The sequence below is a fragment of the Pelophylax lessonae genome (genome assembly GCF_965119305.1).
Source record: "Pelophylax lessonae genome assembly, chromosome: 1".
Classification (NCBI taxonomy): Eukaryota; Metazoa; Chordata; class Amphibia; order Anura; family Ranidae; genus Pelophylax; species Pelophylax lessonae.
The window spans coordinates 554,754,842-554,899,020 of record NC_138768.1 but is presented as its reverse complement, the minus strand read 5'-3'; the positions used below and the strand labels follow the sequence as shown (position 1 = coordinate 554,899,020).

At 43.7% G+C, this 144,179-nt stretch overlaps 1 protein-coding gene across 3 annotated transcripts; it reads left to right on the top strand.

The window, feature by feature from the left end:
• Window positions 1-52,365: 52,365 nt before the first annotated feature.
• Window positions 52,366-123,545, top strand: RFX2 (regulatory factor X2). Of its 3 annotated transcripts, XM_082255762.1 has the most exons (18): window positions 52,366-52,537; window positions 83,673-83,785; window positions 85,313-85,396; window positions 89,413-89,489; window positions 90,224-90,488; window positions 92,813-92,887; window positions 97,878-98,059; window positions 104,356-104,475; window positions 105,177-105,289; window positions 105,395-105,513; window positions 108,462-108,571; window positions 111,408-111,559; window positions 115,675-115,772; window positions 115,867-116,016; window positions 118,129-118,337; window positions 120,608-120,761; window positions 120,856-120,898; window positions 123,171-123,545. In XM_082255762.1, the coding sequence occupies exons 2-18, from the start codon at window positions 83,681-83,683 to the stop codon at window positions 123,263-123,265; spliced, it is 2,151 nt and encodes a 716-aa protein (XP_082111888.1). In that variant the 5' UTR covers window positions 52,366-52,537; window positions 83,673-83,680; the 3' UTR covers window positions 123,266-123,545. The 3 variants fall into 3 exon arrangements, with proteins under 3 accessions (XP_082111888.1, XP_082111890.1, XP_082111889.1); XM_082255764.1 differs by lacking the exon at window positions 85,313-85,396; XM_082255763.1 differs by lacking the exon at window positions 92,813-92,887.
• Window positions 123,546-144,179: the final 20,634 nt, after the last annotated feature.

Below are 144,179 nucleotides of genomic sequence, written 5' to 3'. Positions count from 1 at the left end.
TTAAATGCACAGGTAAGTCACCCAGCTTGCAATGTAAGATAGCGCTAAGGTCGAATGGTTGTGCAATTTGTGATTCCAGCGAAAAGTCGGAGACAGTGGAGGTGCCATGAATCCAGTCTAGACCTACCCTAACGAGACTACACAGATTATATAACCTGATGTCGGGAAGGTTCATGCCGCCTCTGATTCTCGGGGGGTATAATTTGTGCAAGGCAATGCGGGGTTTCTTAGAGGACCATAAAAAGGCAGTGAGGGATTTGTGAAAGGTCGTCAGATCTTTGTGTTTTATCAGAAGGGGTAGGGTCTGTATCACATAGAGCAATGTGGGGAAGGAAACCATTTTATATAGGTGACATCTCCCAATGAGGGATATGGGGAGCTTGGACCACCCGGATATTTCTTTGGTGATTTTCTGGAGGAGTGGGGTATAATTCAAGTGATATAGGGCCGATGGGGTCCTGCCAATGTGGATCCCCAGATATTTAATGTGAGACTTTGCTAACGGGAAAGGGGAGGACTGCGACCATGGAGGTGAGTGCGTGTATTTCAGGGATAAAATCTCACTCTTGGCATAATTTATGCGGAGTCCAGAGCACAATCTAAACCTATCAAATATGGATTTCACCCTTCTCGCATCTTGTGCTGGGTTGGAAGAGAATAGCAGTATATCATCTGCGAACAGTACCGAGCGTAGCTCCATATTGCCAACCTGGACTCCGGATAGATTTGCATGGTTAGCGAGATAGCGGGATAAGGGCTCTAAAGCCAAGTTAAAAAGGAGGGGCGATAGGGGGCAGCCTTGGCGGGTACCCTTGTGGAGGGATATGTTGTCAGACAAGACATTTGAGGTGACCACTTTCGCAGTTGGTGATGCGTACATGGTGGTGATGAGGTGTAAAAACGGGCCCGCAAAGCCAAATTTTTGGAGGACTAGGTGTAACCATTGAAAGCTGACGTTGTCAAACGCCTTTTCGGCATCAAGTGTGAGTATAGCGATATCCGAATGCGGGTTTATCTGTTGTTGGGACAAGACGGCTAATACTTTACGAATGTTGGCTGTAGCAGATCGGCCTTTGGTAAATCCTGATTGAGAGGGATGGAGGATCGTGGGCATTATGGTTGCTAGTCTGCGGGCTATTATTTTGGAAAGTAGTTTGGCGTCAAGATTGATCAAAGAGATGGGGCGGTACGACCCAGGTTCGGACGGGTCCTTACCCGGTTTAGGGATCAATTTTATGTGGGCTTGGGACCCTGTGGGGATGTAGGGTCCACCATCTAAAATAAATTGAAAGAGGGACAATAAAGAGGGAGATAGGGCCTGTGTCATTAATTTAAAAAATTCGGAGGAGAAGCCGTCAGGGCCAGGGGCTTTGCCAGGTGACAAGGAAGAGATGGCTTCAAGGACCTCTGAGATGTGGATGGGTGCATTGAGTTGCGAGAGTTGGGAAGCAGAGATCGTGGGCAGATATACTTCCCGAAGGAAGGAGGAAGCCTCGGTCTCGTCTATGGGGTCTTTACCATACAGTGAGGCATAGAATCTTTCCATGACCAAATTTATGTCTTTGGGGGACGAGACCAGGGAGCCTGCGTGATCCCTCAATGACTTAATTGGTATGACTGTGTGCGGACCTTTGCAGAGACGTGCAAGGAGTTTGCCCGACTTGTTTCCAAATTTATGAAACTGTAAATCGTGTACCGACTTATGGAATTGTTCCTGAGCCAGTGCCCATTTATCAAAATCTTGCTTAGCTTCCTTCCACTGTGTTACGTGTAGGGGTATATGTTGCTGCTGGAGACGAGCGTGCGCAGCCTGGAGCGCCGCACTGGCCTTAAGATAGCCAGCCGTCGCTTTCCTTTTGTATGACGAAGCGAAGGCGATGATACGCCCTCTGAGGACAGCCTTGCCCGTCTCCCACAGCAACACCGGGTCGTCAGCGTGTTGGGCATTATCCGAGAGGAAGGCCTGCCATGTATCCTCCAGTACGCTACGTAGTTCAGCATTATTTGCCAAGTATGAGGGGAAGCGCCAAAGTTTATAGGAAGGCTGTGGGGTGGAGATCGAAAGGGTTATCGAGAGGGGGGAGTGATCGGAGATCACCATATCGTGGAATTCAGGGGAGTGCATTATGCGCAGACTCGGGTGATTGCCTAGAAAGTAGTCGATGCGAGAAAAGGAGTTGTGTGGTGAGGAGTAGAAGGAATAAGATCTATCAATGGGGTATGTCAGTCGCCAGAGGTCTTGAAGCTGGAGACTGTCAGCAAAGTTAGCAAGGAGGGAAGGGGCGACATCCGTCGGGTGGTGTGATTTGGGAATGGGAGTCGACCTATCCATGAGGGGGTCCATCACTGCATTTAGGTCACCCCCCAGTAGAAGAGGTAAGTGGACATGAGGGGCCAGGAGGCCTGTCAACTGCTGGAAAAAGGATACGGACGGGGGGGTGGGGGCATAGACATTAGCTAAGATCACTAATCCAGAGTGTAGAGTCAGTTGGAGGATCAGCAGTCGACCCTCGTCATCTGAATGTAACTGTGAAATGTCGATGGTGACCCGCTTGTGGACTAGGATCAGTACACCAGCTTTACCCTTGGGGGATGGAGAACCGTACACCCGACCCACCCATAACTTTTTCATACGATCTATGTCAGACTGGGACAGGTGTGACTCTTGGAGGAGAGCTATGTCGGTGTTTAATCTGCGCAAGTGCCGCAGTATGGCCATGCGTTTATTGGGAGAGCGCAAACCCTTCACATTCCACGAGGTTATGCGCAAGTCAAGGTGGGCGCAGCAGGAGGATTAGGAGCTTGCACAAAGGTAGTGAAGTAGGAAGTGAAGCGTGGGTCACTCGGACTGGGAGTACAGGGAAAGTGCAGGGAGGCACAGGGACGGCATGAAGGAAGGGGATAACCAGGGGAGACGGGCCGTACCGTTCCCACTCTAGCCAGGCTAGTGGGGGAAGGGACGAGACATACAAAAAAACAAATAAAGCAGTGTAACGTATCATAAGGAATGCGGACTTCGCTTTTTTCCGTATGGAAACATACCTCCGACAGCGTTACCGAGTAGTGGCTGGGCCCGCTCGCTCTGAGGTGAGATGAGACGTGCTGCAGAGAATAATGCAGATCATTCGCCAGGCATGGCATCCCGCTGGGGGTGACGGGGAGGCATCAGTACATCGGTAAGGCTGTGGGTAGGGGGATAACAGGTAAAGCATTATAAACAATTTCTACCGTAACATTGGCAAGTAAGCAGAGGTCATCATATATGCACTCAAGTGAGGCGCATCAGAGGGCTAAAAGGAGAGTCAGAAAGCCAGTCAAACAGTGGATCCAGGAGTATAGATTGGCTTGGTGTAAGCAGTAGGACAGCTCACTGCTACAGAGACAGGCTAACATTGCTTAGCAAGTAGAAACAAAAGGGAAAGTCAGCGGCGTCTGTCTCTGTGTGAGGAGTTGGAGGAGAAGCGACCCCTCTTAGGAGGTACCTTGCGGGGACTGCGAAGATCTCTATGAGGGGGCGAAGCAGACGATGCCTCAGGGGGTAATGTATCCATCGAAAGATGAAGGTGGGTTTGTATGTATTCCGTGGCATCTTCCGGAAGGGAGAAGGCTTTTGTTTCGCCAAACTGATCCGTGAACCTAAGTGTGGCTGGATATGCTAGGGTAAACTTTAGGCCTTTTTGGAACAAGGCATTACAAGCTGGTTGAAATGCTTTGCGACGACGTGCCACTTCTTGTGAATAGTCCGCGAATAATAACAACTTATTGCCATCCAGGACCAATGACTTGGCATTCTTGAAGGAGCGGAGTATGGATAGCCTGTCAGCATAGTTCAAGTAGCGGACAATGACAGGTCGTGGGGTCTTACGATCATTGGAGGGCGCTCCCAAGCGGTGTGCTCGTTCAACAGTGCATGGGGCTGGAAGACCAAGAGCTTGGGGGATACGATTGGAGCAAATGTCAGGAAGGTGACCCGCATTAAATGATTCCGGCAGACCAATGACACGTAAATTGTTCCTACGAGACCTGTTCTCAAGGTCATCGATTTTCTCCAGTAAGTACTGCTGGGTTTGTGCAGTCTTAGTGTCGTTGGCAAAAGTGGATTGGATCTCCTCTTCCAGGTCGGAGACTCTGGATTCCACCTCCGTCAGTCGTTTGGCTTGGTCACCCAGCTCCTTCCTCAGCTGGGTGATCCCCGCAGTCACCGCCCGTTCCACCGCCTCAGTGATGGTGGGGGTGAGTATGGCAGCCACCGCTCGTGCCATGAGCTGGTACTGAGGGTCAGCAGCTAGTTGCGGCGGGAGAGCTGAGTGCTGTGGATCCGCGCCATCCACTACAGGTGCGGCGGCCATATTGCCTGAGGGCTGGGGAGCGGCCTGGAGCTGCGGATCAGGAGGCAGCACGGCCGGATTGCCGGAGGCTCCGTGGACAACGAACCGGTCCATCGATGCAGGGTGATGCAAGGAGACTCACCGGCACTAGATGGGGCGATGAGGGCCGTCAGCGAGCGGTGTAAGCGGGTTTTGTAAGCGGGGTTCGTCGGAGCCGCTGCGCTCACTCCCTCTCCATACGGCGCCGGAACCGGAAGTCCAATCGTTCCTTTTAATAAGCGTATTGCACAATTACTGAGCTATTGTTCTCTCATTCTGGGTTAATCCTGCTGGTGGCTTTGGATGTAAGCACTAAGGAGGTGGATGTGTACTACATACAAAGCATAGGAGTGAGCATTAAAGCGGTGAGGGTCCTGGTGGCCCAAAGTCTTCTGGTGAGTGGCCCCCCCATATACTAGGTGGTAGAATACAGCATTTAAGTAGAGCACTGTAATATAAGAAGAGCATGCATCACTAATACACATGAGGTGGAAAATAGAAGTGGAATAGAAGATTTTTTTGTTTTTGTCTACTTTGTCTTTGTTTGTGTTTTGCATGGACTTTTATCATTCTCAGGACTTTTACATTGTTCATTTTTATATGTTTTTCGGTGATTATTTTTGCAAAATAGTATTGGATGCACGGATTTGCTTACTTATACATTTATTGCCATTCGATTATTTTCACATATACACTTACATGAAAGCTAGCACCTCAACAATGAATAATATACAATATTTTTGGGCCAACCAAAAAATTTATGGCAGCAGCTGATTGTTAATCACTGGTGGAAACCACACATAGGGGCACCCCAACACCAGACAGACACCAATGCCTCAACAGTTCTTTTCTTTATCAAAGTACTAATCTGGTTAAAAAGAATCATTGACTATGATACCACTGCCACTGAAACATAGAACCATGCTGGTAACATTAGTGTTGAATATGGTTCAACAATGTCTCCGCAGTGGGCTGGATTCTTTGCAGCATTGACTCTTGATGTATTTTATATTGCAGGAATGGTGTAAATATACATTAGGGCTATGGAAGGCCAGGGAGATGTTGCATGCAGAGAGTGATAGAGAACAACAGGATCAACCAGGTTTTTTTTTTCAGAATACAGAATACTAATCTCACTATGAGTGAGTATGAACAGCATGCAATAAAGCATTTATTGATAGTTTTTTATGATGCAGGATTAGTACAACTTTGATTATAACCGTTTAGGCTTGTTTCACACGGGCTACAGCTTGTATAAGAGCAGTGTAAACAGCAAGCTTGTATAAAACTTTCAGCGGGTTTCTGCAATGCTTTTGGCAAGCTTCGAGCTGCTTTCTCTAAGCCTTTAGGGTAGATTTAGACATGCATCTAAATCTCCCTTGCCTCTGAAGCTCGATCTGCAAAAGATCCAGATCCAATTATCAGGAATCATATATACAGTACATTAGACACTTTCCAGTGTGAAACTATTTATAATACCCTAAAATGACTCCCTTTGGAAAACAGACCGGTTTCTAATAATGTGGAACAGTGTGGTAGCTTTCCTTATGTAGCACCCTCATTGCTCCTTCTGCTTATCAGGAGAGCCTGATCTGACATGCCTGTTGCATGTCTCCAGGTGTGATTCACTGGGTTTGAGGGAGTGTTCCCACTGTATCCAATGAGGGAGCTAGTTGGACAGTGGAGGAAACCCAGCCAGTGGCACATTGGCTTTTGTGGTAGTCCCAGTGGGAGGGCATTCTTGAAATGCATCCTGGGATTGCTCATAAAAGCCAGGGGGACATGTGACAGGGTGTCTTTGGCCGGAAGCAGAGTCCCAGGAGGAGGCAGACGGCTGTCTCTCCCCCTGCTGTGTGTGAGGAAGGTGGTCTTAGGCAGTCGGCCTAGTGAACCAGGTGTGGAGCTGAGCTGCAGAGGATCCAGTGTAGCTGATGGTGGAGCTGCTGGCAGAGTCTCTCGGGAAAAACAGTGTCCATGAGTACTAAGGGACTTGCAAAAGGGTCAGCCCAGGAAGGGGGACCACTCCAATGGAGTCAAGGAATCAAGGAGCTAGCTCACACAAAGAGAGTTACAGTAAAGGGGGTGCCATGTAGAACCCTGGGGGCTTGTCCGGGATGTCGCCCTGGGTTAGCAGCCCGGTTGCTAATGGCAGCGGCTGAAGAAAATTTTCAAAAACGCCATTTATGCTTCAGAGACTGTGTTATAATGCTCAAGACAAGTGTGAGGCCTGCTTTAGAGGAGATAGGGAGAGTAGGATGAAGGGAAAATTGCACAATGATGGTTGCCAGTGGCAACGCAAAGATTCCAGTCAGAATCGCAATCTACAAATGCTGGAAAGCTTCCGTCTGAGTTATAAATTGTAAACTCCTGTTAAGTACTGGGAGGCATCGGAAATGCATCTTTTTGTGAATATGGACTGTGTCTGCTTAACAGTGAAAGGTGCAAGTGTGGACAGAGAAAATGGTGGCCAGGGGCACGTGGATCGGTGTGCCGGGGGCCGCGTGTGTGCCAAGACTATATGGAGAAGTGTTGACTGTGCATACGACAGCGGGACATTCTCCCTGTACAGTGGCAGTGGGAGTACTGTGAGGAAATCTGTCGGCCATGCAGTTGATGACAGTGGGACATTTTTTCGGAGACAGTATGGTGGGCCTTGCTTGTACATGTACTGGGAAGAGGACTGTTGACCGTGCATACGACAGCGGGACAATTCTCTGGACTGGCAAAGTGGGTCAGCTGGCTCAAGGTGATGGAGGCGCAGCTGGAGCCCTGCTACAAGCAAGAAGAGTGGATGAGTGTCTGGTGAGGGGCACGGTCCCCTTTGCAGTGACTTCCATGTCGGCTGATTTGAAAGAGAGCGGCATTGGAAGGGTTACTGCACCGCGCTGGAAAGCATGCACTGAAGAGTTCTGCCTAGCAGGAGGAGCCACCGCCAGAAAGGAGATGTGGGTGGAGACATCGCTCGTGCACAGCCAATCAGGAGTTAGAAGGAAAGTCCATAAATTCCGCCTTCGGGTGTGGCTGAGAGCGAGACACGTGTAGGGAGAAGCAACATGGAGAGTGTCGGAGAGAGTCAGAGCGCATCAGCAATCGTTCCACCTGTTGGCCGAGAACCTGCTGGGCAGACCAGGGAGCAGACCGGAGAGCCAAAGACATCCATCCTGTGGGATACAGGAGTGCGGATAGTGCCCGATGGAAAACTGGCGTTATGCTCTTAGGCCTGGTATGTCCCCAGTGTTTGAATGTGACTATGCGGGTGCAAGCGTGGAGCGAGTGTGGGCATTGCAGTCTTCTGCTGCTGCGGATGGAGAGGAGTGAAGGTCGGCCCAAGAAGTTATGTGTGTTGTGGGAGACCGGAGTCACTCTGGCCTTGTCAGCTTTGGAATCAGGGCCTCTCCAGGGTCGTGGGAGAGGAGTGTTCAGAGTAGTGATGCAGCTGGAAGCCATGCAACCTGGCAGTGGTACAGTATGCTCATTAAAAGAGACCTGAATGTCAGAGCAAGGATGCATGCAGGTAGTGCGGGCCTGGAGAGTGGCCACCTGATGCATTGAAAACTGCAGTAGTAGAAATAAAGTCTGCTCCCCTGAAAATTGATAGGTGCTAGGAAAAAGCATCTATTGCTCCTTCTGCTTATCAGGGGAGCCTGATCTGTTAGGTTGCCTGTTGCATGTCTCCAGGTATGATTCACTGGGTCTGAGGGAGTGTCCCCACTGTATCCAATGAGGGAGCTTGTTGGACAGTGGAGGCAACCCAGCCAGTGACACATTGGCTTTTGTGGGAGTCCCAGTGGGAGGGCATTCTTGCAATGCATCCTGGGATTGCTCATAAAAGCCAGGGGGGGGGGGGATGTGACAGGGTGTCTTTGGCAGGAAGCAGAGTCCCAGGAGGAGGCAGACGGCTGTCTCTCCTCCTGCTGTGTGTGAGGAAGGTGGTCTTAGGCAGTGGGCCTAGTGAACCAGGAGTGGAGCTGAGCTGCAGAGGATCCAGTGTAGCTGACGGCAGGGCTGCTGGCAGAGTTTCTCTGTAAAAACAGTGTCCGTGAGTACTAAGGGACTTGCCAAAGGGTCGGCCCAGGAAGGGGGACCACTCCAATGAAGTCAGGGGATCCAGGAGCTAGCTCACACAGAGAGAGTTACAGTTAAGGGGGAACCCTGAAGAATAGGGATAAAGCGGGTGCCTAGTTGGCCCTGAAGAGCAATTCACAGAGCAATTCAAGTTCATTAAATTCTTCTTCACTGGTAGTGACAAGGTGAAGCAGTGGCCTTGTCGCACTCAGTTATGTCTAGACGTCCCAGCAAATTGTGTATAGTTCATTCAAGTTTTGGTATCCCACTCATCCCTTCTCCTATCCAAGTTCTCAAATAAAACTACAAAAAACCAAAACCCCTAGACTGTTTTCTGACTGAGCCAAAAATTGAAAATGCTAAACTGTGATGTTGTTGCTATGGGTAACCCAGGGGAATCCATAACCAGCAGCTCCCAAGGGAGTAGTGCTACACTTACAAGAATAGATGCCTATGACCTGGATCGGATGGACAGGTGGAACAATGGTAATGGGTTTCACATCTTATCCAGTTTTTTCCTGTACATGCAGCACCTCTTCCTTTGGCTTACTAACTTTTAATGTGGAAGGGATGGGGTACAAAAAAATGCCTTTTGGTGAATCTTCCAACATCCTCCAACTCTGCAGAATGTCTGGGGTCTTGCGGTAGCATAAGATTTTCAAATTTTATTTTTTTCCTGACACTGCAGGAAACTGTCAGTACCAGTGGAAGCACAAATGGATTGTGGAGAGCCACCTGGATCAAACATATTGCAAAATTTTTATACTAGGTGCTCGTTTTCCTCTTGACCAGGTAGGGTAATGCCTGGTACATACAAATTGTTTTTTTAGTTCAACCCAGTGGTCTGAAAAAAAAAAAAACTGAAGAGCTTGGGAGGAGCCACTGTACTAACTTTCCGACGTTAGTACAGTGATCTTCCCGCTGAGCTATTGTGTTCTGACAGAGGAACTGCTTTTATCGGTCTGGCTGCCGTACACACTGGCCAAATGTTGGCCATTTTCTATTGCCACCCGATATTTGGCCAATGTGTACGGCCCTTAAAACCTGATCAGATAATTCGACCCTACCCATGTACGTGTATTCAGTGAAAAAGAGTGTTTTTTACTTTGTTAAAGTTGACCCAGGTTCCATACCTCCCAACTTTTTGAAATGGGAATGAGGGACACCTATTAGTAAAAGTATGTAGGCATAGGACACACACCCCTGCCACGCCCCTTAAGGGAGAATTATACAAAAAAAATGGTTAGATAAATCCACAAGTGTTTTTTTTTTTACCACTTCTATTCCTTTATACTGGCTTTTGACATTTACAAATGTAGTAATTTAGAAATCGGATGAAAGGTTTAGCACCGGGGAAACACTTTTTGAAAAGCTAAAAAATGCATTTCATATACAACTATATCGATCAGACCAAAATGAGGGACAGAGGGACTTTGTGCAAAATCAGGGACAGTCCCTCGAAACCAGGGACAGTTGGGAGCTATGAGGTTCTATTACAGCCAATTTGTCATCTAGGTGGATGGTCCCATATACTGTATGCATCTTTCCAGTTGGTAAACTTGACAGCCAGTAGTCCCTATTGCTGATAATTTATTGATGTGCTATGTTGTAGAAGCTGTCTTACCACTTGCTGTGGAAATTCTTTGTGTTTTTTTCCCCCAAGAACCCACATACTGCCATGTAGCATGCAAAGATCTATAAATCTGCACACCAGTGTAGTAGTTCCCTACGTAGAGGTGGTAGCCTTTGGGATGCAGAGGATGCCACCATTTATTTTTATATTTTATAGGCTGTTGTGGGGATTCATTTAGCAGCAACTTTCTTCATGAAATTTAAAGGCAAGCATTTATCCTTTTCAGCTTTCATACAGTTTGTAAATTTTAACTTTATATCAGCTACAAAATGCTTTCAGTCATGTGCTGTCTTTGCATGTCAGTCTGTACTGGGGACTATAGATGTAAACAGGAAATGGCTGCAGAGAGGCTGCAGGAGAACAGCAGCACTGAGATGCAACAAAAAAAGTGAAATCAAGATTTTTTATTTTTTTTTAAATTGCATAGCAGTTGCATTTTAGCAAATTAAAAGTTACTCAGGGTGTACTTTAAAGAAAATGTAGACTGCCACTGCTGACTGCCTTCTAAAATGTTATTTTCCTAGCTTCCATACTTTTATAATCTAAATGCACATAAGTTCTAATTTCCCTGGTTACATGTGTGTTTCAGGTCAGTGACTTATAAAAAATAGCCTTGCAGAAAGAAAGCAGCAGTGGCAACCTCCTATTTTGCTCATGACAGGTTCCCTTTATAGATTATGTTTATTACCTGACCATCTTGCATACTGTATGTGGATTTGGCTCACCTCCAGATCTGCAGTATACACTGCTATTTTTTTAGGTCCAGTTCACACTGGTCATGACATGTCAAAATCAATGGATTCCTATGGGAGCCGTCCTAACTGGTCCGACTTGCGCCAACTTTGAAAATGCCTCCTGCATTACTTTGGTCCGACTTGGGCACGATTTCAGTCCAATGGTTTGAATGGAAGTCGAGATTATCATATTAACTGATCCGATTTGTGGCATGTGACTTGTGCTCTGAGGATCCTGAAAGGGAGCCTCAGGTTCATTTTATTTTTTTAAACACCGTGGGGTCCCCCCCAAGACCATACGAGACCCTTCAGTCTGGTATGGATTTTTAGGGGAGCCCCATACATAAAAAATAATAAAATGGCGCTGGGTCATCCCCAAAATTCCTACCAGACCCTTATCTGAGCATGCAGCCCGGCAAGTCAGGAAAGGAGGAGGACGAGCGAGTGCCCCTCCCCTCTTAGACCATATCAGGCCACATGACCTGAACTTGTAGGGGTGGGTGCTTTTGGGCAGTGAGGCCCCCCACTTCAAAGCACCTTTCCCCTATGTTGATGGGGACAAGGGCCTCTTCTGACAACCCTGGGCGTCGTTGGTTGTGGCGATCTGCGGGCAGAGAGCTTATCAGAATCTAGAAGCCCCCTTTAGCAAGGGGGCCCACAGATCCTGCCCCCCCCCCCATGTGAATGAGTATGGAGTAAATTGACAAGTCCAAAATTATAACTTAAAATGTCCCCTGTCGTAGCTCCAACATGTCTTCTTTCTCCAGTACTGCCACCAATGTGTTCTTCCTTCGGTCTTCTACTTTCGCTGCTGTGTTCTCCCTCGAGTGATGTGTTCTTCCTCTGGTCTTCTCCCTCCGCTTCTGTATTCTCCGCCGCTGCTTTGTTCTCCCTCCAGTGATGTGTCCCCCCTTTCGTGACATGGTTGGATAGGGGTCTGGTATGGATTTTAGGGGGGAGGTAAAGAAACCGCACACCGTTATTTATTTATTTTTTTGGCATGAGGGTTGCCCCACAAAATCCATACCAGACCAATAGGGTCTGGAAAGGTCTTGGGGGGGGGGGGCCCACAGTGTTTTTTTCTTTTTTTAATTCGGTATCGGGTTCCCCCTTAAGATTCATACCAGAATCAAAGGGCCTGGTATGGTCAGATCGAAGTCGGATCCCGTTCATTGAAGTCATATGGAAGTCGGACATGAAGTCGCAGGGCAAAGTCGGAACAGAAGTCTTACGACTTTCATGTTGGATCAGTGTAAACATAGCTTCAGTCCTCAGCATCAAGGACTTGCCCAATCCTTATTGAGGGAAGAATACAACTTGTACCACAGAATATTTCTTGGGATGACGCTTCTTCTCTTCACACCAAGCAAAGTATGTGCAGTTTCCATGCCCAGTTGTAAACTTTACAGGAGGAAGGTTTTTTTCTCTTTCAGTAGTCTGGGTATCACCTGAATCTGAAAGACTCCTGTCCTTCAGGACTTGAGTTTCAACAGCCAGGCTGTCAAAGTCAGTGACTGTGAAGCAGGATGGGAGAGAGAATGTAACCATCAGGTGCCTACACCTATTTCAAACTGACCATACTAGGCATGACAGCAGCAGATCCATCCCCATGTAGTCAGTTTTTTGACTGTACTGGGAGAACAGCCTGCCTGTCCTTCACTGATTAAAATTGTGCTGACACACAGCCCTGCACAGCAGTTCACAGTTTTTTTATTTTTTTTTTTACAGTTTTCAGCTTTTACTGCTAAATTTTGAGACACTCATAATGCCTCTTCATTTTATCAGCTGCAAATGGATGAGCAGCAAAACAAAGATCAATGCAGTGACTTCTAACTGCATATCCCTACTCACAAGTCTTTAACCACCTCCCACCCGGGCCATAGTACATATACGGCCGGGTGGGAGTCTCGTCCTTCTGAATGGACGTTCCGGAACGTCCTTCAGAAGGAGAGAGATCACGCCGCCGCGGGCACGCGCAGCGGCGCGATCTCGATGTGCCTGTGTCCCTAGGACGCAGAGCAACAAGACTCGGCAGGAGGGCCCTGTGATTGGCCCTCCTGATCACATGACTGGTCACAGCCGTCATGTAATGTCAATACAGCCTTTGTAACGGCTTCGAACTCTTCTCCTCCTGACAGATCCTGTCAGTGAGGAGAAGATCAGAGGATCGATTCTGCAGCCGGGGTGATCAGTGAGTATTTCTAATTACTCACTGATCACAGGGGGGGGGTCTGTGCTGGTAATCAGATGATTGATTACCAGTGCAGCCCTGGGGGGAGGGGATGCCACTAAAGCCACCAGGGATGCCCACCCATGACCACCAGGGATGCCCACCATGACCACCAGGGATGGCAAACAGGGCTCAGAGAGCCTGCCAGTGGTGCCCCCCTATCAGTGCTGCCCACCAGTGCCCGTTATTGCCATCTATCAGTGCCGCCCACCAGTGCCCATTATTGCCCACCAGTGCTGCCTATCAGTGCCCATCAGTGCCCCCCATCAGTGCCGATCAGTGCCGCCCATCAGTGCCACCCATCAGTGCCGCCTATCAGTGCCCATCAGTGCCCATCAGTGCCGCCCATCAGTGCCCATCAGTGCTGCCTATCAGTGCCCATCAGCGCTGCCTATCAGTGTCCACCAATGCTGCATATCAGTGCTATCTATCAGTGCCACATATCAGTGCCCATCAGTGCTGCATATCAGTGCTACCTATCAGTGCCCATCAGTGCTGCATATCAGTGCCACCCCATCAGTGCCACCCCATCAGTGCCACCCCATCAGTGTCTCCTCATCAGTGCCTGTCAGTGCGGCGTCATCAGTGCTCATCAGTGCAGGAAAAAACTTATCTATTTACAAAATTTTATAACCTAAACAAAAAACTTTTTTTTTTTTTCAAACTTTTTGGTCTTTTTTTATTTGTGCACCAAAAAAGAAAAAACCTGGCGGTGATCAAATACCATCAAAAGAAAGCTCTATTTGTGGGGAAAAAATGACATAAATTTGGTTTAGGTACAGTGTTGCATGACCGCGCAATTGTCATTCAAAATGCAACAGCGCTAAAAGCTGAAAATTGGTCTGGGAAGGAAGGGGGTTTAAGTGCCCAGTATTGAGGTAGTTAAACAAAGTCTAGAAATGGTGCTTGACACTACAGGAGCCATAAATGCTCATCTTTTAAATCACATAAAGTATTATCAAGCAGGTGTTGGTCTTCCTTCTCACTGAAGCGCTACACACTCCCTTGTCCTGGGAAATGCTGGATCTGTGGCTCTGATCCAGTACCAGAAAAGCTATATGTAATACCTGCTATGCAGGTGTTGGACCACTTTATTGTGGCCATAAAAGAGGCAATGCAGTGGGAGTAGTCATGGGAGTCATCTGATAAGGAAAAGGTATAGGTACAGATTCCTGGATTGTGTCTACAATCAATTTAAGCCATCGCACTCATCATTCATTTACCCTGACATTGTCACCAAGGATGTAGAAGAAGGAAAAAGTCCTTGGACACTATCTTTGTACACTTCTTCTACAGCAGCCCATCCCACCTCCAGAAAAATAGATATGCAGGTTTTTATCCCCCTATTTTTTATGTCAAAATCATGAAAGGAGGGGTGGAGGCCAGTGATAGACTAAAGATATGGAACAGTCACGTACAGACAGGCAAAGTTCAAAATAGAGTCTCCACACTCCATCAACATTATGATCCAACTGATGAACTTATCCTAATATCCCCATTTGAGTCAACTTCCAGTAATTCCTTCATTTTGCAGTGTGTGATGTACATCTTCAGCTTACTTCCCTTCCCTCCAAAGTTTTAAAGGACAAGGACAGATTTTGCTACAAGCTTCCATCTAGGAATATTTTGTGTCTTAGATATTCCCTTCTAGCACAGGCAGATACCAATCATGCCCCTACTAAAATTCACCTGTCTGCTGAATTGGAGAAGAGCCATTGAAACAACCCCAGAGGTTAGTCTGCCAAGGGGTGCTCTTGGATATGACCAAGGTCACAATCTCGCTACAAGAAGACAATAATATTAATATTATTATTATTATTAAACTTTGTATTATATAGTGCCTTAAGAGTCGGTTCACACTATGGCGACACGACTCTGTACTACTTCGGGGGCGACTTGTGAAGTCCAGTGCACCGCGACTTCGGCGTGACTTGCACAGACTTCATATAATGAATGTCTATGCAAATCGCTCCGAGGTCGCCCCGAAGTAGTACAGGACCCTTTTTCTAAGTCGGAGCGACTTGTGTCGCTCCTGTTAGAACGGTCCTGACAAGTCACGCTGGTGTGAATCGAGTCTTAAAGGTGGCTCCTCAAAGTGTTTTACAAGGAAAGAAATACAATACAGGTCAGTGCAGTCAGGGAACATGTCCAGTTAGCACTCTCAAGGGTTTGCCTCTCAGTATTTCTAGGCCTTAATGTTTTAAGGACGTTCTCATCCTGCATACTTATGGTGTGGTGGGCCCACTGGCATCTGAGGTCCTTCTAGATGGGGTTCTCAGCTGAGTAGGACTGGTAATCTCTGCATCAGACCCTCTGGACGCTCTTTGCCAAGCGATCAAAATGGTAGTAGGCAAAGCCTCGGCATCTCTGCGCCCGCAGCGTATTAGGTTTCTATACAAAAGACCATTCTTACTGCCAATGCCAGTAGCCAAGGGAGGGTAGAGCATATATGTGACTTTATGGTAGAAGAAAGAAAGAAAGAAAGAAAGAAAGAAAGAAAGAAAGAAAGAAAGAAAGAAAGAAAGAAAGAAAGAAAGAAAGAAAGAAAGAAAGAAAGAAAGAAAGAAAGAAAGAAGGAACTCAGAGCATTGTCACAAGCCCTTGTGACCTTTGCACCAAAGGTTCAAGGCAAGTTTGTTCAGAGATTAGGGAAATGCACAGCAAGACCCAGCTCAAATATGTGTAGCACCCTCCTAGGTAGGTGCTAGGTAAAGCATAGGTATGGCCCTGTTCTGCTTATCAGGGGGGTCTAAACTGTTAGTTGAGCCTGTCACATGTTTCCAAGTGTGATTCACTGGGTCTGAGGGAATGTCCCCACTGCAGCCAATGAGGGAGCTCATTGGACAGAGGAGGAAACCTAGCCAGTGACACACTGTTTTATGTCAGTTCCAGTGGGAGGGCATTCCTGCAATGCATCCTGGGATTGCAAATAAATAGGAGGGGAGCATGTGACAGGGTGGCGGCTGTCTCTCCTCCTGTTGCAGAGGAAGGTGGTCCAGGCAGTCGGCCTAGGGACCAGGGATGAGCTGTGCTGTGGAGGATCCAGTGTGTGCTGACCAAGTGGAACTGTGGGGCAGGATTCTTCTGGAAAACCAGTGTTGTGAGTACTCAAGATCTGCCCAGGGGTCTGCCTAAGAGAGGGAACCACTCTAGAGAGATCAAGGGGATCAGAGAGTCAGCTAACTCGGGATGTTGTAGTAAAGGGGGTGCCAAGTTGTGAAACCCTGAAGAATAAAGAGGGCGCTAGGAAGGGCCCTGAAGTGTCTCAGCAGTAAAGTCTGCACTACAAGTCAGCTACCTCAGGAAAGAGTACCTTAGGGAGCTTAAAGGACTTTTCACTGTCAAAGGTGAAGCTAAAGTAAGCGGCGTAGCCGTGACCAGCGTCGGTCAGCGTTAATCAGCGTCAGTCAGCGCTAACCAGCGTCAATCAGCAATTCTGTATAGTCCCTGCCTATTTTGTGCATAGTTCAGTTGTTGGAGTATCCCACTCATCCCTTCTCCTATCCAAGTTCTCAAAAAAACCCTAAAAACCAAAGAAACTGGACTGGTTCTTGTGTGAAGTAATCACACTTTGAAACATGCTTAAATGTTCTACTGTTGCTAATGGTAACCCAGGGAAACCCACACTCAGCAACTCCCATGGGAGTAGAGCTACATTTGGGGGCTCGTACGGGATGTCGCCCTGGGTTACGGGCCGGTTGCTAACGGCAACTGCCGAAGAAAACTTTCAAAATCTCCATTTTTGTGTCTGGGACTTTGTTCTAATGTCCAAACCAAGTGTGAGGCCTGCTCTACAGGAGATAGGGAGAGTGGGATGAAGATAGAAGTGCACCTTGAAGATTGCCCATGGCAATGCAAAAATTTCAGTCAGAACTGTAAAGTGTGCTCATCAATGGCGGGAATCTTCCACTTCAGTTATGAGATGTATGTGAAATATTGGAAGGCAGGAAAAAGACCTTTGACTGTGATTAAAGACTGTATCTGCCTGACAGGAAAAGGTCCAAGTGTGGATGGAGAAAATGGCGGCCAGGAGGGGTACGTGGATCAGTGTGCCAGGGGCCGTGTGTGTGTGTCAAGTCTACATGGAATGATTTTGAGCGTGCATACGGTAGCGGGACAATTATTCTGTATAGCGACAGTGTCAATACTGTGAAGATAGCAGTCGGCCATGCCAGGAAGGGCAGTGCTTGTACATGTGTTAGGAAGAGGACTGTTGACCGTGCATACGACAGCGGGACAATTCTCTGGACTGGCAAAGAGGGACAGCTGGCTCAATGTGATGGAGGCACAGCAGGGGACCTGCTACAAGCAAGAAGAGTGGATGCATGTCTGGTGAGGGATATGGTCCGCTTTGCAGTAACTTCTGTGTCGGCTGAGGTGAGAGAGCGCAGCATTGGAGGGGTTACTGCACCGCGTGGGAAAGCGCAAGCTAGAAAATTTTGCCTAGCAGGGGGTGCCACTGCCAAACAAGGAATGTGGGTGGAGAAGTTGGTCACGCCCAGCCAAACAGGAGTGACCAGGGAAGTCCATAAATTACTTCCTCCTTTGGGTGTGGCTGAGAGGGAGACACTTGCAAGGAGAAGCAACATGGAGTTTGCTGGAGAGCGAAAGGGCACAGCTGCAATTATTCCACCCATTGGCGAAGAACCTGCTGGGCAGACCCAGGAGCAGACCGAAGAGCCACAGTCGACTGTCCTGTGGTATACAGTAGTGGGGATGGTGCCCGATGGAGGACTGGCGTTATGCACAGGAGGAGGCGTGGAGCACTTAGGCCTGGTATGTCCCCAGTGCGTGAGTGTGACCATGCGGGTGTGGAGCCAGTGCGGGCACTGCGGCTATCTGCTGCTGCGGGAGAAGAGCGAGGGTCGGCCCAGACAGTTGTGTGAGTAGTGGGAGACGAGGATCACTCGAGTCGTGGAAGCTATAGAATCGGGGCCCCTCTGCGAAGGCGGGAGGGGAGTCTTCAGAGTATTGATGCCACTGGAGACCATGCAACCTGGCAGTGGTCCAGCTTACCCATCAAAGGAAACCCGATTGCCAGATGAATGGTGCGTGCAGGTAGTGAGGGTCGGAATGTGGCCATCTGATGCACCGAAGGTCCCCGCGTCAGTAACAGGATCTGCTCACATCCCTATTAAGGAGACAAGATGGCCGGCGGGAGTCGGGACTCCTTCGGCCAGTGTGAGCAGTGAAGAGAAGGCCGGGGCCATCGATGTGGGGTCTCTAAGCTTCCAAAATAAGTTTGGGTCAATTGAGGAAGGAATTGACAACTGGAGGTCTGAAGATGAGACAGAATGGGACTGAGGATCTGAGGTTGGAAGCAGTTTGCCAGGTCCTGATACAGTGGAAGGGCCTGACAGAAAGACCAAGGAGTCTGTAGTGAGAGGGGAGCTGGCTCAACGTTTGTGGTTCTGTGAGGCCTATTCCAGTAGGGTCCCAGATTTAACCCCGCCACAAACTATGCCCTGGTTCGGGATCAAAATGAGACCTATAGCTCCCTCATCAGGCGTGAGGAGACCCCATTCTTTCTAGCTGGGAAAGGAAACAGGAAGACCCTCCCTAGGATTTCACGGATGCAGCGATGGTTACAGCGCAAATTGCCATGGAATATGGGTACGATTATCCATATGCTCCCCAGGAGATTATGCTTGAAATTGAGTCCAAGAGAGAGTCATGGTGTGACAAAGCAATCTAGGATTTTCTCTTTGTTCCCAAGCCCTTCCGGGACTCAACCAGAGCAGATTTATGGGAAAAGTTTACCTCTGTGAAAACGCAATGGTGCTCTGGACGTTCAATATATGTGGATGATGTGGAAGTCCGCCGCCCAGATGGATCAGGCCAGGCTTGGTCGGTCCTTATCCGGGACAGCCAGGGAAACCTAGTAAGGGTCCCCCCACCCAGAATATTATATTTAAAGGGAAGTGTTTTCAAGAAAAAGAGAAACACATAAGATGGCTGGCTAGCCTATATAAGAACACACACTACTGGCCTAAAAAGATAGTTGTTGGGGTTGGAATTCTTCCCCTCTTCTTGGTTCATCGTCTCCACAAGTTTGAATTTTCTACAGACCCCTTGGGCCATTGGGCCAGGGTCACTTTATTGTTCTGCAGACCCCTTGGGCCATCGGGCCAGGGTCATAAAGAGAGACTCCAGCTTTACAGATTCTTTGGGCCATCAGGCCTGGATCATTGGATTACAAATTACAGATTAATGAGACTGTCCTTGAGCCAGTGGGCCAAAGAGAAATAAAAAAGACTGAACTATGTGGGTGGCTGCTACAGGAATGGGCAGTGCATACAGGAAGCCTGGTGGGGGGTGCTCTAGTGTCAGAGACCTCCAGGAAAGTTTTCCCTGACTCAGCAGGACTGTGGGTCACTCGGGCTCTAGTGGCCTATCCGGTTTCCAAACAAAGGAGTAGTATCTATGAGAGGCAGCAGGAAGACTACATTTTGCGCCATTTCATAGATATCAACAAATGGTTGCTCCAGGAGGGGTGTGATCAGATCCCCAGATAGATCAATTTGTGTCACCCACACAATGCCAAGCTTCCACTGTTTTTCTTGAAGTATGCAAGTTAAGGGTTGCTGGGGATGGATGCACAGGTCCAACCTTGGCAATTCCATCTATGGTTCACTTTACAGGCAATACCTCTCCTAGTAAAGTTCATAGTTGACCTATTGCCGTAAAGGGTGAGCCTCGGAAGTCATTCCAAATTGGCCTCAAAGACTAGTTCTCCCTACTGTTTAGTCTCTGTCCTCCTGATTGGAGTCTTACAGTTTCTTAAACTTTATCTCAAGAGCAAGTTTTTCACCTGCATTTGTATTGCCTGCGAGGAGGTGTCTGTCTGCCTTAGGGTGCTCCTTTGTGGTAGGCAGCACTTTGCTCAGGGGCAGTGTGTGTTGTTTTCTCCACAGAGTATTGACCAGGTTTGGCTGTGGCAAAAGATTTTGATACACTTCATAGTCAGAAGACCCAATTTCTAAACTTCCTGCAAAGTGGTCTAGCTCTGCACTTGGGAGTCACTTTAGAGGTCTAAGTGTCAGCCATTTCATTGATAACAAACATCACACAGGCAGAAGATCCTTTATTGGTGTGCTTCAAAACTGTGGCCTTCCAGAAGAAATTGCTTCACCCAACAGCATTTGCCTCTTGTCTTGAACTTTCTGGCCAACCCTTTGTTTACTCTGGTGTGGTCGGGTTCCCTGTGCCACATATTATTTAAACCAGGGGTCCTCAAACTTTTTAAACAGGGGGCCAGTTCACGGTCCCTCAGACCCTGTTGGGGGCCGGACTATAGTTTGAAAAAAAAAAATATACGAATTTAATGCAGAGAGACCAGCGTGCCCCCTTTCAATGCAGAGAGACCAGTGTGCCCCCTTTCAATGCAGAGAGACCAGCGTGCCCCCTTTCAATGCAGAGAGGCCAGCGTGCCCCCTTTCAATGCAGGGAGACCAGCGTGCCCCCCTTCAATGCAGAGAGACCAGCGTGCCGTGCCCCCTTCAATGCAGAGACCAGTCAGTGCATTTACCTGCCGCGGCAGCATCTCCTCGAGTCCTTCCGCCTCCTCCTCGGCCAATGGCAAGAGTTCGCCTTTCGGCCAATCAGGAAGCGGGTCTCGGACCCGCTTCCTGACTGGCCAGGAGGAGGATCCGTGTGACAATAGCGAATTTTCATTCGCTATTGTCACACAAATGGGTGGGCTAGGGTGCAGTGCTCTGCACCCCGGGTCCACCCTTTTCTGAAGCCTATTAGAGCCTCTGGCTCTAATTAGGTGATTCAGGGGAAAAAAAAAAACAATGTGAATAATGCATCCTGGCCGGCGGGCTGGCTTCAGGACCCTGGCGGGCCGTAGTTTGAGAACCCCTGATTTAAACGTTATTTTTGGTGGCTTTCACTCCAGCCAACAGAATCTCCTAAATTCATTCTTTGGGTATCAAAAATCCCAAGATCATATTCAGCATTGTCACTCTTTTAATGGCAGTTGTGCAGTCATGCAACATTGTACCCAGATTAAATGTTTCTTTTTCATACAATTAGAGCTTTCTTTTGACTTTGACTACTTAATCACCACAGTTTTTTTTTTCATTTTTGCTAAGTGAACAAATAAAGACCGAAAATTCTGAAAAAAAATTTTTTTTTCTTAGTTTCTGTTATAATATTTTGCAAATAAATAATCTTGCTTCATACATTTAGGCCAAAAATGTATACTACTACATTTCTTTGGTGAAAATAACCCAAATCAGTGTATATTTTTTAGTCCGTAGGAACCTTATATCTGAAAATCGATTGATCTTGATGTACTGACAGCATATCATTTCTCAAGGCCAGAAAATGCCAGAACTGTACAAATATCCCCCAAATTAGCCCTTTTATTTAGCAAGAGGCATAGTGAGTTTTTTGGAGTTGTAATTATTTTGTCACAATTTTTTGAAAAATGAAGAAATTAAAAAATATTGTTTTTCTCACATCTTTTTTTTTTTTATATTTCACATACTGTCACCATTGCAGTACAGCTTTTTTCTTCTTTCTTTTTTTTACAATTGCTTTTTATATACTGTGACCTGAGCAATACAGTGTTACCATAGTGACCAATCACAGTGATAAACACAATACTACACAATGAATGGATTAAAGCCATTTATTGTGTACAGTTGTCATGTGATCTGCTGTGATTGATCTAGCATTCCCCTTTCAACCGACACCCATCCACTGACTATCCTAGGAGCAGGGGTGGCCCCCCCTAAGGTCAGGTCCCTTGACACGAGATTCTGTACTCACTGTACTGCAGAGTCAGATCCTCTAGTGTCTCCCCTCTCAGTCAACTCCTCTGGACCTCTGGGTTCAGTTCTTCACTGCTACTCTCCGGGCCCTCAGGATGAACCTTCTGAGGCCTTGTGGCACCTCTACAGAGGAGGAGGCAGCCACACCCTTCCCTCTAGAACTCCCCTATCCAGACGAAAGACCTCAAGCACATGTGCTCCTGGCTTTTATACAGTATTCCAGCAGGCATTGAGGCACTTTTCCTCTGCCAAATCCTCAGGGTTGTATCAAAAGCCCGTGCACCCATTTGTCAGGTTTCCTCCCACTGTCTGATATGCCTCCCTATATGACCAGTATGAAACACTCGCCAGACAGAACAAGTTGTATCCTGAGCACAATGAGCAGACCTCAGTAACAGATCCTGCTCTCTGGTAGGCAGAGAACAATATAGATTTACCTGCAGCCCTTCTGGTAAGCAGACAGAGCTCAAACCGTTAGTTTCTCACTAGCACCTATATAGGAGCGTTCTACACCTGTCTTAGTCTGTAGGGTTCGATTTTGAGTTGGCCCATCCTTTCCATCTATAACAGCTTTAACTCTTCTGGGAAGGCTGTCCTTAAGGTTTAGGAGTGTTTCTATGGGAATGTTTGACCATTCTTCCAGAAGCGCATTTGTGAGGTCAGGTACTGTTGTTGGAGAGAAGGTCTGGCTCGCAGTATGCGCTCTAATTCCTCCCAAAGGTGTTCAATTGGGTTGAGGTCAGGACTTTGTGCAAGCCAGTCAAGTTCCTCCACCCCAAACTGTAAAATGGGAACTCTTAAAACGTCAGCATACCAAGACATTTTGGACAATTTCATGCTCCCAAATTTGTGTGAACAATTTGGGGTTGGCCCTTCCTGTTCCATCATGACTGCGCACCCATGCACAAAGCAAGGTCCATAAAGACATGGATGAGCGAGTTTGGGGGTGGAGAAATTTGACTTGCCTACACAGAGTCCTTACCTCAACCCAATAGAACACCTTTGGGATGAATTAGAGCAGAGACTGTGAGCCAGGCCTTCTCTCCACCATCAGTGCCTGACCTCACAAATGCGCTTCTGGAAGAATGGTCAAACATTCCCATAAAAACACTCCTAAACTTTGTGGACAGCCTTCCCAGAAGAGTTGAAGCTGTTATAGCTGCAAAGGGTGAGCCAACTCAATATTGAACCCTACGGATATAAGACTGGGATGCCATTAAAGTTCACGTGTGTATAAAGGCAGGCGTCCCAATACTCTTTGTAATATAGTGTACGTTTCCTTCTCCAACTACCCTTCTTACAGAGGCCTTGCATTAAATGTCAACATTTCCTTACTACTTATTCTTGTAAATCTGCCCTATTGCTCACCTGCAGAAGGCTGGTTTTGGTTCATGAAGTGTGTGTGTGTGTGTGTGTGTCTGTGTATTTTTCCCTACCAGATGTTCTAATTCTGCACCAGTTTCTTCAAAGGGAGATTGTACTTTAAGAAATATGGAGACTGACATTACTGGTGTCCTTCTAAAAATGTAGCCTGGTTTTCTCTGATTTTAGTAATTTTAGGCAGTGACCTGGAGCAAGCATGAGGATACCTACTTAAACTGGACATAGATGAATCGCAATTGGGCCAGGTTAGCAGGGACCAACTGATATTCGATCCATGTATTGTTATTCCTGTTCGAGCTGCAGCTGCTGATCAGTGTATTCTGACAGCAGAGGAGTCCCTCTGTCAGAATACTTTCTCAGTGAGTGAGTGCTAAGGATTCCTTTATCCACTTCGCTTTTGTGCAAAGAAAAATCTGTTAACTTTTTTTTTTTTCGAGCCTGCTGGCTGATCAAAAAAAAAAAAAAAGTAATCTATGGCCAGCCTTACTCTGCACTGTGGGACAGTGACTTAGAAAGTAATGTTACAAAACTACAGGATTAGTAGGTCAGCCAGAAGGGAAGAGATCAGCAAAGGCATCCTCCATACTTCCTCATTACAAGTTACTTTGATGTGTTTCATTCTTCTATTTATGCATGTGTTTCTGACAGTTCATTCTTCCAACCTTGTATATTATTTATGCTTGTTTATGCAGTACTATTCCTTTAACTTATTTCATGCATCGTTACAAAAAAGCAATAGACCTTGGTAAATTCTTTGTTTTTTCAGTGTTGTATTTAGCATGCTACACATGCATGGTAACGACTGAATCATCATTTATTCTTACGAAATTCAACTCCCTTTCTAATTCTTTGCTTTTTCTTTACTGTTGTTTTGCTTCCTTATTTTACAGCTGTGTTCCTGTTATGCTGCTTTATCTCTAACCCACACCACCACCAGCTCTGCGCATGGTACGCATGTATGTACATGTGTGCGTGCCGCACACACACTATGGTTTCCTCTGTGTTTTATTGTAGGATTTCCAGATTATCTTTCCCCCCCTTAAAAAATCTTCTCACCACTCTGTCCTCAGAATATTGCAGTACCTTTACTGTTTATGTTAAGAAATCAGGTGCGCTGCCCTAGTGCATATGTGCAACATACAAAATGATGCAAACAAATAAACCAAAAATGCAATAATAATGCAAAAAATGAAAACGTATGCAATTCGTGTAAAACAAAAAATGTACAGAAGGTGACTAGTGATACACCAATGTGCAATAAACGTCCATGTTATAAGTCCATAAATAAAGTGCAAAAAATGGTGACATAAACTTCCAGCTTGGGGAAAGGTGAACTGTGATTGGAAGGTGCAAAGTCCCACCACCAGCTTGGCCTCTTACCAGAAGTTAAACGTTAAGGGCATATATGAATATGACCGCTCCAAAGGTCATGCAGCCAGGTAGAAAAGTTCCCAGAAATACAGAAGGCACTCTGACACACTCGTGCTCCCTAGACTCTTACCGGACAAAAGCCAAACAAGAAGCCTGGTTCTATGGTGATGAGTGGTCCTGCCGGGGGTTACTGGACTCTAGGATGGCTGATGTAGTGCTTGTGTCCAAGAGGAACAGACCCAGTCAGAAAGCCTGACGAAAGAAGATCCTGCCAAAGGTGACTAGACTCTGATTGGCTGCTGTAACTCCTTAGTCTGGTTGACCTCAATAATAGGGGACACAACAGAGGGGACCGCAATAGTGCATTACCAACAGTAGATATTTATTAAAAACAAATGGTTGCACTTACAGTTGTGAAGACAATAATAGCGAGTTCCCTCACGGAGGAGCTGTATGGCGGGGTCCGCCTGCAGTGCGGACCGCTGCCTGGTCTAGATGTGATGACGCGGCGCCGCGTCATCACATCTAGACCAGGCAGCGGTCCGCACTGCAGGCGGACCCCGCCATACAGCTCCTCCGTGAGGGAACTCGCTATTATTGTCTTCACAACTGTAAGTGCAACCATTTGTTTTTAATAAATATCTACTGTTGGTAATGCACTATTGCGGTCCCCTCTGTTGTGTCCCCTATTATTGAGGTCAACCAGACTAAGGAGTTACAGCAGCCAATCAGAGTCTAGTCACCTTTGGCAGGATCTTCTTTCGTCAGGCTTTCTGACTGGGTCTGTTCCTCTTGGACACAAGCACTACATCAGCCATCCTAGAGTCCAGTAACCCCCGGCAGGACCACTCATCACCATAGAACCAGGCTTCTTGTTTGGCTTTTGTCCGGTAAGAGTCTAGGGAGCACGAGTGTGTCAGAGTGCCTTCTGTATTTCTGGGAACTTTTCTACCTGGCTGCATGACCTTTGGAGCGGTCATATTCATATATGCCCTTAACGTTTAACTTCTGGTAAGAGGCCAAGCTGGTGGTGGGACTTTGCACCTTCCAATCACAGTTCACCTTTCCCCAAGCTGGAAGTTTATGTCACCATTTTTTGCACTTTATTTATGGACTTATAACATGGACGTTTATTGCACATTGGTGTATCACTAGTCACCTTCTGTACATTTTTTGTTTTACACGAATTGCATACGTTTTCATTTTTTGCATTATTATTGCATTTTTGGTTTATTTGTTTGCATCATTTTGTATGTTGCACATATGCACTAGGGCAGCGCACCTGATTTCTTTACATATTCTACAACATACACTCTAAGGTAGCAGCACACCCTATATTGAATCAGCGCACTTTCCTACCCACCATTTACTGTTTATGTACCCTTTCTGATATCCTGTCTAACAGGAATTCAAACCGTTTAGTCCTTTGGTATTAAAAAGATAAGTACACTTTAATATTCTCTACATAAAACATCCACAGGAATGGCAAACATTTTGTAAGTATATTAATTTACCTTTTATCTGGTCTTCTACCCTCTCAAGATCTGTATCCATACAGCAGTCTCACTTTCAATTTAAAAAATGGCATGTATTTTATATTGAATACTATATAAAGCCTTGATAGCATTTGCATACGGAGCTACTTTCTGTTCAAGCATGCAGTAACAAATTTCACATTCCCTTGTGGCTACTCATGGCTATTCCCTGCTTTTTCCTCCAACCCCTCCTTTCCACTTGGCTGCTCTCCACTCCTCTTCCCAGCTTACTTCCTTTCCCCCAAGGTTTCATTCACAAATTTTTCTGATGTCATAGCATAAGTGTTTTTTTTTTTTAGGCAAAAAGTATGTGCGCAATGATTAGTAAAATACTTGCGTTTAAGCATGTAGACGCATATGCGTGCATATTTTGTTTTTATGCAAAAAGGGACAATGGTCTGGTTCCCACCAAAGCACGCCTCCATCCCAAAATACATATAGAAACAGCGAAAAATTGGCCCGCGGGACTTTATATGAGGTGAGTGCTAGTGGCTGGAGATCAATAAATTGCACAATGGATAAGTAAAACAACATATAATTTTATTACATTGTATAAACAGGTTATACGAATAAAAATGGTAACATGTATTCAAATAGCACATGGCATAGCTCAATGCTCAATAGCTATATTATATAATGTATACAACATGAACAATGTTAAATCGCATATAGGCAAATATCTTGGTGTAACCACTTAGTTTCAATAATAGCCTGGATATTGTATTGGGGTTTCATAATAGTAGAGTATAATACATAGTGAACTGACGCATTTCGGGAGCTATATCTCCCTTCTTCAGAGATCAATGTATTCAAGGTATATCTACAAAAGAACAATATGTTGGAGTAAACAGTGGAGGATGAAAGAATTTGAGTAAAAGGAATTACAAAGAAGTAGTAAGGATTCAAAGGGAGTATTGAATACTCACAGGTCAGTAAAACTCAATGGAAAATTGGACTCCCGTGTGGAAGCGGCGGACCAAGTCTGACCCGGGAGCTGAAGGGTCCCGGTGGAGAGCAGCCAGAGAGGGGGCGTCCATGGCAGGTGGGTGGTGGATAGATAGTAGAGAGATGCACCTTCCAAATCTGTCATATAATATATATATATATATATATATATATATATATATATATATATATAAGTAAAAGTAAAAATGTAGCATAGTGATAACAATGGTAATGAACATTCATAAATTAGATAGGAAGGGCTGGTGTCATAAAAAATAAGGAAACTCCCAACTATGTGAGAGAAGAAGTGAATTCAAGGAAGAAAACCAAAGTGCATAAACCACAAAGTGGCTGTGTGAAGAGAGGAGAGTGATCGATGGCAAATTGCCAAAGATGTGGGGGATGACAGTGGTAAAAATCATAGGTGAAGGGGTGCTAGCCCAAGGAGAAATGAGTCCAGGGGGAGGATATATAATTTTTCCAGCATTTACAGGTAATCATACTTATTGAATTCCCCCTGTGTGATCATTTTCACACTGGGTACTACATCTTCCATTGGGCCGTTGGGCTCCCCTGTTCATGAGTGGTGGTTGTCTTGACTCCGGGAGCTGCGATGTATAAAGAGGGAGGCTCCGCCCCCTTGCTGTCCCCACTCCTCCCCTATTCTGGAACGAGCGGGTCCAACTCTACATCGGCGTCATGCCGCACCTTTAGTGTTGTGCGTCAGGGTCCTCATTGACGTCGCTGCGCCACTGCGTGCCTATACATCTGCGGGAGGGGAAGGTCCGCCTCCAGCGTTCCTTTCCTCCCGCTGACCCGCTATTACCTTCGGGTAAACATGGTAGGTTGGTCACTGGGTTAGTTTCCCATCTCCTTTTCCACCACTATATCCTCCCCCTGGACTCATTTCTCCTTGGGCTAGCACCCCTTCACCTATGATTTCACCACCGTCATCCCCCGCATCTTTGGCAATTTGCCATGGTACACTGCTATGGATCACTATCCTCTCTTCACACAGCCACTTTGTGGTTTATGCACTTTAGTTTTAAACATAGAAACATAGAATGTGTCGGCAGATAAGAACCATTTGGCCCATCTAGTCTGCCCAATATATCTGAATCCTATGAATAGTCCCTGGCCCTATCTTATATGAAGGATAGCCTTATGCCTATCCCATGCATGCTTAAACTCCTTCACTGTATTTGCAGCTACCACTTCTGCAGGAAGGTTATTCCATGCATCCACTACTCTCTCAGTAAAGTAATACTTCCTCATATTACTTTTAAACCTTTGCCCCTCTAATTTAAAACTGTGTCCTCTTGTGGTAGTTTTTCTTCTTTTAAATATGCTCTCCTCCTTTACCGAGTTGATTCCCTTTATGTATTTAAAAGTTTCTATCATATCCCCTCTGTCTCTTCTTTCTTCCAAGCTATACATGTTAAGGTCCTTTAACCTTTCCTGGTATGTTTTTTCCTGCAATCCATGTACTAGTTTAGTAGCTCTTCTCTGAACTCTCTCTAGAGTATCTATATCCTTCTGGAGATATGGCCTCCAGTACTGCGCACAATACTCCAAGTGAGGTCTCACCAGTGTTCTGTACAGCGGCATAAGCACTTCTCTCTTTCTACTGCTTATACCTCTCCCTATACATCCAAGCATTCTGCTGGCATTTCGTGCTGCTCTATTACATTGTCTTCCCACCTTTAAGTCTTCTGAAATAATTACTCCTAAATCCCTTTCCTCAGATACTGTGGTCAGGACTGTGTCAAATATACTATATTCTGCCCTTGGGTTATTACGCCCCAGGTGCATTATCTTGCACTTATCCACATTAAATTTCAGTTGCCAGAGTTCTGACCATTCTTCTAGTTTTCCTAAATCCTTTTCCATTTGGCGTTTCCCTCCAGGAACATCAACCCTGTTACATATCTTTGTGTCATCAGCAAAAACACAAACCTTACCATCGAGGCCTTTTGCAGTATCACTTATGAAGATATTAAACAAAATTGGTCCCAGTACAGATCCCTGAGGTACCCCACTGGTAACATGACCTTGTTCTGAATGTTCTCCATTGACTACAACCCTCTGTTGTCTGTCACTCAGCCACTGCCTAATCCACTCAACAATATGGGAGTCCATGCTCAATGACTGCAGTTTATTGATAAGTCTTCTATGTGGGACAGTGTCAAAAGCCTTACTAAAATCTAGATATGCAATGTCTACTGCACCTCCACCGTCTATTATTTTAGTCACCCAGTCAAAAAAATCTATAAGATCTGTTTGACATGATCTCCCTGAAGTAAACCCATGTTGTTTTTCATCTTGCAATCCATGGGATTTAAGATGTTCCGCAATCCTATCCTTTAATAGGGTTTCCATTAATTTGCCTACTATTGATGTCAGACTCACTGGTCTATAGTTGCTCGATTCCTCCCTACTACCTTTCTTGTGAATGGGCACGACATTTGCCAATTTCCAATCTTCCGGGACGACTCCTGTTACTAATGATTGGTTAAATAAATCTGTTAATGGTTTTGCCAGCTCACCACTAAGCTCTTTTAATAATTTTGGGTGTATCTCATCAGGACCCTGTGACTTATTTGTCTTCACTGTAGACAGCAATCTTAGAACATCTTCCTCTGTAAAGACACATGCAAACGATTCATTAGTCATCCTTTCAAGTGGAGGTCCTTCTTCTTTTTCTTCTGTAAAAACTGAACAGAAGTATTCATTAAGGCAGTTGGCTAGCCCTTTATTCTCTTCTACATACCTTCCGTCCTTTGTTTTTAATTTAGTTATTCCTTGTTTTAATTTCCTTTTTTCATTTATATATCTGAAGAATGTCTTATCCCCCTTTTTCATAGACTGGGCTAGTTTTTCTTCTGCCTGCGCTTTAGAAGTTCTTATAACTTGCTTGGCCTCTTTCTGCCTAATCTTGTAGATTTCCCAAATTCTTGGAGTTGTTCACTAAGTACATTTGTTCCTTTGAGAGAAAGATGCAAACCATCTTTTTTGAACAGTTCCTTTCTATTTCAAGAAGAGCTATCATGAGAGCTATCATTCTTCCTTGAATTCACTTCTTCTCTCACATAGTTGGGAGTTTCCTTATTTTTATCACACCAGCCCTTCCTATCTAATTTATGAATGTTCATAACCATTGTTAGCACTATGCTACATTTTTACTTTTACTTATATACATATGACAGATTTGGAAGGTGCATCTCTCTACTATCTATCCACCACCCACCTGCCATGGACCCCCCCTCTCTGGCTGCTCTCCACCGGGACCCTTCAGCTCCCGGGTCAGACTTGTTGAGATCTATGCTCTTTGGGTGATCGATATATATTGCAGCATTTGAATAATGTTTTGTGCAGTTTACTACCTTGTCTTTTTTTTTATGTCTGGTAAAGATAACTTTTCTTTCTGTTTGGCAGGGTTTGGCTCCTTTGTTGGCCAGCAGCCCCAGGTGGGATCAGTTGGGTCCAGTTGGAGGCAGGATTGAGCTATGATGACAGTAAGGGCTACATCCTCAGCTTTTTTAAAGCACTCTGAATGCCAATCAAAGCACCTTACTAAATAAAATGGTTACCTTACAGTCCTGTTCCCATGTTGTGTTTGCTTTGCTTCAAAAATTATAATCCATGTCACTTTCTTGGCTTCCAAGCATCTCCAAAGCTTTGATAGATGTCTATGACAATGCTCTCTTACAGAAGCTTTTGAGGGGCTTTTATTCTGTGTTAGCTTCCCTTTGTTTTTGAGGTATTACAGGTATGAGATATCCCAGGATGCACTAGGAAACCAAAAAGCAAACCTGAAAAACATCAGCAATCATTTCCGGTTCATATGTATATATTCCCGAAGTGTCTCATGCAGACGTCACATCTGGTGTGCAGCATGTGGCAGCAGGAAGGTGGATAGGGTCTGGACTGGAGCGGAGCAACTAGCAGATGGCACATAAGGTGTGCAATGTGAAACCTTATAGCAGAAGGTGAACGGGGAACGGAGAGAGAGGACTGAGCAGCAGAGGATAAGTAGAGGTGGGGGACCGAAGCAGTAGAAACAAGCAGATGACACATGTGGTGAGCAGCATGGGAGCAATAGAGCAGGAGGTGAGCAGGGACCAGAGAGGGAAGAGGATCAGCAAATCAGAGGATCAGCAAACCAGAGGATCAGCATAGCTGTGGGTTACTACTGAGTGGGGGATCAGCATAGATGTGGGTTACTACTGAACGGGGATCAGCAAAGCTGGGGGTACTACGGAGTGGGCATCAACAAAGCTGGGGGTACTACTGAGCAGGGGCTCTACTGAACGAGGGTACTAATAAGCGGAGGATGTAAAAAAAATGACAGTCATTGCAATATTTTTTGTCACGCGGTATTTGCGCAGCGGTCTTTCAAACGCTTTTTTTTTTTTAAATTACGAAAAATCACATTTCACTGCATTTAAAAAAATAAACAGTAAAGTTAGCCCATTTTTTTGCGCACACCAGCGGAATGGCAACAAACTACGGTCAATAAAAATCTCCATAGGCGACGCTTTAAAAATTTTTAACGGTTACCAGTTTAGAGTATGAGTGTAGCTCTTTTTTTAAATTATTGCTCACGCTCTGGCGATCACGGCAATTCCTCACGTGTGGTTTGAACAGCGATTTCATTTGAGGCGCGACCGTATACATTTTCTTTCGTGCACAAGCTCACGGCGACGGGGGCTGCCAAATTTTTTTTTTCTTATTTATTTTATTTATTTTTTTTAATTTTAAACACAGGTTTTTAAAAAAAAAAAAAAATCTGATCACTTTTATTGCTGTCACAAGCAATATAATGTTACGCTGAGCGCTCCGGGCCTCCTGCTGGCCTCGGAGCGCTCACAGCGTATGCCTCCAGGCAGCACTCCAGCGTCTCGGTGTGTGCGTCCCCGCTCTCTAGGGCGCGCGCGCGCCGGGACTCTTAGATTCAAAGGGCCAGTGCTCCAGTGATTGGTGCCTGGCCTAAAGTGGTTATTAAGGGTTAAGGTTTGTGAGAGGTAGTGCTGACTTAATTAGGCTTCACCTGTGCACTACCCATAAATACCTTCTCCTCCCACAGCTTCCTGCCGGATCTTTGTGCCTTGTGCCTTTGAGAAAGCATTCCCTGCTGTGTTTGTTTGCTTTGCCTGTTGCCGAACCCGTTGCTACCGCCTACTCGCCTTTGAACCTTTGCCGCCTGCCCTGACCTCTGCTACGTCCGACTACGCTCTTGCCTACTCCCTGTGTACCACGCCATATCAGCTGCCAGAGGGGTCGAGTTGTTACTAGGGGACACGACCTGGTAGTTACCGCCGCAGCAAATCCATCCCGCCTTGCGGCGGGCTCTGGTGAAAACCAGTAACTGCTTAGAACCGGTCCTCTAGTACAACCCGTGCCATCGCCTCTCTGGTCCAGAGGATCCACTACCAGTCCTGCCGGTTCGTGACATATAAACATCCCTTGTGACAGTAATATGCAGTGACAGGCACTCTTTATGAAGGGATCTGGGTCTAAAAGACCCCAAACCCCTCCACTACACTTCCATGTATTCAAAAATGCCAAAAATTGCATTTTTGAATGCAGTCACTTTTTGAATCTGCTGCCTTTAGCAGCTGAATAACCCGGATGTAACATCATGGAAGCCGCCTCCGGTTTACATCATCAGGCATCCGGCTTAGATCGGGACTCCATCCAGCCAGCGGACTGGATGGAGAGTGGAAGCATGTCTGGCGAGGGACATGGTCCGCTTTACAGCAACTTCCCTGCAGACTAGAGAGAGAGAGCATGGCATGGAAGGAGTTGCTGCACCGCGCGGGAAAGCGCGATCCAGAAAGCACTGCCTAGCAGGAGGAGCCACCGCCAAACAAGGAGTATGGGTTGAGGCATCGGTCGCGCCCAGCCAATCAGGAGTGACTAGGGGAGCCCATATAATACTCCCCCCTTCGGGTGTGGCTGAGAGGGAGACATGTGCGAGGAAAAGCACCATGGAGTCGTTTGAAGAAGAGAAGTGCGCAGGCCATGATAGCTTCACTCACTGGCGGAGAACCTGCTGGGCAGATCCAGGAGCAGACCGGGAAGCCGAGCCCCACTTTCGTATGGGACACAGGCATATGGATGGTGCCTGAAGGAACACTGACGCTGTGCACAGGAGGAGGTTGGGAGTACCTTGGCACGGTATGTCCTCAATGTGAGAGAATCACTATGAAGGTGCAAGCATGGAGTCAGTGTGGGCATTGCAGCTACCTGCTGCTGTGGGCAGAGAAGAGTGAAGGCCGGCCCAGGCAGATGTGTATGGCTTGGGAGTTGAGGCTCATTCGGGAGGTGACAGGCATGGAGTCCAGGTTCCTCCGCGGAGGAGGGAGGGGCATGATCAGGGTGCTGATGAAGTTGGAGACCATGCAGACTGACAGTGGTCCAGCTTTGTTAATACGGGGGACTCACTAGGAAGAGGGTGCATGCCAATCCAGCGGGCCGGGAGGTGGCCAGAGGATGTACCGGAATCTGCTGCAGCAGAAATAAGGTCTGCCCCTGTTCCTATATCTCAGCAAAAATGGCCCACAGCCATCAAGGCCTCACTGACCAGCCTGAGTAGTGAGGAAGAGGCTGGGGTCAATAATGTGGGGTCTCACTCCTTTCAGTACAAGTACGGATCCATTGAGGAAGGGATCAATGATTGGAGATCCGAAGATGAGATGGAATGGGACTGGGGTTCTGAAGCTGGGAGCAGCCCACCAGGCCCTGAGGTCGTCATTGAGCCAGACAAGGAGACTCAAGAGTCAATAGAAAGAGAGAAGCTGGCCCAAAAATTGGGGTTCTGTGAGGCCTACACAAAAAGGGTCCCAGACCTAACCCCACCTACAAACTATGCCTGGGCTTGGGATCAGAATGAGGCGTACAGCTCCCTGATTATAAGAGAGGAGACCTATTTTTCTTTGCCTAGAAGAGGCAATAGGAAAACCCTCCCCCTATTATCTCAGATGCAAAGATGGATGCAACGCAAGGTGGTGATGGAGTATGGATACGATTATCCGTATGTTCCCAGGGAGGTCATTTTAAATAATGAAGAGAAAAGGGACTTCGAGCGTGATGAAGCAATATGGGATTTTCTCTTTGTCCCCAAGCATTTTCAGGACTCACCCAGGACTGACCTTAAAGCGGAGTTCCGGGCACAAAAAACCAGAGTTAGAACTTACCGGTAACTCTGTTTCCAGGAGTCTTCCAGGACAGCCCTTGAGAGATGGAGCTCCTCCTACCAGACCGGAAACACATTGCCATCAGCTCTTAAAAGGCGGTCCCTCAGGCACCTGGTCAGTTTTATCCAAGAACCGAAGGACAGAGCTGAAAAACAGTTAAAGCATAATATGGAACATTACATTAATTTCTTTTATCAATGTATAAGAGAGGGTGGGAACCTGCTGTCCTGGAAGACTCCTGGAAACAGAGTTACCGGTAAGTTCTAACTCTGGTTTTTCCCCAGTCGTCTTCCAGGACAGCCCTTGAGAGGATTAACAAGTACTCACCCAGTTCCTTTTTTAGGGGGGGACCACTGCTTGGAGGACTTTCCTTCCAAACACCTGATCCTGACTACCCAAAACATCCAGACGGTAGTGTCGGACGAATGTTGACATGCTTGACCACGTTGCGGCCTTGCAAATCTGCTCAGGGGTAGCACCGGCTCTTTCTGCCCAAGATGTGGCTAATGCCCTTGTGGAGTGTGCCTTGAGTCCCTCTGGCGGGTCTAGGTGCAAGATTTTGTATCCCTCTGAGATAGCTATCTTGATCCATCTGGCTATGGTCCCCTTTGAAGCCTGCTTCCCCTTGCGTTTTCCTGAGAACAGGATAAACAGGGACTCAGATGTTCTGAAGCCCTTTGTGGCTTCTAAGTAGGCAATAAGGCACCTTCTGACATCCAAATGGTGCAGTTGTTCTTCCTTGTCATTGGATGGCCTATTGCAGAAGGAGGGTAGTGTTATGTCCTGGCTTCTGTGAAAGGTAGAGGCGACCTTGGGTATAAACGTTTGGTCGGTCCTGAGTATGACCCTATCCTCCAAAATCTGTATGAAGGGTTCTCTAACAGAAAGGGCCTGTAGTTCGCTAACTCTGCGAGCGGAGGTTATAGCGATAAGAAAAACTGTCTTCAGGGTAATCGCTCTTAAGGAAGCCTCTGATAATGGCTCAAAGGGTTCCTTAATCAGCGCCCTTAATACGATAGATAAGTCCCAAGTCGGAAATTTACGACAAGGTACTGGTCTAAGTCTAGCAATTGCTTTGCAGAATCTGCTAATGAGGGGATCCTGTTGTAAGGAAGTTTGTAAATAAACTGATAGGGCAGCAATCTGTACCTTAATAGTGCTTAAGGACAGGCCCTTGTCGATACCTTCCTGTAGAAATTCCAGAATTGTAGGCGAGTCAGACTCTCCTTTTTTGGATTGTGCCAACCACAAGTTAAACCTCTTCCAGACTTTCTGGTAAATAGCTCTTGTGACTGGCTTTCGGCTCTGTAGCAAGGTCTTGATCACCTTGTCCGAGAGCCCTTTTAATCTTAAGATGTCTGATTCAGATACCAGGCTGCCAAGTTTAGCATGGCTGGCCTGGGATGAAGTACTGGTCCCTGCGACAGCAGGTTCTGGTTGACGGGTAACATCCATGGTTGTTGATCCGTCAGGGATAGTAGCAGTGAAAACCAAGCCCTCTTCGGCCAGAATGGCGCAATCAGGATTAACGTAGTGTGTTCTCTCCTGAATTTTGCTAGGACCCTTGGGATTAGAAAAAGAGGGGGGAAGGCATAGCATAGTCTGAAAGTCCATGCGGTCTGAAACGCATCTACTGCCATCGGCTGATCTCGAGGATTGAGCGAGCAAAAATCTGGCAGTTTGGTGTTCGCTTTGTTGGCGAATAAGTCTATCTCCGGATAACCCCATCTGGATGTTATCTGTGAGAAGACTCCAGGGTCTAAGGACCACTCCTCTTGTGAGATCAGTTGTCTGCTCAGAAAGTCTGCAAGGTTGTTCTGAGTACCCTTGAGGTGCACTGCTGAGAGGGACTTCAAATTCTGCTCTGCCCAGCGAAGGATTCCCTGTGCTACCCTCATTAAGGTGGGACTTCTGGTTCCTCCCTGCTTGTTTAGGTATGCCACGGATGTTATGTTGTCTGACCTCACTTGTACGTGTTGGCCCTTGAGTTGCTCCTGGAAGGCTGCAATTCCCTTCTCTATGGCCTTCAGTTCCCTGCAATTGGATGAACTGTGTCCTTCTGAAAAGGACCAGGCTCCCTGTGTCCATTGATTCCCTAGATGGGCTCCCCATCCCCAGCTGCTGGCATCTGTTGTTAGGATGCATGAAATCTGAACTGTCCATGGCAGTCCCTTGTGTAGGTTGTTGTGGTTCCTCCACCACCATAGTTCCTGTTTTACTCCTGCTGGGATAAGGACCTCGTCTTCTAGATCTCTGTTCCCGAGGTTCTGTAGGAGGAAAGCTTGTAGTGGTCTCTGATGGAATCTGGCCCACCCGACTGCTGGGATAGAAGACGTCATAAGCCCAAGTACCGACATAATTTGTCTTATTGATTTTGGAAGGTTGGTCTGTAGTTCTGCTGTTCTTTGATCTATGCGTCTTATTTTCTCCTCTGGAAGTATCATCGTTTGTTCTCTTGAGCGGATGATATATCCTAGGAACACTATCTCCTGTGACGGTATGAGGTTTGACTTTTGGGTGTTGATTATCCATCCTAGACGGGTAAGCCATTCCTGAGCCACTATTAGATCCGCGACCAATTTTTCTTTGGTGGGAGCCATGAACAGCAGATCGTCTAGATACGGGATTATATTTATGGCTCTGAGTCTCAGGGGAGCCAGAGCCTCTGCTAGGATCTTCGAGAAAATTCTCGGCGATGACGAGAGTCCGAACGGAAGTGCTCTGCTCTGGAAATGATGGATCCTTTCCCCGATCTTTATTGCTATGCGCAGATGTTTCTGGGATCCCTCCCTTATGGGGATGTGTAGATAAGCATCTTTTAGGTCCATAGTTGCCATAAAACAATCTTTTTGGAGCAAATTCCTTATAGAGTAAATTGACTCCATGCGGAATTTTTTGTACCTTATGGCGGTGTTCAAGGGTTTCAGATTCATTATCAATCGGAATTTTCCTGAGGGTTTCTGTACTAGAAACACATGCGAATAGAAACCCTTTCCTTCCTCTCGTTTTGGTACGGGAACTAGGACCCTTTGATCCACCATCTCGCCTATAAGCAGTGGCAGAGCCTGTGCTTTTGCCGGGTCCCTTGGTAGATTGGTAATTGTCAATCTTGAGGGGGGTTTTCTGCCGAATTCCAAGGCATAACCCCTCTCGATGACTCCCCTGACAAAATTGTTGGAGGTTAGTTTTTGCCATTGGGGGAGGAATCTCTCCAATCTTCCTCCCACCTGGCCTCCAGCGTCACTGGGTCTTGGGATTTTGGCCAGGAGGGTTAAAGAGCACATTTGCCCTTGATTTCCCCTTCTGGCCCGTCCAGTGCTTCTTCGGCCTTCCTGTATCCGTTTGACCTCGGTCTTCCCTGGCTTGTCCCCTATAGGGACGAAAAGTCTTCCTTTGAAAGGTCCTCTTTTTGAACGGGAAGGTTTTCTTTCTGTCCGCCGTCCGTTCTAAGGCTTCATCCAATTTTGTGCCAAAGAGGAATTTTCCCGAAAATGGGACACTGCATAATCGCAGTTTTGATGCTGTGTCTCCGGACCAGGTTTTGAGCCATAATGCTCTTCTGGCTGAGACGGAAAGCGCCGCTGACCTGGCTGACAATTTTACTGCTTCTGTTGAGGCATCCGAAATAAAGCCTACTGCCTTAAAGAGCATAGGGAAGGACTTTAGTACCTCTTCTCTTGGGGTACCTGCCGTCAGGTGTTCCTGTAGTTGCTTGAGCCAGAACTCAAAGTTCCTTGCTACACAAGTTGTAGCTAACGCGGGCCTTAAATTGGCCATAGCCGTATCCCATGAACGTTTTAAGATGATATCGTTCCGTTTGTCCATGGGGTCCCCTAGGTGTCCCATGTCTTCAAAGGCCAAGTCCGAATGTTTGGACACTTTAGCCAGGGGGGCGTCTAACTTTGGCGCCTGGTTCCACACTGATTCCTCATTGTCATCAAAAGGGAATCTTCTTTTTAAGGAACCTGAAAAGAATGGTCTCTTTTCAGGTTCTGACCACTCTTTGAGTACCAAATCCGTCATAAGTTTATGTACCGGGAATACTCTAGCCTTCTTTTTGTTCAGGGCTTGATACATCTTATCGTGTCTAGATAAGGGGGCCTCCTCTTCCTTTATTTCCAGGGTCTCATAAATGGCCCCCAGAAGATCCTGGACCTCCTCTATGGAGAGTTTGTATCCGGTGGGTTTGATGGCCTCCCCCTGTCCTTCTTCCTGTCCAGAATCTGACTGGGAGGAGTTTGGGTCCATGACCCTCGAGGGGTCTTCCCTGCTCAGTACTGGTTCCCCTGAACCTGAGGCTACGGGAGTAGGCGGGGAGGAGGGGCCTGGTGGAGTAGTGGTGGGTACTTGCACCTCTGCGATTAATTTCCTGAAGGACGCAAAGGTAGAATGTACCTCGTCCTTAAAGGAGGAGAGAAATTTTGAGAAAGGTGAATCCTCCTCAGCTTTCAATATGGCCGAGATGCATGCTGGGCATAGGGTCTTTGAGTAGTTGGAGGAAAGCCTGGTGGCACAGGAGGGGCATTTTTTCTTTTCAGTCTTAGAAGTTCCTTTAGAGGGTTCCTTCTAAGAAAGGGGTACATAGGCAAATATCTTTACTTGTGACCACACAAAGAGAGAGAAAAAAAAAAAAAAAAAATATTTTTGGAAAACAAAAAACCCTCTCTGTGCCTCCCTGTTACACTGACAAGTCCTATAAGGACTCTTCAGTGCTTCACCCCTTCCACCACCACTATGCTGCATACTGTTCACAGGAGAAGGATACTGGCAAGTGCCAGCCTACCTGTGCTGAGCCGGTGTTCGTCTCCCCTGCGGTGTGTGGAACCTCCATCGCCTTGTTCGTGGGATCCGCACTGCATCCGGCATGCTGTGCAGGCTTCCTCTTCCTTTTACACCGGCTCCGGCCCTCCCCTTCCTCTCTGCGCCTGGAGGCCGGAACCGTGACCTCCGGCGCACAGCGATGACGTCACCGCCGCCGGAAGTGACGCACCGCGTCTTCCGGTTCACGGTACATCCAGCGAGGGCGCAGAGCGGCCCTGCCGCATATACCGCTTGGTGTGCGGTCATCACTGCCCTCTCCCTCGCCGGGCCCTGGAGAGAGTGGGGAGCGGGGAACTCCATCGTCTGTGGAGGGAACCCGAGGCCATGGCTGCTCCTGCTGTAAGGTGAGGGTCCCAGGCTGTTGCGGTGTCTTCCCGGACAGTCCTGAGCAATGGAGCTCATCCAGCCCTCTAAGGTGGTTCCTCCTGGCAACATGTCTCCTCGGAGTGAGGAAACACAAAAAACTGACCAGGTGCCTGAGGGACCGCCTTTTAAGAGCTGATGGCAATGTGTTTCCGGTCTGGTAGGAGGAGCTCCATCTCTCAAGGGCTGTCCTGGAAGACGACTGGGGAAAACTATATTTTTTTTTGTGCCCCTCCGATAGGTAGACCTCACCTGAAAAGGAATTGGATAGTTATTTATTTTTTTTGTTTACTTACCTTGTAATTGAAGATCGAAGATACTCACCTCAGAGTACTTCCTCCCTCGGAGCCGCGGCTCACCCCGTCACTTCCTGTCTCGCTATGATTCCTGGGAGCTGAACGTCATAGCTCCCAGGAATCAATGCGACGGCACCGGCCCCGCTCGTCATTTCCGGGCAACGCGGAAGTGACGAGAGGGGCCGGTGCAGGCGCATTCTGGGACAAGAAGACGCGGAAGAAGACACAGAAGAGGACCGCGCCGGCTTCAGCTGCCCACAAGAGAGATGGAAACGCTGTGGAAGAAATTTTATAAGTAAGTATTTCTTCTAAAAGGTAAGTGCGAACCGGGACAGATCAGAGGCTAGCCATTGTGGAATGTGCTAGCCCTGACTGTCCCGGGGGTATGTTTAGTAAAAAATTACTTCTGTGCCCGGAACTCCGCTTTAAAGAGAAATGTAATGCAGTGAAAGCACAGTGGTTATACAGACGATGTATTTACATCGACAGGATGGAGGAGGTTCGTCGTCCAGATGGATCGTGCCAGACTTGGTCCATCCGAATGCGAGAAAGCCAGGGAGCTCTTGTCAGGGTCCTCCACCTAGAATACTACATTTGAAACAAAAAGGGACAAATCTCTACTCACAAGACTGTACAAGTAAGGCTGGCTAGCCATCAAAAGAAATAAATATAATGCTGAATTTTGAAGTTACAAGTTCAAGTTATTATCTTTTGTTTGAAAAACACTGTTGTTGTTATACAGACCCCTTGGGCCATCGGGCCAGGGTCCTAAAGAGGAACTCTAACCTTACAGATCCCTTGGGCCAACGGGCCAGGATCTCTTGGATTACAAATGTTTTGAAAGACCACAGAATTTTTCAGTCAGAAGGAAAGAAGCGGGTGGCCGTCGCAGTAATGGGTCATGCATTCAGGAAGTCTGGTGGGGGGTGCTCTGAAAGACCCCTTACATTTCCCTGACTCAGAAGGACTGCAGGCCACTCAGGCTCCTGTGGTTTGCCCGGTTTCCATAAAAAGGAGAAGTACTGTGAGAGGGCGGCAGGAAGATGCTGCAGTGGACTTCTTCAAGGACTCTGCATAGGTAGTCAGTGATAGGGCACAGATTCCCCCAGGAGGAGGAGGAGAATTGGATCCGGCGTGTCAAGCACTGAATAGCAGAGGAGTCAGGGAATGGAATGAGAAGGTCACCCCTGCGGGGAGGGTCTTCTCATTCAAAGGTCCAGGTAGTTAGTCTTGTAATGGATGTATGTGAAATATGACTAACTTTTCATTTCTCTACAGGTGGGCTCACGGTAGAGGCAGATAGTCAGGATGTGTATAGTTGCTTAATCCTCACCCAGCGGATTTTTGTTTGGTGGGGGGGTGCATCCTTTTTATGCACCTTAAATAATTTGTATACAGTATTTGTACAGTATAAAGATGTCTATATATTTTTTCACGTAAATTGTTTGCACATTCGTTTCTTTCCTTTTTACCCTTTTCCAAGTTTGTGGGATACTCCAGATTTTTGGCAGATTTTTGTAGGAGGCAGCTGCCTCAGAGCCAATGAGGACATGGCTCATTTTTGGTGGGGGATGGATGTAGCACCCCCCTAGGTAGGTGCTAGGAAAAAGCATATATAGGTGGCCCTGTCTGCATATCAAGGGGGCCTGATCATTTAGTTAGGCTGTCACATGTTTCCAGGTGTGACCTGTTGAGCCTGGGCAGTCTCCCCACTGTTTCCAATGAGGGCTCTTATTGGACAGTGGAGGAAACCTAGCCAATAGCACACCAGGGCTTATGGCTATCTCAGTGGGCGGAGTTTGCCGCAATGCACCCTGGGATAAGTTATAAGTCTGAGGGGAGCATGTGACAGGGCGTCTTTGGCGGGAAGTATAGTCCCAGGAGGAGGGTGACGGCTGTCTCTCCTCCTGTCAGCGTGAGTGAGGGTGTCCTGGGCAGTCGGCCTAGAGGACGAAGGTTGAGCTGGGCTGTAGAGAGGGATCCAGAGTGCTGTGGACTGAGAGGAGCTGCTGGGCAGAAGTTTCGGGGAAAAACAGTGTCGTGAGTACTTGAAACTGCCCAGGGGTCTGCCTAGGAGAGGGGACCACTCCAGAAGGTCAAGGGGATCCGGGAGCCAGCTAACAAATGGAGAAGGCTTAGGAAAGGGGGTGCCAGTGTCTAAGCCCCGAAGATAAGTAAGTGAAAGGGGGCGCCAGTGTGGGCCCTGAAGTGTTCAGCAGCGCAGCAGTAGAACAAGTAGCTACCTCAGCAAGGAGTGCTTAAGGGAGCTCAAAAAGGACTTCTTTATGCAAGAAAGCAGTCCAAAGGCAGTTTGGAGTTAGCAGGCGGCAAGCCAGCGTTAACCAGCTTCAACCGGCATTGACCGGCATTTAGCCAGCATTAAGTCAGCGCCATTCTGCATTTTTCAGTTGTCCCTAGCAATTTGGCACAGTTGAGCCAAAGGAGTGTCCCACTCATTCCCTTCTCCCATCCAAGTTCTCAATAAATACAAAACCCCAAAGATACTGGACTGGTCATTGTCTCAGTGCTCACACTTGGAGAAACATGCTTAAATGTGCTGTTGTTGCTAGCGGTAACCCAGGCGGACCCATATCTAACAAAACGGCAGGGAATCCTGCTACATAACATTCCCAAAAAAAAAAAAATACAAATCAAAATGTTTTAACATTTTAGGCCATTTTGTCTTCTGCTACAGGTAAAAAAAAAGCAATAAGCATATTTTGATTAGTTTTCGCTAAAGTTATCCCGTCTACTAACTACGGGAAAGATTTATGTCGTTTTTTTTTTTTTTTTTTTTTACTAGTAATGGCGGTGATCTGCGATTTTTAGCGGGACTGTGACATTGCGGACAGATCGGACCCCTAACTGACATTTTTGACACTTTTGTGGGGACCAGTCACATTACTAATCAGTACTAAAAATATTCACTGTTACTGTAATAATGACACTGGCAGGGAAGGGGTTAATACTGTGGGTAATCAAGGGGTTAAATGTGAGCCTAGGGGAGTGATTTTAACTGTGGGGGGGGGGGGAGGCTTGTGAAAAGATCACAGCACCTGTAATCCTACATAGAAGGATCACAAGCACTATGTAATCATTCCAGAGAGAAGAACAGTCAGCTGTGTTTACAATAGCTGACCGTCCTTCTCTCTCAGCGGGGAACGATCGCGGGTGTCAGGCAGCAATCGGAGCCACCTGCCCCGTGCATCCAAGTCCCTGTTGCCGAGTGGGTGCTGGAGCGCGCTGCCAGCAGGGCGCGCTTGCCCACTAGCTGCAGGCGCGCGACCGACGTACACCTATGTCGGTTTGCGCAGGAGGGGCTGTTTACCACAGTATAACTGCGTTGGGCGGTCCTTAAATGGTTAATGTGTGTTAAAGTCAAAGCAAGTATATATGAGCCCTAACACACATTCTTTCTGATAATGTACATATTCCTTCATGTTCCCTCATGCACACTGAACATTTGCTCAGCTTCTTTAAAGGTATTTTCTCCTAGCAGGCAATAAGCTGCTTAGAAAATTCAGTAAAAGCCGCACTTTGCACACTCGTTTATACGACTTTGGCATTAACCACTTTACTACCGCTTACGGTAATAGTACTGCGGCAGTGTGGCTCGTTCCCGTCCAGTCACGTAGTATTAACGTGACTGGACTCCTCCCCTTCTGGGCGGCGCTTGCGCGCCGCCGGAGGCTCGCTCCCGCTGTTTTCATTCACAGCGGGAGTCGGGCCAGGGGAGGAGCAGCGGCGATCGCCGCTGCTCTTACCCGATCGTCGGGGATCGAGTCTGGAGATCCGCCCGCTGTGTGTAAACACAGCGGGCGGATCTCCATAGTGACAGGGAGTGACAGATCGGACTGTTCAGCATAGCTGGACATCCGATCTGTCCATGAATCACATAGTCACCTCCCCCCCTACACGTCAGTAAGCACCAGGCATACATTAACCCCTCCCTCTCCAATAAAATTAACCCCTTCCCTGCCAGTGTCATTTTTACAGTAACAGTGCATATATATAGCACTGATTACTGCAGTAATGTCACTGGTACCCCCAAAAGTGTCAAAAATGTCAGTCAGGGGTCCGGTCTGTCCGCCGCAATGTCGCAGTCCCGCAAAAAAAATCGCAGATCGCCGCCATTACGCGTTAAAAAAAAAACACCAAAAATGACAGAAATCTTTCCCTTTGTTAGTAAACGCAATAACTTTTGCGCAAACCAATCAAAATACGCTTATTGCGATTTTTTTTACCAAACATATGTAGCATAAAACAAATTGGCAAAAAACTTTTAAAAAAATTGGTTTTTACATCTTTTTTGGGGGGAATTTCATATAAAAAAATGTGAAAAATATTGTTATTTTTTCAAAATAAACGCTCTTTTTTTGTTTATAGCGCAAAAAGTAAAAATCGCACAGGTGATCAAATACCACCAAAAGAAAGCTCTGTTTGTGGGAGAAAAAGGACGTAAATTTCGTTTGGGTACGGCGTTGCACGACCGCGCAATTGTCAGTTGAAGTCGCACAGCGCCGAATCGCAAAAAGTGGCCTGGACGGAAGACAGCAAAATCCTCCGGTTGTAAAGTGGTTAATATATTCCATTCTTTTGGCCAGACTATGCATTTATTCTGGCCAATAAAAGGCATTAATGCACAAACGTGCCTAAATGCATCTACGGTTAAACCGCATTTATGCACATTGGCATGTTGTTTTTCTGCCCAAATGCTCCTCTCCTGAATGTGCTGGTGATGTTTTTTTTTTTTTTTTAAAGTGTGTAAACGATCCTCTTCTAAAATGCATGTAAACGCCTATGTGGGCACGGACACATATAGTAGGCTAACATATTTGTGTGTTTACAGGCTGAAAACATAAACCCCAAATGCCCGTAAAAGCAATGTTTTTTTTTTTTTTTTTTTATGCCAAGTGTGCATGAGGCCTAAATATAGTAGCATCTTACCATAAATACCAGCACATATTACTGTAGGGACATTGAAACCTTCCGTTACCATGCACTTTTTGGCTTTCTTGATCTTTATACCAAAGTGCATCAAGCTATTAGTAAAGGACCTTAGTAAACTTACTTGATGCTTTTCCCCTAATATTCTTCTTATGGTGTTCTGTTCTACCATTCCCCTTAGGTTGGTGTTTTTATGCTGCTAGCCCTTTTTTGATCATAGGGTCAGATATTCAGTATTACAAATGACAAGTATGGGTTGTGTATACTAAGTCATGGTTCTACTTATTTTATGTTCATTTAACACTAGCTGGAAGAAATCCAAGAAACACATGCTTATAACATCCAGCGCAAAGCTGAAATCATCTGTCTAATATCAGCCTTACCGTTCCTATATCAATGTAAATCTACAATCTACAGCCCCATCAAAGTTTCATTAGAAGTTAAGGCGACATTGAGCAAAACCAGTTCAGAATAAGATACACATGCACCGGAGTGCAGTAAACCATATAGCTTGTGCTGTAGTACATTCTCATGCAATCAAAAAGGGCACCAAATGGTCTAGCAAAGTGGTCTCCAAACTGTGGCCCGGGGGCCAGATGCGGCCCTTTTATCTAGCCCTCAAGGCACTACTGCCCTGTATTAAAGTGGTTAAAGGTTTGAAAGGTGCTAGAGAGCTCTTTGACCGAAGCAGCAAGATCCATATTCTTCCTCATGCTCCCTGACTAAGCTGTCTAGACCAGTGGTTCTCAAATCCGGTCCTCGGGACCCACCAACAGGCCAGGTTTGCAAGATAACTAAATTACATCACAGGTGATCTCATTTGCTTCTCAGTGATTGCAGTATTCTAGTCTGCATCCCCCAAGGTAATACTTAAAATCTGGCCTGTTAGTGGGTCCCGAGGACCGGATTTGAGAACCACTGGTCTAGACAATCCTTGCAGAGCGCTTTGGACCAGGAATTCCCCATTGTAGCCTTGCATGACGGACATTTCTTTTTAGAGCTATGAGGTGACCTAGATTTCTTCAAGGTCTTACTCTGAAATACATAAGGACAAAGTAAAACATCACTGACCCCCAGCTGAAGCAAGACCCCTTAGGGAGTGTTACTAGGGATGACCACCACCAAGATCCCCAGTGTACCCCCTATAAACACTCCTTCAACCCCCTGAGGCCACACAAGGGGAAAGAGAAAGCACAGTGGAGCTAGGGGGGAGAGGTAAGGGAACACCACCCCAGGGTTTCTTACCTTTGGTAAGCTGGTGCTGGCTTCCCCAGGAGCGGTCGCTGTGGCCTGTGCCTCTGACATCTTCCTGGGGTGGCTTGCCATACTTGTCTGGAAGCTGTCCCCCAGCTTGCGACGCACCAGTCTGATTCGTCCGGCCCGCTCTCCTTTACGCGACCTGGAACCGGAAGCCGCGACCTTTGACAGCAGAAGTGCCCGCCTCCGCCGGACATGACGTCACCCGCCGTCCGGCCCGATCACTCCAAACCTGCCGCAAAGTGGGAGACGGGCTATTCCTTCCACCGAACGCTCTCCCCGAGCGTGGAGAACAGGACCCCCCAGCCCATAAACTCCCCTGAGCAGGACTGGGGTGACGATGCACGGCCTTGCAGGTGAGTGTGCTCTGTCCTCCGGCCCATGATCCCTGCACTGCAGCCAGCCTTGAGAGAGCCTGGCTCCCTCTTGAAATGTATAGCCCCAGCCCCCTGGCTGCTCAGTTTAGGTTCCTGGACCGTGTCTCCCCTCTGGAGGAAACACCAGAACTGAGGCAGCAAGCTGGCAGGGAGCTTAAATCCAAAGAATTGGGGCGGTGTTTCCTGAGAAGGGGGGAGCCAGGTTCTCTCAAGGTGCCTGTCCTGAAAGACGATTAGGGAAAATACCATGCTTACAAATAGACTATAAGCTATTATGGTTTTTATTCTATTGATGTATTGTATTCTCTATTAATGGTAGGATTTGTTGTAAAATTATATTTGAATTATTTTTGTATTTATGTTTTTATTTATGGAGGTTATCTCAAGTGCACTCTATATTTGCATATTGCGGATCGCTCAGCAGACATTTTTAAATTTGTTTCTTCATACCAAATTCGATTGTATTAAAGTATATTGGGATCCTGGATGTTGATGGGGACTTTGACCCTTTGACCACTCTCGTTGTCTTCCGGTCATAGATGCCAATATACATTTGTTGTTCACCTTGCTGCCTGGCAACTACACAGTATAAATATAGCGGGATAGACGCAAATGACGCTGCTCCTGATGCCGTCATTCGAAACGCGCTACTTCCGGTCCGTGGAACGCATCGGATTCCGGAAACAGCGCACGGAACAGATAGCTTGGAATTTAAGGCTTTTAACCTCTGTTCGTTTACATTTACTTGTGTTGAATAAAAATATATCTCATATGGAATCATGCTATGAGATGCCTCTTTTTACCCTTATAAACCTGTGATGGAAACTCCCCATGATTGGGCGTATTGAAGTGGAAAAGGAGATATATCGCTGTTTAGCTGATGTTTGTGACCCCTGTAGGGATTTCATCTTCTGCCCTAACCCCCACCCCCACCGTGATCTGGTACATTGAGGTGAAGAAGGAGATTTACATTTGTTTGGTCTTCTGGTGAGTGCGGACCTGGAGAGGGGGGGGGGGGGAGCACGAGTGGACCCACCTTCACGGCTTATCACCAGAGATTGTGATTTATTTCCACTGGTTTTTGCACTTGTCACTTTATATGGACTTATGACATTTTTGGGGATCAATTTATATTTTATGTTTGTTTTGCATTTCTTTGCACTGAGAGCACTTTATAGGACGCTAAGTTCTGTCCTATGTCCATGAGATATATTGCTTATTTGCACTTTATTTGCACTAATGCCCCGTACACACGTACCGATTGTCGGCCATAAATATTCGGCCGACGACCGATCGGCCGATTGTAGGCTTGTTAGTATGATGCTTCCGACAGCGCATTTTCGGCCGAACAGAATCTGTTGTGCAAGCATTAAAATTTTTGTTGGCCAACACCAGAACGGCCGATTGTTCGCCAGTCAGTACAGAATTCGGCCGACAATCAGCAGATTTGCAAGACTGGGCATGCTCAGAAAAGAAAAAACACACGGAAAGTTAACCATCACATTACATCACTTCTGCAGTCGGCCGACAAAATTCGTGTGCAGTCTTTTGCAGTTTTCAACAGACACGACAGCCCTGGACAAAAGACGGCCGATCGTTCGGCCGACGATCGGTACGTGTGTACGGGGCTTAAGAGCAATTTATTGTCGTTTTTTATAGTTCTGGAGTTTTTTTTGTAGCTTGAATCAGGCAGATGTAAGCGTTTTTATTCCTATAGAAATGAATAGAAACGCAAGTTTTTGTGCACATTTTCCTGCTCAAATGAAAAGATTAAATAGTAGTTCATCCTTTACGACAGAAAAAAAGTCCTTAAGGGACCATGGATTACATAAAAATTGCTACTCCTTATGGAATTAAGCAGAGCAACTTATTCTCATCCATAACACTTTCTATACGCCTCCCCCCTCCTCTTTTTTTTTTCCACACCTTTACGGCCCTTTCACACACAGAGTCCGTCAGGCAGACTCTGTTTTTCTCAGCGGGGGGATCGATCCGCCGATCCCCCACTGAGCAGGAGGATGACAGCTGTGTCTCCACCCTGTGTGCGGAGACAGAGCTGTCAGGTCCCCATGCATCTCTATGGGGGAATCAGATGGGAACGGACCGTCTGTCCATTCTCATCCAATCTGCTGGACAGATGGAAAATAGGGTTTCCTTCTGTCCAGATTTGACGGATCGGATGTCAGCGGACATGTCTCCGCTGACATCCGATGCCCCATAGAGATGCATGGGGTGACCGTTCAGATCCGCCAAAAAAACTGACAGGCGGATCTGAACGGTCTGCCTTTGTGAAAGGGGCCTTACATTACTCTCTATAAGTAAAAAAAGAGAAAAAAAAAAAAGGGGGAAGAATGGGCAAGTCTAACCTTCTTATTGTAAGATTGGCCTACACGGTTCAGCTTCAAATAGGATAAGTTTATGGTTAAATAACTACTATTCCCGACACTTTATGTTCTCTATTATTGACTTAACATTTGGTGAGATGTATCACTGTGCGAGCGGATCTATGTTTGCCAATGCTGTGTTTCTTGAACTTGCCTGTTCCTACCTTTCAATAAATAAAATATTTGAAAAAAATAGCAACAATATATGAATAAATAAATGTAAAATAAATGCACAAATGACTAAGTTCACACTGAAGCGGCACGACTTTTGGGGCGACCTGTGAAGTCGCGTGCACCGCGACTTCGGGCACGACTTGCACAGACTTCATAAAATGAATGTCTATGCAAGTCGCCCCGAAGTAGTACAGGACCCTTTTTCTAAGTCGGAGTGACTTGTGTCGCTCCTATTAGAACTGTTCCTGTACTACACTATGGGACGCGACGGTGAGTGACTTGTCAGGCTGACCAAGTCGCCTGAAAAATCGTACCAGTGTGAATGGACACTAAAGGCCCGTACACACGTACCGATCGTCGGCATACAAACGTCGGTGGACGAAGGATCTGCCGATTGTACGCGTGTTAGTATGGTGCCTCCGACAGATGTCTGCGCACAATCCGCGGACAAAAGTCTTTCTTGCAAACATGAAAATTTTTGTATGCCGACACCAGAATGGACGATTGTTCGCCTGTCAGTACACAATTCGGCCGACAGACCGCAGATTTGCAAGACTGGGCATGCTCAGAAAATAGAAAACACAGGGAAAGTTAACCATTACATGACATCACTTCTGCAGTCGGCGGACAAAATTCTTGTGCTGTCCTTGTGCTGTCTTTGCACTTTTCAGCAGACACCGACATCCCGGGGAGAAAAGAGGAACATTTGTATGCCGACCATCGGTACGTGTGTACGGGGCTTTAGAATCATCATACATAAATAAAATAATAATATGTAATACATAAATAAATACTAAGACTAAAAAATAAATATTATTAATTATATTATAATATATAAACACCCAAACATGAACAAAAAAAATAAAAAAATACTACTACTATTGATATTGATTTATTTATTTTTTTGTTAGGCCCCTTTTAACACGTCTGTTCTGCCGAAGCTGAGTAGGCTGATGACAGCTCCGTCTCTTCTCTGTGTGCGGAGACGGAGCTGTCAGATCCCTGCTGTCCTCTATGGGGGAATCGGATGAGAACGGACCACCTGTCCATTCTCATCCTATCTGCCAGACGGATGGAAAATAGGGTTTCCATCTGTCCGGTTTTGACGGATCGGATGTCAGTGGACAGGTCTCCGCTGACATCAGCTGCCCCATAGAGATGCATGGGGGACCGTTCAGATCTGCCTGAAAAACTGACAGGCGGATCTGAATGGACCGTATGTGCCTCGTACACACGCAACAATTATCGGCCGACCGATCATCCGACTTTTGTCCAGAGTTGTGTTTTGTTGGTTGGAATGTGCCTAGACTGCGCACGAATTTTCTCGGAAAAAAAAAATCTACTTCAGAAGTGATGTCATGTTCTGGTTTACTTTCTGTGTGTTTTTTCTTCTCTGAGCATGCCCAGTCTTGCTCATCAGATTTTTGTCTGCCGAAATCTGTACTGACTGACGGAAAATCGGCCGTTGTGTTGACGGCCAACAAAAATTTTATAGCCTGCACACCAGATTTTTTTCGGCCGAAAAGTCGGAGTCGGTTGTCGGAAGCATCATACTAACAAGCCGACAATCGGCCGATCGGACGTTGGCCGAAAATTCCCGGCCAATAATCATTGCGTGTGTGCGAGGCATTAGGGTGTTTTATTTTTTTTTTTTTAAGGGTTATCACATTCATTAAATTATTTTTTATTTGTATTGTTGAACCACTTGCCGACTGCCTAACGCCGATCTACGTCGGCAGTCAGCCCCTCACAGGCAAAGTGACGTAGGGCTACGTCACTAGCTTGTGAGGGTCTAGGGAGCGAGCGCGCGCCCCCGGAGGCGTGGTCACGGACCCCCCCCCCCGCGCGTGTGACCGGTGGACCCGATGTCCGCCGGTCACTCTGCGATCGGCGGGGGAGAGGGAGAAAGTCAGGAGGCTTGTGTAAACAAGCTGCCTGTCAGTTCTCCCTGTGTATGAAGGATGATCATACGGTTCTACTATGTAGAACCGTTGATCACTCTTCATACATCTGAAGCCACAGCCAATCACAGTAGAAAGCACGCCCCTAGGGACACACATAGCCCCTCCCTTTCAAAAAAAGTTAACCCCTTCACTGCCAGTGTATTTTTACAGTAACAGTGCATATGTATAGCACTGATTACTGTAGAAATGTCACTGGTAACCCCAAAAGTGTCAAAAATGTCAGTCAAGGGTCCGATCTGTCCGCCGCAATGTCGCAGTACCGCAAAAAAAAAAAAAAAAAAAAAAAAAAAAAAAAAAAAAATCGCAGATCGCCGCCATTACGCGTTAAAAAAAAAAAAACAACAAAAATGACAAAAATCTTTCCCTTTGTTAGTAAACGCGACAACTTTTGCGCAAACCAATCAAAATACGCTTTTTGCGATTTTTTTTACCAAACATAGGTAGCATAAAACAAATTGGCCGAAAATGTTAAAAAATTTGGATTTTTACATTTTTTTTGAGGGGAATTTCATATAAAAAAAATGTGAAAAATATTGCTATTTTTGCAAAATTGACGCTCTTTTTTTGTTTATAGCGCGTGATCAAAAAAAAAAAAAAAATCGCACAGGTGATCAAATACCACCAAAAGAAAGCTCTGTTTGTGGGAAAAAAAGGACGCCAAATTCGTTTAGATACAGCGTCGCACGACCGCGCAATTGTCCGTTAAAGTCACGCAGTGCCGAATCGCAAAATACCCACTGGTCAGGAAGGGGGTAAAATCTTCCGGGGGTTAATATTTATTCTTTTGATAGAATAATAATAATATTAGTAGTATTAATACCATCCTAACAAAAAAATAAATAAATAACCCTAACAAAATACAAAAGTAATAAATTAATAAAATAAACATAAATAAATACTGATAAAATTTATAATAATATAAACATAAATAAATAAATACTGATGAAAAGCTACAATAAATAACGGATAATAGTTTTCTCTATTGGCTAATAAAAATAAACTCCACAGCTCACAGCACGCGCAAGTTAAAATGTGCAAAAAAACAAGGGCGGAAAACCTTAGAAAGACGCTACACTCAGGTGTGAATGCAGCCTAATGGAAGAGCTATGGAGTATGTAAAAGTTATGAGGTGGACCACAGCCTGTACGCCGAGTGATAGCTGACAACGTCACAGCCAACTCCTCTCCTCACAGGGCCTATTATAACGAGCGGCCGGAGGATTAGCCTCTCCAGTCACTTCCCAAACGGCGCGGAACAGCACAATATTTCCGCGCTTCAGCTTGCACGGAGTTTGGCGGTTGCCCTAGTAACCGCCCTTCCCCCCCACCCCCAGCCAATCGCCGTTGCGCGCCACAGCCGGCGCCGAGACCGAAGCTCCGCCCCTTTTCCCGTGTCAAGGAGACTGATACCGAGAGCAGGGTGGGGGGCGCTCCTTTACTGGCTCGCCACTATTTGACGAACGTCTTGTCGTCACTTCCTCAGGAGCCAATGGGGACGCAACGGGAGGGAAATGTGGGCAGGGAAAAAGACGAGGGTGACGTCAGAGGGAGAGGATAGCAACTGTTGCCTCGAGACCCCCGGCGCCATAGTGACTGTAGCCGTGGAGACTGTTACTTGCCAACCGGAGACACACGATCAGCAGTGGCCGGAGGAGCAGCCCGGAGACCGCGGGGCCACAACTTTCACATCAGCAGGCAACCCGCCGGACGCAGGTGAAGCGCTCACCCGTACAGCCCAGCCTGCCACAAGGTTGGGAGGGCAGGGAGCTGGGGTGAAGGAAGTAGATAGGAGGAATGGAGGAGAGGAAGAAGTACTCGGCCGCTTTCTGCCTATTAAACCTTTCTGCCGCCGGATATCCTATCCAGTCATCGCTACATACATATATATTTATATATACAGATCTCTCATTTCCTATCCACAGACAGCCAGCAGCAGCTGCTTCCACTTAGCCATGGCCTGCTCATTAACCAATAGGTAGAGGGGAACTTTTAAAGCGCTGCTAAAGTTTAGTGGTTGCCATAGCAGCGGGAATATGTGTTTATATCGAGCTCAGATCTCTGGGGTGCCTTATGGGCCGGCTGTCATCTCACCTACCGGACCCCTTTCTCAGGGTCACCCTGACCTCACTCCCTTCCCAACATTTACTGCACTTGTCAATACTTTGCTGTAAAGACGATCTGATCGTACAATCTCCTTTATGCTCCCCATACAAGTCACAATCTGATTGTACAGCCTCCTTTATGCTCCCCATACAAGTCACAATCTGATTGTACAGCCTCCTTTATGCTCCCCATACAAGTCACAATCTGATTGTACAGCCTCCTTTATGCTCCCCATACAAGTCACAATCTGATTGTACAGCCCCCTTTATTCTCACCATACATGTTATAATCTGATTGTACAGCCCCCTTTATTCTCACCATACATGTTATAATCTGATTGTACAGCCCCCTTTATTCTCACCATACATGTTCTAATCTAAATGTACAGCCTTTATGCTCCCCATACATGTTACAATCTGATTGTACAAACTCCTTTATGCTCCCCATGCAAGTTACAATCCGATTGTACTTCACATCTTCCAACAACGTTGTAGTAGAAGGGCCTGCTTGGTTAGATACAAATTGATTGGATGGAAAAGATAGGTCTTCCCTAGTACTGTACTTGGTTTTTGTAAATCTAATGTTGATTCTCTGGCCAGATTGTAATGTGTATGGACCTACCAACGACTATGTGGCACAAGGGTCTGTGTGATTTTTTTTTTTTTTTTTTTTTTTATACATCTAGAATAGATTGTTTAGGTTTGATCTCCTGTTACATGGCTTTTAGGGTCCATTCACACTAGCGTGACTTGTCAGGCGACTTGGTCACCTGACAAGTCGCGGTGGGTCGCTCGCCATTGAGTAGTACAGGACCCGTTCTAATAGGAGTGACACAAGTCGCTCCAACTTAGAAAAAGGGTCCTGTACTACTTCGGGGCGACATCGGAGTGACTTGCATTGACTTCAATTATATGAAGTCCGTGCAAGTCGCACCAAGGTGGCGGTGCACGTTGTGCACCGCGACTTCACAGGTCGCCCCACCAAGTCGTGTCGCCCCAGTCTGAATGGGGTCTTAGAAACTCAGAGGCTCCATTCACACTGTTGCAATTTGAGTTGCACAGAATCGCACAACAATGGGAATCGCACTGTACTTGTGGTGTCCATTCACATCGATGCGACTGGTGCAGCACTGCGGGATTATCAAAAAGGTTCCTGTACTACTTTGATGCGCTTCCAGTACTATTTTGGCCCCATCGAGAATAGAAACCACAACTGAGTTGCACCACATAATCGCACTGAAATCTGAATCCAAATCAGGCTGCAGCAGTGTGAATCCAGCCTAAAGGGAACTGTACAGGGAGTATCCATTTTCATTGAACCTTGGCACCCCAGATGTTTTGGAACTACATTTCCCATGATGCTCATGCACTCTGCAGCCTAGGTGAGCATCATGGGAAATGAATTTCTAAAACATCTGGGGTGCCAAGGTTCACCATCACTGGGCCATAGTGTGTAGTCAGCCTAAGGGTGACCGTACATCTAATAATCTAATTGTATATTCTTTGCAGGTTCTCCTCTAAATGGAAGACTATGTATTATGTGGATAATCCCAACCAGTCCATGCCGTATTTATCCAATGTGCTGGCCCTTACATTGCATGGTTGGTGGCAGAACTATTGGAGATTGTACAAACATTAGGCTCACCATAAATGCTGCAATCTCCTTTTAGATAGCCATCAGCTCATGTAGGGTTCGACCTGATTTTTTGGAATTCAGTGAATTGTTTAGGTTTGTCCTCCTATTACATAGCTTTTGTAAAACTTAGGCTGGCCATACACCATACAATTTTCTTATTCAATTTCCTTTAGATTTACCTTCAACTATGTAGTGCAAGGGCCTGCCTGATTGCATACAAATTGAAAGTGTTCAGGTTTGAACTTATATTATCTGGTTTTGGTAAATCTAAAGGAAAGTTGAACAAGAAAATTGTATAGTGTATGGCCAGCCTAAGGCTACGTTCACATGTTAGCGTAGCGGACCGCGGCAGAATCGCCGCAATTCTGCCCGCGATCCGAAAATCATTGCAAATTGCAGGACGCCTCTGCGTTGCCGTTGATTTGCAATGGCACCCCAAACGCTGTGCGATGTTGCCGCGATTTCCGCCTGCTGAATCGCGGTAACATCGCGCAAAAAAAATAGCGGGTGGCATGACACCCAAAAAAGGTACAAGAGCTTCTTTGGGGCGTCATGCGACCCGCGATTTTGTTTGCGCCATGTTACCGCGATTCGACAGGCGGAAATCGCGGCAACATCGCACAGATTTTGGGATGCCATTGCAAATCAAAGGCAACGCACAGGCGTCCCGCGATTTGCAATGATTTCCGGATCGTGGGCAGAACCGCGATGATTCTGATCGCGGTCCGCTACGCTAGCATGTGAACGTAGCCTAAAGGAGATGTCTGTATCTCTAATTGTACAATCTACTTTACCTCTTCCAACAAATATGAGGTATGAGGGCCTGCCTGGTTAGATACATATTGGTTGGATGGAAAAGAGAGGTCTTCATAGTGTGTGTGTGTGTGTGTGTGTGTGTGTGTGTGTATATATGTATGTATTTATGTGTGTGTGTGACTGTGTATGTGTATATATATATGTATATGTGTGTGTGACTGTGTATTTGTGTGTGTGTGTGTGTATGTATATTTGTATGTATGTGTGTGTGTATGTAATATATATATATATATATATATATATATATATATATATATATATATATATATATATATATATATATATATATATATATATATATATATAATATATTTCTGATTGCACAGCTCTACCAACACTTATCAAGTATAAGGGCCCGCCTGGTTAGATAGATACAATTTGGTTGGATGGAAAAGATAGGTCTTTACTGTGTGTGTGTGTGTGTGTGTGTATATATATATATATATATATATATATATATATATATATATATATATATATATATATATTGCACAGTTCCCTATAGCTTTACCAACAAGTACATAAATTCTCCTATTGCATAGTTTTGGTGTATTTTAAGCTGCTTCTATGGTCAGATTGTAATGTATATTGGGGCCACCGATTGACCTCTATGGGGAGGCGGATGTCAGTGGGACATGTGTCCGCTGACACCCGCATGGCATCCGATCCGACAAGATCTGCTGAAGACAGAAGGATTGCGATAGGTTCGCCGTCCGTCCAGCAAGTCAGATTGGATGAAACTGGACAGGCTGTCTGCTTTCATCCAATCTCCCCATGGAGAACGGGACTCTGACAGATGGACCTGTCATCCGCCTGCTTAGCGGAGCGATTCCTGCTGAGCAAACGGATCCGCCCTGTGTGAAAGTGGCCTTTCAGTGGATAACTTGCGATTGTAGGTTAGGCTGACCATACACGGTTCAAATCTCTCCATACATGATAAAAACCGCCTGTGGGCAAGTTGATCGATTTGATAAACTTGGGTAGAACCAGCCTGCCGGATTCTCCTGCGATTATCGCTGGTGACAATTACTGCCAATGGGGACGGCTTCCCCCGCCAGGAGAAGACAGTTGCTGATTTCCCTGTCAGCACTGTTTGTGTTGATGGGGGAATCGTGCAGATTTTTCGGAAAGAATTTTGCACCATGTATGGCCGACCTTACTCTTCTGCCTTAACTATAAATTATAATTCACTTCCCTGTGTGTGTTCTATTGACCAAATGGGTTTTGGACTATAGAACTATTATCTCCATCAGGAAAGATTGTTTGACAAATCTATTTATTATTAAGTGTGTATGGGCACATTAAGATTAGTGGGTCTACCAGGTGACATCACTGTTCTGTGATTTCCTGCAGAACAAACAAAGTTGTCACCCTGGTATAGGAAGTTTAAAAATGACAGATTTACTGACAGATAAAAATGTAAGTCTCGGTTCACACTGTGTCGCTCCAACTTAGGGGGCGACCTGTGAAGGCGCGTGCAGTGCGACTTGCATGGACTACATAAAATGAATGTCTATGCAGGTCGCCCCGAAGTAGTACAGGACCCTTTTTCTAAGTCGGAGCGACTTGTGTCGCTCCTATTAGAACGGGTCCTGTACCAGTCAATGGACCGCGACAGTGCGTGACTTGTCAGGCTGACCAAGTTGCCTGACAAGTCGGACTAGTGTGAATGGACAGGGGGAGTCAGAAAAAACAAATAAGGGAAAATACATCTCATGTCATTTTTGATTTTGGGCATCATTTTATGGAATTTGTTTTGTCACACACAGACAGATCTGTTGTCTATTAGGGAAACCTAGTTACATTGGGCCCCTTTCACACTTGTGTGACTTGTCATGCGATTTGGGACTGCAAAATTGCATGACAAGTCGTTCTCCATTATTTCCAATGAGTACCATTCATATCTGTGTGACTTGAAGTTGCACCGACTTCAAAGTAGTCCCTGCATTACTTTGGCATGATTTTTGATGCGTTTTGAGGTCCAAAGACCTTCAAGCCAAGTCAAACTCGCAACAAAGTCATGGCAAAATCGCGGTAAAATTGTGCGACTTTAAAGTCGCACAAGAGGGAACGGGTCCTTACTTGATCTTCTTTAAGGGCTTGTTTACACTCTAATCATCATGTTCAGGGTGCTGTTCAGTGGTTTACAGACATTTGAAATGCATATGAGGCATATTTTTGTATTTTTTAGGTTTTATTTGCATGTGATATGTGCGTTCGATTAGGCTGGGTTCACACCTAATACCGATGCGACTCACAGCGGGGGTCCGGTATGTCCCTGTTCTCCATTTCAGGGATGAATCTGGCCCAATTTTTTGCCTGAATTCAAACCCAAAACGGAGCCAAAGACGCACAGGACCCCTGTGCAATGCGCTCTGCAGCCACCCCGGCGATGTGAGCCGGCTCCATTGAGAGCCGGTCACAGTCTCCTGTAATGCGAATTGGATGCTGGGAAACCTGCATCCAATTCGCATAAGTGTGCACTCAGCTTTAGCCCCGGTTCACATTAGTGCGATCATGGAGATCACATATAATTTGACGCGCACTGCTCCTAAATGACATGCGATCTCATGTGCGGTGCAAATTTCAGCCATATGCTTTGTATGGCTGAATTTGCACCGCAATCGCACTAAACTCGCACATGAGGCTTTTTTTTTTTATCCGCAGTAGAATCAGATCGCATAGTGGTTCACACTAGTGCAATCCGATTCTGTGCGAACTGTCAGATTGCACTGTGATATGCGATCGCAACTGGGGGTGTCGTTAACTTTTAATTGACACCCCCTGCGTATCGCATATGGCAGTGTGACCTGCCAGGGGTGCAGATTTGATGCGGGATCACGCTGCATATTCGCAGCGTTCCCGCATCGCACAAATGTGAACCGGCACTTAATGTTTTGTGTTTCAAAAAAAATAAATAAAAATGTAGCATGCTGTACTTTTTTTTCATAACCTGTATGAAGGCACCACAATGGTGAAAAATAGGCTCATTGAAGTACATTTAACTTTTTTTGCATATGCGTTTGTAGTGTGTGTTTGTTTTTTTTTTTTGTTTTTTTTTTTTTAAATGAAGTCAACAGCTACAAATCGCTTCTAACTTTTAATTTAGAGCCCATTCAGACTAGCGCGACTTGTCAGGCGACCAAGTCACCTGACAAGTCGCGGTGGGTCGCTCGCTATTGAGTAGTACAGGACCCGTTTTAATAGGAGGGACACAAGTCGCTCCGACTTAGAAAAAGGGTCCTGTACTACTTAGGGGCGACCTGGGAGCGTCTTGCATAGACCTCCATTATGTGAAGTCCCTGTAAGTCACGCCGCACACTGTGCACCGCCACTTCACAGGTCGCCCCTCGAAGTCGGATCGCGCCAGTCTGAATGGGCTGTAAAAGTGGTTGTAAACCCTCACATATACCCAGTGAAGGGACTATCCTCAGATAATACACAGAGATGATCCTACATAAGTTGAACCTGTTTATCTGCAGTCGTCTCTTCTTTACATCCGTTCAAAGTTCAGAATTTATAAATCTTGTCTGACGTGTCAGAAAAAAGGGGGCGGAGAGCTGAAGTTCCACTCTGCAGAGCTGATTGGAGAGAAGGGCACACAGGAACAGAGCTGAGGCTGTCAATCAGATGGAGCTCCCTCCCCCATCATTATTTTTCTCTTGGTGCCAGGAAAACTTATTAGAAGTGCTGATAGCATAGCAGACAGAAATGACACTTGGGGTCTTTTCACAGGGGCTTTCCGCCTGGCAGACTCTGTTTTGCTTAGTGGGGATCGCCGCTTCGATGACCGGTCTGTGTCCGCTTACTTTGCAGAGACAGACCTGTCAGATCCCCGTTCTCCTCTATGGGAGATCAGATGATAATGAACCGCCTGTCCGTATTTCATCCGATCCTGCAGACGGATGGAAAATAGGGTTTCCATCCATCTGGATTTTAGGGATTGGATAGCAGCGGGTGTCAGCGGACATGTCACTGCTGACATCCGCTGCTCCATAGAGGTGCATGGAGCATCCGATCAGTTTTTCAGGCGGACCTGATCGGAAAGCCCGTGTGAAGGGGGCCTTAGTGCTCCTAATTGAGGCAAGTACACACTATAGAGGGGTCGGCTTTGCTCATATTTCATGTCTGAGGTTTACAACCACTTTTAAGAACACTTATCTGTCCAAGGATTCAGCGCCTTCCTCCCCTGGGCAGGTTCTTTGGTAGTCTTGGATCCCTGGCAGTGGCATGTTAACTGTGGGAAGCCGGCTGTGTCTCCTTACAACAGGCTTCCCACTGCGCATGCGAGAGCTCTGCTGCCCTTTGCGAATAGTCCTGCAGCCTTTTAGGACCTGTAATGTGTCTCCGAAGGTTGTGGGGGGTGGAGAACTTCTGGTGGATCACCTACGATCCCACTGGAAGTGGGTACCTGTCAAAACCAGGTACTTGCGCTCCCCCAAAAAAAATAAAGTTCCAAAGAGGAGGAGGGGGGAAGAAGGTATAAAGGGGAACTTTCCCTGTTGGGCAAAGTTCCACTTTAATAATGCGTCTGACTGCATGTGGTGTAAACCAGCCCTTAGGGCTCATTTACACTAGCGGTAGCCCTCTGAAGAGCAACCTGTCAAATGCCCACTTTTCAGGGGGCAGTTGACAGGAGGAGTTGTCGGTTGCTCACGGCTTTTTTTTTTTTTTTTAATTAAAAGGCCACACCGCTGTACTGCGGTCTCGTGCATTGCATGCAGTTGCAAGGTTATTGCGTCACGTTCCCATTTACATGAATAGGTCTTCTTTCCGGCTGGCAGCTGCTGAACCCGATTTGGGGGGCGGGGGGGGGGGTTAATTTTTGCAAAGCACTGCCCCTAAGGCATGTGCCCTGGTATGGCTGCCATAGCAGCTGGGTGTAGTAATAATGCAGCATGGCTGCCTGTTTTTACTGCCCCCCCCCCCCACCACAGGTGCAAACGAGTCCTTAAAGAGAGAGTACAGCACACTTGTTGTTGCTGCAGTCACTTTGTACTGATCTGAGCCATGCAGGGTAAAGGTCACAGGAGTAAAAATCAGACACGTTCTGCAGTACATCATATTGATTTAGAAAGCTTTTTTTACTTTCCTGCCATCCGAATGAGCAGATGTCATCTTATTTCTCACACCTGTTCCATTCAGCTGGGAGCTCACTGTGACAAAGCGCTTTCCGGTAGTCCCAAATTTTCCGGGGCAGCCCCTTGAAATGTATCTATAGTAATTGGGGAGCGATCTTTGTTTTATCAATCTAATATTTCTGGTATGCAAGGATGATACTATATTATTATTTATATGTTTAGTACAACCCTCTGCCCCTTTTTTTCCTGGCTTCATCCTGTGTTTTCCAGTCTCTTTAGATCGACTAGCGAGGGTTGTTTATTTTTGTTGCCCTTGGATACATCACAACTCGGCTTTGCTATGTGCATTGGCAACATCTGAGCTGTATTGTAGCAATAGCAGGAAGCAAGATCTCAGCCCAAGCTCAATAAAGTCATCTATTTGTTCTAAGATTGTGATGGCATCGGAGCAGTTTTTAAATAACAGCTGCATGAGGGTCTCGTTATCATCCTTCCTAGATCCGGAACAATAAAATCTCTTTGCATAACTTTTTTTTTTTTTTTTAAAGCGGAATTAAACCCATTGCTTTAATGATTTCCAAAAAGAGTTCCATTCAAGGCATTTCGTGAATGAAAACTGTCAGTTACTAACTGAAGTGTCAAGCCATCAAATGGCTGGTATCCTAACTGATCACATGTGCAGCACCATGGCAACTGCGGATCAAACAGAGGCTAAGATGGCAGCTTCTTTGGCTGTTATGCCCCGTTCACATCTGGCATTTCAGGATCTCGGGCAGAATCGCTGCGATTCTGCCTGCAATTCCAAATAGCACTGCAGTAGTGGCGAAACACACCATGCGTGTTCAGGTGCCATTTATTTTTAATGGTACATAAATTCAGTGCAGTTTTGCCACGATTGTCGTGCTGTATTTTGCGTGGCTTGGCACCCAAAAGAAGCTCCTGTTCCTTTTCAGGGTGACAAGCTTTGTGCAGTGCTGTTTGCCATGAGACTTATCCCAGCGAAACCAGAAATTAATGGCACCCAAGCATGCATGGTGTGTTTTGCCACTGCTGCAGTGTGATTTTGGATCATGGGCAGCGATTCTGCTCTGATCCTAAAACGCCAGATCTGATGGTAGGGATTAGTTCCACTTTGAATGGGGTGGTTGCATTATTTTTCTTTTTTAGACTTTAGGCCCCTTTTTGGTAGGGGGGACTCCACTAAGCAGGTGGGTGACAGGCCTGTGTCTGCTCCACTTTTGCAAAGCAGACACAGCCCGCTGTTCTCTGAGGCGATCTGATGGAAACAGACCGCCCGTCTGTTTCCAACCGATTGTCATCCAATTAAATCTGTCAGATGGATGGGTAATGGATCCCCATCTGGTTGTAGTGGACAGGCAGATTGGATTGGCAGGTGTCAACGAACACATGTCCTTTGACATCTGCTGCTCCATAGAGGGCAATGATTGCTTTGATCGGTTCTGCCTAAAAAAAACTGACAGGCGGACCCAATCAGTCCACCCATGTGAATGTCTTCATTTTCACCTGTTGAACCGGCCAGTAAAGCCTCGTACACACGCACCGATTGTTGGCCGTGAATTTTCGGCCAACCTCCGATCGGCCGATTGTCGGCTTGTTAGTATGATGATTCCGACAACCGACTGTGACTTTTCGGCCAAACAAAATCTGGTGTGCAGGCTATAAAATTTTTGTTGGCCGTCAACAGAACGGCCGATTTTCCGTCAGTCAGTACAGATTTCGGCAGACAAAATTCAGATGAGCAAGACTGGGCATGCTCAGAGAAGAAAAAACACACGGAAAGTAAACCAGCAGATGACATCACTTCTGAAGTTGGTTTTTGTTGGCCGAGAAAATTTGTGTGCAGTCTAGAGCACATTTCAACCAACACAACAACACTGGACAAAAGACGGCCGATCGGTTGGCCAACAATCGGTGCGTGTGTACGAGGCTTAAGTCTACTCAAGTTAAAGTTGCAAATATAGGATCAGACGACCATTTAACCTTGACAGGGGTGCTTACAATGATTATTTATGTAAAACCTTTATCCCAAAAGGGGGGAAAAAAACCTGCTGTTACTGCTTATAAGTGCTGGTCCACACATATGTGATTCACAGCATACTACTCTGCAAATCACATGCAATGTTTGTGCATTGCGAATTCAGCCATACAGATTGTATGGCTGAATTTGCATCGCATTTGGACTAAAGTCGCACAGGATTCTTCTTTTTTTTTTTTTGGTCTGCACCAGAATCGGATCATATGCGTGTTCACACCTATGCGATTCAATTCATATCCGAATTGACAGTTCGCACTGCAATATGCGAACTGATCTGGGGGTGTCGTTAACTTTGTATTGACGCCTCCAGCGATTCGCATAAGGCAGTGTGAACTGCCTGTGAGTCAAGTGTGATGCGGGAACCCGCATTGGATTTGCAGTGTTCCCGCATCGCATATGTGTGAACTGGCACTTAAGGAGTTCAGCTTTAATTTATTAGTCAAGTTCATCTAAATCTGCTAGTATATCCAACACTACCCTCTCCCCAGATTGACAATGCTGCTGTCCAAGGGTGTCTCCGTTGCTTTTCCATCCAGAGTGGAGACACCCTATAAAAGGGAGTGTAAAGGCCCGTACACACGAGTCGAAATTCGGCTGGGAATTTTCGTCCGACCGATCTGCCGATTTTCGGCTTGTTAGTATGATGCTCTCGACAACCGACTCCGACTTTTCGGCCGAAAAAATTCTGGTGTGCAGTCTATAAAATTTTTGTCCACCGTCAAAACACGTCCGATTTTCGTGCAGTCAGTACAGATTTCGCCAGGGAAAAATCTTATGAGCAAGACTGGGCATGCTCAGAGAAGAAAGAACACAAAGAAAGCAAACCAACACATGACATCACTTCTGAAGTAGAATTCTGTCAGACGACAAAATTTGTGTGCAGTCTAGGCACATTCCGACCAACGGACACCACTCTGGACAAAAGACGAACGACCGGTCGGCGGAAATTTGTTGCGTGTGTACTAGGTTTTACTGGCCAGATCACAAAGTGAAAAAAGAAAACAAATGCAGCCACTATATTTTAATGATTGATAAGCTGCAATATCACACTTTTATTTTAAGTTTTATAACACTTTAATCTTCAAAAGTGTAAAACTTTTACCATAGCCATTGAAAAAAAAAAGAAGGTAGAAGCCCATGGTTGTAGCCTTTACAATTGTATATAATGCAGGAAAACTGTAGTTGATTATAACTGTTTTCTGATCCGAATGATCTTACTGGAAATGCTTGTTCATATATTCCTCTCATGAGATAAAAAATGGCTAGATTAAGCATTTTTGACACGCAAGCTGTGTGGAAACTAGAAATCCCATTGTGACTCTGAAGATGTGTCTGTAGCTGTCCTCATGAAACTCGTAGTTCCACAACTGCTGCAGTGTTGAGGTTGCCTACCCCCGGGCTAACTGGTACCACCGTTCAAAGTGGTCATTCTATCCCTTTTGGCGGTGAACACTCTGCTTCATCTTGTTGTGATGTAAAGGTACCCCAAGTGACATCGTTCTTGTGTTGTTGCTATAGAAACTGCAGCCAGAGTTTGTTTCATTGTGTAAATCTCATGGGCCAAGCCTGGTAGCCTCTCACCACATGTATGTTATTAGCGTCACTCATCATACAGTTTTTCATAGGAATTCCATGGTCCAAAGCCACCTCTCCTCCTAGTGCAGGTTGGAAAACTAAATATACTGTCAAATTATGTTCCTCTGGCCAATGTCTCTATTTTCAGTACCAGTATTATGCAAGCCATGGATTATGCAATTTTCTTTCCTTTTTACTCTACATTGAAGGAAAGAAATTCTCTCGATTCCCCCATCAACACAGTCAGTGTTTTAATAAGGGAATCCCTCCATCTGTGCTTTTGTATTCTTACAGCAGAATACAATATTCATTGCTGGCAGCTATAGTTGTCAGCAGTGATCACACAAGAAAAACCCGACAAGCTGGTTGAACGGAAGTTGGTCGATAGTTCGACTTCAGTACAGCCAGCCTGCTCAGAGATGGATCGAAATTCATCCAGTTCATATAGCTGGCCTTTTAAAGAAGTACAGCCATGAAGCACTCCTGTGACCCGTTTTCAGTAGACTCGGGCAAGATGGTGACAATGAAGTCTGGATCTGCCCACATGCCTGGACCAAACCACTGAGAGCCTGAGCTGGCTGCTCCTGTCCCTCCACAGCCCAGTGCTCCAGTAAGCATGGGGGCAGAGCATTGACACAGCTGCTGACAAAGAGTGGGATATTTTTCTTTGGGAAGTTAAAGTCCAGTAAAGACACTGTCCGATTTACTTTTCGGCCGCATGTGTACTCAAAGTGTAAAAGCATTTGTACAAAAAATTCCCCCCAACAGTTTTACGGAAGTTTACATCTTTGTGTTCGCCCAACCATCTTGGGCCGCATGCGGCCTGAGGACCACAGATTGGACACCCCTGATGAAGCCCTTTCCTTGGGCAAAATTTAGTAAAATAGCATCTGAAGTGTAAAACAAATATTCTCAGTCCCATGTATTTACTACCCTGGTATCCCTGATATTCATATCTGCCAAGAAAGTAGCTATTGGACATTGAAGTTGCCCACCACTTGACCAGGGAGTTGAAGGTAAAGGGTAAAGCCTCGTACACACGCAACGAATTTCCGCCGACCGGTCATCTGTCTTTTGTCCAGAGGGCGTGTCTGTTGGTTGGAATGTGCTCTAGACTGCACACGAATTTTGTCGTCCGACAAAAGATGACGTCACTACGTCCAACGCTACAAAAGAGGAAGTTAGTTTTTGCCCGTGACCCTTCTGGGCATCTATCGCTGATTTCGGTAGCATTTGTTTGGTTAACGACATTTCGCTAGTTGCTAGTAGTCGCATTTTAAATATTTATTTGCCTGCCACGAGACGAAAGTTCTTTCTTGATACAGTGGCTAGTTTGATTTACAAAATTCTTCCGGGTCGTTATTTGCTTCCGATCATGCGTGTTCCGATTTTTAGATTTTTGTCTGACGAAATCTGTACTGACTGCAGGAAAATCAGACGTGTTGACGGACGATAAAAATATTATAGCCTGCACATCAGGTTTTTTTTCGGCCGAAAAGACGGAGTCGGCTGTCGGAAGCACCATACTAACTTGACGAAAATCGGCAGATCGGTCGTCGGACTAAATTTCCCGGCCAAATTTCTTATCGTGTGTACAGGGGCTTAAGCCTTCCCTTGCCAATGTGGAGATGAACCCTTTGGAGTGTCATGGTGGACTAGTGATACCAGACAAGGGTATACGCTGGTGCTTTGGTGTGCCTGCATTACATTTCAGCTGTTCTATAACACTACTGTTCAGACAGAGTTGGAGGACAGAGATCCTTTGAAGTCTGACAGATATTATCTTGTCAACTACTTGACGTCACATGCCGTCTCCCCAATTTGCGAACATGCATTATAAATATCAAATCCCAAAGCCCTCTAGTTATTTACTATCATCTTAACTACAGTGCTAGGTTATTAGTGTAAAGGGCAGCGCCTCTGACTTTAGGTGACCTCTAACCCTCTAAATCTGGTGTTTAAAGTATTTGGCACAACAGCCACTACAGCACACAAGTCAACTAATGTGCGTTGTAGTGGCTGCGACTCTCTTACAACCTCAAATATCCCTTTTTAGACAAGTTCTTCTCAGCAAGGAGCACAGCTAGCAGATCTCTCTGGTGAACCTCTGTTCACCTGCAGGTAGAATGGTGGTTGATCCCTATACCCTAGTAGAGAGATAGTACTTGTGCAGCGGGAGGTAGAAAATGCTTAGGAACAACTGATAATGGTTTCTCAGAAAAAGGGACAGATTGATGAAATGTTTCATACCAGAAGGAAAGGGTAGAGAAGACCACACGTCTTTTTGATCTCTTGGCATTTCTGTTGATGGCCGTGGCTTTGGATTCTGAGAGCACAGAGGCTGAGATCAGGATGAGCTTGAATATAGCTGTCCCTCCGGAGCTGTCAGGGCCGGATAATGACAGTGCAATAACTACAGCTGTCTACAGTTATTTCCCACTGTCAGGCTCCATGCCATGTTTGGAGCCATGACCTAGTGGCAGTGGAGGCTGTGTAGAGTAGAATCTGACACTTCCGGAACTGCTTAATTCCTATCCACTTTGCAGTGCTCCTAAATTATAATGGGATAAAAAAAATTGAACACACAGTTTATGTATTTATTTTTTACACTATTTAAAAAAGCATTTAAAGTTGGGTGTGTAACATTTGACAGGTTTTTTTTAAAGTAAGGCCAGCCATACATGGAGCAAATTTCTTTCTTGCAACCTTAGGTTGCAGGAACGAAATTTGCTTGATTCCTTGAGGGAGAAGGCAATACCAGCCACTAGTGATAATGGTATGTAAAATTCTGCAGGTTGGCTGTACTCAAGCTAATTGATCGATCAACTTTCAGCCTGCCCATCCATGGTTTGAATCTGTCAGTTCCTGCTGAACCAGCTGAGATTCGAACCGTCTATGGCTGGCCTAAGTATAGCCAAGCTGGGGCAAATGCAGATCTTTCATAAACAATCCAATAGGTCCATGAAGTTTTAATAGTCGAAGACAGTGATGGTGAACCTTGGCACCCCAGATGTTTTGGAACTACATTTCCCATGATGCTCAGCTACACTGCAGAGTGCATGAGTATCATAGGAAATGTAGTTCCAAAACATCTGGGGTGCCAAGGTTTGCAATCACTGGTCTAAAGCCCCATACAAACGATCAGATTATCGAACGATCTGTCATCCGTTTTTTTGTGGCATGCTAGTCTGATGTGGAAAGTGAAGAGGTTATTTTCATACAAATTTTCCCGTACGACAGAATTCTACTTCAGAAGTGATGTCATGTGTTGGATTGCTTTGTATGTGTTCTTTCATCTCTTAGCATGCCTAGTATTGCTCATAAGATTTTTTTCCGTCGAAATCTGTACTAATGAGAAGAAAATCAGACGTTGTTTTGACGGACAACAAAAATTTTATAGCCTGCACATCAGGATTTTGTCAGCCGAAAAGTCGTAGTTGGCTGTCGAAAGCACCATACTAACAATCCAAAAATCGTCAGATCGGTCGTCGGATGAAATTTCCCTTCAGATTTTCTTATCGTGTGTACGGGCCTTTACTTATTAACCCCATTTGTGTTCTGTTTGCTTTGTATCCATTCAAGAGGCAAAATGTGAACAGTAAAAACTTTCATTTTTTTTTCAATGCTAGACACATCATAGATTAGCATGCATTCAATGCTCTAGAATACATAAACTTCTGTGCTTATTATAATAAGTGGATATAGTTCACTAAAAGCCCAAGATGCAAGCATGCTGGGATTATTACTGATCATGGCAGCAGCACTCTGCACCTTCTGCAGCACACTTCCACACCCCCTACAAGCTTAATTGTGTATGCAAACTTATTTGAATGAGCTGAAATTTTGGTAGAATGCACCAAAAGTAGTGCATTTAATACTTTTATAAAACTCACAAAAACCAGATCGCATGGTACTACTGTACCATGTGATCCAGTTCGGGCAAATGCATTGTGTTTGCAATCTGTGTTTGGGGTGTCGTTAAGTTACTGACACCCACTACGGATCGCAAATGTAGTGTGTTTTGAATGCAATGACGGAAATGCGCATGGAACATGGGTTTCCCTGCACTGTGTTGTAGTGTGAGCTTGCCCTAATCGCAAATAAATCACTATTTGTTGCAAATTTATTGTTGCAGTTAGAAGTTCTAAATTCTAAAATGTGTTTTTTTTTTTTTGGTTTTTTTTTTTGTTTTTTACCTAAATGCATTTTCTGCATTAAGGTAAAAACTAGGGATACACCGATATATTGGGCACTGAAAATGATTGGGCAAAAATAGGGTTATCAGCGTTTTTACCGAAAAAAAAAAAAAAGTATGGATAATGGCATGCTGCGTCCTCTGTTGACTCCAGTGCAAGGATGCGTGTCCCCCCCCCCCCCCCCCCGTTTACTCCAATGCAAGAACGCCAGCCACACTAATTAAATTGTTTTTGGTTTTTGGCCAAGTGCATCCTGAAGTTTTGGGGCTTCTGAATTTTCATTTTGGTGCACCACGAGTAAAAACCTTTCGCGGTCTGTTCTCCCCCCCCCCCCCCCCCCCCAGCGCTTACCTGACTCCTCCATCAATCCAGCACTGTGCCCAGCTGCAGGTCTTCTCTTACCTAATTGTATAGAAAGTCTCTTTCTGATTTAGGTTCACTTTGCTGCTGAGCCATTATTTTCCTGTGACTTCATGGCCAAACATCACCATTTGCCATTCTATGGTCCAGTGAGACTCGCCACACTGGGCATGGAATGGCAGTTGGTGGAACTTGGGCCTAAAGTCACAGAGAAGTCACATTAACAAAGCTAAAGGAAATCAGAGAGGCACACAGGTGTTTTCTGGATAATAGACTGGAATCACACTTTGCGTTTTTGCAATTTTGTTCTTCTTTACCATAAGTTGTGACATGTATTTTCCTGCGTTGTGCAGAGATTCAAATTCCTCGTGTCACTTTAGGTTATTATGAGTAATTCCGACACCTTTTTCTCTTACTAGTTATCTGTGAAGGCCATGTTTAGTACGTGTTTTTCTATAGCTTGGGAACTTTTTTGAGTACCCCTGAAATCTATATTTAATATTTTACATTAAGGCACTGTAGAAGTATGGCAGCTCTAAATTCAGCTTGGCCATAAATACAAGTAGGGCTGCTCTAAGCATGTGCATGCCTTCTGCAAAGTGCACAGCATATATCAATTTGCAGCTCTGTAACAGGACCGTTGTGTCATTTCAGTTGGTAGACCAGGTCTATCCCATCACTACTGCTTGGCTTGGCAAGGTTTATTGTCCGAAACAGCTGTGAACATAATCCGCTCTATGTCCCGTCAGTAACTGTCAGTGGAGATGATCGATATGAAAATGATTGAGGACATTAAAGTGGAACCTTAGTCAGAAAATAAAGTCCTGCTAGATCACTTCAGGCTGGCCCCTTTTGCCGGTATAGCGATGTACAACATTTACAATAAGTGTTTATACTGTTGAAAATCCAGTAATGTACTGTTTTACCTTGCTTTGCGTTCGCTTAGTTGCTCTCAATTTTTAAGCACTTCTGAGTGTGTGAAGACCGACTTGCTGACACCCTTAAAGCAGAATTAAACCATTCTATCCTATAGCAAAGCAGCTGCCTCTGTTTGATCTGCAACTGCCATGACACTGCACATGTGATCCATTATGACACCAGCCATTTGATGGTTTGACAGTTTGCTTGAGGACACAAGCAAATGTGACAGTTAGCATTCCAGGAATAGAATTATTTGTTTATTCGTTTATTTATTTTTTTTTTAAACCATTATATCGACCGGTTTAGTTCCACTTTATGATTTACTGCTGCTCAGGGGTTCTGGGCTTCAGTAAATTGCCAGCCTCTATCACAAAGAAACCGGAGCAATACTGGAGGCAATTTACAGCACACATTGATTTTATTAGCATAATTATTCATGTGGAATCTATGATCCTTACTAAATAACATTAACATTATTTTATATCAAGTTGTTATGGGTAAAGGTCTGCTTTAACCACTTGCCTACTGCATAATTACTGCGTCAGGTTGGCTCTATTGTGCGAAATACCTGTACGTAATTTCGTGCAATAGCCACTGGGGGAGCACGCGTGCAACGAGAGGCGCAATGATGTGTGGATTGGACACGGGGTGCCAATTGGCGAGTCTGCCGACACCTGCAATCATTCCCGGGAGACAGATCACCCGGGAACGATGAGGCAGATCACCGTTCTGATGAGGGAGAAGATGGAGATCTTGTGTTCAGGCGAAGAACACTGATCTCGATTCCCCCCCCCCCCCCCCTATCAGAGTAAACACCCCCACAGTTAGCAAGCACCCCCTAGGGACAAATTTTAACCATTTGATCGTCTCTGATGTTAACCCCCCCCTCCCTGCCAGTGTCATTAGAACAGTAACAGTGCATAGTTTTAGCACTGGTCCCCAAAAAAAAGTGTCAGGTGTTCGATTTGTCCGCTGCAATGTCGCAGTCCTGCTAAAAATAAATAAAAACTCCATAAAAATATCCCAGCGTTTATAGACTCTATATAACTTTTGCGCAAACCAATCGATATACGCTTATTGGGATTTGTTCAGTGCAGTTTCTGGATGTCATTAGAAAATGTATTAGTAAAGGTGTTTTGATTTATATACAGTATACTGAAAATGGAACAAAACCTGTTGATTTGAAGGTTTCCCCAAAACCATTAAATTCAAGGCATGCCTTGATTGGAAACGGTCAAGCCATCAATTGTCTGGTGTCATAACTGATCACCAAGGCAACTGCAGGTCAAGCAAAGACTAAGATGGCATCTTTCTTGGTTGTAAAGGCTAGGGGGGGTTTAGTTTCCCTGTGCCCTATTGAGCTCACTGTCGTCAAATAGCGTTTGAGAATCAGGAGTGTGTCAGAGGATTTTGAAGACTGGAAAAGGTGACCAAGGTCAATCCATCTGAGCTTGTTCACACCAGCCTACATAGCAGTGTTCATTTTGTCATCAAATTTAAATTTAGTTTTAGTCGTATTTTATTTGACTACAATCTCCAGTACATTTTAGTAGACTAAACTTTAATGGGTTTAGTTAAAATGTAATGCTTTATTTAAGTATTTCTTTTGAATTTCCAACCTCCTTTTATACACCTGGAGTGAAAATCTAATACCATGTTGTTATTTAGTGCCGGTTCACACATATGCAATGTGGGAACCCTGCGAATCCACTGCGGATTCCCACATCGTACTCTACTCGCAGGCAGTTCACTGACTTATGCAAGTCCCTGGGGTTGTCAATACAAAGTTGGACACCCCCAGATTGGTTTGCATATTGCAGTGCGAACTGTCAATTTGAACATGAATCGGATCGCATAGGTGTGAACACCCTAGTGATCCGATTCTGATATGGACCAAAAAAAATAGTGATCGACCGATATCGTTTTTTTTCTTGTTGCCGATACCGATATTTTGGCCAATGCATATCGGTATTGGCTGATATTTTCGAACATTTGAAGAAAATGTATTCTATTTGACAGGTACTCTTGTGGAGACCCCAAGCCCCTCCTCTGCACTTAAAAGCATTAAAAACGCCAAGTTTGGCTGTTTTGAATGCTGTCTGTTTTTTTTTTTTTTTCACTTCCAGGTTTTTGCATGGAGACTCGATCCGAGCCAAATGCGGCTTGAGCAGGTCTTCGGCGGCCATGCAGGCTGGTTGCCCAGATCTCCGGGTGGGACAGAGACCCGAGCAGGCCGCATAAGGCGGTGGGAGGAGGGGGGGGGAACGTCCCCTCCCGCTCCTTGTATTGACAGCCAAGCGGCTTCTCAGCCGCATCGGTTGTCATTACAAGACAGCTGATCGTCGGCTATGGACGCCAGTACCCTGGGCTGATGCTTCTAGCTGCAGGCATCACTCCAGTACAAGCACTTTTCGAAATATCGGTAATATCGGGCTCCTTGGTGGCCGATTCCGATATATCGGGGAAAGTGCATATTGGCCCAAGATATATCAGCTTTGCCTATAATCGGTCGGCCTCCTAAGGTTCTCTGCAAGTTTGGTCCGAATGCGATGCAAATTCGGTCATACAATCTGTACGTCTGAATTCGCATTGCACAGACATCGCATTAAATTTGTAGAGCAGTGTGCTGCGAATCACATGTGATCTCTGACATTGCATATGTGTGAATCATTACTTATGGTATTAAGGTTTGAACATGCACTACAGACACAGACTAATCTGTTGCGATATATAACCAATGTTCATTTTGACGTCAAATTTTGTTTTAGTAGTATCTTAGTCACCTGGGTTGTTTTTAGATGTATTTTAGTCAACTAAAATAGTAATATTTTCTTCAATGAACTTAACGCTCCTAGGAGCAGTTAGGGGCAATGCGATACCGTGTTACAACACCTCACACTGTTTATTGCAATGTCACAAAAGGACTTCTCATTAAAGTCTATGCACTGCAGTACGCTGCGCTGCATTACAGTGACAGGAGGTGCTGTGTGTTACACTGCATTTTGTATGGCGTGAACAGGACGCAAAAAATAATGTGCTTTGGTTTGAGCATCTCTTTATGCAGTTTAATAGACCTGGTGTGACCGAGCCCTAAATATAAAATACTCTGCACCTTACTTTTTCATGTCTTCTGTAGCTGCATTCACACTTTTTTGTAATGCGACAAAATGCGCAGTTAAAAAAAAAAAAAAAAAAGCTGCAAAACATTCAAGCTTTTTGGAGTATGTCATGCATAGGGCAGCCGAAATGGTCTGCCCTATGCCCAAAGCTCAACAATCCTAAAATGACACAAATGCACAATGCTTGACGTTGCATTACATAAGGGTTGATTTACAAAAATTGGAGAGTGCAAAATCTAGTGCAGCTCTGCATAGAAACCAACCAGCTTCCAGGTTTTATTGTCAGATCTTACATGAACAAGATAAGTTAGAAGCTGATTGGTTGCCATGCACAGCTGCACCAGATCACACAAATCAACCCCAAAATTTTGAATGGGGAGCTTGGGGGTGATAGTATTTTTTCTTACAATTTGATATTACATACATTTTAATTTAATCACAAGATTTGTTTTCTTGAACTGATGTAGTCTGCATTCATTCCATAGAGGTTTCAATGAAAATTGCTCTGCCCTTGTTGGCAGACCTTCACAGGACTCACGTGTGAGGTTTTGTTGAACTGTTTGCTGGCTCCATGCTTGTTGGGCAGGCGCATAGTTTTGTATGATACAAATGCAAAATCACACGTTTTTGTCTTTATCATTACTGTCTATTAAATGACCTAAAAAAAAAATAATAATTTTTCTTTAATAAGATTGTAAGTACTAGAACTTTTTTTGCAAAGAAAAAAGTATTTGATGACCTTTTCAGACCCTGAAAGGGTTAAGGTCTATGCGGGCAGATATTTGTTTTTCCCGAAGATACAAGCTATAAACCTCCTCCGCGCCACCTGTATCCTAATGCCTCCAGGCGCTATTTAAAATACGCCGGCATCACTGTGTTTTCATATTTAACTCCGGTCTCCATGGTTCCCATTCTAAACACAAGGGGACTTCCCGTGCATATCACTAAGCAGAGACACCTACTGGTTAGAGGAACACAGTTGTATTAGGCACCACTTCACTCCCCCTTCTTTCAACATATTTAACTTCTAAATCCGACTGTGGAATTTTTTTTGCCTGGCAAAGAGGCGAGCGCGTTTTTAAATCTGACTCCCTGCTGTCTGTTTGCAGCAGCATCCCAGCAGTATTGTATTTTTGATGGGTTTTTTTTTTTTGCCCTAATGTGTGGCGTAAATGGTGAACTGTATGTGTTTTACTTAAAGCGGTTGTGTACCCTAAAAAAAAAAAAAAAAACCTGCAAGACAATGGCATAATGTACTAGTATTTATATAATAAAATTATTCAGCGCTGGACCCAATATTTACCATATATAAGGACTAGCAGTTAAGCACTCGAGGGCAATCCAACAAAAACACCTCCTGAGACCTAATCCTTATAAAAGTGCAGCGCAATCCTAATGGTAAATCATAAATACAAATACAGGCATGCGTCAAACAAAAGTCCCAAAGGATTCAGGTGTCGGCATAAAAAGAAAGGATGAGCTGTCCCCAGTTGTTAGTGGTCCTAGAGCAAATTTATGCAATTCTGTATCCAAACAGGTGCTCACAAGATCCCGCCACCTATCCACTGCCGCTCACCTTATCTTTGAGCAGCATGTCACATCCACAGGGTTTAATAATACTCCATCGCTCTTCCTCTCCTATTAGCACATGAATGGACCTCGAATCCTCAAAGATATCTGGAATCCTCAATCAGATCTTCAAACCAGTATATCCGGGTGTATGAAAAAGAGACGATCTAATGCTCTCTGTATGCATACATGCTATACTTTATTGAATAAAAATTACATTCACGTTTTGTAGGTAAAATTGTCACATCAATGCAGGGCTTGCAAACGAGCGTGCATCATAGCAGCCAAACGGGGAGGAGTCCAAAGATGGTCATGTGATGTCCCCCGTACGCGTTGCGTCCGGAACGGGCGGGACTTCTTCAGCGGGGGGCATTGCATACTAGAACATTATGAAGTACCTTAGAACGAAGCCTCTGCATCGGTGCCCGCTGAGGGGGCTGACCTGTTCTCCCGGCATTTCTTCTGGGTTTGTGGGCTCCAGCGCTGTGAGTGGCCGAAGCTGAGATGGTGTCTCTCCCATGCATGTGCGCGGGAGCCCTTGGTTCTGGCAAGACGCTCTGAAGTTCCGGCACGATAGATGCTGGGCCTTCAGAAAGCACATGCACCGCTGACGTTTGTAGCTGCATTCAGGGTGCATGTCTCCTAAACTGTGCAAGTTTAGGAGATATTAATTTATTATAGGCTTACCTGTGGGTAAAAATAACAAAGCGGGGTATACAACCGCATTAAAGACCCTATTAGAGGTGTAATGAATGGAAGTTTTGGTGACTAAAATGCAGGATGCACCGAAACCGACAGGTTTTTAAAAATATATGTATTCTGTATAATTGTATTCTACTCCACTTTTTAATTAATATCCTGAATTTAAATTAATATGAATTTTATCGCCCAATATTTGGACCTTTAGCGCAAGAAAAACTCAAGCAAAATGCATCCATTTCAAATTCTATGTATGTCGTTGCACTTCCGTTGTGGTGTTAAAAATCCTGCTTGCTGCATTTTTAGTCAGTTTAAAAAAAAGGACCAAAAACGCACCTCCTTATTGAAAGGCATGGAAAACACACTAAACACCTCAATAATGCACCTGTGTTACGTATTTGATGCGTTTTTTAAGTTACATGACTTAAGAAAAACACACCATAAGCACAGTAAAATCACGTGTGTTTTTTGGCGCCTTTATCTGCAACTTTTTCTCTTATTGGCAAAAAGGCTGATAATGTCATTTTCTGCTGATACGTTTTGACCGCCAGAATTTTGGTGCATCTCTAGGCCCAATGGGTTTCTTACAGCTGCTTGTATCTCTGACCATAAAGATGATTATAGGGCAGCAAAGTGGCTTGGTGGTTAGCACTCCTGCTTGCAGCCCTAGTTTTCGGCTCCTATCCCAGCCAGGACACTACCTGCACATAGATTGTATGTTCTCCAGTTGCCTTTGTGGGTTTCCACCTGGGTATTTGGGTTTTTTCCCACACTCCAAAGACATGCTGGTAGATTCATTGGCTCCTGTCTAAAGCTTTCCATACACTATACAAAATTTGCTCTGTGTGTGTGTGTCCTTGTCGTCACCCTCCTGCCCAACGTCAATCTTCAAAGACCTGATCAGACGCTCCATGCACCCCTATGGAACAGTGGATGTCAGTGGTGACATGTCCGCTGACACCCGCTGCTCTCCGATCCGATCCTGTCCATGAAATCCAGAAGGATGGAAACCCTATTTTCCATCTGTTTGGAGGATCGGATCGGATGAAAATGGACAGGCGGTCCTTTCTCATCCCATCTCCCGTAGAGGAGAGCGGGGATCTGACAGCTCCCTCTCTGCAAAGTAAGCAGAGATGGAGGCTGTCATCCACCTGCTCAGCGGGGATCGACTGATCGATCCTTGCTGAGCAAAACAGAGTCCGCCGGGTGGAAAGCTGTGTGGCAGGAAGCTAAAACATATGTGGATGAAGTGTCAAGGCTGACCGTTCCTTCTTAAAATACCTGTTTCTTGGTGGTTTTGCTGATTCAGTGGCTTTGGGTACTTCTGGTCACTAATTGAGAACAAGTATGCACACTAAAAGCTCCTACATCACTCTAACTTAAATGATCTGTGTAAATGTTCCAAGCCCAGTACTGAAGCCCATGACCGCTAAGTACCTAGATCTTTCCATGTTAATGCTTGCATACCTTTTTGGCTTTATTGGCAGGGTTCCCCTTAATTCAAAGAATGGAAATTCTCTTTATCTTAACACACATGCTGTGCATTGTGGTGCATTGTGGTGCATTGCAGTGCGGGTGCGTTGGCTGCTACTGCACTATGGTGTTGGGATGCCATACAAAACCTATAGCTCAACAATGCACCGCAGTTTAATATACCGCAATATGAAAGTCTGAATGGGTTTTTGGGGTTGGCTTAGGGCAGTGTGATCATTTCTGTGAATATAATCTTAATCTTGCATGTCTGTGGCCGCTTTTGGTGAATGGCATTTAGCTGTTTCCTGATGAAGTCTTGGAAGGAAACTTTTAGTGCATTTTGGTTTTTGCATTATTATACAGGTTACATAAGTGAATTTTGACCAGGTTTTACATTGTTAGTAGTTTGCGATTCATTTTGATGTTTGTAATTCACATACATAAAATGGCAGTTTTTATGTAAATTTTTTTTTTTTTTTTTTTTTTTTTTTTTTAGTACCATTTTTCAAACTATTCAAATTTGTTTATTTTTTGGCTGTCATTTGAAAACTGTAGATAGCAGTCTAGGATCCCCATTCATATAAAGGTGACACTTTTTGTGTATGTGTGTGTGTGTGTGTATATGTATGTATGTATATGTATATGTATATGTATATATATATATATATATATATATATATATATATATATATATATATATATATATATATATATATATATATATATATATATATATATATATATATATATATATATATATATATATATATATTCTCTTTCGTTCATTGACAGACACAGCTTCTGATTCTTCTTAACCATTGGTTATACTGCCCCCTACAGGAGTAGGGCACTAGGCAGGAAAAAGCTTGACCATGCCTATGGGCAGTCCCAGGGGGATATACACCCACTTTCAGCTATAGGCACGCAGTTTTTCTTTTCAGCCTGGTCAGGAGCAAGGACCTAGTTCCTTGATGGGATCTCTGGTCCTGGCGATTTTTATGGATTTTTTTCCTATCTTGGTTATTTTGTTCCTGGGAGAATCTACAATCAATTGCCGGACTGGGCGACGGACTGGATAATCTAGATCCAGAGGGTCCTCACAGTCTGGCCAGAGAAATGCGTGCAGACCGCAGCTCCTGCATTAGAACCTAGCATAATGTGTCACCTGCCAAAGGATTTGGAATATTGCTTAGCCACTATTGTATTTTTTCCTCTCTGACACTGCACACCCAAGAAGATCACTGCTCTACTTTTGGTTCAACTTTACTACTTGCTGAATCCGTTTGGATAGCGGTGATTTTGCTTATTTATTGTATTGTGAACTGCCTGGCCAGGATGGATCTCAAAACTGGATGAATTATAAATCCTTTGGTAAGCAAAAAAGTTCTTAATACGCAGCAATATGAAAAAGAGTCTGTGTGAACCAGACTGAACAGAAGTAGCCTTGACTACTTTCAGGTTTATATCCATGTTCTCTGATTGTAGTCAAGCTTTAACGAATTTGAGGATATAAGCTAAGCTATCCAAGCTTTTTAAACTGTTGTGATGCACCTCATCAGGCCGATGGCTGTGAAGTTGCAGACAAGCTGTAGAACCATATGCTGTGTAGTCACATGAAATTGTCATATTTTATTCTTTTCAGGATCTACTAATAGGGATAGAACTAAGGTATTTCCCATGCCACTGCATTATGACGCCTATCTATACATCAAATATTTATTGTAACACAATCCATCTTTGTGCATTATTTAGCACTGGCAGCATTCTGCATTGCCTCCCATAGATGTTTTGGTTTTAGCATTTCTTTTTGTTTTTTTTTTTTATTTTTATTTTTTTGGCTGTTGGGCAAAAGTGATCTCATTTGTGTGCATCAAAATATACATGTACACTTTATGCTGTTGAAATCTAAGTATACCCACATGGTTGTATGAGTGTTCACCAAACTATGGCTCAGCAAAAGTCTGACAAATTCTTGGAAAGATTGAGCTAGCAGTGGGATGAGCCGTTCCCAATAAGTGTCATAGCTGCCAATCACGTTTTGTCTTTTTGGCTCCAGCAACAAATCACACTGAAGGATGTGGTTGAGTTTTGGCACTGCTCGGCACGATGCACCGTGTTTCCCACAGAGGAGAATATCATTGAGCTTCCAGAAAAGGAAAGTGTAACTGGTATTTTAAGACTTAATAAAAGTGTACTCTGTGTTCTTTACTATATTTATTAGGTTTTGCTGATTCTCTTTGATGACAGAGCCAAAATAACTTGGGTAATCGGAGCATATCGATATATAAGCAGTGCTAGTTGTTTGAGGACTGCATTAAGCATGCAGTTAGGTAAAAATATATGCTGGTCTTGAATCTCTTACATGGTGGTCTCAAACACTTTTACAATTTTAGAACTTTTTTTTTTTTTTTTGCTACCCTTCCAATGCCTAGGAGACACGATGAGAAAATCAGCCAAAAAAATACCGCTTTCGGAGCGATCGCCCGATAATCTGGTAGTTTAGTACACAGCGTTCAAGAGCCGATCATATTTCATGGGAAATTATTCGGAGAGACAAACCATTTTGTTTTAAGCAGTACAGTATTCGTCTGTAAAAAAAAAAAAATTGAGTGAACATGACTACGCGTGCTCAGAAAGAAAGAATACATTACATCATCCTGGGAAGTTGTATTCTGTTGTACGAGAATTTTTGTAATGTTGGTAACCGATTAGTTTTCAATATGAGACTAGCATGCAAAAAAAAAAAAAAAAAAATGGATGATCATTCGGCTGATATTCTCATTGCATGTACGAGGCTTAACAATAATATATTCTCAGATTTTCTCATCCAGTCACCAGATTTTTGGTAGTATTTCTGAAGCCATAAGGGTCAAATATCTGGCGGTGTCGGCCAGCTCAATAGACACCGGTTGACATTCGGCCCATGTGTACGGCTGATGAACGTCCAGCTTCTGTCAAAGGGGCCTGACCGAAAAAGTCTGCCGATTTTAGCATCCAATTAGCTCCAATGGCTCGGAGCGCTGACCGGTGTGCTCTGTCAGAACACAATAGTTCATTGTGCCTTCCCTCTTACGAGCAGGGCCCTCTGATTCCTGCTGTATTAAAATGTATTTGTACTGTCTACCCTCAAGTTGTAAAGCGCTGCGTTAACTGTCGGCGCTATATAAATACTATATAATAATAATTGTGGAGATCGCTATACTAACATTGGATTGTGTTAGTACAGGATCTTCCCCTGAGATTTTCAGGCTTTTTTTTTTTTTTTACATTTAGCGCTCCCTGCCATCGGAGCTGATTGGATGCTAATCGGCAGACTTTTTCGCTTGAACAAAAAAAGCGCAAGAAAAATGCTTCCGTGGGGGCGGTTCACTTCTGTTACGGTGAAAAAAATACTGCATGCGGCAATTTTGGAGCATGTTTGGGAAGTTTAAAAAACCACATCAAAAACACACCTTCTCATTGAAAGCAATGGAGAACGTGGCAAAAACGCACCGTTTTTAGTGCAGTTTTTGAGTCGTATGTCCTGCACCGCAACCCCTGATCAGTGTGAAAGTAGCCATAGTGTGTACTAGGCTATAGTTGTTTTCTTTGCTGGTTCCATTGCTAAAAAAAAAATCTTGTCCAGCCTCCCAACTTTTGAACATGTATTGGAAAAGTGGCTTTTCTCCTTCTCTCCTACTACCGAGTGTACTAATAAGAAAAGTTGTATCCTGTATAACCCAAATCTCCTTTTTTCCTTTTCGCCTCCACTCACATAAAATTTGCCTTCATTTACCTCCCCCCTGATTTATCAATGACACACCTTCTGATCACATTGCTTGTGTCTATTGTAATCTTGCTACAGAGGGTTTATGGGGTGGGTGGTGGGTTGAGTATGGAGAAAGAGATGGTGAAGTAAAATGTTGGATGAAAAGGAAATCTATTTTACTAATAGTTTTACGTTGCTATGAAACAGGCTGTGGAGTCTAAAGTAAAGGTTTGCCAAATGTCTAAGTTTGCATTGATTTGCAATTGTCTTTAGCGTTGAATGAGTTAAGGGTAATCTTTACCTTTCTTTGGCATGTTTCAACTTGCCATGCTCTGGAAGGGTTTTTGTTCCCTTTATTTTCCTTTCTACACTCCTGTGAGAACACATTCTTAAAATTCCTTTTATGCTGCACAGCGGCTGATTATGAGCTTTAACGACAACCCCTAGTGAGGACGCCAAATTATCATTACAATCGGTGTATAATTCCCCTATGGCTTGGGATACACTAGTCTTTCAATTTATTACTACCTTGAGTCAATATACACTACAAACTGTAATGCCAAAATGAATTGGTCGTTCATTTATTACAAATTTAAAAACTCTACAGGCAGAAAAGTTACCCCAGAAATATGAGCTGGTGAGAAGAAGCAGTTACCTGGGTTAGACTGTTTTTGTTGTTAAATTTCAGAACAACCTACTTTTAGACTTGCACGTATAGTCAGATGAAGAAAAACTTCACGCAAGCTCAATAGCTCTGGTGAGGCGGCACCTGTAAAGCAATGCTTACCTTGATGCCTACCCAATACAGGCGGTCCCCGGGTTACAAACAAGATAGGGTCTGTAGGTTTGTTCTTAAGTCGAATTTGTTTGTAAGTCGGAACAGGAACATTTTTTAAGTGTAGCTCCAGCCAAAAGAATAATTTTTTACATTTTTTGGATAGCATAGGGAAGGGTTAACACCCCTGTACCATTTGCTTTGCTGTCTGTACCCCTGTTCAGAAGATTTCACCTCACTTTCTGTCCCTATGACAATTGGATTTTGAACATTTTGGGTTGTTGTGGAAACACGGATTGGTGATAAAGCTTCAATGGAGACACCTTTTTCCCATGAGAACTCTTACGGGAGTAAATTTCCCTTCCCAGGGGGAGATTTCCTCTGACTTCCTGTTGTCTCCCTCCGTTTGTAAGTAGGAGTCGTTTGTAAGTCGGATGTTTGTAACCCGGGGACCGCCTGTAGTAGCTTAAACCATAGAAATACAGAAAGGAGTGCCAAACCAAAATCAAAAAAAGGAGGGTCCAAGATCATTTTAATTGTTGGTAAAAAGTCATATAGAAACAATCCAACTTGTTTAGGGGTTAATCATCATCCATGCTTCCCCCAACAAAAATTAAGTCGGTATCTACAAATACTGTAGCTGCTGACTTTTAATATGAGGACACTTAACCTGTCCAGAGATCCAGTAAAGTCCTCACCTGAACCGATTCTTCAGTCTGCTTCGGGTGCAGGTGCGGGCATAGCAAGTAAGTCAGGGTCAGCGCCTTCAGCCACTGGTTAAGTGCTGATCGGGAGTCGGTTCGCAGACCTTTTTTTGGTCATGCCCCGGCCCTTCAGCTGGCTCCTTTCAGACTGACTCCAGTACACAGGGGCCGAATGTCAGCCGGTGTCTGTTAAACTGGCCGATGCCGTCCGATATTCGCCCCGTGTGTACTAGGATTTAGTCTATTGCCTACCAAAGGCATGCAGGTATACCTATCACAATTTCTTTAAATTTCATCACTTTTCCGCAGGATAGAGGAGGCATTTTTTCAGTGAGCTGTAAGGCAGTCCATAGATAATTTGATTTTCTTTCCTGCAACCACAGCTGACCTCACCGAGCCTGTCAGGCTTTGAAAAGATCCCAACCACATGGTCGGGATCCAACCAGATGCTTGGATCAGCAGCTGGCTTAAGCCTCTCATTGAGCCACTTTCATCCCCTCCACAGCTCGGTTCTCGAGGGGCAGAGTAGAGAGATGGTGACTAACAATCACCCGCTCTCTGATCACTGTATGCTCAGAATCCACTGCTGCATCTGTCCTCTGCTGGCTTGAAGACTGAGAACTGAGCAATCAAAGACTGCTGATTGCCCGGATCTCATTCTAAAGTGGGGTACACACTATAAGAAAATCGGGCGAACGATTGTCTGATTTTTTTTTTTTTTTTTTTTACATTTTTAGTACAGTAAATACAGTAACCCCCCTCCATCGCGGGGGTTACATTCCGGACCCACTCGCGACAAGTGAAAATCCGCTAAATAGAAAAACCCTATTAAAATGCATTGTAGGCATGTTTTTTTTACTGTCACTGTACGTGTAAAAGCATTTTAAGGTCTTTAAACACACTTTTAAAACAATAGAAACTCATTTAAACACATAAGATACTAAGAGACATAGCAAGAGCTATGGAAAACACAAAAATATTTAATTTTTAATGATTTATATAGTAAAATAACATTACAGAAAAAAACGCAATATACCGGGACCGCAAAAACTGAACCGCGATGGAGCGGGGGTTTACTGTACTTCTTCTATATCTGTTGTGCATTCAAGGTTCTAACAGTAACTTTTTTATTAATAATCTCATCCAGTTAATTTTCAGACTCTTCTAGGTCTGCTAGTACGTTGCATATTCTGGGATGTATTCTGCTTGTTAATTGAGAAATGAGAAACAGTCGCTAGTAGTTCATTGTAGCAGAGAGCCGGAATAAACATTATCTGTCCTCCACCCCCCATTTCCCTCAGTCTGGTATAATAGATGACACATTGCCTGGTTAATGGTAGAGAGCAGAGCGGCACACAGTAAGGGAGGGGGGAGTGGAGTGGCGTATTGTTTAGTTTGGGATGTAATCTCTGCGTTGCTCAGCAACCAGCTCATGGAGATGGGAGTGGACTGCTGTTGCTTCTAGCAACCGTTGTTTGCAGAGCAACAATCCAGGGGAGAGCAAACAGAGCCAAGCAAGGCAGGCGGTGCTTTACACATGGAGCATCTGCATCTGTTTTTCTGCTGATTAAACATAGTCTGACTTGCACTCTCCAGCACTTAGCTGTAAACTCTCTCTCGCTCTCTATATTTATACAGGCTTATTTATATAGCTGTCTGCAGCCACAGCACAGACTTGAAATATATAGATTTTCTTGTAATGCAAAATATCAATGGGCATTTTTGTGAATAATTGAATAGTTTAAATATAAAATAGACTGTAATTGAAAGACTATGTTCTTGTTAAGTCCTTTCTATTCTCCACAATAATTCTTGGGGTTCACAAATCTATACTATGTAATAAATCAAGGGTTTTCACTCCCATTTCTAAGCAAATATCCTCAAACCAGACAGACTACATTGACACATACTGTAGCTGGGCATTCATGTTGGTAATGGTCGCTAAGGAAAAAAAAAGTATTTTTAGCATGATAAAGTGTTGATTTTTAATGGCCGTGTTTTATGATTTTCTTACACAGGCATCAGCATGCAGAGTTCAGACAGTGGCTCAGATTCTGCGACGTCGGTCGCTTTACGGACGTCTGCATCAGCCCAGGCACCTGTAGTTCAGCCAGTACCAGCTTCCCAGCAGGTAATACATTCCCTGTTGATTTGAGGTTGATCATCAAAGGTCTACAATGATTGGACATTAGCCAGAACAACATTATAGATTAGCTGTAACCCTGGATTCAGGTTAAAAAGAAGACTGAAGAAGATCTGTAACATAGGTCCAGGCTTTCCCAACATGTTTAAAAAAAAAAAAAAAATAACTTGGTAAATCCTCTAAAATAATTTGTAACTATATATATATATATACAAGCACCCACATAACTATTGCAGCTGCTACTTTCCAATTTACATGAATAGGACTACCTGTGCATCCCCTGTGGGGGCGACATGGTCTTTGCAAGGATGTAGATTATAGTACGTTCACGTGAACGAGGCCTTCCACACTGACTGACCTATAGGAGAGGAGTGCGTCTAGTACTGTAACTTGCCCCTGAGCTTTCTTTTGTAGTTACTGTAAATGTAATTTCAGTGACAAATGGGAATTCCTGTGTAGTAGCTTGGAGGGTTACCCATTTTTGCAGCTCCTATATTTCATGACTGCAACCAGTCTCCTTTTTATTTTTATTTTTTATTCAGCAGCACCCTCTGCTGGCATTGTGGCTTGAACATAAAATACAGCTGGTCTCTATGGCCTTTTGATAGGAAATCATCCAGGGTCTATTGCAGGCAACCGTCCCAGCTATGCAATAAAGAAGCAAAAATAACCATATGCTGGTTTGAATGTATCCATTAAGCTTGGTAATACAGTTCCTGGCCTTGTGTTTTGGAGTGCTTGTTGGGCATTAGAATCATGTACTGAGCTTTTTAAGATGTCATAGACCTGACTCCCCTCCTGTGAGGTGTCATAGGCCTGACTGTGACCTCCTTTTGAGGCCTATGAGGTGTCTATCATAGGCCTGACTGTGACCTCCTGTGAGGCCTATGAGGTGTCTGTCATAGGCCTGACTGTGAGGCCTGTGAGGTGTCTGTTATAGGCCTGACTGAGGCCTGTGAGGTGTCTGTCATAGGCCTGACTGTGACCTCCTGTGAGGCCTATGAGGTGTCTGTCATAGGCCTGACTGTGACCTCCTGTGAGGCCTATGAGGTGTCTGTCATAGGCCTGACTGTGACCTCCTGTGAGGCCTATGAGGTGTCTGTCATAGGCCTGACTGTGACCTCCTATGAGGCCTATGAGGTGTCTGGCAGTTGCCCCCCTGCCCCTCCCACCTCTAAAGCATAAACATGTGCACTTAGCCAAGTTAGACAACATGGAGGCAATTTGATTGTTTCTGCACATCAGAACACCCTCTAATGTATGGACTGAGTCAAACTTGCGTATGTCTGACAGAACTAAAGCTCCTTCCTGTGGCTTAACCAGTATCTAAATAGTTTATCCTTTCCTTAGTTGACAAGTAATTGGTAGCTTTGTATTGTACAACTGACCTCTGCGTAAATAGATTTAAACAGTGGTAAAGAAATAATTATTTTAAAGTGTTTTTTGTTGCCTTTCTAGGAGTAAAATGGTTTTTGGCCATCTTTACTTTTTCTGTTAATCACTTTTTCCTTCCAGAGGAGTTTGTCTCAGTCATCTGGCTCTGCTCCCAAAGGGGCACATGGTCAAGGTGTGCAAAGAGCTCACCAGATACAGCAGCAGGTAACAGGCCTCAGATGGTCTAAGCATGGAGTCTGGCTGCTACTAATCATACTGCCTGCCTAAAGTCCTGCTAGCACACTTACCATGGTTTGCACTGAAGATTCATGTATTTTTGTGCTTTTTCCCTGTTTTCTTGTAAAAAAAGCATTAAAGTCACAAGCTATTAATGCTGATTATAGCAATGTCTCTCTTCTAGTCTAATAGTCCAAAAGATTATTTAAAGTCCCAGCTTTTAGGAACAGCCTATAAAAGTGATTAAATGAGTGTTTGCGCAGGGGCAAAATGGTGAAGTTCTGTTGTGGCGACTGAATTTCTACTAGCAAGGATTTTGGACAATGGTATTGGAGTGCTGTTCTAGATAATTAGTGGGGTGCTTACAATAGCCTTATGTACTCTCAGTACACATTATGCTGTGCTGGTGTAAATGCATTCATTGTTGAAAATTAAAACTTTTGCCATGGTGCCTTAAGTGTAGTTCGAATCCAAGGTTTAGAAATTTAATACTCTATATATATATATATATATATATATATATATATATATATATATATATATATATATAAACTCCACGCCTTTTTGTCCAGGTGACCGCTGTCTTAATAAAGCAAGAAAATAAAATCCTGGGAGCACAAATCACATTTTAAAGCAGAATTAAACCCTCCTATCCTTTTTTGTTTCTAATCCTCTATCTAGACCTTCAGATGTGATTAGCTATGACGCCAGTATTTAGGGGCTTGACATTTCAGTTGAGCGCTGACACGCACACTAGAAAAGATCGATTCACTCTGCCACGATTTGTCATGCAACTTGAGAGTTCAAAGTCGCATGACAAGTCGCATCCCATTAACTGAAATGGAACCGTTCTAATCGGTGCGACTCGGAAAAAGAAAAAGGTTCCTGCACTACTTTGGGCTGACTTCATCATGACTTGCAGCATTGACTTCTGTTAATGAAGTGGGGGTGACTTTCCTGTCGCGGCAGTGTGACAGTTCTCGTCAGAGGTATGCCTTTAAGTAATTGGAAAGCCTTACATATACCCAGTGAAGTGACTGGCCTCAGGTGACACAGAGATGAAACAAATTCTACGTAAGTAGTGCCTCTCTTTCTGCAGTCTCCTTCACCCATTCAAAGTCCAGAATTTATAAAGCTTGTTTGAGCTGTCAGGGGGAAAAAGTGGGTGGAGAGCTAAAGTTACACTCTGCAGAGCTCAGTGAGGAGAGTTCAGACAGCTGATTGGAGGGAAGGCACACACCCCCTTCACATATGAACAGAGCTGAAGCTATTAATCAGCTGCAGTTCCCTCCCCTGTCACTGTTTTTTCTCTAGGTGTCAGGAAGAATTTGGCAGAAGTGACTCATGCTGATTGCAGAGGAGCGAAGCAGCAGATCGAAATTACACTGTGCTCTTGAGACAAGAAAATACTGGGATCATTTACTAAAACTAGAGCACTCAGAATCTGGTGCAGCTATGCATAGTATCCAATCGGCTTCCAGGTTTTAGCCCACGTTCACATTGGTCCAATTTGACATGTCAAATCAGAGCCAATTGCTAGCAATTGGACTGTCCGAATTGGTGTGCCGCACCAACCCCCAAAAGTAGTTTCTGTACTACTTTTGGTGACTTCGGGGGGCGATTTTCCATAGACATCTGTGCAGGAACCCGCACAGAGGGCTATGAAATTGCTGCCAAAGTCAGACTGAAATGCCGGCTTGAAGTCGTGCGAGTTAAACTGAAATCCACTATTTCAAAACAGCCTCAGTGTGAACCTGGGCTTATTTTCAAAGCTTAATTGAACAAGCTGAAGTAAGAAGCTGGTTACTATACACATCTGCACCAGATTCTGGGTGTGCCAGTTTTAGTAAATCTCCCCAACTATGTTTGAGGTTTACAATCGCTTTAAATGTAGCATACAGTGCACTTGTGCTAGTAGGCAGAATGCAAAAGAAAACACCGCAGAATACCATACTGGTATTGTTGACAGACAACTCTAGAACAAACCTTTCTAATTTTAAATATTTTGCTGTGTTCAGTTCTCTTTTTAAGTGCCTGTACCCACCTGAACATGGTCCATGCGTGTTTCTAGCACCTGTGCGTGCTCTGCTGCTGGTGTCAAAATATTCCGAACGACATTCCAGAATCCAGACCCAGACCGCAAACACTATGCATTTGCCTGCACTAAGTCGCATGGTACTGCAGTACTATGATCTGGTTGCAGTGCATTTAAAAGTAGTGCATGCGATTTCAGCCCATTCAAGTGAACATGGAGCAAGTTCTGTGCAATTCTGGCGTGAACCGGCAGTAAAATCCAAATGAAATCCCAAATATAGGACCCTTAGGGCGCTTTCACACGGGCGTTCAGTTTTTATGCCCGATAAGTTCCTTTTTTTTGAAACTGACACGGATGACACTTGTGTCATCCGGTCCGTATGTCCGTTTTTCATCCCATCCGTTTGTGGATGAAAAACGGACATAATGTATCTCTATGTAATACGGATGTCAGCGGATGACATCACTGACATCCGTTTTTGCGTCCGTTCCGTTTTTTGAACGGAAGAAAAAATAGGGTTCTCTTCCGTTCAAAAAAAACTGAACTGAAAGGACGAAAAACTGATGTCAGCAGATGATCATCCACTGACATCCGTGTTTACATAGAGATACATTATGTCTGTTTTTCATCCACAAACGGATGGGATGAAAAACGGACATACGGAACGCCCGTGTGATAGAGCCCTTACAGATCATTATGTTTAGCATTTCTGCTTCCCTGCTAAGAATACTGTTAAACTGACATTTATTAAGCTGTTTAGTTGTAATTAAAAAAATGTTATGTACCTAAAGGCCAATCCACACTGTTGTGCTGCAGTAATGCACACCTTATGCAGCGACGGTTATATGCTTCAGCACATTTGGGCGCTATTCATTTTTAATAGCACATGAAGGCATTAAAGTGAAATTAAAACCTAGTTTAAACTAAACCATACCAAACATTTTTATACTTTCCCGCTCTGTGTGTTTTGCACAAGGCAGCCCCGATCCTCTTCTTCTTGGGTCCCTTATCAGCACTCTCGACCAGTGCCACTGATAGCAAGCCGCTATGGGGGTACTGGTGGGTGCTCACTATAGAGCCCCACTCTGTGTCCATAAGACACATTGAGCCGTGGCTCGGCCTCACCTGGCCCCCCGGCTCTCTGCTTATTGGCTCACTGGCTGTGATTGACAGCAGCAGGAGCCAACAAAGAGAGAGAGGAAAGAGACCGAAGGGGAGGGGGGTGGGGGGAAGAGGCACACAAGGTTTTTGCTTACATTCATGCATATAATGCAGGTGGGTAAAAAAAAACCCTCAGCCTTTAGAACCACTTTAAGGGAATGCATGCATGTGCATTGTGGTGTGCTCTTCTTTTTTTTTTTTTTTTTGACATTTTAGTCCATTGGCTACCTATTCATTTGAATGGGCTGTACTAATGCAATGCACCAAATTGTGAATGGCGCTTCATTACATACGAATTTTCTTGTGCCTATGATGCAATGCATACTTTATATTTCTGCTTAACAATAATGTTGCTGTTTTGAATGCTTTAACCTTAAACTGTTTTACCATGCAAACCTTAAGCTCACAAGGGAGAAAGGGGCTGCTTCTAACATTACAACCTTGTTCAGTTGCATGACTTGCAGTTCTATTGCATGTGTCTGTCGTGTATATATTTCTTAAAGAATTCTGTACAAGAGTTACTTTTTTTTTCACAAAATAAAGTGTATTGTCAAAACACAAATTGTAGTTGAGATGAGTATGTCTTTAAAGAAAACCACCTTGTTGTTGTTTTGCATTTTTGATACCCGAACACCTTTTTAGGTAGCTTAAATTTTTAGAACCTGCTGTCTGTCTCTGTTCGGAAAATTTGCCCCAACGTCCTATGTGTAAAGTAAATGTTGATTTGTAGTAATCCAATGTTTATGCCTTGTAAATGGTAGGTTTCAGTAGGCTTCCTCTGATCATAAATGTTAATTTGCCTTAACAGGTTCAGACGGTTCAGCATGTCTATCCAGCACAGGTGCAGTACGTGGAAGGAGACACTGTGTACACCAATGGAGCAATGTAAGTCGTGTTTGTTTTTTTTTTTTTTAACGTGTGGCAGCTGATAGATGATTAAGGTAAATTATGCAGGATGATTTGACGGTTTTGGAAAATCATAATTGAATAGGGAGGTTGCCTGTGCCAATTTCCAGTTACACGAATATGCTTGAATCTTTAAAAGTTAGGTTCTCCTTTTCCAAAAAATGGCCTATGAAGTCAAGGGGCCTCGTTGCATATCAAACTGTGCAGCACTGTAAAATGTTTAATTTTATTGTCATACCCGTAGGCCAATTGGACCCCCTGGAAGCCTGGTCAAAAAACTGTTTCCCCACATCTTGCCATATTGTTTGGATGCAAAAACCATAAGTGTTTGCTCCTGTAAAGCTGGTATTGAGCGTCCTAGCAGTAAGGCAGAATGTGGGGATTGCTAACCTGGAGTTTTTTTAGCCAGACTTTGACCGCTATGACGATAAAATTAATTTATAGGTGTCCCTTGGCTGCATAGGTTACTTTTTGGAAAAGGCAAACTAACTTTGAAACCAATTTCTCCAGACTTGTTTTGAATTGGCTGCCAAAATAGCTATTGTTCAAACATGTATGGCTATTTTTAATAAGGCAGTGCTCTGCAATGAGAGATCAGGCTGCCATTTGTGTGTGTGTGTGTGTGTGTGTGTGTGTGTGTGTGTTGTGTGTGGTTTTTTTTTTTTTTTTTTTTTAATTATTATTTTTATTTTTTTCTTTCTTTTGTTTAACAGCCGGACAACCTATTCCTACAATGCTGAAGCTCAGATATATGCTCCCAGTAGTGTTGCCTCATATTTTGATTCCCAGGGTGGAGGTGCCCAAGTGACCACTGTGGTTTCTACTCCCACTGCCATTCCTTCCCACAGTATGGTTGGCATCGCCATGGATGTGGGTGGGAGCCAAATCATCTCTAGCTCTGGAGCATACTTAATCCATGGTGGCCTAGACAATTCTCGCCATTCTTTGTCTCATACATCACGTTCGTCTCCTGCCACGGTACGTATAGAATATCTACACTGGTATTTCATCTGCTTTGCTTATAGTTGACATTTAAAATGCTGAATGTAACTTGGCGTGAGAGAGGGTTTAAAATTTGGTCAGGTTTTAATGGCTAAAAAAAATGGCAAATTCCATTTTTTTTGCGTTACTGGTAATCTATAGAACCCAACATAATGTTTAAGGGACAAATGGCCACATTTTCTAAGGTGACATCCAGAATGGTGCTATATTGTGTCATCTTGAGAAAGGGGAACACCTTGTCCCCGGAATACCACATTTCTTTATTTTTTCTAATTTACTGTTCCAGTTATGGTTGGCAGCAAGGCAGGAGGGGAAGTGAAATCTCTCCAGCAGGAGCACATAACCGCAATAGAAACATTTCAAAATTTGCTGTTATTTTTAAAACCTCTATCAGGTTTATATTCCTTTTTTGGGTTCCCGTCAAAGATATACTGGCTCAGTTTTGGAGCCAGTGACAGTGATTACACTAGGGTATGCAATAAAGAAAAATTATGTCGAGACACTTGGCAGCGGCTCTAACACTTGCCCATTTATCCAAACCTGTATATACTGAAGAAAAAAAAATTCTAGCTGGTGAACTTAGAAAATATAATCCATCACACTTCTGCTTATATCGGAATGTACCCTGCATGAACCTGCAACTGACTGTCCACATCACTGGCTAGTTTTTTGCTATATGTATAGAAGAATATGTGGAAGTCGTATACATATATAGTCCTAAAACTTTTCACACAAATGGGATTTCATATGTGATTTGGGTAATGTGTAGAACATTAAATGGGGTATGGTCTTTTTTTTTTCTTATTTTTGAAACCGTAGCAAGTATTAACCTAAAAATAGATAAAATAATCAGTTACAAATAAGTTACAATGTCTATCTAGTTCAGCTCAGTGGAACCTCCATAACTGAAACAGTGGATTATAATCCTGATTTTTTTTTTTTTTTTCTATTCACTTCAAGCCTATAATTGCAATTTGTAAATGGATCAGCCCACCCAAAACTGCCATCTCTGTTAGTAGATGTTTGCGTGTTAAATCTATTTTTCTCTTACGTCCTCCGACAGTCGCAGCCCACTCATACAGTCGTCAGCAATAGTGACCATTGGTGACGACTGTATGAGTGGGCGGCGACTGTCGGAGGACTCAGAGAAAGGATTTTTACGGTAAGATTTTACAAAAATTCCGTTATTTAATATCCCTTTTTATCGAACATCCCTTTTTATATGCATTAGTATATTTTAGGGGAAGACTTGTAACCTCTGTCGGGTGTTTTCCATGGGGAGATGTAATCTCATTTCTTATCTGAAGTTAGAGTTGTTCCCAAAGGGAACATAAAAATTGACAGTAATTAACATTCAAAATGTTGCTAACCTGTCCCCACTATACCCAAAAGGGGGGTTTGAAGGGGGGGGGGGGGGGGGAATAGGGCTAACTCTGAACTCTAAATCACTTATTGATTTCTTATGTTTCTCGAACAGTGGCAAAGTGGTTCCACTCTTTTGTTGGTATTATTATTATTTATTTTATTGTTTTTTGTATTTATTACTTTTTATATGAAACTTACAGCAGGAGTTATGTTCGGCTCCTCTGTTGTAGTTTGAGGCATGAGACTCCAAGGTGGGTGGTAAAGCTCTTTACTGGAGTCTGCAAGAGATAGCGAAACCAGCTTGTGACTCTGCTTTCGGTCTACTAAAGGTGTCAAATATAGTATATTTTCACACTTTGCACTGACTGAACATCAGGAAAAGAGATCTTGCAAAAGATAACTTATTTTAGACCATCTACAAACTGCTTATTACCAAGATTTCTTAAAAATAATTAAAAAAATCTAAATTCTTATCATTTAGTTAAAAAAAAAAATGCACTTGAACCCTAAAACCTGACAAAACAGGATTAGTTTTTTTTTTTTTTTTTTTCTTGCTATGGTTCTTATTTGTGGATTAACTAGATATAATTGAACAATAGTTTTTACAATTTGGGATTTTTCAATCTGGAAATCTTGTTTCTTGTGTTGTCACGCTTATATACATAAGACAAAACTATCTTTGGAACTCGCATAAAGGGGAACAGTTCACCCATAAATACTAGAATCTAATTTTATTTTTAATAGATCGTCTCCATTGTATGTGTATCATGCATCTCCCTGCTTCTTCTACTGTAATCATACTTGGATTCTTCTATATCTTTTGGCGCATGTTGCAGAGCCAACAAAGCTTTCAACACTAGTTCACCTTTCCAGATGCACATAATCAGGGCTCTTTGTCTGACATTTCCTCTGTTTTTTGCATGCTCTCTCTGTAGCTTGAAATGGCGATTGAAAATCTACAAAAAAATGAAGGCATCACCTCTCACAAAAGCAGCTTGCTCAACAGCCATGTAAGTTCACCTCCTAACTTGAGTCTGCTCGCAAAGTCCTCTGCTTGTGTTAGGAGCTTTGAGTGTGCATGTTTATAACCCTGTGATGGATGGGACTTGTGTCCTTTTCAGCCTAACAGTCTATGATCCGAGTACACGGTTAAAGGAAATGGCACACGAAAGATGTTAATTCTTTAATTTTGAAGTTCCAATCTTTTTTTTCGTTTAAATAAATGCAAGTATGCTTTGTGGGATTTTGTTTCTGATGATGAACAAGTGTGTGTGTGTGTGTGTGTGTGTGTGTGTGTGTATATATACACACATATCACACACGCACACACATTACACACACACACACACATATTACACACACACACACACACACATATTACACACACACACACATATATATACACATATGTGTGTGTGTGTATATATGTGTATATATATATATGTATATATATGTGTATATATATATATGTATATATATATATGTATATATATGTGTATATATATGTGTATATATATGTGTATATATATATATATATATATATATATATATATATATATATATATATATATATACACACACAGTGAGTACGGAAGGTATTCAGACCCCTTAAATTTTTCACTCTTTGTTATATTGCAGCCATTTGCTAAAATCATTTTAAGTTCATTCTTCTTCCTCATGAATGTACACATAGCACCCCATACTGACAGAAAAACACAGAATTGTTGACATTGTTGCAGATTTATTAAAAAAGAAAAACTGAAATATCACATGGTCCTAAGTATTCAGACCCTTTGCTGTGACACTCATATATTTAACTCAGGTGCTTTCCATTTCTTCTGATCATCCTTGAGATGGTTCTACACCTTCATTTGAGTCCAGCTGTGTTTGATTATACTGATTGGACTTGATTAGGAAAGCCACACACCTGTCTATATAAGACCTTCCAGATCACAATGCATGTCAGAGCAAATGAGAATCATGAGGTCAAAGGAACTGCCTGAAGAGCTCAGAGACAGAATTGTGGCAAGGCACAGATCTGGCCAAGGTTACAAAAAGATTTCTGCTGCACTTAAGGTTCCTAAGAGCACAGTGGCCTCCATAATCCTCAAATGGAAGACGTTTGGGACGACCAGAACCCTTCCTAGAGCTGGCCGTCCGGCCAAACTGAGCTATCGGGGGAGAAGAGCCTTGGTGAGAGAGGTAAAGAAGAACCCAAAGATCACTGTGGCTGAGCTCCAGAGATACAGTCAGGAAATGAGAGAAAGTTGTAGAAAGTCAACCATCACTGCAGCCCTCCACCAGTCGGGGCTTTATGGCAGAGTGGCCAGACGGAAGCCTCTCCTCAGTGTAAGACACATGAAAGCCCACATGGAGTTTGCTAAAAAACACCTGAAGGACTCCAAGATGGTGAGAAATAAGATTCTCTGGTCTGCTGAGACCAAAATAGAACTTTTTGGCCTTAATTCTAAGCGGTATGTGTGGAGAAAACCAGGCACTGCTCATCACCTGTCCAATATAGTCCCAACAGTGAAGCATGGTGGTGGCAGCATCATGCCGTGGGGGTGTTTTTCAGCTGCAGGGACAGGACGACTGGTTGCAATCGAGGGAAAGATGAATGCGGCCAAGTACAGGGATATCCTGGACAAAAACCTTCTCCAGAGTGCTCTGGACCTCAGACTGGGCCGAAGGTTTACCTTCCAACAAGACAATGACCCTAAGCACACAGCTAAAATAACGAAGGAGTGGCTTCACAACAACTCCGTGACTGTTCTTGAATGGCCCAGCCAGAGCCCTGACTTGAACTCAATTGAGCATCTCTGGAGAGACCTAAAAATGGCTGTCCACCAACGTTTACCATCCAACCTGACAGAACTGGAGAGGATCTGCAAGGAGGAATGGCAGAGGATCCCCAAATCCAGGTGTGAAAGACTTGTTGCATCTTTCCCAAAAAGACTCCTGGCTGTATTAGATCAAAAGGGGGCTTCTACTAAATACTGAGCAAAGGGTCTGAATACTTAGGACCAGAGTTGTATAAAGTACTCGAAACCCATACTTGAGTAAAAGTACAAGTGCTCGATCAAAAAGTGACTTAAGTAGAAGTACTAAAGTATTCAACATTTTTTGTACTTAAGTATTGCAAGTAGTTTTTTAAAAATGTTGCTACTCAAGTACTGAAAGTGAAAGTACCAGTAGTTTTGAAAAACAAAAATTGCTACTCAAGTACTGTAAGTAAAAGTACAAGTACTGTGTTATGTAGTTATTAAAGAAAGAAGTCAAAAGTTTGAACATCATATTGTTTTTTATTATTTCAAATGCAGCTTTTATTTATGCATACAGTAGCATTTATTTTCGTATGCGCTGATAATACACATGTTTTGAGCTTCATGAAACCTGCCATCTACTGTTCTGGCAGTGGTAATTTTTATAATAGTAACGAGTAACTATGCAGCACAAAAAAAAAATAGTAGAAGTATTGAAATCACTGAAAAAATATAGTGAAGTAAAAGTGGAAGTAGGAGAAATAAATTCTACTCCAGGAAAGTACAGATACCGCCTTTCGATACTTAAGTACAGTAGTGAAGTAGTTCTACTTAGTTACTATACATCTCTGCTTAGGACCATGTGATATTTCAGTTTTTCTTTTTTAATAAATCTGCAACAATGTCAACAATTCTGTGTTTTTCTGTCAGTATGGGGTGCTATGTGTACATTCATGAGGAAGAAGAATAAACTTAAATGATTTTAGCAAATGGCTGCAATATAACAAAGAGTGAAAAACTTAAGGGGGTCTGAATACTTTCCGTACCCACTGTGTGTGTGTGTGTGTGTGTGTGTGTGTGTGTGTATATGTGTATATGTGTATATATATATATATAATTTTTTTGTATTTATCCGCATAATCAGGCATGTCAATAAATGCAGCCAGTTTTATAATTATCTTTACTGTTCCTGGAATAATAAAGGATCTCTTCTAGCTATGATAACTAAAACCACTTCCTGATCTTGGGTTGTAGTTAAAGCAAACCCAAACAAACAGCTTATTGGTGTGTCACATTTTGCCTTTTTTGCCAACTGAGAAAATCTTCAATCCGTTTCATAAGCTTGGAAAATTATATACAATTTTAAAAATATGTTTCTTGTGTGAGGGTTCTCTAGGAAGCTGTTAAGCATAAGGACCAATGATGCATCCCATTATGGGATGTATGCAAATTTTCTGCAAGCAGGCTGCCACCGAAGGCATGGCAAAGTATTGCTCAGCATTAAAGTGGTTGTAAACTCTTACATATATATCCAAATGAAGAGACTGACCTCAGGTAATACACTACATTCTACATAAGTTGTACCCGTTTATCTGGAGTTGTCTTCTCTTTTCTACAGCTGTTTAAAGTGCAGAATTTATAAAGTTTGTCTGAGCTGTCAGAAAAAAGGAAGCAGAGAGCTGAAATTGCACTCTAACAGCTGAATGAAGGGAAGGGACACCAACCCCCCCCCCCCCCCCCCAAACACACACACACACACACCTGAGGCTTTCAATCAGGTGGAGCTCCTCCCCTGTGACCATTTTTTCCTGGTGTCAGAAGTGATTCTTGCTGATAGCAGAAGGAAGAAGCAGAGAGAAATGACACTTGGTGCTCTTGAGACCTGTACACACTATAGAGGGATATGATTTGTTCATATTTAGTGTCTAAAGTTTACAACCACTTGAGGTTATAATTGAGAAATGGAGTTTGTGGCTGGCTTTCCAGAATGTGTTATTTTCCGGATAGTTTGCTACTGACTAGTCAGTAAAACAAGATTCTAATGTCAGTCTTCACTCTTAGTGTGCAAAGTCATCATTGAAATCTGCCTTATTATGGCCAATAACTAGCCCTTGCAGGAGTGAAAATATAATTATGAAATGGTCTGTTGCTGGCTTTCTAAAGTGTCATTTTCAGCAGAGTTGGCTACAGATTATTCAGTAATTTAGGAACTTAATATCTAATTTCCCCCCCTCAGTATGCCATTAAGTCTCTTGGACATGGCTGTACAGTGGTGTTTTTAACAGTGACGATCTTGCTGATCATCACTTATCTTTTTAATAGGCTAACTGCTCTGTTATTGCAAGTGAAAGTCCGAAGAATCTTGATTTTTCTTCCTTCTGGCTGTTTAAAGTTGAGGTTTAGTATATATGTTTTGTGATGTAGCGCCATACACCATAGTGGTGTGTATTCTAACTAACTTCAGGCTCCTCACTGCTACTCCATAATGCCCTTCTGGTAATGAAAGCATTAACTGCAGCTGCCTCTACAGAGAAAAGTTTGAGTTACCCTTCTGCCCTCTCCTACATTCACAGAACTTGTCTTACTACACTCCCACAATGCATCATGTTCTGTGAATGGGCTTTGGAGCAGTTGAATGACAAGTCCCACCGCCCATTCACAGAACACAGTGCATAGTGGGACAATAATAGGAGTTTTTTTTTTTTTGAATGATGAAGGGGGCAGGAGGTTGGTGCAACGTTTCTCTGCATGACAGTATATGGCAGCAGTGTGGAGGCACTTCGGGAAGGATTTTTACCAAAAGCAGCTGTCTGCAGGTAATAGGATACACACCATTAAACCAAACTAATGGGATTTGGCGCTGTTTCCCACCAATAAACTAAACCTCGGCTTTAAAGTGAAACTAAACCTTCTGATTCTTTACAGCCAAGAAAGCTGCCATCTTAGCCTTTGTTTTTAGCTGCAGTTGCCATGGTGCTCCACATGTAATCAAATATGACACCAGCCATTTGATGGCTTGCCAATTTGGCTGAGAGCACAAGCACACATGGCAGTTATCGTTTGACATGCCTTAAATGTAACTGTTTTGGGAAACTGTTAAAACGACTGGTTTAGTTCTGCTTTAATGCTGCAAAAGTATGATTTGAGACCATGGTCTATGTTGGTAAGGCTACAGATCTGTTTTATGATACAGGTCAATCGTTGTTTTTGTTTAATTTTCTGCTTATTCTTTCTTCAGCTTCAGTGGCTGTTGGATAACTATGAGACAGCAGACGGTGTAAGCCTTCCCAGAAGTTCATTGTACAACCATTATTTACGGCATTGCCAGGAGCACAAGCTGGATCCAGTTAATGCAGCTTCATTTGGTAAACTAATACGCTCGGTGTTTATGGGACTACGAACGAGACGCCTTGGCACCAGGTTAGCATATTAACTGGATAAGAGGAGCTTTCTTCAATGTTGATATGTACCACTTTATGGTGAATTGGAAATAATCATTTATATATGGGCAAAATGTAGGGAGGCTGTTTCTCCACTACTCCAAATGTAAAGTTTGCTGCTGTTATGGAAAAAAAACAAAATGGGGTTGGCACTGCCAGCTCCCATATTACTTACACTACAGGTGTCCTGGTAAAGTGAGCTTATTTCTTTTGGCTGGATTTGTACCGATTTTTTGTTTAAAGGTCTTGTCTGGGGCAAACCAGTCTTGCTAACCAAGATATTATTTTTGGTTAACTGTGTACTATAGGCTAAGGCTCCTTTCACACGGCCGCTCCGTGTGAAAGGTCCGCTGCGGGCCTTTTTTTTTTCTTTTTTCCACGGAGCGGATGACATTTCTGTCATCCGCTCTGTGTGCCCGCATATCATCCTATCCGTTTGCGGATGATATGCGGACCTAATGTAAGTATATGGCACTGCGGATGTCAGCGGATGACACCGCTGACATCCGATTTTCCTTCCTTTCCGTTTTTTACACGGAAGGAAAAATGGGTTCTGTTCCATTCCTAAAAACGGAACAGAACTGACAGGAGGAAAATCGGGTGTCAGCGGATGGTATTCCGCTGACACCCGCAGTGCCATTCACTTACATTATGTCCGCAAATCATCCGCAAACGGATGGGATGATTTGCGGACACACGGAGCGGCCGTGTGAAAGGAGCCTAATCCATGGTGTAAATTTTACTTGGCACATCAAAAGTTTGTTTAGTGAACTTAAAATTTCCACCTATCATTTCTAAAATAATGGAAAGGTGCAATGCATTGCAGAGCCTTAGGACACAAGGCATTGATCCCATTTGAATCGGTTTGGTATATGTATCATTCATTAAAATGTCTGATAAAGGGGGGGTTGGAGGATAAATTAAACAGATTGCAGCCTTCACTCAGAGGACTTGTATAAGAGTAAAAATGATTATAGTGTACAGATATGACATCAGTAACTTTAAAAAAAATGTTTATGCTGAGCTTTCAATTTGTCTTCTCACAATGCAACTCAGAGTTGGTAGACACACGAAGGTTGATTTTTACTAAAGGCAAATAGGGAGGCACCGGATCCACAGCTTCCAACACACACACACAATGAAGATGAGGAGACGCAGGGAGGGGGGGGTCCATCTATCAATGTGCTGTGTAATATTACCATCTGGCTGAGACCAAGTGATGAAGAAAAAAGGCGCTCCCAACACTCGACACGGCTGGCTCCACAGCTAGGAGGACCATGCTGTCATTCCCATGACCTATCATTCTATCCTTCTTCCAGGACTAAAATTCTCCTTTTTGTATTGATGCTTCTCGCCTTCTGCCCCTGAGCCAGGCACCAGTTATGGGGATCTACAGAGCCTCACCTGTAAGTCCTGCATCAGGAGGGAGAACATCACAGTGTACAAAGTGTGTGCCTGCACCGTCTCCCCCTAAATGCCGCTACCATCGCTGAGGACTGCTTATGTCTCAGATGGCAGGAGGTAGTGGGTTGCGATGGCTGGGGCTTAGCGCTGCTTTCCTATTGCCTGTCAGTGGGGAGGAGGAGAGCTGATCCATCACATCCTTCCACTGACAGAGCTGACAGTGCAGGTTAAATAGAGCTCCGGGATCTACATGGACCAGGTGAGGGGGGGAAATCTGTCATGCCACATCTCAGCCACTGCATCCATGGGTGCTGACCTTTCTCTTGCGTCATCGACGGACACCGCTCCTTCCTGATCTTCTTAACCATTGGGAGTTGGACACCTGGCAGAAAAAAAGTCTGGATACTCCCTCTCTGCTATAGGTACTCCGTGTTTTTTTTTTTTTTCTGCCTAGTCAGGACCTAGTTCCTTGCTGGGATCTCTGGTACTGGCATTTTTTTTTTTTTTTCTTTAAGATAGATTTTTTTTTTTTCTCCTGGACTTTTTTTCCTGTGAGATCTACAATCAACTGCCGGACTGGGTGACAGGCTAGATAATCTAGATCCAGTGGTCACCCCAGTCTGGCCAGCAAGCACGCGCAGATCACAACTCCGTGCTAGGTCGGTCACGACATAGCCTCACCGGACGGTGGCTGGCCTGAGAGTTAAATGCCTCGCAAGGTCTCATACGACCAGGTCTCGGCCCGAGTCACAGCGTTCCTCCTGGCCGACAGCCCCCCAATGGTGAGGGGTTCTGTCTGGAGTGGTGCCTGCCTGGTTCATGGTATGGTGAGTAGCTGTCCCCACATACCCTGAGGGGGACATGGGCCCCTCCATAGGACGGTCGGATCCCAGCGTTCCCCTCATTCCCGTCAGGCACCCCCCTTCTTGTAGCCTGTGTGCTCAATATACAGTGGCCATTTTTGTGTAGTCCAGCGGCCATTTTGCGGTGGTTTGCCATTAAATATAGCTGCAGCCATGACAGTGGAGCCCTGTGGGTGGCGATTTTGGCAGTGGGAGCCCCCTTCTCTTCCCCAGGTGCTGACTCCTGGATCTTTTTACTTCCTGATCACCGCACGTGGAGTGCTGATTATCCTGGAGGCTGCAGATGCCTGTTTCTGCTGGGCGGGGATTCTGGTGAGGTTCTCTCCCTCTCTGCTGAGGATCACTTGGTACTTGTGCCTGGCGACCAGGTGGTGCTGCCAGCGCGGTGGAGGTTTCCCTTTGCAGTGTTTTACACAGTTTGTGGGGTACCCCTGGTGACTCATGGAGTCCTTGGAGCACACCTCCTGACCTGATCCCCTCTCTTAGAGTGCGGGGTCCTCAGAGTCCCAACCATCCATCGATGCACTGACAGGGGTCCTGGAGTCCTTTGTGTCCCGGGTGGAGGTGGCTTTCCCCCCTGCCGCATCTGTCTCCTCAGATCCTAAATCTCATTCAGCCACCGCGGCCCTGGGTCACCCTGCTGGGTCTGTGACTACACCCCTGGGATCCTCAGATAGTGAGGATGATTCCTCCACATCTGCTACTGTGCACGTAAAGGCGCTGGTGGATGCACTGATTGTATCTGTGCATGAGACCTTGAAGATGGAGAACGAATCTGGAGCTGCGACGGAGGCGCAGGTTTCCTTTTGGCGCTTACTAGTCATCCAGAGCAGCAAAGGTGTTTCCTTTCCCCTCCTATTTTGACAGAATTGTCGCTAAAGAGTGGGGATGACCAAAGCGTCCCCTTGGGGTCCCTGAGCGATTTGGCTGGACGATACCCCTATGAGTAGTCCCTTATTAAGAAGTGGAGTGTTCCAGATTGAACAAGGCAACCATTCATGATTCTGGTTGAAGAGTCCCTGGCCTTTAAGGATCTGGCTGACAGGAAGACAGAGGCTGTGGCCCACAATATGTACACTCTGGCTGGTTAGGCACTGAGGCCGGTATTCACCATTGCCCTGGTGTGACAAGCTCTGATTAAGTGGGCTAAGCTTTTACGCCGTGACCTGGAGGGAGAACAGCTCCCCCCTGCCTTTGCTGAGCTGGTCCAGGGGCTGCAGTTTATCTGTGATGCCTCTTTGGATGCGGCTCCCCTAGTGGCTCGGCTCTTTATCAGCAGTGGTTCTTCGGCGTGTCTTTTGGCTTAAATGCTTGTCTGCAGACTAGACTTCTAAAAAGGCTTTGACTGATCTTCCCTTTCAAGGAGATTGCCTGTTTAATGAGGTCATCCAGGGTAGCTCCAAAGGTTTAACAAGGGGAAAGAGTACCTTTCTTCCGCAAGCTACTAAGGGCAAGGACCCTTGTAGTAGACGTTGGCCCTCCTTGGCTCATAAGAAGTATTTCTTCCCTCGGGGTCGACTGACATGTGCTTAAAGCCTTTCAGGGCCTCCTCTGGAGGATCCAAATGAACCTGGTCTGGCAAGCCGAGAGCGGGCTTCTCCAAACGAGCAAACAAGGCTCCTTCAGCATGAAGGTGTGTCCTCACCCGTATCAGGGGGACGTCTTTGCTTATTTCTGGACCTGTGGACTTTCCTGGTACAAGACAAGTGGGTCCAAGAAGTCATTCGGTCCGGTTACAAGATCGAGTTTCACTCTTTCCCCCTCCTGGCAAGGTTCTTTACTCCCAACTTACGCCTGTCCCCGGACCGCTTACAGGTTCTGTTTGGGGCGGTACAAGACCTGTTTGGTCTTGTACCGGGTTGATTGTTCTGGTTCTGACTTTTTAGGGTTTTTACTCAAACCTGTTTACAGTTCCCAGGAAGGAAGGCAAGGTGTGTCCAATCTTGGACCTCAAGGCGCTGAACTGCTTTGTGCGGGGGCAGAAGTTCAGAATGGAGTCCATTCGCACAGTGGTGGCATCACTGCATCAGGGGGATTTTCTTGCCTCTAGCGACATCAAGGATGCTTACCTTCATATTCCAATATGTGCCGGTCACCACGCTTCCTCGGCTTTGCCAGTGAAGAGGAGCATTATAGGTTTGTGGCGTTACCCTTTGGTCTCACCTCTGCTCCTTGGGTCTTCACAAAAGTGTTAGCCCCGGTGCTAGTATTGTAACGCCAATGGGGGATCGCGGTACTGGGCTACTTGGATGACCTCCTCCTCCTCTTACTGCTCTGGTGGAAAACAAGGAGATCACCATATGAACTCTGATGGAGTTCGGCTGGATTCTGAATATTCAGAAGTCTGCTCTGGTTCTGTCCACAAAGCTGGACTATCTGGGTCGGACTCTGGACTCGGCCTTAGCCAGAGTGCTCCTTCCTCTGGACAAACTCCAGAAATTGCAGGCTGCAATTAGTCTCCTACTGTCCTGCAGATGGGCATCTCTCCGTACTTGCATGCGGGTGCTGTTTCCGTTGCCACCTTGAGACCTCAATTTGGTGCTCTCCGTCCTCCAGAAGTCTAATTTTGAGAATCTTCAGGCAATTCCCTTGCTTACGCTGTCCCAGAAGGGGGCCTCCTTGGTGGCTATCACTTCTGTGTGCAAGGTGTCGGAATTGGCGGCGTTATCTTGTCGTCCACCTTACTTGGGTGGTTTACAGAGATAAGGTGGTTCTTCGTCCCTGTCGGTCGTTCCTGCCAAAGGTTGTCTCTGATTTTCATCTGAATGAAAACATTGTGTTGCCTTCCCTGTGTCCTAGGCCAAAACATCCGAAGGAAATTGCCTTGCATGCCTTGGATGTGGTCTGGGTGATTCAGGTGTACCTGGCCAGCTACAGTCTTTTAGGAAGTCAGACTCGCTATTTGTGCTCACCGATTGACCTCAGAAAGGGTTGTCCGCTTCCTCTGCGACCAGACTTTTTTTCTGCCTAGTGCCCTACTCCTGTAGGGGGCAGTATAACCCAATGGTTAAGAAGATCAGGAATGGTGTACGTCAATGAACATCAGAGAAATGGATTTTATGTTAAGTCAAAAATTCAATTTTTCTATCCTACTGGCCCAATGCCCTCGGAATACCAGAGTGCCCGAATGGACAGTCCATCCCTGGTTTTGTTTATACTTCAGCTGTCAGCAGGGGGAACCCCACTGACAGCTGAATGAGTCATCAGTTGTTAGGGGGGAGGAACGGCCCTGTTTCTTAACAACTGATAAATGCTGGCATTCTTTTGTTTACATTTCAGCTGTCAGCGGGGGAATCCCACTGACAGCTGAAAGAACTGACCCTGAAGGTATTGGTTTTTAGTATCGGTGCATTTGTACTTGTACCGATACTCGTGCAAATGCTTAGTATCGGCACAGATACCAGTATCTGTATCGCTGCAACCCTACCAACTAGGCTGTTCACTTTGCAAAAGAAGTTGCACTCGCAAGGGAATTTTCTCCAGAGCTTAGTTAATTTGACAAAATTTTACTTTTCAAAGAAAATGCAATCAACATGCAAGGAGGGACAAAAAAGCAGCATTTTTGCTTGCATGTGATTTGTGTAATGGAAATCAGCAAAAATTCACCTTATTCGTGAAGCTCGAGAAATTTTCCTTGTAAATTGCTACTTTAGTTAAATGCCTGTCCTTTTTGCCTTTTAGTAATTTAACCTCATTGAAAGCAATGCACAAACTGTGTAGCTGATATCTCAACGACTTAAATGGCTATGCAGTTGTCATAGTAGCTTTTTTTTTTTTTTTTTTTTTTTTTTTTTTTTTTTTTTCTGCCTCTTGCAATAATCTTACCGATCCAAAAAAATTTATTACAGCAACAAAAATGTGGAAGAGGCATGTAAAATGTAAACATCCTATACAAAATGACATAAACTATGTACTCGCTGAAATTATATTATATTTTTCCTCAAAATACTTTCACGTTACATCGATCTATTAACCTAAACCATTTTTTTTTTTTTTTTTTGTGTGACAGGGGTAACTCTAAATACCACTATTACGGCATCCGGTTGAAGCCTGATTCCCCACTTAACAGACTTCAAGAAGATATGCAGTATATGGCAATGAGACAGCAGCCAATCCATCAGAAACAAAGGTTTGCAAGCGCTTTGGTCTTGCTTGTTAGGAAATAACGTTTTGTGTTGCTGAAATACTGTTTTTCTAATAGAGGGTGGAATCTTTATAGATAGAATGTCAACTCTATTTCTTATTGCCTCTTTACACTATAATGGTCAGGGTGTTTCTTGGCTATGTGTTCTTCATGGCTCCAAGGCCTCAATCACACTGTGTGCAATCGCGCACGCACGCACTTAGAAAAACACACTGTGAATTCCATTGGCACGAATCTGCAAATACCTGCGGCTAGAATGACAGGTGAGTGCAAATAGCTGCGTTTACGGACAAATGGACATGGCTGGAAGCAGGTCGACTGTGGCCAGCCGTGATCATCTGTCCCTAACGCAGGTCATTTCTGGATGTGCGAATAGTCCTAGATGGCTTTGCAGTTCTTCGCATACACCTATCATTTCAACAGTGGGAATCTGCAGATTCTAGCCACTGGATTTCAGTGTGTGCTATAAAGCCCCCTTTTATACCAGGGGCCCAATATTTATGGCACAGTGCTAGGGTCAGAAACCTGCTTAAAAGCAGTGGATTTTCAAGTCTGGAAGTGTGCCAGACAGCTGTTCATTATATAAAGTGTGATTTGATTGTTTTGCAAAAGTAACAAAACCATTTTGATGGAACAGGGGTTTTGCTACTTGAGTGATAAATCATTTATCGTTTTGCAATGCTCAGGTACAGACCTACACACAAGACAGATGGTATGATGGATAGCTCGATCAGCAGCCAGCACACCTCTCCAGAGCAGTCCGTTGCTGCTCAGAGCCAGCACCACCAGCAATTCATAGGTAGTGTACACTTATGTTTTTATGTGTGGACCCTTAACTAAATAAAAATGGCAGATGAATAAGGAAAAAAACACTAATATTCACTTGTATTTACATTTTGCATAGATACCTCTCATGTGTTCCCAGACTTTCCTGATCCAGATCTGGGTGGTGTGATGCTACCTGATGGCATTACTATGTCTGATGTAAAGAATTTGCAACTTATGTACCGACGACACTGTGAGGTGAGTAACACAGTCCTGTTCAATGCCAATTTGGATTTGTGGTATGAAGACCACTTTATGAATTTTCTTTTCCTTAGATGAATGGGGAACTGTACCAATACAGGCTTGGATTTATTTATGCCAGTAAACTAACATTCACTGCTACTTTAACTCTGTGGTACCTATCTCTGATTCTGTGTGCTCCTTGGCTTAGAGCAGTGGGGTTGATTGACCAAAACTGAAGTGTTCAAAATCTGGAGCAGCTGTGTATGGTAGACAATCAGCTTCTAACTTCATCTTGTTCAATTACTGCCGGTTAACACTGATCCGACTTGTCAGGCGACTTGGTCGCCTGACAAGTGGCTTCCAATGCTGTGCAATGGAACTGTTCTAATCAGAGTGACTCAAGTCGCTCCGACTTAGAAAAAGGTTCCTGCACTATTTTTTTGCAAAGTCGGAGTGACTTTCATTGACTTATATTATGAGAAGTTGTTGCAAGCCACGCTGAAGTCGCGCTGCACGGGCGACATTAGTCGCCCGAAGTCGGGGGGACTTTGAGTCGGATAAATGTGACCGACTCTTAAGCTTTTACAAAAAAAAAAAAGAAAACTGAAAGCTGATTGGGTACTATGCACAGCTGCACCACAGTTTGCACTCAGCCGCTTTAGTAGACCAACCCCAGGGTTTAAACTGTGGGTCAGGATCAATATTGGTTGCAAATGTGTTTTTGACTGTGCACCCAAGTGAGAAATCCGTTGCCAGTGATTATAGCACATTAACTTCACAGACACACATGGGGAACTAGAAGGTGGGGGGGTGTTCACATAGATCAGGTGTGAGCTCTGCTATACAGGGACTGCAAGGGCAAATACCAAGTCAAATTCAGTTACATGCACTGCTTGCGCATATAAAATAGAAATCTATGTAATATAATTTGTGTACCTTTTTCTAGATTTGGGCAGTTGTATATTCGCTCGATCACTTCTACACTGTGGGGATTGCACTCCCGGGTTCTGAGCTGTCAAACTACAGCTGCTATGGCCAGGAATGATTAGACAGTCTATGCTCCATCAGCTTCAACAGAGTGCAGAGGTTACAATAACGGGATTGTAAAGGCAGAATGTTTTTTTTTTTTTTTTATACGAATGCATTCTATGCATTAAGATAAAAAAAATAAACCTTCTGTGTGCTTCAGCCCCCCTAATACTTACCCGAGTCCATCTTTATCCAGCGATGTTGCAGGAGTATTTAAGCTGCCTGGGACTCCCCTCTTCATTGGCTGAGACAGCAGCGTGGCGTGATTGGCTCCAAATCATCAAATGATCACAATCATTCAGCCAATCAGGAGAGGGAGCGGGGCCTGGTCACAGCTTTGTGTCCGAATGGACTTGGGGAGCTGTGATTGGGCTCAGTTGCCCTCATAGCAAGCTGCTTGCTGTGGGGCACGGAACAGGAGGGAAGGGACCAGGAGAGCCAAAAAGGGACCCGAGAGGAGGAGGATCCAGGCTGCTCTGTGCAAAATCAACTGCACAGAGCAGGTAAGTAGAACATGTTGGGTATTAAAAAATAAATAAATGAGACTTTACAATAACTTTAAGGGTGCGGTCTCCTTAAAGAGAACCTGTCACGTGTGCACTATGCTATCATGTAGGGGCCCCCTTATCAGCCCCCTTGTGATAGCAATAAAGTTGAGTAAAAAAGGGAAATGTAACCAAACCCAACACCCTAAAACTTTTAAAAGCCTCCACCCCCACAAAAATGACAAATGTGTATCACTGCATACACACCGAGTGAGAACAATAATTCCAGAGCCATCATTCATTGTTAACTCTTAAAATAATGAGTTGTAAAGCCTTTAAATTGTCGCCTATGGATAATTTTGTGTACCGTCGTTTTGAAACCTGAGATATATGGTATCTATTTACTCCATGTAACCTCATCTTTTATATTTGTTTCAAAAAATTGTTTTTTTTTTTGTTTTTTTTTTGTATTTACTGAAATTATAGATTTCATGAGCAGTAGCACAATTGTGTGACATATAAAAAAAAAAATTGCAACCTCCACAATTTTATACCAAGTGGTCTTTGCTTTAATACATAGACGTTGTGGAGGTTTTAGGTAATCTTCAGTCCTGAAATGTACATTTTAATGTGTGCAAAAAATAGGAAGAAAAATGGCTCCAACAGTAAAAGGGTTAAAGCAGAGATCCAGTCACCATAATCCACTTTTTTCTAAAAGCACCCCCATGATTGGCACAGATTGTACATTATTATCTGGATAATGTTACTAATGTAACTGTGTTTTAATTTTTTAAAGATTTAACAAAAAAAGAAGCAGGCATATGGGCCATTGCAGTTCTCTGCATCTGAAGCCACTTGTGTCTATTTCCAGGATTAGGTGCAGCTGGCTACCCAGCATGCACCTCCTGATCTCGTGCCTACGCAGTTTGCTGATTGCAGATTGCCATAATGATGGCAGCTTTAGTTCCTGCCCTGTTATGGCAAGCTGTCAATCAAAAGAGAATCAGGTGATCCACTTGGACTTCTGGGATCGATGACGCTGATATCCCAGGAGTCCAAGGGAATCGCCTAAATATCGCCTAGGCGGTCTGGACTGGAAATGCCACTGACACATTAAAATAAAGGTATTTAGACCTAAATGGATATTCTTTTTTTTTTTTTTTTTTTTTTTTTTTTTATAACTGCACTGTGGGGGTGGGCATGTGAGTAAAAGCAACTTGCAAATATGGGTGGAACTCCGCTTCTAATAGCATTTAACAAAATTTTGGGCAAATGTGTTCTCAGTAGGCCCTTACCTCCTATGTAGCCTTAATGGTAGCTTTTAGTCACTGAAATTACTTTTTTATACAGGTGTTGTCCTCCAGAACATTGTATGTACATAACTGATTAGGGTATAAATTATTTTATCCAGAGACCAGTGATACAACTCTTATATTTTTTAACCTACAGGCAACTGTAGATGTGGTGATGAATCTACAGTTCCAATATATTGAGAAATTGTGGCTGGCTTTCTGGAACTCTAAACCGTCTTCTCCGGATGGCACAACAGCATTGTCAAGGTGAGAAAGACCCTTCAATTGAGTAGCCTGTTTATTAAAAGTGTTTTTCTTTCGTTCATTGACGGACACAGCTCTCCAGTATTCTGAACCATTGGGTTATAGTGTTCCTCCTGGTCGACAGCCCCCCATTTTGATGGCGAGGGGGTTTCTGTCTAAAGCAGGGCCTGCTTGGTTCCTGGTGTAGGGAGTAGCTGTCAACCCCCCCCCCCCCCCCGGAGGGTTTTGGGGTGGGTGTGGACCCCTCCCAGGGATAGTCGGACCTGTGGGTTCCCCTTCTTCCCATCAGACCCCCCCCCCCTCCCCGTATATTGGTGTTCCCTCTGGCCTAGTGTGGGGGTTTGGGATGTGTCTGGGGCTTGTGTATTGTACTGTGCTGGTTGTGGGGGGGGGGGGGGGGGTTGCGCCGCCGGCGACTGGGTTATTGGCAGGGGAGGAACAGAGACACTGCATGCTATGGGGGCTCTGTGCCCGATCCCCTCTTTCTTTGTGATTAAAGACCTGGGATCCCTCCTGGGTCCTCATGGAGCCATGCACGGTGGCCATTTTGTTGTAGCTTGTGTGTTTCAGTGGCCGCCGCAAATGTTTGTGTAGTCCGGCGGCCATTTTTCGTTGGTCCGACATGCTAATAGAGCGATGGCCATGACAGAGGAGCCTCCCCACCTGACCCCCTCTCTGAGGCTGCAGGTCCCTTGGGGTCCCAGCCATCCATTAATGCACTGACGGCTGTCCTGAGGATCTTTGTGTCCCCGCTGGGATAGGCTTATGGGTGGCAGTCTAGCAAAAAGCTTCCCCCCCCCCTTCCCCTGCCTCATCTGTCTCGTCAGACCCTAAATCTGATTTGGCTGTCACAGACGTGGCCCACCCTGCGGGGTCTGCATTATCGGATAGTGAGTGACACTTGTGACTGCACACGAGAAGGCACTGGTGGACGCACTGATTGTATCTGTGTGTGAAACTTTGAAAATGAAGGATGCAGCTGGCACTCACAAGCTGGCTTGCACTGCAAAAGTGTTTCCTTATCCCTCCTATTTTTACAGATTTGTTGCAAAAGAGTGGGAGCATCCAAAATGTGGTTCCTAAATGCTTTGTGGTGAGGTACCCCTTTTGAGGTGTCCCTCCAAGAAGTGGACTGTTCACCGGTGGTGGACCCCCCGGTTTCCAAGTTGAATAAGGCAACCATGATTGCGGTTGAGGAAACACTGGCTTTTAAAGATCCGGCTGACAGAAAAGCGGTGGGGCTGTGGCCCACAATATGCTCATGGTTGCTGGTCTTCACTATTGCCCTGGTGTCGCAAACTCTGAGTGGGCAAAACTTTTGCGCTGTGACCTAGAGGGTGAGCAGCTTTCCCTTGCCTTTGCTGAACTGGTGGTACCTATTTTTTTCATCGCAGACATGGCCTGTCTTGGCTCACAAGAATTTTTTTCATCCCTCAGGGTCCACTGACAAGGGTTTAAAACCTTTCAAATCAACCTTTTAAGATTTTGATTTCCATTTGCATGAAGACATTGTGTTGCTTTCCCTGTGTCCCAGGCCCAAGCATCCTAAGGAATTTTCATTGCATGCCTTGGATGTGGTTCTGGCGATTCAAGCTTTTATTTGGCAGCCACTGAGTCTTTTTGGAGGTCAGACTCACTGTTGTGATCAGACGGTCCAAGGAAAGGGCTGTCTGCTTCTTTGGCAACCATTTCCAGGTGGATCAGACAGATGGTGACTCAGGCCTATCCTATGAAGGGTCAGGTTCCTCCTTTCCCTGTAATGGCCCTCTCGGGCGCTTAGTGCTTCCTGGGCCTTCCGTCATCAGGTGTCAGTGGTGCTGGTCTGCAAGGCGGACACCTGGTCGTCGGTGCACACTTTTCTAAATTCTATAAAGTGACTGTGTTGGCATCTGCAGATGCTTCTTTTGGCTGCAAAGTTTTGCAGGCTGCTAAGAGGATCTGTTACCTCTTTGTGGGTTGTATTGTTCAGGTTGGGCTCCAGTTGTTTTGTTTAGCTCCTGTTTACCTGGTTGGCGATTTTTTTTTTTTTTTTTTTTTTTTTTTTTTTTTTTTTTGCCTTGGAAATTTTTTGTTGTCCCACCCCTCATGTTTGGCACTGCTTTGGGACATCCCAATGGTTCAGAAATACTGGTGAGCTATGTCCATCAATGAATGAAAGTGGAAATGGGATTTTTGACTTACCGTAAAGTCCATTTCTCTGAGTTCATTGACAGACACTTGTTCAATAAGGGACACAGGAATGTAGCAATTTTTAGTATTTATGCCACTTTCAGGAGGTTGGAGCTTTGGCAAACAGAAAAACAATAAGCCAGCCCCGGTTGGCAGACTCTGTGTCCAGGGTCGATCATTTGCAGGTAATCGCTGCATGAGCAATTCCATGCAAATGGCCGCAGGTAGTTGTGGGAGTGGTCAATCTCCAATTGTTAGCGGGGCTTCTTCTCTGCTGCTATTCTCATAGAACCACCACTGGGTCTCCCATCCTGTCCCATGGGACCTTAGAATTGCTACATTCCTGTGTCCCTCAATATACTTTAAGAAAGATTTTACAAGAAGTACCTTTTTTTCCTTCTACTTTCATACCCGTGTGTATGGCTTCTTCTGCAGCATTCCATACATAGCATAGTAGGGCGAAAATGAAACAGACTGATGTCAGGGAAGCTCCTCTGGCACTTTCATTTAATGTTTTTATTAACCACATTGTTTGTTGCTTTTTGCCTGAAAGTTTTTTTGAATGGCTCAATGAGATGCATTGTCTTGATTTTGATGTTGGGTATTAGAGCCCTTATAGCAGATAACACTGAAATTGTAATGAATTATACTTGTCTTATAACACACACAGTGAGGAGGAGCAGGAAGCAGTCATCCCCAAGGAGATATTGATGGTTCTGTGTAAATATGAGCCTGTTATGAGGTGGATGAGGGGCTGTGACCACATTCTATATCAAGCTCTAGTGGAAATTCTAATTCCAGATGTTTTACGGCCTGTCCCAAGTGAGTACTAAGCAAAGATGCACATTTGAAATGTATATAGCCATTTGTAAAGAATAAAATTTTGAGTATTTCAACTTAAATACACACATGAACAAGGAAACAAAAGTGGGGTACATGGAGGTGAAATGCAGATCACCCTTATAGGGGACAGATAACATTGTTCGATACCATCTATATAACCAATGTATTACATTTAGTCATGGGTAGACAGACTGGTATTGCAGTCTCAGTTTTTGATAGGGTTGGAGAGCCAACTGCCTCTGCCACCACAGATGAGTAGGGGATTTGGGGTATAACTCAAACCAAAAATGTATGAGGGTTCTTCAAAAAAGTTTTTTTTTTTTTTTTTCTAAGTTACATATATAAAAGTGCGTAAACTTTTTGAAGACCCCCTCATAATATATTGCAACTTGCCAATCATTCGATGTAGTGACTGCTTCAATTTTATTTTCTTAGGCTTCCTTCCCTGTATTTTTCAGTTGGTGATCTGGCCAGTAACACACCTGTATTAGAGTGACCCCACTCTGGAGGAGCACAGGGGGGCACCTTTGGACGCAGCATTGTCATTCTGGGGTGTGGGGGGGGGGGGGGTAGATGGACTACCAGATGTATTTATCTACACTAACAAAATGAAGCCAAACTTCAGCTAACACTTTATAAGCAGTTACAGCAAACCATTTTTATTTATTTTTTTTCGTTTTAGGATAAGAGCCGGTTCACATTAGCGCGACTTGTCAGCCTGACAAGTCGCGCTCCCTCGCGGTCCATTGACCGCTACAGGACCCGTTCTTTTCTGTGTCGCTCCGACTTAGAAAAAGGGTCCTGTACTATTTCGGGGCGACCTCGGAGCGACTTGCATAGGCTTCCATTATGTGAAGTCCCTGCAAGTCGCTCCGAAGTCGTGGTGCAATGTAATGCACAAGTCGCCCCCGAAGTAGTAAGGAGTCGTGTCGCCTCAGTGTGAACCGGCTCTAAATGTTTTGCATAAATGAAAAAAAAAAAAAAGCTGATCATTTTTAAGCACCCTGCTAGAAATAAATAGTTTGTCTCTTTTCTGTAAATCATAGATAATGCTGGAGAGCTTCTTCTTTTGAAAAACAGACTTACTAGTCAGATCACCAGGTAAAAATAGAAGAAAAGCCTAAAAAAGCAAATAAATGCAGCAATCTCATCTAAGAAATGGTAGCTGCACAAGAATACATTTTCTTTTGGGTTTAATACTGCTTCACGAAATGTAGCCAGCATTTTGCTGATTTTGGTGTGTCACAAACTCTTCTCTCTAAGCAATTCCAAGCAGTGGCGTTAGTGTATTAACTTGGAAATTTCGACTGAGATTATAGCAAGAAAAAGGGTTGAGTTTGCTTGCTGGTAATTAATCTTAAATTAATTACATCCAATTAATAACTGCACATTACGTTTTTAAAAACCATGCTGAGATTATGAAGATTTTACACAGTCTCTTTTAATGTTGTGTAAAGTAAATCACTCTCAAAGGTCTTTTGCAAGCAGTTGTTTTTTTTCAAACCCCCCCCCCCCCCCCCCCCCCCATGTTTAATACACTGACACCACTGCTTGGAAATGCTTAGCGAGAAGGGTTTGTGACACATATCAAAATCAGCCAAATGCTGGATACATTTCATGAAGCAGTATTAAACCCAAAAACAGTTATTACCCCCCCATGCTGCATATTTGCTCCAGAACTGCCTTTTGATACAGGTGTTCTGACCGCTTCCTCCAAAATGTAGCAAACTTATTTAATATTCAAGGTTTCATTTTATGTCTGAACAGACACATGCCATGCGCCATGTGTGTATGTGAACCTTTTTAATCTAGAGACAGCGTGGTGTTGCAGTAGTGTGTATAATTGTGTGATTTTATTTTGCCTAAAAAGTCATTGTATTGCAATGAGAGTTGTAGTTGTGACTACAAAAACTAGTTACTCGCTGTTAAACATTTCTTGCTATGTATTTCTGTACCATCTTCTCAAGTTCCAATTTGAATGTGCTACTATTTTTCTCTACTAGAGGGCCTCATAACTAGAATTTAAGTACAATTCAAAGGAGCTGCAACTGATATAAAAAATATGTTTGGCACCAGAGAACTTTTTTTTGGATTAAACTTTTATTTTTTATTTTTAAACAAACATTAAAATTATGCCCACTGTACAAATCCTTTATATTTAAAAAAAAAAAAATAAATAATTAATATAATTTCTGTGTGACAAATGACAAAGGGCAGTGATCACTCTTTCATATCTTCTATAGATAACTGTGTGCTGTGGGCTTTAGCACAGTTTTATAATTTGTTCAAACAGGGTTTTTTTTTTTTTTTTTTGGTTGGGTGGCATTTGGTCAATATCTTTTCATAATTTTGTTTTCCTAAAATCTTGATGCTAAAAGTTTATACTACTTGTAAGTTTGTTGGATTTAAGGCCAGTTGACACTTGAATAGCACAGGAATGCAGTCCATGTTCCTGTGCGGTGTGATCTTCAGGCCATTTAGTACATGCACTACTTCTAAAAACACACTGCATTCCTCATCCTTACTCCAGGGCTATGGTTGTCTATACATTCTCTGGCATTACTTGAGGATAAAGTAAATTGTTCTTTTGCAACCTCTGGAATCCCTTTTCCAAAGGACTGGCAAAGTTGAGCATACATATAATTACGGTTATGTTCTCTCCTGTTCTTATACACTGTAGTCCTAATTTTGGTTATGTTCTCTCCTGTTCTTATTCACTGCGGTCCTAATTTATCAAACTATCTTCCATAAGAGTTTTTTAAAACCAGGCATAATCTCATTCTCCAGATGTAATTTCCCAGTGCTGCTGTGAATCTTTAGTAGCGCAAAGTAGGCAGTTCCTATTTCAGGTTTTGAAAATTGAGACAATATATTATATTGTATATTTATAATTGCTTTTGTTTAAAAAAAAAAATGTAAAAAGCACTGCATCTGGATTGCATTGTACTGCGGTACCATGCTATCCGGTGCAGGCAAATGCACCTCATTTGTGATCTTTATTTGGGTGTCTGCAAAGAATACATTGACACCTACAGCCAATTGGACACCCAATACATTTTGAGCGCAGTGCAGGAAACGCACATGGAACACTTGTTTCCTGCTCTGCGTTCTTGTGTGAACTGGCACAATATCTTAGTAAGATCTGTAACCGTGTAAGTAGGATTCAATAATTTCATTAGCTTTGCTTTACCCTTTTCAAGCTTTTAAAGCATTCACTGTGTCTGGTGTCTAGTCAGCTGTTCAAATTCTACAAATTATCAGCTATATATTTAATGGACAGAAATGTTTGTTGAAATGCGCTTTACCCACCAGCAAAATTTGGAGATTCCCTACTAGGTAAAATGTAAAGTCCTATGCAGGTAATGGCAAAAAGATTTGAGTGCTATTTTTAGAAAGCCAGTCATCCTTTCCTTTTTTGCAATCTGAAACATGTTAGAAAGTCTTCAAACTGATTTCAGTGTTGGCCAGACACTGGTGATTTAAATCGCCCACATGCCTCTTGTGGCTTTCTTTCTTTTTTTTTTTTTTTTTTTTTTTTTATTAATCACCAATGAACACCACCCCCTTAGCAGGATTTTCTCTTCCTTACCATCAGCGGCCATTGTTTTGCCTGGCAAGTGGCTATTATTTCCCACTCTAAAAGTACCCAGTGGTGAGATGGAAGCCTCTCCTGTCCATGGCAGATGGGCAAAGCTGGGATTCCTATGCAGATATCTAACTGATGGAGCTTTTGAGAGAATTATTCATGGAGTATGGCTCCTTTCACATGAGCAGTCCAATTTAAGTACTCCTGTGTGTTTTTCACATCCGCCTACCTCAAGTCGGATCCAGAAAAAATATCAGTTAGGGCAGTCAGGTGTAAACATATAGCTGGTCCATTTACATCTGGCTGCCCATAGAGCAGGCTGTGCCTAGGACCTGTCATCCGCCCGCTCACTTCAGCAGGGGATCAGTGGACAGATTGTCTGCTGAGAAAGGCGGATCTGGCCTGTATGTAAGGGACCTATATCAGCATAGATTCAGATTTGATACAGTTTAGGCATTCTAATGATTTAAATTAAATGGTTGGGTTGCACTTTTTTCTTTCCTATTAGGTACCCTTACCCAGGCAATACGGAATTTTGCTAAGAGTCTGGAAGGATGGTTAACCAATGCCATGACTGATTTTCCCCAGCAAATAGTCCAGGCAAAGGTATATCAAATTTTTTTTTCCTAAAGTAATCAAGAGTAGATTGATGCTTTTTAAGACCTTTTATTATATATAGATTTTTTTTTTTTTTTTGTAGGTTGGTGTTGTCAGTGCCTTTGCCCAGACTCTGCGTCGATACACCTCCTTAAATCATTTGGCACAAGCTGCCCGTGCTGTTTTGCAAAATACATCACAAATCAATCAGATGCTCAGTGACCTTAACAGAGTAGATTTTGCAAATGTCCAGGTAAATAAATTAATTGATTTATCATGTGTGGTTTTTTTATGCTTAGATTTCCTTTGTTTCATCCCTTTGGGTTGAGGGTCTTTACTAAACAGTTGTACTCAGGATATGGCTCAGTGACGTATATTGGTCAGTTCATTCATCTTCCAATAGAACTGAGGGTTTTTCTAGGTCCAACATCTTCAATCCATAGGCAGACCCCTGGTATCAGGAGATACTGCTAAAGATGAATATTTATTTTCAGAAGAACCCTGAGCATTATTTCATCCAACATGTATTTCTAGCACTGGTAATCTGATAGAGGCTAAAACCTATGGGCTGCCACTGTCTTTTCTACAGAAATGAAGGCACTGAAAACTGTAGATCCCTAAATGGCCTCATTGCATTAAATGGAAAAAGCTCAACTCTTTCCAGGGCTACCTCTTTTATAGGAAGATGCTTGCTAATCATTAGTGGTAGTAAACCCTCTCATATACCCAGTGATAGCCTCAGATGATACGTGGATATTAAACAAATTCTCCTGCATAAGTTATAAGTTTAGCTTGTTTATCTGCAATCTCCCTTTTTCTACATCCCTTCAAAATACTGAAAATCCTTATGCATCTGTCAGTATCACAGAGGAGGGGGCGGGGAGCTGCAGTTAGAGCTCTTGTACAGTGTGTGAAAGCTGATTGGAGGAAAGGGACACACCCCCCTCCACACATGGCACAGGAACCATGGAAAGATGCAGAGCTGTGTTGTGAATAGACAAGCTGTGTGCTGAGCTCTCCTCCCTGTCCTCATTTTATCTCCTGTGTCAGGACAACTTGTCAGAAGTGACACATGCTGATAATGAATGAACAAAGCACCAGAAATAAATGAAACTCAGAGCTTTGAAGAGAGACAAGTAAACACTACAGATATAATGTATGTGCTTTGTTCAGATTTCATGACTGAGGTTTACAACCACTTTAATAATGGTTACAGATAGATGTTGTACTTGTAAAAAGCATTGTTGCCAAGATTGTATTAAAAAGTGTGTCTAATGTGTTGATAAAGTTAGGAAAAGAAAGTGGTTGGAAATACCCCCTTCCCTGGAAAAACAGCCGCATGTATTGTATTGTGTTTCTGATTACTGCCCAACAGGCACAGCATTGCATAAACCCAAATGTCCTCTGAAACCCCAGAACCTGCAGGTGCTCAGCTCCTTGGTACATCTAGGTTCTCCCTTTAGTGTGCTGGTTATTTAGAGCCAATTCAATGGCAGATCAGGGATCAATCTGTAACTGATTAACCCAGATGGGGCAATGGGGGATTTAATAAACGCTAATGTCTTCAAAGAGGGCACCTGCCTCCACAGTTAAAATTTAAAGATAATATACCAAATAACAAAATGTTTCCTATCCTAACAAGACCTTCCTCCGCACAGACCCCCCCACCATCCTATCATCTGCTTTCCCCTCATACACATACTGCCCACCGTCCTACTATCTGCACTACACCACCTGCACATGCTGCCTGCCTTCATACTCCCTCTCCTGCGCATGCTGCCTGCCTTCATACTCCCTCTCCTGCGCATGCTGCCTGCCTTCATACTCCCTCTCCTGCGCATGCTGCCTGCCTTCATCCTCCCTCTCCTGCGCATGCTGCCTGCCTTCATCCTCCCTCTCCTGCGCATGCTGCCTGCCTTCATCCTCCCTCTCCTGCGCATGCTGCCTGCCTTCATCCTCCCTCTCCTGCGCATGCTGCCTGCCTCCTTCAGACTCCCTCTCCTGCGCATGCTGCCTGCCTCCTTCAGACTCCCTCTCCTGCACATGCTGCCTGCCTCCTTCAGACTCCCTCTCCTGCACATACTGGCTGTCCTCATAGCCTACACATTTTCCTGCACATACTTCCCTCCGTCCTACTGTCTGCACTCCACTTCTTCACATACTGCCTGCTGTCATCATATGCTCCTTTCTCCTATCCTACATATATAGCCTGCCATTCTACCCTGACTCTTGCATATGCTGGTTTGGTGTGTGTTGTGTGTGTGTGTTGTGTGTGTGTATGTGTGTCTTTTTTTTTTTTTTTGTTTTTTATTCTATATTAAAAATGAGTTTACTTATGCCATTGTTCTGTCTTTGCTGCTGACAGGAACAAGCATCCTGGGTATGCCAATGTGAGGAAGGCATGGTTCAGAAGCTGGAACAAGACTTCAAGTTAACCCTGCAGCAGCAAAGCTCATTGGACCAGTGGGCAAATTGGTTGGATAATGTAGTCACCCAGGTGCTAAAGCCTTATGAAGGGAGTTCCAGTTTTCCAAAGGCTGCCAGACAATTTCTGTTGAAGTGGTCTTTTTACAGGTTAGAGGATAAGAAAATGGTTACAATGCTCTATAGTTAGTTTTCTACATTTAGGTTGCCCATATATGAACACATAGATGCATATGAAAATGTTCTCATATACAGAATTGGCCTGTAAATGTAATATCACTCTTTTCTTGAGATTCAGATTGGGACATCTTTTTAAATTTTCCTTCTTAATTTTCCTTTTTAAAGGTTCTTCTGCTTTCAAAGTGCTAGCCCTTTCGGTTTTCCCTGCTAGTGGCTTATGTTGCATTTCTGATGGGAACCGAACTGTTCTGGTTATGTAGTTTTAATGATGGCCACATACAGTTTTTGTTTCAGATTTGATCTAAGATATTTATAATCTACTACCCACTGTTGGGTTAATGTATTTCATTACCCTGCTTACAAGAAAATCTGTAGGCTGTCATTTACTAATCTCTCCTTTTGGAAATGATTGCCTAGCTGTCATGCTGATCCAGTATCTAAAATGCATTCCCTGACGCACAATCTTAACTACTTCCCACAAATATTCAAGTCGGAACTTGACGCATGTTTGGTCAGTGTCTTAAAATGTATTTTCATTTTTACAGTCAAACTTGAGAAATCCCCCATTGTTCTCCTTTTTATAAAGCATACCTGTGGAAAAAAATGAAAAATATATAATTTTTATCCTTGTATAGTGGTTTGAGACATAGTTTCTGTGTATTTAACCACTTAAGCCCCGGAAGATTTTACCCCCTTCCTGACCAGGGGGTATTTTGCGATTCGGCACTGCGTGACTTTAACGGACAATTGCGCGGTCGTGCGACGCTGTACCTAAACTAATTTGACGTCCTTTTTTTCCCACAAACAGAGCTTTCTTTTGGTGGTATTTGATCACCTGTGCGTTTTTTTGATCACGCGCTATAAACAAAAAAAGAGCGTCAATTTTGCAAAAATAACAATTTTTCAAATTTTTCTATATGAAATTCCCCCAAAAAAAAAGTAAAAATCAAAATTTTTTTTAAATTTTCAGCCAATTTGTTTTATGCTACATATGTTTGGTAAAAAAAATCGCAAAAAGCATATTTTGATTGGTTTGCGCAAAAGTTATCGCGTTTACTAACAAAGGAAAAGATTTTTGTCATTTTTGGTGTTTTTTTTTTTTTAACGCGTAATGGCGACGATCTGCGATATTTTTTTTTTTTTGCGGTATTGCGGCGGACAGATCGGACCCTTGACTGACATTTTTGACACTTTTGGGGTTACCAGTGACATTTCTACTGTAATCGGTGCTAAAAATATGCACTGTTACTGTAAAAGTACACTGGCAGTGAAGGGGTTAATTTTATTTGAGAGGGAGGGGCTGTGTGTGTCCCTAGGGGCGTGATTCTAACTGTGATTGGCTGTGGCTTGAGGTGTAGTTACACTGATCAATGGTTCTACATAGTAGAACCATATGATAAGTGTTTCTACACAGGGAGAACTGACAGGCAGCTTGTTTACACAAGCTGCCTGCCTTTCTCCCTCTCCCCCGCCGATGGCTGAGTGACCAGCGGACATCGGGTCCGCCGGTCACACGCGCGGGGGGGTCCGTGACCGCGGCGCGCGCTCGCTCCCCAGACCCTCCCAGGCTAGTGACGTACCGATACGTCACTCTGCCTGTGAGGGGCTGACCGCCGCCGTATATAGTCGTGCGGCGGTCGGCAAGTGGTTAAATAGATGACAGAATACAGATGTTGAGACAAAAGTAAGGTGGCTGTTTGTTTGTTTTTTTTTTTTTTGTTTTTATTATTTTTTTAGGTTCTTAAACCATCCAAGCCTGAAATTATTTTTTCCCCATGTTAGGACACAGTCCTATTAATCTAGTTTGAAGGTGATAATGAAATCTTCCAGCACATTTCAGACAGGGGTAATTAGGGAAAATTCAAGTACTCAGTCCTCTTTTAGTCAAGGAGCACTAAGAACGATTTTTCAGTCCCAGAGTTTCCAAAAAATTATCTAAAACCTTAAGCTGCAATTTTTAAATATTTGGTAAAGTTATTCTATGTGAATGAGAACATGTAACAAATATATAAAGTAGATGTTATCCCAATTCGGCTGCAAAAGTGGAAATACACTTTAAAGTGTTTAATCCAGGTATGACAAAACCATCACCAATGGTTGACCATTTTTTCAAGTTTCCGTTAATACAATCCTTGCATTTATATTTAGAACACAAAGGAAATGGATGAAGTTCCCCTTAAAGTATGTATTCTGTGAGCAATAACATTCTTCAAACTTTCTTAACTTCTTTTCTCTTACAGTTCAATGGTTATCCGGGATCTCACCCTGCGCAGTGCTGCCAGTTTTGGATCCTTTCATTTAATCCGACTGCTGTATGATGAGTACATGTTCTACTTAGTAGAGCACAGAGTGGCTCAGGCAACAGGAGAGACACCCATCGCAGTGATGGGGGAGGTGAGTTCACAGATTTTCGAATGGCCATAATTTTTGCGTAGCACACGTGTTTTTAGTTTCTATACTAATGTAATTGTATTTTTATCTCCTCTAGTTCAGTGACCTGTCTAGTATGTCTCCGGTAGCAATGGATAAAGGTAAGTTGAGCTTTAAGAGCATCAGTTTTTACAAAGAAAAAAATCCTTAGGTCAAGTTGACTTTGCTCTAATAGAAAGAAAAGTAAAAAAAAGTGCAATACTAAATGTTAACACCATATAGTGCGGGTTAAAAATAAAGGTCTTAAATGTGAAAACGATTGATCTAGAGCAGCGGTCTCCAAACTGCGGGCCTTTGCTTGCCTTTATCTGGCTTTTGGGAAACTATTCCATCTGCTGACACCAACAATGGGCTATCATTCCAGTTGCCGACACCAACAATGGGATACAATTCTGCCAAGTGACCCCATCAAAAGTGCAAAATTCCTTCCATTGACACAAACATTGGGACACTATTTCTTGATCATTTTTTTTTTCCCTACAACCCATGTCTTCATCTATGGCCTGTCTCAGATTGCACTAGGTTGTATGCAAAATTTGCATTTGACTGTATGTCCAACCAGGTAGATTTTGTGTGAGTCTTTCTCTGGCTGGCAGTATTGTATGCTGTGATTTAAAGGTTTCACAGCCTTGTTTTACCTTCCCAAAACATGTGCTTTTCTCTTACGTCCTCCGACAGTCGCCGCCCCTCACATAGTCTTCACCAATGGGTCTTGACTTCTGCTCCGCAGGAGTAGCTAGGCTGCTTTTTTTCATTCTTGCTCCAGGTAGCAAGTCACAATTGCCGGATATTCATGTTTGTGTGCTGTTTTCAGTTGCTTTTGTATCTGGATTGAGGAACTTTGGATTCTTGTGAAAATTTGCCAACATGCTGGTCCATTTCCAAGGCGTGCAATGGTCAGCGATGCCTTGCAAATTGTCTTGCCTCCTTTTGTCCTTGTACCCTCTGACCCTGATGTGATTTAGAAGTTGATTGGAATCTGTACTCTGAGCCTGTAAATTTTTGGGACACCACTTCTTCTTCTTTTTTTTTTTTGGCTTTATACTTGGGGTCTTTGTTTTACTGGAATACAAAATGTCTTCCATTGTCTCATGTTTAAATCAGACTGCATCAGGTTTTCTCTTGAGTCTCTTACAGCATGCTGCCACGACCATGCTTGGTTTGTTGATGTGCAGTATTTGGTGCTTATACCAAACATTCTGTTTTTAGGCCACATTCACAAAGGTGTAAAGGTGTAGGATTTGACAAGACCAAAGCTGAGCTTACTGGCCATCAGCATAAGGCCTCATTTACAAGAGTATAACCTTTGCAAAGGGCCATCTTTGCCCACACAGGATGCACAGGTGTTCTGAGAGTCTACGTATAGATAGTCCTATTCATGTATAGTCCCACAGCTGCTGTTCCCAGTTTGACATCTGTGTAGGTACATGTCCTTGAATACAAATGTTGTGCGTTCAGGAACACACAATCGCATGGCTGTCAAATTGGGACCTGCAGCAGCCGCAACGTCAATAGTCACGTATGGGACTGTCTGCATGCAGATGCACTGCACACCTGTGCATCCAGTTTGGGCAAAGATGGCCCTTTGCATGGGTGTTTGCAAAGGTTACACTCTTGTAAATGAGGCCTTATGCTGATGGCCAGTAAGCTCAGCTTTGGTCTTGTCAAATTCTGGTTTCTTTTCTTCTAAATACTTTAAATCCCCCTGTTGCCTTCTGGCAAACTATAGGCAAGATTTTATGTGAGCTTTATTTAATAATGGCTTTCTTTTACCACTGTCCTATAAAGCGGTGATTGATAAAGTGCGTTCTGTTCGTATGTATAGCCTTGTCAATCTTACCACGGAGGTTTGCAACTCCTTTAGAGTTGTCGTTTTGATACAAGTTATGCCATAATACTGACTCAAGTTGGACCCTCTCAATGAATTAAACCTATTGATTAAACAGGTGATCGATCTCCTCCATTATATGACTTTGGGAAAAAAAATCTGGCTGTCCCATTTGGTATCGGGGGGAGTCATTTTAAGGGTGTCTGCTTATCTAATAAATAATTTTGGGGTTCTTCTCTTTTAACATGGAAAAAAAATAAATAAATTTAGGTCACTTTGCAATGATATGTTTTTACCTAAAATGTTAATGAAAATGTATTTATTTTCATGTTTTTATATGATAAAAAAAAAAAATGAAAATATACAGGGAATTAATATTTTTCTTGGAACTATATTTGAGCTTTAGTCCACAATTTTAACCAGTGTTCTGTTGACACTCCATTGGTGGATAGAGATTAGTGGCAGTGTCCCTTTTTTTTTTTTTTTTTTTTTTTTTTTTTTTCTTCCCTCTTCTTTTTTATATATGGTCTTTCTATTTTTTACAGACAATATGAGTGAGCTGGGCAGTGACGATGCATCCGGCGAGACGCCAGTGAAGAGGGAACGTGTGGAGTTGAACCACTCCTTGCAGGAGGTGTAATGCAGAAAAATTTCCAGCGCCTTATTGCTCCCAGTAATGGAATCACCTCACGTTTGAAGGCACCCGTGCCTCAAACAAGAACTCCGTAAATTTAGTGCCTCTGCCACACATGACACGTGTTTTGGAAGAATTCTGTCATTCATTGAAATTCAGCGTTCGAGTCCTGAAAAGCGAAGTTTGGCATGGGACAAATGTGACGCCACCGCATTCCTGACAATCTCACTCCAGACATGTGTGCTATGTGCTAATTTATCCTTTTTTATTTTTTTTCTGAGTTAGTATTCTAGGAGATGTTTCCATTCATTTTTGGAAGCTTTAGGGATTATAGCTCAGGCTTTCCATTTTCTTAATCCAGTTAGGAACATTGTTGGGTTCCTAACTGCACCATGGCTCTGTTACCTCGTTCTCCTGAACTGGGCAGTTTTTTTTTTTTTGCCAAATCGTACTGCGTTTAAACACAATGGGTACCTGCAATGCATGGCTGTGATTGGAGATATGATGAAACGAAAGTTACTGTACATAAAAATAGTAGTTCATGATATTCTATTAACTAATGTAGTCTGCGGCGTGTGCTTGCCAAGAATATGAAACGACACCTTTTTTTTTATGCTCGCTAACAAAGATGTGACAACTTGTTGAAGGATTTTCTCTGCCGATTTTCCCTGCGAACATCTGCTTATTATACTTTTTCAGAATTTAGGAGCATGTACTGTACTTCTGGCATGACACTGGTTTATATTCTTGCGAACGAAAGTTTATTATCTGTTTAAAGGGAATCTATAGTGGAAAAATTGATTTCTCAACATAATGGTTAGTGTGTGAATTAAATAATAAAATATTTCGGATTTGTACTTGCCAGCAGTCATGAGTGGGCAAGGGACCTTATCAGAAAAGCAGCTGATTGGCCAGCCACATGTACTGAATTAAAACTATGCGGACTTTATTTGTGGCAAGGCCCATCAACCGGAATGGATAATTAATTGATGGTGGCATACTATGACCACCCAATGTCTTACAGGTGTAAAATATCGAAGACCAAATTACTTGGGTTTATAGCTGCAAAAAACAGCAACTATGAAAACTGTTTGCCTGCAACATTAGATACGTTTGTTGCCTAGAGCCAGTGCAAAGAACTGAATGTTTTATTAAAAAATCGCTTTCAACTAAAACCTTTAAAACTAAAGCCCCGTACACACGTACCGATGGTCGGCTTACAAATGTTCCTCTTTTCTCCCCGGGATGTCGGTGTCTGCTGAAAAGTGCAAAGACAGCACAAGGACAGCACAAGAATTTTGTCCGCCGACTGCAGAAGTGATGTCATGTAATGGTTAACTTTCCCTGTGTTTTCTATTTTCTGAGCATGCCCAGTCTTGCAAATCTGCGGTCTGTCGGCCGAATTGTGTACTGACAGGCGAACAATCGTCCGTTCTGGTGTCGGCATACAAATATTTTCATGTTTGCACGAAAGACTTTTGTCCGCGGATTGTGCGCAGACATCTGTCGGAGGCACCATACTAACACGCGTACAATCGGCAGATCCTTCGTCCACCGACGTTTGTATGCCGACGATCGGTACGTGTGTACGGGCCTTAAGTTGAAACATTAATTGTAATATTAGTTACTCCAGCTATGCTTGGTATCCAGGCCAACACTGCATTCTAGCTTTTAACTTGAGTTGCCCTTTTATTACACAGTTCTTCACATTACCAGCACAACACAGTTTAATTGCCATAACTGAGAGCAGGGCATGAATTTGGCAGATAATTTGTGTGGTGGGTAATGCCAAGTAGATTACAACACTCAATATATTTATTATTGGTTTGTCTGCAGCTCATGTTTCTGTGGTGTGAATTTTTTAGATCCTTTTATTGATGCCAATTAGTTGGACGGAGCAAACATTACTGTCAAAAAAGCTTTTTTGTATTTGGAAGGTATTTAATACAAAGTCTTTTAAAATACTGTATTATACAAAGATATAACGAGTGTAATGAGCTGGCATATCTCTCCAAATATAGCCAACCACCTGTCAACCATGTTATTCGAATTTCCTACCTACGAACAAAAAACCCAAGATGCCTGCTATTTTTCCCAGCCAGAAAAACCTCAGTGTGTGCCTCTCTAACAAAATAAATATTTCCTACTAGGGGCCTTCAGGGTGAGTCCCACCAGCTGCCATTGCCCCATCCAGTGAGAGTGCCCTTGCTCCCAAGGTATCCCATTTACGAGTGGATGGGTATGAAGTCCTAGGCATGAGCGTTATTTGTAGTGCACATAGTAATGGCTCAAGGACCCTGGGATGTTCTTTGGTGCATAAACGGCTATCCCAAACGGGTCCAGGGACAAAAACATAGACTCAAAGCAGGTTTTCCAGCTGCCTTATCAATACTGGTAGGGGTTGCCTCCACGCATACATACACACATAGCTGTGTAGCTCAAATAGAAAAAAATGTGTGAATAATGAACAATTACTGAGGTAAAGGTATGTTGTTTTTATTTTTTTGAGAAGTGAGGCAATTTTTAAACATTAGTTGTTAATACGCTTATAAGCAAAAAGAAAACCCGTTATAGATTCCCTTTAAAGTGGTGGATGTGTAGTCATGGCTGTTCTGACTTATTTAGATACCAAAGCATCTTGTAAGCAAAGCACAAGGGGGTTTTGCCTTTTATTTGTGAGACTTGGTTGTGCTGATTTTGGGCAGGCCCCTTTTTGTTTTTGCTGTGGTGCCTTTTTAGAATCCAGTTATGGATATTTGTATTTTTTAGTTGTAATTTTTAAACAGATAAGGACTGTTGTCTAACTCAGCGTTGACTTAAGTATCTGTAACGCGATAGATTTGTGCTGGTCTTTGCTCTGTGTTTTCCCCTGGCTCCTTTTGGCATTAAAGAACCAGTTTAACAATTCAGTGCCTTAGTATATCTGATCCTGCCTTTCCACAATCCTCCCTGTTCCTCTGTTGATGCTTATTTGTGTTTTTTGTTTTTGGCGTCTGGTCCATAAAACAGCTGGTTTATTTAAGCCTTATCCAGCTTAACTATATCTTTTTATACCAATTTTATTTTAATGTAAATCAGCCTAGTGGCTTCTGTGAATAAAGCAGGTACCATGTAAGTAAAATAGAGGCCACAGGTTTTTCTAAAGGTGCCCATAGATGATTGTCTGGCGATTTGGAGGAACAATCGTATACTTATGGGTGTTCTGTAACCTTTAAAGACTTCCCTCGACCAACCAATTTCTGAGAGACTCGATCTTTCAAAAGATTTTCCCAGACTTTTGGTCCTTGTTACGAAGATAATGCTTGATGCATTGGCATATACCCCCATACGCAATAAGCATACAAGTCAGTGTCAGAATTGTTCTATGATGGTTGTTGGGTGGTAAAATCTTCTGTCATTTCAAGCCTATGGGTAGCCTGCGGGATTGTGTGCAAGGGCACTGTGTATCTGTGAGTGCTAGGAATTTAGCTGGCACATGTATATTTTACGGATTGCTGTTCGGAATGAAAAATAAGTGTGCATGTGGACGAAGTGAAAAAGCACAGCTTCCTTTCTTGCAGTAACTGCTCAGCTGTGTTAACCATGTAAACACAACTCAGGACAGCAGAACACAGAAAATGTCTTTGAACACAACCCCTTAAAGCTAACAGCTTATTCAGTAGTTTGCAAAATGACCTACAAATGAGTATTTATGAAATGATCCATAAGTGGTATATTGTGTAGTGTTTCGGTGAAAATTTTGCTTATACTTTTCACCTGGTATATCTGAAACCTAGTTATTTGCAATTAAAGAAACCTTTATCTAGTGTTTTGACCGAAATGTTATATAATGCCTAAAAGTTAGAATTATAGTAAATTAAAGATGACCTATCACTGCAAATTATCAAACTTTTAGTGGTGATCCTGCAACAGAAATGTTCCCCAAATTTTCCTTTGTTCCCACCCAATTGTGACCATGTGGCCTTGTAACCCCTTCCCTTTTTGGGAGTATGTAGTTGCCTTTCTGTTTAATACTTTGCAAGCCTGGGAATTTCAGAAGTTAAAATAAATAAATAAATAAATGAATATCAAACTCTGCATTTACCAAACTTGCCTATTGAATCTGCTACAATCCCTAGTGATTAGTTGCTAATAGTAGCAAACTATTACTACTGATGAAACAAAAAGTATCCTGTGATATAAGCTACACAAGTGGCATGTTGTAGCTATTGGTCACAAACAACTATAGCATTGCAAGCTCATAAAACATTTGATCACTACTACATGTTACTTATGTAGGTTACATCATAGAGGCCATTTTGCCATTGGACCATTAGAGGTCAACTACATCATAGAGGCCATTTTGCCATTGGACCATTAGAGGTCAACTATTTTGAAGTGCTAGAACGTGTGGCAGTGCTTGATACATGCTTTGTGCGTTGAGCTCTAAATTAAATTTTTAGGATGAAGCCTGGGCAAATGGGCCTTAATTAAAAGTTGTAGATGTTCCTGCAACCCTTAGGCAAGTTGTGGTCTATAAAAGCACCTTACCTATATCATGCAAAGGGTAAATTAAACAGGTTGGTGCTCTTTTAAACCAGGAGAAATTTCCTGTGGGATTTACACAATGTGGACACCACTTAAGGTTCTTTGCAATGTACAACAAAGTACTTGTGAGTTTACATAGATTTTTTACAAATATACCATAAACTCAAACGAACACTGAGCTATACCAGGCAAATGGCTTTTAGTCCTCTCCTGTTCTGTAAAAAAAAAAAAAAATTGCCTCAAATAAGGTTTATCGAACAGTCAAGATCCCTGCTCATTTCTGTAAACTTTACACTTTTCATTCAGGTGTTTAGTATAGTTCACACTATACTCCTGGCTTTCAGATCTGCCACATTGCGGTTTATCTGCACTTCCTCCTCATTGCCCTAGTCAGAGAGAGGATTTACCAAAACTGGATAGTGAAAAATCTGGTCCAGCTGTGAATGGTAGCTTTTAACTTTACCTTGTTCAATTAAGCTTTGACAAAAAAAAAATGGAAGCTGATTGGTTTCTATGCAGAGCTGCACCATTTTTTGCACTTTCCAGTTTTAGTAAATCATCCCAATAATGCCTTGTATTTGTTGAACTATAGAATAAGCTCCACATTTTTAACTGAATAAAATTGTAAATTTAAAGGAATGGGCAATGATCCAAGCCATGAGAGACCCCTTATTGTTATGTGTAAAAAGTTACCTTTTAATAAGGATTAATAGGCGTTTGCCTGGAGTTCTTCCTTAAGATAACATTGATATTTCACTGAGAAATGGCCTATTTCAGTCCTTTTACAGACTTCGGGTTTCCCAGGCTTCAAAGAGACTACATGCTGTGTACACCTTTTGTGTTTTTTGGGAATGCGATTCCTGTTTTATTTTTCTAAAATAACATATTCAAGCTGTATTTTCATATGTAAATGAAATACACTATATATTTGACTAATTACACAGTACTGTAAATATACATATGATGCCCATTTTGACACAATGCTTCATGTTTTTGGTCTTTGTGACTTTCATTTTATTTTATTGTAAAGTGAATATTGGATTATATTGAATTTAATGTGGTAATGTCTCTTCTGTCTTTATTTACACTACATATGTTGTATTTGACAAATGACAATAAATGTAGATGAATAATAAAACTATATTTGACATGGCAGTTAATCACAAATTATTCTGAAGTCATGTGCAGTAGTCCAAAACCAGTGGCTTGTAAACCATGTGCTTATGGCAGCCGCTTGATGATCATGGTAACGACCACTAGAATTACCGTAATACTCCATGTTAGGATGTGGTCTTTAAGTTAACAGTGTTTAATGGGCTCTTCACAAATATGGTGTGTTTATCATAAGTTGCGGTGCTCAGTGATAAATATTCTGAGCTCAATTAGAAACATTTTGAGTTTTAGTAAATGGTGTGACACCCATGCTTATATCAGTTGGTAAATTAATGATGCACAAGGAGACTGAAGGGGAGAGCTGAGGAGTAAGAGATAGATTTGCTTGTCGACCATAGAGATTATGTTGGATCCATACAAGGTTTAACTGACCAAAGGAGAAGGTTCAGATTAAATAAAATATCAGGGGTGCAAGAACAAAGCCTTGGGACAACTACAGAAAGAGGACAGGAGGGGGTGCATTTGTTGGTGGCAGTTCTAGCACTTGTGTAGGAAAACCAGGAAGCAGCAAGCCTTGGAAGTCAAGGGAGTGTGTGTGTGTGTGTGTGTGTGTGTTTTTGGTAAAGCAGGTGGTCAACTGTGTCAAAGGCAGCAGAAAGGTCTAATCGAGTACTGAGCGGCCATTGGATTTATCAGTTAGTAAGTCGTTGGTGAGTTTTATAAGGGCAGTTTCTGTGGAGTGTTGCAGGTGAAAGCCAGACTGTAAGGGGTTGAGAAGGATATTAGTGAGGCAGCAGCTCAGACTATTTGTACACTAGGTGTTATAGGATTTTGCAAGTAAATGGCAAGGAAATGGGTCTTGGGTTGTTCAGGCTGGTGGGGTCCACTGAGGCCTTTTTAGGTGTGGGCATGACCGTATATGTTTTAGAGGGAAGGGGAAGATGCCAGTAGAGAGAGGCTGAAGATGTGAGTAAGCGCATTGGATAGAGCAAGTGGGTTATTGGATTAGTTGTATGGGAATAGGGTGATGGGTCAGAAATGTTGAGCAATGTCCTTTGTAATGAAAGGGGCAAAAGATGGAAGCATTGAATGTGGGGGCAAAGATGTTGTTAGTTGGTGGAGATGACTGGGCATTGGTAATCTCCTCATGAATTGAATCTTTTTTTCCATCAAGCAGATCAAAGGGGTTAAGAGTACTGTCAAATACTGTCTACACTGATGGTTCTTCTTCTTCTGACTTCACCTCAGAGCTAATCTTGGATTTTGAGCTTGTACAGGTCACATCAACAACCTCTTTAGTAGCCATGGAAAAACTTCCATTCAATACTTGCCTGGATCATATTTTAGAGGAGAATTCTAATGTATTGATTCTGGGTACAGAAACATCCAGGTATAAAAGCAAAAAAGAATTGGTATGCCAGCTTCTATATTATCTTGGATCTTCACTCTTTACTCTACTCCAACTGCTACAGTCAGTGAATGGAGCTGCCTCTAACTCCTTTACTATTAGTAACGGAATGAGACAAGGCTGCCCTCTTTCTCTAGCATTCATCAACAGATGAAGCTCCATCTTCCTTACTAGTAGGGTTATGCTCCTCCCATCAGGTATGGGCACTAGGCAGGCAAAAAGCTTAACCACACCTATGGGGGCTGTCCCTGCAGGCATAACCCTTCGCACTCTGCTATCCTCAATCCAGGGGTGTAACTACAGGGGTTGCAATCGCAACCGGGCCCCATGCTCCAGGGGGCCCGTGTGGCTCCCTTGTACAGCTGGATAGAATGGGCAGTGGGGGCAGCGTGTAGAGAAATCACTGTCCTCCTTTGTTCTCCTGTAGCTGCAGGAGGAAAATGGAGGAGATTGGTTCCTCTGTATGCTGCCCCTGCCACTCCTCCTATCCAGTTCACTTGTGTTCTGCTGTCTTTGGGCCCCTGTGTGCTCCCCTGGTCCCCCCCCCTTACTGTGCTGCCCCCCCTCCACTGTGCTCCCTCCCCTCTCCTGCTGGCTGCTGCAGGGGATGTGTCACAATAGAGAAAGGAAGGGGTCGGTAAATATGTAATTTACCAGCTCCTTCCTTTTCTGAATGGACAGAGTCATAGTCAGTGACATTGTAAAAAAATACATAAAATAAAATGATAAATAAATAATACAAAAAATACCAAAAAATAAAAACTACTGACACCAGTGGGTGAACTTCCAGGATTGCAAAGGTCACACTTGTGACCGAGTCCTGGCATTGGGGGTGGGGAGTCCCCAAGATGGCAGGAAGGGGACCCACTGCAGAACTTGCGAAAGGATCCCGGTGCGGGACCATAATAAAGGGCCCCGCAACGAGAGTAAAGGGCCCCAGGATCAGTGGGAAGAACCCCAGGCTTGAAGGGAAGGGCCCCGGCCAGGGGACCGGGGGGCCCTTCATGGTTTCTTGCACCTGGGCCCTGAAGGTTCTAGTTACGCCTCTGCCTCAATCAGTTTGTTCTACCTAGTGTTAGGAATAGGATCTAGCTCTGCTGGGACTTCGGTCTTAGCTGTAACAGGGAACGTTTGTGATATATATTTTTTTTCCACTAGTTCCTGAGGACCAAGATCCAAAGGAACTACAAGCAACAGCCAGCTGTGGTTTTCGCACTGGATAATCTAGATCCTTAAGGTCTCCCAGCCTGACCATCGAGCGTGAGCAGGTTATAGTCCAGAACTAGGCCTCGCCACGACAGTGCCCAGATGGATGGGGATGAGCCTGGGCGTAAACAGTATCGCAGGGATGCACACGACCTGGAAAGCCCTGAGTCGCAGCTTCCCCTTGGCTGACAGCGCCCCCATCCCTGGTCAGAGCTGATTTGTCTCGGAGTGGTGCCTACCTTGTACTGTTGTATGGTGCGTAAATGTTGCCCCCCAAAACCCCTGGTGGTCTCGGGGTGGTCGTGGGCCCCTCCCTGGAATGGTCGGACCTCAGGGGCTCCCTCGGTTCGCTGGCACCTTGGAGGACTAGTCTGGTATTTCCCTCAGCATTCCCCCCCATGGGGGCGGCCATTTTGCTGTGGTTCATGATTTCTATGTTCCTATTAGGATTGCATGGGCAGCCATTTTATATAATTCTCCATTGAGAATGTATGAGCGGCCTTGTTTTTGAGGTCCATGGGGCTGGACAGGTTTGCAGTAAGGCTTTCTACAGATAGAGGCAGAGTTTTCTCTTCCTCTTCCTATTCAGTCAGTATCATACACTGATTGTGCTGGTAATGTTTTTCCTCATCTGCTCTGCTATTATATAATTATCAGGGATTGAGAGCCTGCAGTGTTTAGCAGTGGGACTGCATTTTTTGCGGTCTTAAAGGGACAGTAAACCTTGGTAAGGTGCTAGTTTCAAAAATTATATGTGATGAGATATGTGTTTAAAATAATCAACGTATGGAATTATAAATAGCAATAACCTTGGGGTGCTATTTAAAAAGGGAATGTGCCCACAGTATTATGCAAATCTAAATAAATAAATGCAGTGCAATATAAATACAATCAATATATCAAAAAGGGAACAGGTAATGGAAGGTGCAGTCTCTGTAGTGATTCAATCAAAAGGTGCTCAAAATAGTTCATAAATAGCAGTTCATGGGTGACTTTGGTGCAATTATGCACATAGTCCTCAGTGCAGTGTGGATATAAAGTGCAGGTGCTCTGTATGGGATCCTCCAATGATCCACTGCTGGTACTTGGTGTCACCGTGAGGAATAATAGGATATCACACTCACCAGATGATGTGGGTCTTGTATACCTTATGATATTAAGACCTAATAGCGCTTGTTTGGCCTCCTGGACCAGAGTGGATGCCGCTGGGCCTTGTGATGCCACAGGGCTCCGGATTGCCCTCTCCTGGATGTCCTCCTTCCGTGGGTTCCGGTCAGGGTATAAGGAATAAAATGCTCCAGATAGTGTATTGCCATTTAAAACTCTTTAATAAGTTTAGATATAATACACAGGACATATAAAGTAAAAACTGCCAGCTAGGTATGGAGCTCGTGAGTGGAGAGCGGTAAATACCGGCTTGTGTTCCACTCAGGCTCCCGTGATGATGTTCCACCTTACGCACGTTTCATCAATGTGTTTGACGTCTTCAGCAATAGTTTACCTACAGCAAGCACTATAGCTGGCCCCTTTTATTGTGGCTACAATCCTCCTTTTTCTGCACTTTTTCTATAGCAGCTGCGTTCCTATTTTAATATTAATCTTTTATTATATCCTCTTATATACATTTAAATTTTATTTTAATAGAGCGTACCTAGGCTCGAGGGATATACACTCCAAGTATATTCATTTCATTAAAGGGACAGTAACCTAAAAAATTTTATTACAGAACTTTAAGTCCTAGGATAAAATTTCACCTTCAGACCCCCTGGGAGTGATTGCAGGACCTTCCGGTTCCCAGTCCCATCCAGAGATTGCAGTCTTTTTGCAAAATTTGATGTCCAAGGTAGATTTGATCATTTCTGATGCTGCCAGCCACAAACGCCCTCAGCCCTCACCTACATCAGCAGGGTCTTCGGACTCTGTGATAGATATGGTCGCTGCAGACAGACCACCTTAAGGGGTCGGTGTCTTCGCATTTTGATGGTGAAGAGGACCTGTCATCAACCGCAGCGCGCATTGGTGGAAGCTCTGATAATTTGTGCGGGAAACTTTGCTGATGAACCTACAGTGTCAGGTGCGCAGGTGTCTTTTGGCACTCTTCCCTAAGTCGGGAAAGTATTTCCTTGCCCAGAATTTTTTCACTCCAATGAGCAATGGAGATGTATTAAGCACATGTTGGTGGTGCCTAAGCGTTTTGCACGCCTTTACCTCTTTGCAGAGGCGGGGTCCAATAGGTGGACTGTTCCACCAAAAGTAGGTTCTCCTGTGGCCAGGTTGAATAAGTGACTCTGGTACTCCTGGAAGAATCGCTAACTTTTCCGGATCCCGTGGATAGACGGCCATTTACACGTGGTGGCAGGTCACAGGTTAAAGACTACCTTTGTGAATGTTCTGGTAGAGCAGACTGCTGCTGAATAGGTAAAGTTACTTAAAAGTAACTTGGAAACTGCACGGCTCCCCCCCCCCCCTGCGGTGCTGGAATTACTAGACCAATTGGCTCAAGCTCTGGTATTCATAGTTAGTCAGGTTGAAAAAAAAAAAGACACAAGTCCATCTGGTTCAACAAACAAAAAAAAAAAAAAACACCAGTTTTGAAAATGCAACCATACAATCCCATATACACAATCCTATACCTGCAGTTGATCCAGAGGAAGGCAAAAAAACCCAGTAAAGCATGATCCAATTTGCTACAGCAGGGGAAAAAAAAATCCTTCCTGATCCCCCGAGAGGCAATCGGATTTTCCCTGGATCAACTTTACCTAAAAAAAAAAAAAAAAAAAATTTAGTACCCACTTACTGTATATTAAGTACACCCAGGAAAGAATCTAGACTTTTTTTAAAGCAATCTAGTGAGCTAGCCAGAACCACCTCTGGAGGGAGTCTATTCCACATTTTCACAGCTCTTACGTGGAGAAACCTTTCAGTATTTGGAGACTAAATTGTTTTTTCTCTAGACGTAAAGAGTGCCCCCTTGTCCTCTGTGTTGACCGATATGCTGAAGCCGCAAGTCGTGATAGACTATAACAAAACCATGGGAGGTGTCGACAGAGCCGATCAGGCATGACATTTTATCCGGCTATGCGCAAACAGCAAAAAAATATTATAAGAAAATATTCAGACATCTTCTGGAACAATGCCTTTGGAATGCATATATCCTGCACAGAGCAAAGAGTGACAAGCCTCTTGTTCATTCTGAGTTTTTCTGGAAGGTGGCTGAGCGGATTTTTGTCAAGCACCAGACGCCATCAGTAGTTGTAAATAGACCTGGACGTCGCGCTGTTGACGTTGTCAACCCAGAACGCCTGACCGGTCGTCACTTTGCAGACTATATCCCGCCAACCTCAAAAAAGGCAGCACCTACCAGCATGTGCATAGTTTGCTGCTCAAAGAGAGATGGCAATGGAAAGAAAGTCAGAATAGAAACCTGGTTCCATTGTCCTGATTGTGACGTCGGACTTTGTGCAGTTCCATGTTTCAAAATGTATCACACTCAGGATGTTTATTGAATTTTCTTTGTTTGACAAATTTCATTATTTATTACATTATTGAATAAAATTATATTATTTATTAGATTATAATTCATAATTTTGTGTTTCAAACTTTATCACATCTGGGATGTCTACTAGAGTCTTGTTTGGTCAGGTTTAAGTCAGCAATTACTAAGAATTGTAGGCCTATAATACATAACCCCAAATTTTCATGCAAAAAATTGTACCGGTTTTTGTACAAAATTCCAGACCTAATCATACCGCCAGGGAGGTTAAGGGGCTGCAGTTACGTGTATAGTAGTTGATTTCAGCCATGATTGGCGCTGTCCCAAGCCATATAAATATGCAAAAAATAAATCTGGAAGAGGGCAAATATTTTTTCACTCTTGTGTGTATACACATATAGAAAGCTTAATGGCCGCTAATTAATAAGAGTTTAATATCACTTTAAGGGTTCTCACAGGGGGTTTCTTTTTACTGCGGTCAGGTGAATTAGGCGAGTCATTGTTCAACCCGATTTTTTGAGGAATTGGATTCAACCTTTTTCCGTTAAGATACTTTCTACCAACTCTGTGGGTGCATCTTGGGTTTTTTAGCACTATTTCACAAAATTGTTTGGCTGCCACTTGGTCCTCTGTTGACATATTTGCAAGCTTAACACGTGAATGTTCAAGGTGGTGCCACTAACTGCTGCTGAGTTAGGCTAAGTTCATGCTGGCATTAAAAGCATGCATTGGAGGGGCGTTATAAACACCCCTAAAAATGCCTATGCAAATGATACAATGAACAGCATGCAGTGCTGTTCACATTATCAAAACATGAAGTGTTAGCGTCCCGTCGCTTCAAAATGGAAGCCTCAGTTCCAGTCAGGAGGCATTTGAAGCCTTTCAACACCTTCCATTCAAGTCTATGGTAACACTTCTCAAATGGTCTGGCAGGCGTGGGGGGGGGGGGCGCTAAAATTCATTTATTTCCTGTAAAGTCACTTTCCATTGTGAAGCAGTTTTAATATGCCTTAATGCTCCTCAAACGCTTCAAAACTTTGCATAGGGCATTTTGGGGAGCGTTTTTAACTCGTCATTAAGCACTTGCCGACCGCCCCATGCAGATTTACTGCGGCAGAGTGGCTCGGCTGCGCATAATTGTGGTCTCGGTGGCGCGCGCTGAGGAGCGGGCTTGATTGCCATTGGCCTCCCGATCTCTGTACCTGTCACAAAGCCCCCCACAGTTGGCAAGCATATTTAGGCTTACATTTAACCCCTTGATCACCCCCAGTAAATTAACCCTTTCCCTGACAATGTCATTTATACAGTAATACAGTTATACAGTAGCATATTATTTAGCTCTGTTTACTGTATTAATGTCACTGGTCCCCAAAAAGTGTCAAATGTCAATAAGGGGTCCGATCTGTCTGCCACAATGCCCGCTAAAAATTGCTGATCACCGCCATTACTAATAACAAAAAATAAATAAAAAGTCCAAAAATCCATACCATAGTTTGTAAACGCTATAACTTTTGCGCAAACCAATTAATATACGCCTTTTGGGATTTTTTTTTAACAAAAATACATAGCAGAATACTAATTGGCCTAAACTGATAAAAAAAAAAATGATTTTTTAAATTTTTTTTATTGGGAATGTTTTATAGCAGAAAGTAAAAAATGTGTTTTTTTCCAAAATCGCAGCACTCTATTTTGTTTATAGCGCAAAAAGCTAAAAACCGCAGAGGTGATCAAATACCACCAAAAGAAAGCTCTATTTGTGGGGAAAAACAGTACATCAACTGTATCTGGGTATAGTGTCGCATGACTGCACAGATGTTCGTTAATGACCAGGCCATTTTTAGCGATTCGACACTGCGTTACTTTAAGGGGGTAAAACCTTCTGGAGCTGGAGTGGTTAAGGCTTGTAAAACAAAACGCCAGTCTAACGCTATAGGAGCATTGTTAAACATTAGAAATTTAGCCAAGTGTGAACAAGCCCTTAGAGTCTTTGACCTTTGGTTGCGTAGGCCTGTTTCTTGTATTGCCCAGCAATTAACTTGTATTGCTTTTGGTTGTCCCAGTTATCGAAGACTATTTCTGAACTGTACAGGCCAATTTTTCTGCTACATATTTTTGGTAAAGAAAATCGCAAAGGGTGTATTTTGATTGGTTTGCGCAAAAGTTATTGCGTTTACTAACTACGGGAAAGATTTATCATTTTTATTGTATATTTTTTTACTAGTAATGGCGGCTATCTGCGATTTTTTTTTTTTTTTTTTTTGTGGGACTGCGACATTGCGGCGGACAGATCGGACACCTGACTGACATAAATATGCACTGTTACTGTAATAATGACACTGGCAGGGAAGGGGTTAACTTTATTGGTGATCAAGGGGTTAAATGTATGCCTCATGCTTACTGAAGTGTGTGGGGGGAGGGGATTGTGTCACACAGACACAGATCGCAGGTTCAGCTATGCTGAATCCTATAATCCGTCACTGTCACATAGGAGATCCGCCCGCTTTGTTTACACAAGTGGGCGAATTTCCTCACTCGATCCCCGATGATCGGGGAAGAGCGGCGGTGATCACCTCTCCTCCCCTGGCCCGACTCCCACTGTGTCTGAATACAGTGGGAGCGAGCCTCTGGCGGCGTGCACGCGCCGCCGAGAGGGGGCGGGATCCAGGACGTAGGTCTACGTCGCTGGACGATAACGAGCCACTTTGCCGCAGTACTAGCTCAGTGAGAGGTTGGCAAGTAGTTAAAGTAGGGGCAAAAACAAAAGTGCATTTATCATTTTGTTCAGTGTGCGTATGTATGTATGTATGTATGTATGTATGTATATATATATATATATATATATATATATATTTTACCACATTTTTGGTTTATTATATTTTTTTAATTTATACTTTGTTCAATTTAGTGTCATGAGAGGTGTCTAATCACAAAGCAACTTGGGTTATAGGATGTTATTTTGAATGTACAATTGAAGTGATAGTGTTTATGTTTTATAGTAGAACATAGTTAGTCTGGCTGACATAGATCGATTTGCATTTTTTTGTTTCATAGTGTGGAGCGTGGCACCATTTGTTTGATGTTGCAGTGGAGAAGAACCCCTTCAAACGGTCACAGGGGTAAGGGGGAAGCATTTGCACCATGTTACATCCTAAATTTAGATGTAATATGGTGCAAAAGATGAGCTTAGCCTTTAAAGGCATCTTCAAAGCATGTAATGTAAAGGATTGTTTTTCCACATGGACCTCAGAGTCACAATAAAAGAACCCGCCCCTCTTGTACATATAATTGCTTTGTTAAATGGCTCCCATTGCAGTGCCAAGCTCTCTATGCCCTGTTTTGACGATAGTTTGTCCATTATCCCCCAAAATTGCCATAATTTAATAGCAGGATTTGCCCCTTTGACTTCAGTGGGATGTACTGAAAAATTTGGTTTCACCAAATCTTGAACCAGATTTAATCACTATTCCTAATGGGCATCGAAATCACATCTTCCCCATTAATTTCAGTGGAAGAATTTTGGCAGCCTGCCAGACTTCTAATAGAAACATACAGCAAATGTTTTTAGGCCTCATGCATACAAGATATTTTGCAAACTTTCTCCTGGCAGCAGCATTTTGGCAGAAAAAGTAAAACGCTTTTACAGGCATCAAGCACTTGGGCGTTTATTCATTTCATTGGCCAAAATAATAATTTATTCTGCCCATTGAAATTAATTAACATGCATAGTGTAAGCCTTTAAGCGTCTTTTCTGCCAAAAATCTGCTGCTTCTGGAAACACTGGCAGTTTTTTTTTTTTTTTCTGCCTCTAAAAACCCCTGCCACTAAATGCTGCTAAAAAGCTATGTGTGCATGAAAACATAGGCTAACATGCAGGGGGAAAAAAATGCACCCCTAGAAGCAGCTGCAAAAGCATTCAGTGTGCATGAGGCATTAAAGTGATTCTGAAGGATAAGTTATTTAAAAAAAAAAACATGTTATTCTTACCTGCTCTGTGCAATAATTTTGTACAGAGAAGCCCCAATCCTCCCCTTCAGGGGTCTCCCGCTGGTGCTCTCAGCGCCTCCTCAAAAGCAAGCCACTTGCTTATGGGGTCACTCATGTGGCTCAATCATTAACCATGCTCTGTGTCCACTGACACAGACCCAGCTTGGCCCCGCCTTACTGGCTTTGATTGACAGCTGCAGGAGCCAATGGCTCCCGATGCTGCCTCTCTGCCCAGTGAGAGGAGAGAGAGTCGCTGCTGTTGTGCACAGCGCTGGAGCGAGATTGGCTCGTCAGTTTAAGGTGGGGTGGGTGACTGCTGCACAAATAAGGTTTTGTTTACTTAATACCTAATGCATAAAGGTAAAAAACTTTTACCTTTAGAACCACATTAAGCTTAAACATAACTGACTGAAACCTGACCTTGTTTGGAATATGTAAATACTTCAATATCCATCGTCTGGCCACTTTGAAAAAAGAATAAAACATTTTATAACATAGGGTAGGTTTGCTTAGAACACACTTTTTTTTTTTTTTACGCTTTGTCTTGCCTGCAGTAAAACTTGTGGACAGAAATGGGCCCTTAATCTTATATTTTATCTAGCATAGAACTTAAAGTGGAGATCCAGCCATTTTTTTTTTTTTTTTAAAACCCAGAGATATTCTTTTTAATCCATGAAATCTATTTTATATTAGCTAAATTTATTATTGTGTGCGGTCTTATACATAATTATTTTTAACAAACTAACTTTATATTTCTCCTGCTGCGGGATCCCATCTTAGATGTGGGCATGTGAGGCCCACATGTACCTTCTTCCGGGAATAGGTGCTGCTGGTTTATCAGAGTCAGAAGAGGGTCGAGGAAAATTTTAATACAGAGCGGACAGCTGACTGAGAGGAGGCGGGGCTGAGGTGCGGCCGTGTCAGTAATGCACGGCTTCTAGCTTTTAATGTCTAGAAGCCCTGCATTACTGACACGGCCGCACCTCCATCCCACCTCCTCTCAGTCAGCTCTCCGCTCTTACAATTTTCCTCCACTTCCGTCCCGCCTCCTCTCTGCTCTCCCATCCGCCCAGCCGCGCCCCCTGTAAGGACCCGAAGACGCACCTCCTCTCAGCTGTCGGCTCTGTATTAAAATTTTCCTCCACCTCCGTCCCGCCCCCTCTCAGCTCTCCCATCCGCCCCGCCCCCTGTAAGAACCCGATGATGCGGCTGCAACTCCGTCCTGCCTCAGCCCCGCCTCCTGTTAGTAAGCTGTCTGCTCTGTAATAAAATTGATGACGCACATCTCCCAGGAGCCTGTGCGCCGCAGGAAGTGACGTAGCTCGCGGCGGCGACGAAGGAGGAAGAAAATTGCTTACCCTCTAGCAACAAGGTAAGCCAATTAAGGAAAAAAAAAAAAGTCGGTAATGCTGTTTTTAATTGAGGAATGCCAGCAATTTCTAAAAAGTTTAAAAAATTGGTGGAACTCCACTTTAACCACTTCTCCCTGGGCGGACGTCATATGACGTCCGTAAACTTTGCGGGAGTATACCGGGATGATGCCTCTAGCTAGAGGCATCATCCCGGTACCGTGGTTTAGAGCCGACGGTTGGCTTTCCGTCGGTACCGACCGATGCGGCTCGGGAGCCGCTCGATCGTTACCCGGGGGGGCGGGAGGGGACGTCCCCCCCTCCCGCCGCCTTCCGTGGCTTTTACCGGGACTCCCGTCCCACCGGGAGCCCCGAGCACCCAGCCGGCGCATCCGCCGGCTGGATGGAGTCCCGATCAATGCCGGAAACGGCTTAGATCGGGTCTCCGATGACGTAACCTGGAGGCGGCGTCCATGACGTCACTTCCGGGTTAGTGTGCTGCAAAAGGCGGCACATTTGAAAAACGGCTGTATGCAAAAACGCCGTTTTCGGCGTTTTGCATACAGGGAAGTGTAGTGGAGGGGTCTAGGGTCTTTTAGACCCTCGATCCCTCCATAAAGTGTACCTGTCACTGCATATTGCTGTCACAAGGGATGTTTACATTGCTTGTGACAGCAATAAAAGTGATCAGATTTTTTTTTTTTAAAAAAACTGTAATAAAGTTAAAAAAATAAATAAAATAAATTGGGGAAAAAAAAAAATTTAGCAGCCCCCATCGCCGTTAGCTCGCGCACAAAAAAAAACGTATACGGAAGTCGAGCCGCAAATGAAATCGCTGTTAAAACCACACATGTGAGGGGTATCGACGCGATCGCCAGAGCGAGAGCAATAATTTAAAAAAAAGAGCTACACTCTACCTCTAAACTGGTAACCGTTAAATAAATTTAAAGCGTCGCAGATTGAGATCTCTATTGAACGTAGTGTGTCGCCATCCCACGGGGGGGGGCGCAATTTTAAACCGTAACATGTTGGGTATCTATTTACTCGGCGTGACATCATCTTTCACAATATACAAAAAAAATGGGCTAACTTTACTGTTTAGTATTTTTTAAATGCAGTGAAATGTGATTTTTTTCAATTTTTTCCCAAAAAATGGCGTTTTAAAGACCGCTGCGCAAATACCGCGTGACTAAAAATTTTGCAATGACCGACATTTTATTCTCCAGAGTCTTTGCTAAAAAATATATATATAATGTTTGGGGGTTCTAAGTAGTTTTCTAGGAAAAAATACTGCTTTAACTTGTAAACAAAAAGTATCCGAAATAGGGCTGGGGCTTAAGTGGTTAATTGAGGAATGCCAGCAATTTCTAAAAAGTTTAAAACATGGGTGGAACTCCACTTTAACATAAAATGGCACAGCTATTCAATTATTTTACTTAGAAAAGTGTATTACTGTGATCCATATGATGAAACAAGCAAAAAATACATAGGTATTTCACAAATATACCATAATGTTTGTGTACTGTATCTGTCTTTCATCCAATACTACTTGATCAGTGATACTTAGAATCTATATACATCCACTTTAATACTGAAAAACAAAATACCCACATTAATAATAAGCAAAATATGACTTCTAAGCATAATCATAAAATCATTGTACAAAGTAAATTCACATAATTAAAACACCAATAACAAATTACCAGGTAACAGAATTATCATCAATTACCCTTAGCAGCAGAATATTTAAACACTATTCCATTTTACAAAATCCTCTGATGTGATATTCACAAATTTATGTCTGGCAATATATAATATGCACAAAACTTGTCTCATACAAAGGATTTACATCCCATATAAAATAAAACACAGTTTTATAATATCTAGTTATAAAAATTGCCTCAAGAGGACTGTATGAAATTAAACTGTATTCTTGTTTATTTCCTGCAGGGAATCCTTGCAAGTCACTGGATGATTTATGAAAAAATAGGGTGTTGACCATAACCAGAAAAACTGACTATACTAATCTGCCGAATATAATAAACTGCCCAAAGTCTTAAAGTGTTACTAAACCCACAACCGAAAAAATAATTGTGTATATGCAGTAAAGCATGCTTGGTATACTCACTATGGAAACTAAGGGGTTAATCCTCTTCATTGTGTAAAAAGGCTGTTTTCTGATCCTTCTTCCACTGTCCCCAATCTATCTTCTGATGGAACAGAGCCTTGGGGGCAAGCTGCACATGCTCAGTTTGGTGTGTATTGCTAGAGAGTGCATGTGACAAGCACAGTCCAGGTCAGGGGTTCTGCAGCTTCATAGGACAATCAGGGGAGAATGAATACTCCTTCTACAAGCTTTAACCAGTGTTTGACCAGACAATGATAGAAGTCACAAGGCTGCTCTAACCGCTGATGGGAAAAAGTATTTAGCAGTTTAGATTGACTAGAATAATTACATTTCCATGTTCTGTGTACGGTGGGAGACCAGATATAGTGAATGCAGGCTCCTGGGTTTAGTAACTCTTTAAGCACGCTAGTTAAAATGATGGAGTTAAGCCTAGTACACACGCAAGGATTATCGGCCGACCGATCCTCCATCTTTTGTCCAGAGTGGTGTTTTGTTGGTTGGAATGTGCCTAGACTGCACATGAATTTTCTCGCCCGACAAAATTCTACTTCAGAAGTGATGTCATGTGTTGGTTTGCTTTCTTCTCTGAGCATGCCCAGTCTTGCTCATTAGATTTTTCCCTGTCGAAATCTGTACTGACTGCACAAAAATCGGCTGTGTTTTGACGACGGACAAAAATTTTATAGTCTGCACACCAGAATTTTTTTCGGCTGAAAAGTCGGAGTCGGTTGTCGGAAGCATCATACTAACAAGCCAAAAATTGGCAGATCGGTTGGACGAAAATTCCCTGCCGATTTTCGACGCGTGTGTACGAGGCTTTAGAAAGCTGTGCTCTCAACTTTCTGTAGAACAGTTAGGTTTACTCAAGTTCTTACCTATGGATCAAGCTTCCATAAGCATGGCTTACTGTAGTAATCTTCCATATAACCTATTTTAACTGAATAATGTTGGTCCATCTAGCTCTGGAAACCAAAAAATAAACTAGTTTTCATGCATTATGTAAATTTAAGAATTATAGTAATGAGACGTGTATTGCATTTTATTCTAATAAAAGTATTTCAAAAAGTCTAAAATCACATTATACCCAGTTTCGAAGAAAGGTCTGATGTTTGGTGGCTCTCCAGATGAGTATATTTCCAGTGTGTACTTTTTTTGGGCAGCATCTCTACTTTGCAATATATACACACAAACAACATCTTGTAAGCCATGTTTTCCAACAGAATCACATTTTTTTTCTGACTTTTTACAGATATTTTGGAAATGTCTGTTTGTAACACTGTAAACATATGGGGGGGAAAAAAACTTAAAGAAGATGCTATTACAAAGTGTTACCAATCAGCTTTAAAAAAAAAAAAAACTCCAGCTTAAAAAACAAAACTCAATAGAGAGCCGACTACCAATCACAAATTTGACAACTCCCACCATTTTGGGGTTGTTTGGGGGATGGACACTAAATTTTTTCAGATATATTCCAGCATTTTAAAAATGTGTATAGGAAAGTAGCACAGATTTATAATGACTAACATGATCATAAATATATTGTCTAGAGTTGGTACTTTTGAGATCACCATTGCAGTTTCCTGCCTTTAAATACAAAATAAACTGATAGTGTCCACAAGTTAATGAATATATCTTGGCTTAAAACATGTTTCATACTTGTAAATAGTATTTTAAAAATATATACAGGTTTCACATATAGTTAGACTTTTATC

Bases quoted from the DNA above. Each gene is read 5' to 3' on its own strand.
- RFX2 (XM_082255762.1), top strand. From the start codon at position 83,681: ATGCAGAGTTCAGACAGTGGCTCAGATTCTGCGACGTCGGTCGCTTTA. The intron at 105,290-105,394 runs GTAGTGTACACT...CATTTTGCATAG, and splicing joins GCACCACCAGCAATTCATAG to ATACCTCTCATGTGTTCCCA. The intron at 120,899-123,170 runs GTAAGTTGAGCT...TATTTTTTACAG, and splicing joins TCCGGTAGCAATGGATAAAG to ACAATATGAGTGAGCTGGGC.